Source organism: Mytilus californianus, unplaced genomic scaffold (assembly GCF_021869535.1).
Source record: "Mytilus californianus isolate M0D057914Y unplaced genomic scaffold, xbMytCali1.0.p SCAF_6, whole genome shotgun sequence".
NCBI classification, from domain to species: Eukaryota; Metazoa; Mollusca; class Bivalvia; order Mytilida; family Mytilidae; genus Mytilus; species Mytilus californianus.
Genome location: NW_026262712.1, coordinates 21,681,197 through 21,825,375, shown reverse-complemented (window position 1 = coordinate 21,825,375; position 144,179 = coordinate 21,681,197). Strand labels below are relative to the sequence as shown.

The window sequence follows — 144,179 nt, the reverse complement described above, 5'->3', positions numbered from 1 at the left end:
AGCCACCTAGTGACAGAAATAACCAAAAGACATGTGCTCGGTTTGACGGTAAACCAGATATATGCGAGATTCCCTCACGTGATAAAGGAAGAAAGATCATTCACAATTTGTCTTACATTTGTTTTTCTCTCTTTTAATTAAATAAAAAAAAAACTTTCGAATGTTGAGTTCATAAGATAAAAATATTCCCGGTGGAACCCCCCCCCCCCCCCCCCCCCCCCCCCCCCCCCTCCTTTCTTTTTTTGGTGCTCTCCAATTTCAACCCCCAAATAAGGCTTTCCAATCTAATTAAAATTAAAATCTTGCTTTCTAACCAATCTATTCATGTACCGGACCGGGAACTTTCTTTATTTAATAAGAAAATCTACAGTGCCGTTATATAAATGCATGTTGTCTGCTTGGAGTCCCCGCCCGAAAAGAAAGAAATAGCCTAACTCCAAGATACTACATTCCTGCATCACGTGATTTTTGCCACGTGGAGCTTACATTAGAATGAATACCGAATATGGAAAGTGAAACTACAGTTCAAAACATAAAGTCCGAAGGCACATAGAAGAAAAAGAAGGATTTTTTTTTTCAAAGGGTGCCGGGGTAATCTTCTCTGTGTTCATAATATACACGAAATATTTGCCACTGCCCCTTGTCTGTTCTATAAATTGGAATCCTGAGTTTTCTATCTGTTACATGCCAAGAAATCCTCGCTAAAAATTCCGGTGGACCTCCTACGGCACCTATTAGTAGTTAAAGATTTGATTTCATTCAACAAACTAATTTATGACCTGCAAGTACGTGTCGCTTAGAAAACGGCCATATACCAAATGGTCAATATTAATCATCCATGTAATTTGCTCTATGGGATGTTTGCAAAATTTCAACGGAGGCAATTTCTTGGCATGACGAGACAGCATCTCAGCGATAAAAGAATATGTTTGAAAGAACTATGCACTTGGCTACCTTTTTTTCTTCAATTCGTTTTTAAAACGTCTTGGCTTCTTCAACTTGAATAATAGAAAATAAAACTATATATCAAACGAAAACTGGATAAAGTGAGAAACAAGTTTCTTTCATTAGTGAAAATTACTGCTTCATTGCTTTATCTCAGAGTTCGAACCCTACACGTGGTAGCTTGGTTCGACTCCAATCTTAATTGACTAGGATTGACAGTTTCCTTGCCGAAGGTCAGTGGTTCTCTCCGGGCGTCCCAGCTTTCTACACACAAAAAAACCTGGTCACCATGAAATAGAAAAATAATGATAAAAGTGGCGTTAAAGACCAACAATGAATACATCAATCATTGTATATCTTAGACGTTTCAAACACATCTCGTAGTTTTTTTAAACACGAATCTATTTTTTTTAAATTGAATTTGACAATAGCAATTTTCCCGCATCGTATAATGGTGAATCCAGATAACACTGTAATATGTGCCGTTGGACATGAAAAAGCTTAACCTCTAATAATTTTGAATAACTAGGAGAATAGATGAATTTTAAAGCAGAACTATTTTAAATATTTGTCAGCTATTTTAGGGGAAAGCAATAAGTATTGAGCAGATATTTCAGATTTCCGAGGATAAGGCAACATTAAAGGGACCTGACTTTAAAGGTTGGTGTGTCCATCATATTACATATGTGGCAACCTTTTGTTTAAGGCTTAAAACAAATTAAACTTTTCAAAGTTATTCAAGTTCCATTACTAACTTAATGTCGACACCTTATAATGTAGAATATCTATTTTAAACAGAAAAGGGTAATTTCTATGTCAAAAGATTGCAAAATTTCTGAGAATGAATAGAACAGTCCCTATTCGAATGCAGCATTCACTAACTTAGTAGACATGTCTTTGACAAGCAATACTTTGAACCACTGACAGTGTCTTTAACGATCCCATGCGCAAAAATGACAAAATTAAAAAAACAGAGTATTGTCCCTGCTAAACTGAAGAGTGTAGGTTTCAGCTGGAGAGTTCCCGATGAAGACATTTTTTTTTTCAGTTAAAAAATTTGAGGTACACAGTCTACAAAATGAAACAAAAGTTGAAAATATGATGCTCGTCTTGGCGTATACTCAAAAATGTACTTGTTTGGGACTGCTTAGACATGAAATGATGTCACAAGACACATGGGACCAGTCACGGCTTTTATAGAACGAGTTGCCCCCTCAATCATACACCTTTGACACATAGTCCCACAATGCCCTAATGTTCTAAAGCATAATAAAAAATATCTTAAAATCCACTATAAAAGAAATAACATAACTAATAATTTTAACCATAAAATTTTATATGAAAAAAAACCCCACAGATATTAAAGTTTACATTCATTACAAATGACAGGAACTATATTTGTAGACAATCGATTACGAGCGACCAAACAGGTCATTTTTGAAAATCAGATCATTTCGTCTTTTTCTATTTAGTTCTTTGAGTCTCTTTTTTGCTTTTTTTTTCACTTTATTATTCATGACATGAAAGTTTTAACCTTAACTTCATGTTCTAAAACATATACGTGTGCATTGTGCTTCAATGAAAAAATATGGGGTAAACGTCAATGAGACAGCCACCTAGTGACAGAAATAACCAAAAGACATGTGCTCGGTTTGACGGTAAACCAGATATATGCGAGATTCCCTCACGTGATAAAGGAAGAAAGATCATTCACAATTTGTCTTACATTTGTTTTTCTCTCTTTTAATTAAATAAAAAAAAAACTTTCGAATGTTGAGTTCATAAGATAAAAATATTCCCTGTGGAACCCCCCCCCCCCCCCCCCCTCCTTTCTTTTTTTGGTGCTCTCCAATTTCAACCCCCAAATAAGGCTTTCCAATCTAATTAAAATTAAAATCTTGCTTTCTAACCAATCTATTCATGTACCGGACCGGGAACTTTCTTTATTTAATAAGAAAATCTACAGTGCCGTTATATAAATGCATGTTGTCTGCTTGGAGTCCCCGCCCGAAAAGAAAGAAATAGCCTAACTCCAAGATACTACATTCCTGCATCACGTGATTTTTGCCACGTGGAGCTTACATTAGAATGAATACCGAATATGGAAAGTGAAACTACAGTTCAAAACATAAAGTCCGAAGGCACATAGAAGAAAAAGAAGGATTTTTTTTTTCAAAGGGTGCCGGGGTAATCTTCTCTGTGTTCATAATATACACGAAATATTTGCCACTGCCCCTTGTCTGTTCTATAAATTGGAATCCTGAGTTTTCTATCTGTTACATGCCAAGAAATCCTCGCTAAAAATTCCGGTGGACCTCCTACGGCACCTATTAGTAGTTAAAGATTTGATTTCATTCAACAAACTAATTTATGACCTGCAAGTACGTGTCGCTTAGAAAACGGCCATATACCAAATGGTCAATATTAATCATCCATGTAATTTGCTCTATGGGATGTTTGCAAAATTTCAACGGAGGCAATTTCTTGGCATGACGAGACAGCATCTCAGCGATAAAAGAATATGTTTGAAAGAACTATGCACTTGGCTACCTTTTTTTCTTCAATTCGTTTTTAAAACGTCTTGGCTTCTTCAACTTGAATAATAGAAAATAAAACTATATATCAAACGAAAACTGGATAAAGTGAGAAACAAGTTTCTTTCATTAGTGAAAATTACTGCTTCATTGCTTTATCTCAGAGTTCGAACCCTACACGTGGTAGCTTGGTTCGACTCCAATCTTAATTGACTAGGATTGACAGTTTCCTTGCCGAAGGTCAGTGGTTCTCTCCGGGCGTCCCAGCTTTCTACACACAAAAAAACCTGGTCACCATGAAATAGAAAAATAATGATAAAAGTGGCGTTAAAGACCAACAATGAATACATCAATCATTGTATATCTTAGACGTTTCAAACACATCTCGTAGTTTTTTTAAACACGAATCTATTTTTTTTAAATTGAATTTGACAATAGCAATTTTCCCGCATCGTATAATGGTGAATCCAGATAACACTGTAATATGTGCCGTTGGACATGAAAAAGCTTAACCTCTAATAATTTTGAATAACTAGGAGAATAGATGAATTTTAAAGCAGAACTATTTTAAATATTTGTCAGCTATTTTAGGGGAAAGCAATAAGTATTGAGCAGATATTTCAGATTTCCGAGGATAAGGCAACATTAAAGGGACCTGACTTTAAAGGTTGGTGTGTCCATCATATTACATATGTGGCAACCTTTTGTTTAAGGCTTAAAACAAATTAAACTTTTCAAAGTTATTCAAGTTCCATTACTAACTTAATGTCGACACCTTATAATGTAGAATATCTATTTTAAACAGAAAAGGGTAATTTCTATGTCAAAAGATTGCAAAATTTCTGAGAATGAATAGAACAGTCCCTATTCGAATGCAGCATTCACTAACTTAGTAGACATGTCTTTGACAAGCAATACTTTGAACCACTGACAGTGTCTTTAACGATCCCATGCGCAAAAATGACAAAATTAAAAAAACAGAGTATTGTCCCTGCTAAACTGAAGAGTGTAGGTTTCAGCTGGAGAGTTCCCGATGAAGACATTTTTTTTTTCAGTTAAAAAATTTGAGGTACACAGTCTACAAAATGAAACAAAAGTTGAAAATATGATGCTCGTCTTGGCGTATACTCAAAAATGTACTTGTTTGGGACTGCTTAGACATGAAATGATGTCACAAGACACATGGGACCAGTCACGGCTTTTATAGAACGAGTTGCCCCCTCAATCATACACCTTTGACACATAGTCCCACAATGCCCTAATGTTCTAAAGCATAATAAAAAATATCTTAAAATCCACTATAAAAGAAATAACATAACTAATAATTTTAACCATAAAATTTTATATGAAAAAAAACCCCACAGATATTAAAGTTTACATTCATTACAAATGACAGGAACTATATTTGTAGACAATCGATTACGAGCGACCAAACAGGTCATTTTTGAAAATCAGATCATTTCGTCTTTTTCTATTTAGTTCTTTGAGTCTCTTTTTTGCTTTTTTTTTCACTTTATTATTCATGACATGAAAGTTTTAACCTTAACTTCATGTTCTAAAACATATACGTGTGCATTGTGCTTCAATGAAAAAATATGGGGTAAACGTCAATGAGACAGCCACCTAGTGACAGAAATAACCAAAAGACATGTGCTCGGTTTGACGGTAAACCAGATATATGCGAGATTCCCTCACGTGATAAAGGAAGAAAGATCATTCACAATTTGTCTTACATTTGTTTTTCTCTCTTTTAATTAAATAAAAAAAAAACTTTCGAATGTTGAGTTCATAAGATAAAAATATTCCCTGTGGAACCCCCCCTCCTTTCTTTTTTTGGTGCTCTCCAATTTCAACCCCCAAATAAGGCTTTCCAATCTAATTAAAATTAAAATCTTGCTTTCTAACCAATCTATTCATGTACCGGACCGGGAACTTTCTTTATTTAATAAGAAAATCTACAGTGCCGTTATATAAATGCATGTTGTCTGCTTGGAGTCCCCGCCCGAAAAGAAAGAAATAGCCTAACTCCAAGATACTACATTCCTGCATCACGTGATTTTTGCCACGTGGAGCTTACATTAGAATGAATACCGAATATGGAAAGTGAAACTACAGTTCAAAACATAAAGTCCGAAGGCACATAGAAGAAAAAGAAGGATTTTTTTTTTCAAAGGGTGCCGGGGTAATCTTCTCTGTGTTCATAATATACACGAAATATTTGCCACTGCCCCTTGTCTGTTCTATAAATTGGAATCCTGAGTTTTCTATCTGTTACATGCCAAGAAATCCTCGCTAAAAATTCCGGTGGACCTCCTACGGCACCTATTAGTAGTTAAAGATTTGATTTCATTCAACAAACTAATTTATGACCTGCAAGTACGTGTCGCTTAGAAAACGGCCATATACCAAATGGTCAATATTAATCATCCATGTAATTTGCTCTATGGGATGTTTGCAAAATTTCAACGGAGGCAATTTCTTGGCATGACGAGACAGCATCTCAGCGATAAAAGAATATGTTTGAAAGAACTATGCACTTGGCTACCTTTTTTTCTTCAATTCGTTTTTAAAACGTCTTGGCTTCTTCAACTTGAATAATAGAAAATAAAACTATATATCAAACGAAAACTGGATAAAGTGAGAAACAAGTTTCTTTCATTAGTGAAAATTACTGCTTCATTGCTTTATCTCAGAGTTCGAACCCTACACGTGGTAGCTTGGTTCGACTCCAATCTTAATTGACTAGGATTGACAGTTTCCTTGCCGAAGGTCAGTGGTTCTCTCCGGGCGTCCCAGCTTTCTACACACAAAAAAACCTGGTCACCATGAAATAGAAAAATAATGATAAAAGTGGCGTTAAAGACCAACAATGAATACATCAATCATTGTATATCTTAGACGTTTCAAACACATCTCGTAGTTTTTTTAAACACGAATCTATTTTTTTTAAATTGAATTTGACAATAGCAATTTTCCCGCATCGTATAATGGTGAATCCAGATAACACTGTAATATGTGCCGTTGGACATGAAAAAGCTTAACCTCTAATAATTTTGAATAACTAGGAGAATAGATGAATTTTAAAGCAGAACTATTTTAAATATTTGTCAGCTATTTTAGGGGAAAGCAATAAGTATTGAGCAGATATTTCAGATTTCCGAGGATAAGGCAACATTAAAGGGACCTGACTTTAAAGGTTGGTGTGTCCATCATATTACATATGTGGCAACCTTTTGTTTAAGGCTTAAAACAAATTAAACTTTTCAAAGTTATTCAAGTTCCATTACTAACTTAATGTCGACACCTTATAATGTAGAATATCTATTTTAAACAGAAAAGGGTAATTTCTATGTCAAAAGATTGCAAAATTTCTGAGAATGAATAGAACAGTCCCTATTCGAATGCAGCATTCACTAACTTAGTAGACATGTCTTTGACAAGCAATACTTTGAACCACTGACAGTGTCTTTAACGATCCCATGCGCAAAAATGACAAAATTAAAAAAACAGAGTATTGTCCCTGCTAAACTGAAGAGTGTAGGTTTCAGCTGGAGAGTTCCCGATGAAGACATTTTTTTTTTCAGTTAAAAAATTTGAGGTACACAGTCTACAAAATGAAACAAAAGTTGAAAATATGATGCTCGTCTTGGCGTATACTCAAAAATGTACTTGTTTGGGACTGCTTAGACATGAAATGATGTCACAAGACACATGGGACCAGTCACGGCTTTTATAGAACGAGTTGCCCCCTCAATCATACACCTTTGACACATAGTCCCACAATGCCCTAATGTTCTAAAGCATAATAAAAAATATCTTAAAATCCACTATAAAAGAAATAACATAACTAATAATTTTAACCATAAAATTTTATATGAAAAAAAACCCCACAGATATTAAAGTTTACATTCATTACAAATGACAGGAACTATATTTGTAGACAATCGATTACGAGCGACCAAACAGGTCATTTTTGAAAATCAGATCATTTCGTCTTTTTCTATTTAGTTCTTTGAGTCTCTTTTTTGCTTTTTTTTTCACTTTATTATTCATGACATGAAAGTTTTAACCTTAACTTCATGTTCTAAAACATATACGTGTGCATTGTGCTTCAATGAAAAAATATGGGGTAAACGTCAATGAGACAGCCACCTAGTGACAGAAATAACCAAAAGACATGTGCTCGGTTTGACGGTAAACCAGATATATGCGAGATTCCCTCACGTGATAAAGGAAGAAAGATCATTCACAATTTGTCTTACATTTGTTTTTCTCTCTTTTAATTAAATAAAAAAAAAACTTTCGAATGTTGAGTTCATAAGATAAAAATATTCCCTGTGGAACCCCCCCTCCTTTCTTTTTTTGGTGCTCTCCAATTTCAACTGCCAAATAAGGCTTTCCAATCTAATTAAAATTAAAATCTTGCTTTCTAACCAATCTATTCATGTACCGGACCGGGAACTTTCTTTATTTAATAAGAAAATCTACAGTGCCGTTATATAAATGCATGTTGTCTGCTTGGAGTCCCCGCCCGAAAAGAAAGAAATAGCCTAACTCCAAGATACTACATTCCTGCATCACGTGATTTTTGCCACGTGGAGCTTACATTAGAATGAATACCGAATATGGAAAGTGAAACTACAGTTCAAAACATAAAGTCCGAAGGCACATAGAAGAAAAAGAAGGATTTTTTTTTTTCAAAGGGTGCCGGGGTAATCTTCTCTGTGTTCATAATATACACGAAATATTTGCCACTGCCCCTTGTCTGTTCTATAAATTGGAATCCTGAGTTTTCTATCTGTTACATGCCAAGAAATCCTCGCTAAAAATTCCGGTGGACCTCCTACGGCACCTATTAGTAGTTAAAGATTTGATTTCATTCAACAAACTAATTTATGACCTGCAAGTACGTGTCGCTTAGAAAACGGCCATATACCAAATGGTCAATATTAATCATCCATGTAATTTGCTCTATGGGATGTTTGCAAAATTTCAACGGAGGCAATTTCTTGGCATGACGAGACAGCATCTCAGCGATAAAAGAATATGTTTGAAAGAACTATGCACTTGGCTACCTTTTTTTCTTCAATTCGTTTTTAAAACGTCTTGGCTTCTTCAACTTGAATAATAGAAAATAAAACTATATATCAAACGAAAACTGGATAAAGTGAGAAACAAGTTTCTTTCATTAGTGAAAATTACTGCTTCATTGCTTTATCTCAGAGTTCGAACCCTACACGTGGTAGCTTGGTTCGACTCCAATCTTAATTGACTAGGATTGACAGTTTCCTTGCCGAAGGTCAGTGGTTCTCTCCGGGCGTCCCAGCTTTCTACACACAAAAAAACCTGGTCACCATGAAATAGAAAAATAATGATAAAAGTGGCGTTAAAGACCAACAATGAATACATCAATCATTGTATATCTTAGACGTTTCAAACACATCTCGTAGTTTTTTTAAACACGAATCTATTTTTTTTAAATTGAATTTGACAATAGCAATTTTCCCGCATCGTATAATGGTGAATCCAGATAACACTGTAATATGTGCCGTTGGACATGAAAAAGCTTAACCTCTAATAATTTTGAATAACTAGGAGAATAGATGAATTTTAAAGCAGAACTATTTTAAATATTTGTCAGCTATTTTAGGGGAAAGCAATAAGTATTGAGCAGATATTTCAGATTTCCGAGGATAAGGCAACATTAAAGGGACCTGACTTTAAAGGTTGGTGTGTCCATCATATTACATATGTGGCAACCTTTTGTTTAAGGCTTAAAACAAATTAAACTTTTCAAAGTTATTCAAGTTCCATTACTAACTTAATGTCGACACCTTATAATGTAGAATATCTATTTTAAACAGAAAAGGGTAATTTCTATGTCAAAAGATTGCAAAATTTCTGAGAATGAATAGAACAGTCCCTATTCGAATGCAGCATTCACTAACTTAGTAGACATGTCTTTGACAAGCAATACTTTGAACCACTGACAGTGTCTTTAACGATCCCATGCGCAAAAATGACAAAATTAAAAAAACAGAGTATTGTCCCTGCTAAACTGAAGAGTGTAGGTTTCAGCTGGAGAGTTCCCGATGAAGACATTTTTTTTTTCAGTTAAAAAATTTGAGGTACACAGTCTACAAAATGAAACAAAAGTTGAAAATATGATGCTCGTCTTGGCGTATACTCAAAAATGTACTTGTTTGGGACTGCTTAGACATGAAATGATGTCACAAGACACATGGGACCAGTCACGGCTTTTATAGAACGAGTTGCCCCCTCAATCATACACCTTTGACACATAGTCCCACAATGCCCTAATGTTCTAAAGCATAATAAAAAATATCTTAAAATCCACTATAAAAGAAATAACATAACTAATAATTTTAACCATAAAATTTTATATGAAAAAAAACCCCACAGATATTAAAGTTTACATTCATTACAAATGACAGGAACTATATTTGTAGACAATCGATTACGAGCGACCAAACAGGTCATTTTTGAAAATCAGATCATTTCGTCTTTTTCTATTTAGTTCTTTGAGTCTCTTTTTTGCTTTTTTTTTCACTTTATTATTCATGACATGAAAGTTTTAACCTTAACTTCATGTTCTAAAACATATACGTGTGCATTGTGCTTCAATGAAAAAATATGGGGTAAACGTCAATGAGACAGCCACCTAGTGACAGAAATAACCAAAAGACATGTGCTCGGTTTGACGGTAAACCAGATATATGCGAGATTCCCTCACGTGATAAAGGAAGAAAGATCATTCACAATTTGTCTTACATTTGTTTTTCTCTCTTTTAATTAAATAAAAAAAAAACTTTCGAATGTTGAGTTCATAAGATAAAAATATTCCCTGTGGAACCCCCCCTCCTTTCTTTTTTTGGTGCTCTCCAATTTCAACCCCCAAATAAGGCTTTCCAATCTAATTAAAATTAAAATCTTGCTTTCTAACCAATCTATTCATGTACCGGACCGGGAACTTTCTTTATTTAATAAGAAAATCTACAGTGCCGTTATATAAATGCATGTTGTCTGCTTGGAGTCCCCGCCCGAAAAGAAAGAAATAGCCTAACTCCAAGATACTACATTCCTGCATCACGTGATTTTTGCCACGTGGAGCTTACATTAGAATGAATACCGAATATGGAAAGTGAAACTACAGTTCAAAACATAAAGTCCGAAGGCACATAGAAGAAAAAGAAGGATTTTTTTTTTTCAAAGGGTGCCGGGGTAATCTTCTCTGTGTTCATAATATACACGAAATATTTGCCACTGCCCCTTGTCTGTTCTATAAATTGGAATCCTGAGTTTTCTATCTGTTACATGCCAAGAAATCCTCGCTAAAAATTCCGGTGGACCTCCTACGGCACCTATTAGTAGTTAAAGATTTGATTTCATTCAACAAACTAATTTATGACCTGCAAGTACGTGTCGCTTAGAAAACGGCCATATACCAAATGGTCAATATTAATCATCCATGTAATTTGCTCTATGGGATGTTTGCAAAATTTCAACGGAGGCAATTTCTTGGCATGACGAGACAGCATCTCAGCGATAAAAGAATATGTTTGAAAGAACTATGCACTTGGCTACCTTTTTTTCTTCAATTCGTTTTTAAAACGTCTTGGCTTCTTCAACTTGAATAATAGAAAATAAAACTATATATCAAACGAAAACTGGATAAAGTGAGAAACAAGTTTCTTTCATTAGTGAAAATTACTGCTTCATTGCTTTATCTCAGAGTTCGAACCCTACACGTGGTAGCTTGGTTCGACTCCAATCTTAATTGACTAGGATTGACAGTTTCCTTGCCGAAGGTCAGTGGTTCTCTCCGGGCGTCCCAGCTTTCTACACACAAAAAAACCTGGTCACCATGAAATAGAAAAATAATGATAAAAGTGGCGTTAAAGACCAACAATGAATACATCAATCATTGTATATCTTAGACGTTTCAAACACATCTCGTAGTTTTTTTAAACACGAATCTATTTTTTTTAAATTGAATTTGACAATAGCAATTTTCCCGCATCGTATAATGGTGAATCCAGATAACACTGTAATATGTGCCGTTGGACATGAAAAAGCTTAACCTCTAATAATTTTGAATAACTAGGAGAATAGATGAATTTTAAAGCAGAACTATTTTAAATATTTGTCAGCTATTTTAGGGGAAAGCAATAAGTATTGAGCAGATATTTCAGATTTCCGAGGATAAGGCAACATTAAAGGGACCTGACTTTAAAGGTTGGTGTGTCCATCATATTACATATGTGGCAACCTTTTGTTTAAGGCTTAAAACAAATTAAACTTTTCAAAGTTATTCAAGTTCCATTACTAACTTAATGTCGACACCTTATAATGTAGAATATCTATTTTAAACAGAAAAGGGTAATTTCTATGTCAAAAGATTGCAAAATTTCTGAGAATGAATAGAACAGTCCCTATTCGAATGCAGCATTCACTAACTTAGTAGACATGTCTTTGACAAGCAATACTTTGAACCACTGACAGTGTCTTTAACGATCCCATGCGCAAAAATGACAAAATTAAAAAAACAGAGTATTGTCCCTGCTAAACTGAAGAGTGTAGGTTTCAGCTGGAGAGTTCCCGATGAAGACATTTTTTTTTTCAGTTAAAAAATTTGAGGTACACAGTCTACAAAATGAAACAAAAGTTGAAAATATGATGCTCGTCTTGGCGTATACTCAAAAATGTACTTGTTTGGGACTGCTTAGACATGAAATGATGTCACAAGACACATGGGACCAGTCACGGCTTTTATAGAACGAGTTGCCCCCTCAATCATACACCTTTGACACATAGTCCCACAATGCCCTAATGTTCTAAAGCATAATAAAAAATATCTTAAAATCCACTATAAAAGAAATAACATAACTAATAATTTTAACCATAAAATTTTATATGAAAAAAAAACCCACAGATATTAAAGTTTACATTCATTACAAATGACAGGAACTATATTTGTAGACAATCGATTACGAGCGACCAAACAGGTCATTTTTGAAAATCAGATCATTTCGTCTTTTTCTATTTAGTTCTTTGAGTCTCTTTTTTGCTTTTTTTTTCACTTTATTATTCATGACATGAAAGTTTTAACCTTAACTTCATGTTCTAAAACATATACGTGTGCATTGTGCTTCAATGAAAAAATATGGGGTAAACGTCAATGAGACAGCCACCTAGTGACAGAAATAACCAAAAGACATGTGCTCGGTTTGACGGTAAACCAGATATATGCGAGATTCCCTCACGTGATAAAGGAAGAAAGATCATTCACAATTTGTCTTACATTTGTTTTTCTCTCTTTTAATTAAATAAAAAAAAAACTTTCGAATGTTGAGTTCATAAGATAAAAATATTCCCTGTGGAACCCCCCCCCCCCCCCCTCCCCTCCTTTCTTTTTTTGGTGCTCTCCAATTTCAACCCCCAAATAAGGCTTTCCAATCTAATTAAAATTAAAATCTTGCTTTCTAACCAATCTATTCATGTACCGGACCGGGAACTTTCTTTATTTAATAAGAAAATCTACAGTGCCGTTATATAAATGCATGTTGTCTGCTTGGAGTCCCCGCCCGAAAAGAAAGAAATAGCCTAACTCCAAGATACTACATTCCTGCATCACGTGATTTTTGCCACGTGGAGCTTACATTAGAATGAATACCGAATATGGAAAGTGAAACTACAGTTCAAAACATAAAGTCCGAAGGCACATAGAAGAAAAAGAAGGATTTTTTTTTTTCAAAGGGTGCCGGGGTAATCTTCTCTGTGTTCATAATATACACGAAATATTTGCCACTGCCCCTTGTCTGTTCTATAAATTGGAATCCTGAGTTTTCTATCTGTTACATGCCAAGAAATCCTCGCTAAAAATTCCGGTGGACCTCCTACGGCACCTATTAGTAGTTAAAGATTTGATTTCATTCAACAAACTAATTTATGACCTGCAAGTACGTGTCGCTTAGAAAACGGCCATATACCAAATGGTCAATATTAATCATCCATGTAATTTGCTCTATGGGATGTTTGCAAAATTTCAACGGAGGCAATTTCTTGGCATGACGAGACAGCATCTCAGCGATAAAAGAATATGTTTGAAAGAACTATGCACTTGGCTACCTTTTTTTCTTCAATTCGTTTTTAAAACGTCTTGGCTTCTTCAACTTGAATAATAGAAAATAAAACTATATATCAAACGAAAACTGGATAAAGTGAGAAACAAGTTTCTTTCATTAGTGAAAATTACTGCTTCATTGCTTTATCTCAGAGTTCGAACCCTACACGTGGTAGCTTGGTTCGACTCCAATCTTAATTGACTAGGATTGACAGTTTCCTTGCCGAAGGTCAGTGGTTCTCTCCGGGCGTCCCAGCTTTCTACACACAAAAAAACCTGGTCACCATGAAATAGAAAAATAATGATAAAAGTGGCGTTAAAGACCAACAATGAATACATCAATCATTGTATATCTTAGACGTTTCAAACACATCTCGTAGTTTTTTTAAACACGAATCTATTTTTTTTAAATTGAATTTGACAATAGCAATTTTCCCGCATCGTATAATGGTGAATCCAGATAACACTGTAATATGTGCCGTTGGACATGAAAAAGCTTAACCTCTAATAATTTTGAATAACTAGGAGAATAGATGAATTTTAAAGCAGAACTATTTTAAATATTTGTCAGCTATTTTAGGGGAAAGCAATAAGTATTGAGCAGATATTTCAGATTTCCGAGGATAAGGCAACATTAAAGGGACCTGACTTTAAAGGTTGGTGTGTCCATCATATTACATATGTGGCAACCTTTTGTTTAAGGCTTAAAACAAATTAAACTTTTCAAAGTTATTCAAGTTCCATTACTAACTTAATGTCGACACCTTATAATGTAGAATATCTATTTTAAACAGAAAAGGGTAATTTCTATGTCAAAAGATTGCAAAATTTCTGAGAATGAATAGAACAGTCCCTATTCGAATGCAGCATTCACTAACTTAGTAGACATGTCTTTGACAAGCAATACTTTGAACCACTGACAGTGTCTTTAACGATCCCATGCGCAAAAATGACAAAATTAAAAAAACAGAGTATTGTCCCTGCTAAACTGAAGAGTGTAGGTTTCAGCTGGAGAGTTCCCGATGAAGACATTTTTTTTTTCAGTTAAAAAATTTGAGGTACACAGTCTACAAAATGAAACAAAAGTTGAAAATATGATGCTCGTCTTGGCGTATACTCAAAAATGTACTTGTTTGGGACTGCTTAGACATGAAATGATGTCACAAGACACATGGGACCAGTCACGGCTTTTATAGAACGAGTTGCCCCCTCAATCATACACCTTTGACACATAGTCCCACAATGCCCTAATGTTCTAAAGCATAATAAAAAATATCTTAAAATCCACTATAAAAGAAATAACATAACTAATAATTTTAACCATAAAATTTTATATGAAAAAAAAACCCACAGATATTAAAGTTTACATTCATTACAAATGACAGGAACTATATTTGTAGACAATCGATTACGAGCGACCAAACAGGTCATTTTTGAAAATCAGATCATTTCGTCTTTTTCTATTTAGTTCTTTGAGTCTCTTTTTTGCTTTTTTTTTCACTTTATTATTCATGACATGAAAGTTTTAACCTTAACTTCATGTTCTAAAACATATACGTGTGCATTGTGCTTCAATGAAAAAATATGGGGTAAACGTCAATGAGACAGCCACCTAGTGACAGAAATAACCAAAAGACATGTGCTCGGTTTGACGGTAAACCAGATATATGCGAGATTCCCTCACGTGATAAAGGAAGAAAGATCATTCACAATTTGTCTTACATTTGTTTTTCTCTCTTTTAATTAAATAAAAAAAAAACTTTCGAATGTTGAGTTCATAAGATAAAAATATTCCCTGTGGAACCCCCCCCCCCCCTCCCCTCCTTTCTTTTTTTGGTGCTCTCCAATTTCAACCCCCAAATAAGGCTTTCCAATCTAATTAAAATTAAAATCTTGCTTTCTAACCAATCTATTCATGTACCGGACCGGGAACTTTCTTTATTTAATAAGAAAATCTACAGTGCCGTTATATAAATGCATGTTGTCTGCTTGGAGTCCCCGCCCGAAAAGAAAGAAATAGCCTAACTCCAAGATACTACATTCCTGCATCACGTGATTTTTGCCACGTGGAGCTTACATTAGAATGAATACCGAATATGGAAAGTGAAACTACAGTTCAAAACATAAAGTCCGAAGGCACATAGAAGAAAAAGAAGGATTTTTTTTTTTCAAAGGGTGCCGGGGTAATCTTCTCTGTGTTCATAATATACACGAAATATTTGCCACTGCCCCTTGTCTGTTCTATAAATTGGAATCCTGAGTTTTCTATCTGTTACATGCCAAGAAATCCTCGCTAAAAATTCCGGTGGACCTCCTACGGCACCTATTAGTAGTTAAAGATTTGATTTCATTCAACAAACTAATTTATGACCTGCAAGTACGTGTCGCTTAGAAAACGGCCATATACCAAATGGTCAATATTAATCATCCATGTAATTTGCTCTATGGGATGTTTGCAAAATTTCAACGGAGGCAATTTCTTGGCATGACGAGACAGCATCTCAGCGATAAAAGAATATGTTTGAAAGAACTATGCACTTGGCTACCTTTTTTTCTTCAATTCGTTTTTAAAACGTCTTGGCTTCTTCAACTTGAATAATAGAAAATAAAACTATATATCAAACGAAAACTGGATAAAGTGAGAAACAAGTTTCTTTCATTAGTGAAAATTACTGCTTCATTGCTTTATCTCAGAGTTCGAACCCTACACGTGGTAGCTTGGTTCGACTCCAATCTTAATTGACTAGGATTGACAGTTTCCTTGCCGAAGGTCAGTGGTTCTCTCCGGGCGTCCCAGCTTTCTACACACAAAAAAACCTGGTCACCATGAAATAGAAAAATAATGATAAAAGTGGCGTTAAAGACCAACAATGAATACATCAATCATTGTATATCTTAGACGTTTCAAACACATCTCGTAGTTTTTTTAAACACGAATCTATTTTTTTTAAATTGAATTTGACAATAGCAATTTTCCCGCATCGTATAATGGTGAATCCAGATAACACTGTAATATGTGCCGTTGGACATGAAAAAGCTTAACCTCTAATAATTTTGAATAACTAGGAGAATAGATGAATTTTAAAGCAGAACTATTTTAAATATTTGTCAGCTATTTTAGGGGAAAGCAATAAGTATTGAGCAGATATTTCAGATTTCCGAGGATAAGGCAACATTAAAGGGACCTGACTTTAAAGGTTGGTGTGTCCATCATATTACATATGTGGCAACCTTTTGTTTAAGGCTTAAAACAAATTAAACTTTTCAAAGTTATTCAAGTTCCATTACTAACTTAATGTCGACACCTTATAATGTAGAATATCTATTTTAAACAGAAAAGGGTAATTTCTATGTCAAAAGATTGCAAAATTTCTGAGAATGAATAGAACAGTCCCTATTCGAATGCAGCATTCACTAACTTAGTAGACATGTCTTTGACAAGCAATACTTTGAACCACTGACAGTGTCTTTAACGATCCCATGCGCAAAAATGACAAAATTAAAAAAACAGAGTATTGTCCCTGCTAAACTGAAGAGTGTAGGTTTCAGCTGGAGAGTTCCCGATGAAGACATTTTTTTTTTCAGTTAAAAAATTTGAGGTACACAGTCTACAAAATGAAACAAAAGTTGAAAATATGATGCTCGTCTTGGCGTATACTCAAAAATGTACTTGTTTGGGACTGCTTAGACATGAAATGATGTCACAAGACACATGGGACCAGTCACGGCTTTTATAGAACGAGTTGCCCCCTCAATCATACACCTTTGACACATAGTCCCACAATGCCCTAATGTTCTAAAGCATAATAAAAAATATCTTAAAATCCACTATAAAAGAAATAACATAACTAATAATTTTAACCATAAAATTTTATATGAAAAAAAACCCCACAGATATTAAAGTTTACATTCATTACAAATGACAGGAACTATATTTGTAGACAATCGATTACGAGCGACCAAACAGGTCATTTTTGAAAATCAGATCATTTCGTCTTTTTCTATTTAGTTCTTTGAGTCTCTTTTTTGCTTTTTTTTTCACTTTATTATTCATGACATGAAAGTTTTAACCTTAACTTCATGTTCTAAAACATATACGTGTGCATTGTGCTTCAATGAAAAAATATGGGGTAAACGTCAATGAGACAGCCACCTAGTGACAGAAATAACCAAAAGACATGTGCTCGGTTTGACGGTAAACCAGATATATGCGAGATTCCCTCACGTGATAAAGGAAGAAAGATCATTCACAATTTGTCTTACATTTGTTTTTCTCTCTTTTAATTAAATAAAAAAAAAACTTTCGAATGTTGAGTTCATAAGATAAAAATATTCCCTGTGGAACCCCCCCTCCTTTCTTTTTTTGGTGCTCTCCAATTTCAACCCCCAAATAAGGCTTTCCAATCTAATTAAAATTAAAATCTTGCTTTCTAACCAATCTATTCATGTACCGGACCGGGAACTTTCTTTATTTAATAAGAAAATCTACAGTGCCGTTATATAAATGCATGTTGTCTGCTTGGAGTCCCCGCCCGAAAAGAAAGAAATAGCCTAACTCCAAGATACTACATTCCTGCATCACGTGATTTTTGCCACGTGGAGCTTACATTAGAATGAATACCGAATATGGAAAGTGAAACTACAGTTCAAAACATAAAGTCCGAAGGCACATAGAAGAAAAAGAAGGATTTTTTTTTTTCAAAGGGTGCCGGGGTAATCTTCTCTGTGTTCATAATATACACGAAATATTTGCCACTGCCCCTTGTCTGTTCTATAAATTGGAATCCTGAGTTTTCTATCTGTTACATGCCAAGAAATCCTCGCTAAAAATTCCGGTGGACCTCCTACGGCACCTATTAGTAGTTAAAGATTTGATTTCATTCAACAAACTAATTTATGACCTGCAAGTACGTGTCGCTTAGAAAACGGCCATATACCAAATGGTCAATATTAATCATCCATGTAATTTGCTCTATGGGATGTTTGCAAAATTTCAACGGAGGCAATTTCTTGGCATGACGAGACAGCATCTCAGCGATAAAAGAATATGTTTGAAAGAACTATGCACTTGGCTACCTTTTTTTCTTCAATTCGTTTTTAAAACGTCTTGGCTTCTTCAACTTGAATAATAGAAAATAAAACTATATATCAAACGAAAACTGGATAAAGTGAGAAACAAGTTTCTTTCATTAGTGAAAATTACTGCTTCATTGCTTTATCTCAGAGTTCGAACCCTACACGTGGTAGCTTGGTTCGACTCCAATCTTAATTGACTAGGATTGACAGTTTCCTTGCCGAAGGTCAGTGGTTCTCTCCGGGCGTCCCAGCTTTCTACACACAAAAAAACCTGGTCACCATGAAATAGAAAAATAATGATAAAAGTGGCGTTAAAGACCAACAATGAATACATCAATCATTGTATATCTTAGACGTTTCAAACACATCTCGTAGTTTTTTTAAACACGAATCTATTTTTTTTAAATTGAATTTGACAATAGCAATTTTCCCGCATCGTATAATGGTGAATCCAGATAACACTGTAATATGTGCCGTTGGACATGAAAAAGCTTAACCTCTAATAATTTTGAATAACTAGGAGAATAGATGAATTTTAAAGCAGAACTATTTTAAATATTTGTCAGCTATTTTAGGGGAAAGCAATAAGTATTGAGCAGATATTTCAGATTTCCGAGGATAAGGCAACATTAAAGGGACCTGACTTTAAAGGTTGGTGTGTCCATCATATTACATATGTGGCAACCTTTTGTTTAAGGCTTAAAACAAATTAAACTTTTCAAAGTTATTCAAGTTCCATTACTAACTTAATGTCGACACCTTATAATGTAGAATATCTATTTTAAACAGAAAAGGGTAATTTCTATGTCAAAAGATTGCAAAATTTCTGAGAATGAATAGAACAGTCCCTATTCGAATGCAGCATTCACTAACTTAGTAGACATGTCTTTGACAAGCAATACTTTGAACCACTGACAGTGTCTTTAACGATCCCATGCGCAAAAATGACAAAATTAAAAAAACAGAGTATTGTCCCTGCTAAACTGAAGAGTGTAGGTTTCAGCTGGAGAGTTCCCGATGAAGACATTTTTTTTTTCAGTTAAAAAATTTGAGGTACACAGTCTACAAAATGAAACAAAAGTTGAAAATATGATGCTCGTCTTGGCGTATACTCAAAAATGTACTTGTTTGGGACTGCTTAGACATGAAATGATGTCACAAGACACATGGGACCAGTCACGGCTTTTATAGAACGAGTTGCCCCCTCAATCATACACCTTTGACACATAGTCCCACAATGCCCTAATGTTCTAAAGCATAATAAAAAATATCTTAAAATCCACTATAAAAGAAATAACATAACTAATAATTTTAACCATAAAATTTTATATGAAAAAAAACCCCACAGATATTAAAGTTTACATTCATTACAAATGACAGGAACTATATTTGTAGACAATCGATTACGAGCGACCAAACAGGTCATTTTTGAAAATCAGATCATTTCGTCTTTTTCTATTTAGTTCTTTGAGTCTCTTTTTTGCTTTTTTTTTCACTTTATTATTCATGACATGAAAGTTTTAACCTTAACTTCATGTTCTAAAACATATACGTGTGCATTGTGCTTCAATGAAAAAATATGGGGTAAACGTCAATGAGACAGCCACCTAGTGACAGAAATAACCAAAAGACATGTGCTCGGTTTGACGGTAAACCAGATATATGCGAGATTCCCTCACGTGATAAAGGAAGAAAGATCATTCACAATTTGTCTTACATTTGTTTTTCTCTCTTTTAATTAAATAAAAAAAAAACTTTCGAATGTTGAGTTCATAAGATAAAAATATTCCCTGTGGAACCCCCCCTCCTTTCTTTTTTTGGTGCTCTCCAATTTCAACCCCCAAATAAGGCTTTCCAATCTAATTAAAATTAAAATCTTGCTTTCTAACCAATCTATTCATGTACCGCACCGGGAACTTTCTTTATTTAATAAGAAAATCTACAGTGCCGTTATATAAATGCATGTTGTCTGCTTGGAGTCCCCGCCCGAAAAGAAAGAAATAGCCTAACTCCAAGATACTACATTCCTGCATCACGTGATTTTTGCCACGTGGAGCTTACATTAGAATGAATACCGAATATGGAAAGTGAAACTACAGTTCAAAACATAAAGTCCGAAGGCACATAGAAGAAAAAGAAGGATTTTTTTTTTTCAAAGGGTGCCGGGGTAATCTTCTCTGTGTTCATAATATACACGAAATATTTGCCACTGCCCCTTGTCTGTTCTATAAATTGGAATCCTGAGTTTTCTATCTGTTACATGCCAAGAAATCCTCGCTAAAAATTCCGGTGGACCTCCTACGGCACCTATTAGTAGTTAAAGATTTGATTTCATTCAACAAACTAATTTATGACCTGCAAGTACGTGTCGCTTAGAAAACGGCCATATACCAAATGGTCAATATTAATCATCCATGTAATTTGCTCTATGGGATGTTTGCAAAATTTCAACGGAGGCAATTTCTTGGCATGACGAGACAGCATCTCAGCGATAAAAGAATATGTTTGAAAGAACTATGCACTTGGCTACCTTTTTTTCTTCAATTCGTTTTTAAAACGTCTTGGCTTCTTCAACTTGAATAATAGAAAATAAAACTATATATCAAACGAAAACTGGATAAAGTGAGAAACAAGTTTCTTTCATTAGTGAAAATTACTGCTTCATTGCTTTATCTCAGAGTTCGAACCCTACACGTGGTAGCTTGGTTCGACTCCAATCTTAATTGACTAGGATTGACAGTTTCCTTGCCGAAGGTCAGTGGTTCTCTCCGGGCGTCCCAGCTTTCTACACACAAAAAAACCTGGTCACCATGAAATAGAAAAATAATGATAAAAGTGGCGTTAAAGACCAACAATGAATACATCAATCATTGTATATCTTAGACGTTTCAAACACATCTCGTAGTTTTTTTAAACACGAATCTATTTTTTTTAAATTGAATTTGACAATAGCAATTTTCCCGCATCGTATAATGGTGAATCCAGATAACACTGTAATATGTGCCGTTGGACATGAAAAAGCTTAACCTCTAATAATTTTGAATAACTAGGAGAATAGATGAATTTTAAAGCAGAACTATTTTAAATATTTGTCAGCTATTTTAGGGGAAAGCAATAAGTATTGAGCAGATATTTCAGATTTCCGAGGATAAGGCAACATTAAAGGGACCTGACTTTAAAGGTTGGTGTGTCCATCATATTACATATGTGGCAACCTTTTGTTTAAGGCTTAAAACAAATTAAACTTTTCAAAGTTATTCAAGTTCCATTACTAACTTAATGTCGACACCTTATAATGTAGAATATCTATTTTAAACAGAAAAGGGTAATTTCTATGTCAAAAGATTGCAAAATTTCTGAGAATGAATAGAACAGTCCCTATTCGAATGCAGCATTCACTAACTTAGTAGACATGTCTTTGACAAGCAATACTTTGAACCACTGACAGTGTCTTTAACGATCCCATGCGCAAAAATGACAAAATTAAAAAAACAGAGTATTGTCCCTGCTAAACTGAAGAGTGTAGGTTTCAGCTGGAGAGTTCCCGATGAAGACATTTTTTTTTTCAGTTAAAAAATTTGAGGTACACAGTCTACAAAATGAAACAAAAGTTGAAAATATGATGCTCGTCTTGGCGTATACTCAAAAATGTACTTGTTTGGGACTGCTTAGACATGAAATGATGTCACAAGACACATGGGACCAGTCACGGCTTTTATAGAACGAGTTGCCCCCTCAATCATACACCTTTGACACATAGTCCCACAATGCCCTAATGTTCTAAAGCATAATAAAAAATATCTTAAAATCCACTATAAAAGAAATAACATAACTAATAATTTTAACCATAAAATTTTATATGAAAAAAAAACCCACAGATATTAAAGTTTACATTCATTACAAATGACAGGAACTATATTTGTAGACAATCGATTACGAGCGACCAAACAGGTCATTTTTGAAAATCAGATCATTTCGTCTTTTTCTATTTAGTTCTTTGAGTCTCTTTTTTGCTTTTTTTTTCACTTTATTATTCATGACATGAAAGTTTTAACCTTAACTTCATGTTCTAAAACATATACGTGTGCATTGTGCTTCAATGAAAAAATATGGGGTAAACGTCAATGAGACAGCCACCTAGTGACAGAAATAACCAAAAGACATGTGCTCGGTTTGACGGTAAACCAGATATATGCGAGATTCCCTCACGTGATAAAGGAAGAAAGATCATTCACAATTTGTCTTACATTTGTTTTTCTCTCTTTTAATTAAATAAAAAAAAAACTTTCGAATGTTGAGTTCATAAGATAAAAATATTCCCTGTGGAACCCCCCCCCCCCCCCCCCTCCCCTCCTTTCTTTTTTTGGTGCTCTCCAATTTCAACCCCCAAATAAGGCTTTCCAATCTAATTAAAATTAAAATCTTGCTTTCTAACCAATCTATTCATGTACCGGACCGGGAACTTTCTTTATTTAATAAGAAAATCTACAGTGCCGTTATATAAATGCATGTTGTCTGCTTGGAGTCCCCGCCCGAAAAGAAAGAAATAGCCTAACTCCAAGATACTACATTCCTGCATCACGTGATTTTTGCCACGTGGAGCTTACATTAGAATGAATACCGAATATGGAAAGTGAAACTACAGTTCAAAACATAAAGTCCGAAGGCACATAGAAGAAAAAGAAGGATTTTTTTTTTTCAAAGGGTGCCGGGGTAATCTTCTCTGTGTTCATAATATACACGAAATATTTGCCACTGCCCCTTGTCTGTTCTATAAATTGGAATCCTGAGTTTTCTATCTGTTACATGCCAAGAAATCCTCGCTAAAAATTCCGGTGGACCTCCTACGGCACCTATTAGTAGTTAAAGATTTGATTTCATTCAACAAACTAATTTATGACCTGCAAGTACGTGTCGCTTAGAAAACGGCCATATACCAAATGGTCAATATTAATCATCCATGTAATTTGCTCTATGGGATGTTTGCAAAATTTCAACGGAGGCAATTTCTTGGCATGACGAGACAGCATCTCAGCGATAAAAGAATATGTTTGAAAGAACTATGCACTTGGCTACCTTTTTTTCTTCAATTCGTTTTTAAAACGTCTTGGCTTCTTCAACTTGAATAATAGAAAATAAAACTATATATCAAACGAAAACTGGATAAAGTGAGAAACAAGTTTCTTTCATTAGTGAAAATTACTGCTTCATTGCTTTATCTCAGAGTTCGAACCCTACACGTGGTAGCTTGGTTCGACTCCAATCTTAATTGACTAGGATTGACAGTTTCCTTGCCGAAGGTCAGTGGTTCTCTCCGGGCGTCCCAGCTTTCTACACACAAAAAAACCTGGTCACCATGAAATAGAAAAATAATGATAAAAGTGGCGTTAAAGACCAACAATGAATACATCAATCATTGTATATCTTAGACGTTTCAAACACATCTCGTAGTTTTTTTAAACACGAATCTATTTTTTTTAAATTGAATTTGACAATAGCAATTTTCCCGCATCGTATAATGGTGAATCCAGATAACACTGTAATATGTGCCGTTGGACATGAAAAAGCTTAACCTCTAATAATTTTGAATAACTAGGAGAATAGATGAATTTTAAAGCAGAACTATTTTAAATATTTGTCAGCTATTTTAGGGGAAAGCAATAAGTATTGAGCAGATATTTCAGATTTCCGAGGATAAGGCAACATTAAAGGGACCTGACTTTAAAGGTTGGTGTGTCCATCATATTACATATGTGGCAACCTTTTGTTTAAGGCTTAAAACAAATTAAACTTTTCAAAGTTATTCAAGTTCCATTACTAACTTAATGTCGACACCTTATAATGTAGAATATCTATTTTAAACAGAAAAGGGTAATTTCTATGTCAAAAGATTGCAAAATTTCTGAGAATGAATAGAACAGTCCCTATTCGAATGCAGCATTCACTAACTTAGTAGACATGTCTTTGACAAGCAATACTTTGAACCACTGACAGTGTCTTTAACGATCCCATGCGCAAAAATGACAAAATTAAAAAAACAGAGTATTGTCCCTGCTAAACTGAAGAGTGTAGGTTTCAGCTGGAGAGTTCCCGATGAAGACATTTTTTTTTTCAGTTAAAAAATTTGAGGTACACAGTCTACAAAATGAAACAAAAGTTGAAAATATGATGCTCGTCTTGGCGTATACTCAAAAATGTACTTGTTTGGGACTGCTTAGACATGAAATGATGTCACAAGACACATGGGACCAGTCACGGCTTTTATAGAACGAGTTGCCCCCTCAATCATACACCTTTGACACATAGTCCCACAATGCCCTAATGTTCTAAAGCATAATAAAAAATATCTTAAAATCCACTATAAAAGAAATAACATAACTAATAATTTTAACCATAAAATTTTATATGAAAAAAAAACCCACAGATATTAAAGTTTACATTCATTACAAATGACAGGAACTATATTTGTAGACAATCGATTACGAGCGACCAAACAGGTCATTTTTGAAAATCAGATCATTTCGTCTTTTTCTATTTAGTTCTTTGAGTCTCTTTTTTGCTTTTTTTTTCACTTTATTATTCATGACATGAAAGTTTTAACCTTAACTTCATGTTCTAAAACATATACGTGTGCATTGTGCTTCAATGAAAAAATATGGGGTAAACGTCAATGAGACAGCCACCTAGTGACAGAAATAACCAAAAGACATGTGCTCGGTTTGACGGTAAACCAGATATATGCGAGATTCCCTCACGTGATAAAGGAAGAAAGATCATTCACAATTTGTCTTACATTTGTTTTTCTCTCTTTTAATTAAATAAAAAAAAAACTTTCGAATGTTGAGTTCATAAGATAAAAATATTCCCTGTGGAACCCCCCCCCCCCCCCCCCCCTCCTTTCTTTTTTTGGTGCTCTCCAATTTCAACCCCCAAATAAGGCTTTCCAATCTAATTAAAATTAAAATCTTGCTTTCTAACCAATCTATTCATGTACCGGACCGGGAACTTTCTTTATTTAATAAGAAAATCTACAGTGCCGTTATATAAATGCATGTTGTCTGCTTGGAGTCCCCGCCCGAAAAGAAAGAAATAGCCTAACTCCAAGATACTACATTCCTGCATCACGTGATTTTTGCCACGTGGAGCTTACATTAGAATGAATACCGAATATGGAAAGTGAAACTACAGTTCAAAACATAAAGTCCGAAGGCACATAGAAGAAAAAGAAGGATTTTTTTTTTCAAAGGGTGCCGGGGTAATCTTCTCTGTGTTCATAATATACACGAAATATTTGCCACTGCCCCTTGTCTGTTCTATAAATTGGAATCCTGAGTTTTCTATCTGTTACATGCCAAGAAATCCTCGCTAAAAATTCCGGTGGACCTCCTACGGCACCTATTAGTAGTTAAAGATTTGATTTCATTCAACAAACTAATTTATGACCTGCAAGTACGTGTCGCTTAGAAAACGGCCATATACCAAATGGTCAATATTAATCATCCATGTAATTTGCTCTATGGGATGTTTGCAAAATTTCAACGGAGGCAATTTCTTGGCATGGGAGACATCAAATACATTTAATTGAATTACCTTATAAAATCAGGTGGCAACTAAAATCCAAACAATGAAGAATTTTGTAAATATTCCATTATTAATGATATATATATATATTATATTAAATAGAATGTTCATAGCAGTCTTCCTGTTCAAATTATTGTCATTTAATTTCAAGAATACAATTTTTTTAATAATAAAGATTCAAGATTAAAATGTGACTGTGAAAACCGTGTGGTAATTGTTTTGCTCTAAACTATTTTTTTAAATGTTTTTTTTTATATTTTCATTATTACAATGCATTAGTTTAGTGTCTCAAAGGTCTCCAAATGTAAAAAATATGCCAAATAACAAAAAAGTCATGATCATTTTTATCTCATCCAGTCAATCGTCATGTCATTGGTGTAACCGAATTTAAGAAATAATATAATTATGAATTATTAGATTTGCGTTTTATAAAGTAATTTAATGTTCTGTGGTATATTTCAGTAGTTTTATTGTAATTTGTGTAGTTCTGTGGTATATTTTAGGTGTTCTGTGGTATTCTGTGGTGTTCTGTGGTAAAAAGACGCTCCGGACTAAAACCACTATCAATCAAATAAAAAGGCAAATTGCTAATTACTGGGCCAATGAAATATCGGTTATTGCCAATCTGTACCAAGGGTTAAAATACCTTCAGACAGATAACTTCAAGGCGGGTAGAATCCACAACATATTGAAGATAAAAAGCTATACCAATAAAGACCGTTCTAGAATTCCAGTCAAACTAAAACTCCTGACAGGAACCTACGCCCTGCAGCACCTGAGATATAAAATCTACAAGGAGGGAAATCAGGAGATATGTAACGCCTGCAGCCAGAAAGAGGAAACTGTTGAACATCTGTTAATTGAATGTAAAGCTTGGGATAACATCAGAAGGCCAGTCATTAATGATATAGAGAGTCTACTGACAAACCACAGCAATATAGAATGGGAGTCCCTAAGTGAAGGGTTTAAAATACAGATATTGATGGACGTAACCATGGTACAACGACAACTTCGACTAAACAGTGAAGAAGTCTCAAAGATAGAACACCAAGCAAGACGTCTTATATTCCTTATACACAGTGCCAGTTGTAAACTCTTACTACAACCATAGCTGAATGGAAAATATCCTGGTCATGGTCTATGGGAGGGTGGGGTCTGGGATGTAGGGCAGTCAACTCCAAATAGGTCGAACACATAGTATAACATCATAAATGTCAAATGCTCATGAGAGTATATATGCCCATGCGTGCAAAGAACATTATGCTTATTAATACGTAATATGGGTGTGCCGGTGCCAATACAGACTCGAGACGATATCATTTACCTTTTAAAGTCATTTTATTCTTTATTGTGCTAACATAGATAAGGTGAATATTTAAATTTTATTAGATTTTATGATGTGTAACGACAAGTTCAATGCGCGGAGTGCAAGTGATTTAAGTAGATTTTACAATGTGAATATAAAGACAATAAGCTCAATGAGCCGACTTTTTAGATTCTAAGGCGAACTATCTTAGATTTTAGATTTTAGAGTGCGAATCTGATTGAAGTAATCATTTTACAACGTTTCTTTTTACGTATGAACTATTTTACCACGTAAACATAAATAATCCCCCTGTAAATATGTCCAGTAACTAGCCTATGAATTTTATATGCAACTAAGAGTACACACAACAAGTTATGCGAGCAACTACAAAAGTGAACCTGTATATATTGGTGGAGGATAGTATTATTCAAAATAGAGTGTACATATATTTCTTCATTCATGGTGGTGGGTTTTGTTCTACATGTAGAGTAGTATGCGGATCAGAGCTGGAACTGCCGGGGAGTTTGATGCTAGGTAGACTCTACGTATCACTATCAGCAAGCGGAAAACAAAAATATGTTCAGAAGTTCTTAGATATTTCCCAAGATGTAGGGCATATATCACTGGAACAGAGACAATACCAAAATAAGTATTTTGAATACTGAATCAGCTTTAGATATTGTGTACAAACACGCCATCTAGGCACTCAAAAGACGATTATTAAGGGGGGGGGGGGGAGTTACACGTGACGAATGCATACGAGGGCTACCCTATGTTTTACATATGAAAACATACAGAAAAGCTATATTAAACCAGCGACAGTAACAGATCCAAATTTTCATTTAATGGGAGGGGGGAGGGGGTCCATGGCATAGGGACTTCAGTCTTGACTACAGGTCAAATATATGTAATATATTAATTTATAGCCGCGTCAATCATCTACATACATTTAAAAAAAAACGAAAAAACGAAAAAACGTATGCCCCTACTGTAGTCGATTTATTGGCTATATATCTGATCTGTAGTCCAGTCCCTATATATGCTCCAGTCATGCCTGGGTGATTCCCTATATATCCACCAAATTTTCCCTACAAGAGTGGGGTCCAATGCACCCTGCTCACCCCCTAAATCAGTGTTTGAGAGACATGTATTCACTTGTATATATGTCTCAGAATAAACCAATGTAAAACCAAACCTTAGCCTAACTCAATTACTGATTAGACCAATAATTATGATGTCTTGAAAGGCTATTTTTTTTTTTTTGGTCATAATTATCTGGACTACTGCTACCTATGATCCCATCATTAACATATGGTCGAAGGGGGTGGGGCTAGGGTGTTTGTTTCATCTTGCACACAGTTGCAGGGTTTGGTACAGACATCTGGCTGTTGTTGTAAACCAGACACCTCATTCATATACATTTATTGTACATGTATTTTTGTTTGCAAGAATCTGTACATATATACCCGTTGTTCATATAAATTTCAGAAGAAAATCATTACCCATTGATCCATAAATATATATTTTCCAAGCTATCATAAAAATAAACTATGACATCTTTAGATGTAACTAAAAACCTGGGTTCTTTCATATTATTGAACAAAAACATCAGTACACAATTTTACAGACATCTAAGATTATCATAACATTTAGACGTGCTATCTGGTTATTAACTTTAACTGATTTTATAATTTTTTTGTAGTAATCCTTGCATTCTTTTTATTTTTAAAGGAATGCATTGACCATATGTTTGTTTGCCCTAACCCTACCTACCCAAAACATAGCTGCCTACCCAAATTCTTTTATTGTTCTGATGTGAAAAAGTTTTCTTTTAATCTGATAGGCATGAAGACTAAAAAACATCTGAAACTTCAATTTTCCTTTGCTGTGAGAAAAAAGAAAATGCCTACCAACCTACACATTGTCTCTAAAATGTATCTTTGGGAAGGGTAAGGGCAAACTAAAATATTTATAAGTGTAGCCTTACGAATGTGACATCAAAATTTATCAGTGTAAAAATTATTTCAGGTTTAAACAGTCTTCTTGAAAACTTGGACACAATGACGTAAAAATCTGCTAAGAGGTGTGCAAATTGAGCAGGGAATGCCCCACAAACCCTTTCTGTTAGTTAACATTTACAGTGTTCAGTTATGTACCCCTTTAAGTTTATTCTGTCCTTTTAAATTTGTGAATAAAGGAAGTATCTTTATTAATAATTTATATATATATATGCTCTTAAAAGGTAAATTTACAAATGATATATTATGTTCAAAACAAGCTGATTACTTTTTGTTTAGTTCGAAGTAAAAACTAGGAGTAAGGGAATTTTCTGCTAAGGGAATTTAGACAATTTTTTTAAAATTTCGACCTAAGGTCAAATATATAAACTTCACTTGTCCACTTAATCATGTTAATATGAAAAACTAAAGTGCAAGGAGTATTTATTTATCTACATTTCTTGTTTCAGCAATTGCTGTACCTTTCCAGTTACTTATTATGTGTTGTGTATTAATTTGACTATAACACTTTTGAGTGAATGGATAGGTTGATAATATTCATCAATCAAAAAAGAAACTGGAGAGATTGGTAATGGTTTTAGGCAGCAGCAATTGAAGGTACACAAATTAAGGTTGTCATATCAGCCTACAAAGTCATATCAATAGCCCAGGCTAGTGGTCAATAAGCATGAGTCATCAGACATCAGTCATATCAATGGCCTAGGGTAGAGGTCAATTATCAGGAGTGATCAGTCAACAGTCCTATCAATAGCCTAGGGTAGTCGTCAGTTATCTGGAATGACCAGTTAACAAAGTCATATCACTAGCCTAAGGTAGTAGTCAATTATCTTGAATGACCAGTTAACAAAGTCATATCACTAGCCTAGGGCAGTAGTCAATTATCTTGAATGACCAGTTAACAAAGCCATACCACTAGTATAGGGTAGTGGTCATTTATCAGATCAGTTAAGTAAACAAATCCATATCACTAGCCTAGAGTAGTGGTTAATTATCAGGAGTGATCAGTTAACAAAGTCACATCACTAGCCTAGGGTAGTGGTCAATTATTAGGAGTGATCAGTTGACAGAGACATATCACTAGCCTAGGGTAGTGGTCAATTTTTAGGAGTGATCAGTTAACAGAGACATATCACCAGCCTAGGGTAATAGTCAATTATCTGGAATGACCAGTTAACAAAGCCATATCACTAGCCTAGGGTAGTGGTCAATTATCTTGAATGACCAGTTAACAAAGCCATATCACTAGCCTAGGGTAGTGGCCAATTATCAGGAGTGATCAGTTTACAAAGTCATATCACTAGTCTAGAGTAGTGGTCAATTATCTGGAATGACCAGTTTACAAAGTCATATACTAGCCTAGGGTAGTGGTCATTTATCTGGAATGACCAGTTAATAAAGTCATATCACTAGCCTAGGGTAGTAGTCAATTATCTGGAATGACCAGTTAACAAAGTCATATACTAGCCTAGGGTAGTGGTCATTTATCTGGAATGACCAGTTAATAAAGTCATATCACTAGCCTAGGGTAGTAGTCAATTATCTGGAATGACCAGTTAACAAAGTCATATCACTAGCCTAGGGTAGTGGTCAATTATAAGGAGTGATCAGTTTACAAAGTCATATCACTAGCCTTGGGTAGTAGTCAATTATCTGGAATGACCAGTTAACAAAGTCATATCACTAGCCTAGGGTAATAGTCAATTATCTGGAATGACCAGTTAACAAAGTCATATCACTAGCCAAGGGTAGTAGCCAATTATCTTGAATGACCAGTTAACAAAGCCATATCACGAGCCTAGGGTAGTGGTCAATTATCAGGAGTGATCAGTTTACAAAGTCATATCATTAGCCTAGGGTAGTGGTCAATTATCTGGAATGACCAGTTAACAAAGTCATACCACTAGCCTAGGGTAATAGTCAATTATCTTGAATGACCAGTTAACAAAGCCATACCACTAGTATAGTTATGTGTCATATCAATAGCCTTGAATGGTTGTCAGTTATGTGTTATATCACTAGCATATGGTAGTTGTCAGTTATGCGTCATATCACTAACCTACGAAAGTTGTCAGCTATGTGTCATAAAACAACAAAGTTATATCACTAGCCTAGGCTAGTTGTCAGTTATGTGTTATATCACTAGCTCAGGGTAGTTTTTAGTTACGAGTCATTATAAAACAACAGATATATCACTAGCCTAAGGTAGTTGTCAGTAATGTGTCATATCACTAGCCTAGGGGAGTTGTCAGTAATTTGTCATATCACTACTCTAGAGTAGTTGTCAGTAGTGTGTCATATAATCTTTATCCTATGGTAGTTGTCTGTTATTTGTCATTATAAAACAACAAAGTTATATCACTAGCCTAGGGTAGTTGTCAGTATTTTGTAATCACTAGCTTATGGTAGTTGTCAGTGATGTGTTATATCACTAGCCTAGGGAAGTTGTCAGTTATTTGTCATATCATTGACTAGCCTAGAGTTTTCAGTTATGTGTCATATCACTACCCTTGGGTAGTTGTCAGTTATATGTGATATCACCATCCTAGGGTAGTTGTCAGTTATGTGTCATATCACTAGCTTTTTGTAGTTGTCAGTAACGTATCATTTCATCTCCTAAGGTAGTTGTCATTAATGTCTCATATCACTAGCCTGTGGTAGTTGTCATTAATGTCTCATATCACTAGCCTAGTGTACGGTAGTTGTCATTAGTGTCTCATATCACTAACTTAAGGTGGTTGTCATAAATGTGTCATATCACTAGCCTAGGGTGGTTGTCAGTAATGTCTCATATCACTAACCTAGGGAAGTCGTCATTAATGTGTCATATCACTAGCCTAGGGTAGTTGTCAGTAGGCTGATGATATGACATGTTACTGAAAACTATTGTATGCTAGTGATATGACATATAACTGATAACTTTCCTATGCTAGTGATATGACAAATACTGACAACTACAATAGGGTAGTGATATGAGGCACAAATGACAACTACTCTATGCTAGTGATATAAGACATTCCTGAAAACTACCCTAGGCTGGTGATATGAGACACTACTGACAATAACCGTTGGCTGATGATATGACACGTTACTGAAAACTACCGTAGGCTAATGATATGTCACATTACTGACAACTACTCTAGGCTAGTGATATGACACATAACTTACAACTTCCATAGGCTAGTGATATGACACATAACTGACAACTACCCTGGGCTAGTGATATAAAACATAATTGACAACTTCCTCTGGCTAGTGATATGACACATAACTGACAACTACCCTGGGCTAGTGATATAAAACATAATTGACAACTTCCTCTGGCTAGTGATATGACACATAACTGACAACTACCGTATGCTAGCTGATAAGTGACCACTACCCTTGCTTAATCCTGTTGCCCCTTGGTGGAGCAAAGGCCACTAACGATATTTCTCCACCTTGTTCTGTTTTTGCTAGCCTCTCCAGATCATGCCACTTGTACCCTTCTTTCTCCATCTCTGCTGCAACATTCCTTCTCCACGTGTATCTTGGTCTGCCCCTGATATGACTTTGTGAACTGATCATTCTTGATAATTGACTTCTACCCTAGGCTAGTGATATGACACGTTACTGACAACTACCATATGCTAGCTGACAAGTGACCACTACCCTAGGCTAGTGATATGACTTTGTGAACTGATCACTCCTGATAATTGACCACTACCCTAGGCTAGTGATATGGCTTTGTTAACTGGTCATTCAAGATAATTGACTACTACCCTAGGCTAGTGATATGACTTTGTTAACTGGTCATTCCAGATAATTGACCACTACCCTAGGCTAGTGATATGACTTTGTTAACTGGTCATTCCAGATAATTGACCACTACCCTAGGCTAGTGATATGACTTTGTAAACTGATCACTCCTTATAATTGACCACTACCCTAGGCTAGTGATATGGCTTTGTTAACTGGTCATTCAAGATAATTGACCACTACCCTAGGCTAGTGGTATGAATTTGTTAACTGATCATTCAAGATAATTGACCACTACCCTAGGCTAGTGATATGGCTTTGTTAACTGGTCATTCCAGATAATTGACTCCTACCCTAGGCTAGTGATATAACTTTGTTAACTGGTCATTCCAGATAATTGACCACTACCCTAGGCTAGTGATATGACTTTGTTAACTGGTCATTCCAGATAATTGACTACTACCCTAGGCTAGTGATATGACTTTGTTAGCTGGTCATTCCAGATAATTGACCACTACCCTAGGCTAGTATATGACTGTGTAAACTGGCCATTCCAGATAATTGACCACTACCCTTAGCTAGTGATATGACTTTGTAAACTGATCACTCCTGATAATTGACCACTACCCTAGGCTAGTGATATGACTTTGTTAACTGGTCATTCCAGATAATTGACTATTACCCTAGGCTAGTGATATGACTACAGTAGGGGCATACGTTTTTTTTTAAATGTATGTAGACGATTGAAGCGCTATAATATATTACATATAATTGACCTGTAGTCAAGACTGAAGTCCCTATGCCATGGACTGGAGCAGCCCCCCCCCCCCCCCCCCCCCCCCCCCCCCCCTCTAAATGAAAATTTGGATCTGTTACTGTCGCTGGTTTAATATAGCTCTTCTGTATGTTTTCATATGTAACACATAGGGCAGCCCTCGTATGCATTCGTTGCGTGTAACCCCCCCTTTTAATAATCGTCTTTTGAGTGCCTAGATGCCGTGTTTGTACACAATATCTAAAGCTGATTCAGTATTCAAAATACTTATTTTGGTATCGTCTCTGTTCCAGTGATATATGCCCTACATCTTGGGAAATATCTAAGAACTTCTGAACATATTTCTGTTTTCCGCTTGCTGACAGGTCTGTGAAATTAGATAATCGCGCCAATGACGTGATCTCGTATCCCGCGTTGCTTCATACAACTCATGAATATTCATACTACCCTAGGCTAGTGATACGTAGAGTCTTCCTTGATTGCTAGCGGGGACATCATCTGAGTCCCTATGGACACATTCCCCATTTATTTTATCTTTTATAGTTTTTGAATTAAAAGGAAAAACGCTAAAATTGGTAAAAATCATCAATTAGTTTTTATGGGGTGGAAATGAAAGAAAAGAGTTGAGATGGATTTTGGATGTTTTATTTTAACTGTCCAGCAGGTGGAAGGAGTACCAAGGTCAGGTGCAAAAAAGTTAATAGTTACAGTTTTCGGAATATCTCTTGACTTGTCCATACCAGTTGGGTTATGTATTGGCTTATTTTTCAACTGGGTCAGTGTCATTTTGGATAAATTTTGGGACTTGAACTGAACATTGCACACACCAAAGATTTATCAGAAACCCCTGGTGGAATTTTTAAATGTGACAAAACGTTATAAAGAATAAATAGGGGAAATTAATTGTGGTTTAGGCCTAATCAGCTGCTTATCAAACTTCGATATTTTCCCCATTAGTATGGAAATTTCCAGAGTGTTTCGAATCAAATTTTCCCAGCATAATAGTTTTGCTTTCTCTTCCCATTTCATAGATGCCCTTCTAATCAGGTGAGACGGTTAAGAAATAACGATACTCACAAAAGTAATGAAACAAGTTGCTTTTTAAAAAAAAAAGTCAATACGTGAACTTTAGAACTTTTTTTATGCTAATTATTATTTCAACTGAATTGTAAATTATATCTCAGTATTTTCATTACCATGTGCAGTGATGTGTGTGGAGGATAATATTTTCTTTTTAGGCCTATTGTAAATCAGGACAATTATGGCATGTTGAGAGTGGTGTTAAATATAAAGTAGGGAGATAAGGAATGTTTTAATTTCAATAGTTCATTTCTGGATGGTGTTAGCTTTCATATTTACCAGTGTGAAAGGTCAAACTACTGCCAATGGCAATGGATGACACTTCTAGGGTGTTTATTGGTAGAGGTAATATTTCAACTAGAATCCCTCAGTAATTTTATATAGTTTTCTTTTTAAAATACATATTTCAGAGCAAGAACGATATTTTGTTTCGTAAAATGTGAAAGTTTTATTCCTACCAAATAAGACAAAATCTACCTGCTTACCATTTTATTTTGTGCCGTAAAATCCCATTCCACCTTATATGGGTTTGGATCCAGCTAATACATTCAATTTGCTGCTTATACATGTATACTTAATATACCTGTCCAAATCCGGAGCTTAAGTTTTTTTGTTTGCTTACATGTATTATCGTGTCTGTTTTTAGGTTTTTTTTGTATAAAAATATGGCCATTGATTTATATCTCATACAACACTGGTCAATTTGATGTCATTTAGCTCCCTTTGATAAGACTCAACATTCAACGCCATGTTTATTAAAAAGTTCTCTCATTGGCAATCATGGTTTACCAAATATTATGTAATCATATCAGTCGCAGGATAATTCGAATTATTATGAAATGCGGTTCCTTAAATCAACATACGTAATAAATCTCAAAACTCTACACTGTTTTTTTCTTACTTATGTTTGTTGCCTATAATTCAGAAATGTAACAGTGTTTTGGGATTTTTTGCTTAAAGTTAACCTTTTAAGCATGGTCCCTTTTCAAAAGTCTCCCAACTACTACCTCATATGTGAACTTAAGTATAGGGGAAATTTTGTTTGCTATGTTAAAGAAATCTTCTACTTGCTCTATTTTGCATGTGAAGACCATAAAACCGTCATCTCTATATTTACAGTGTAATTTGATGTTTTCTTTCCATTTGAACTTATAATCTAAGATATTTATTAATAGGACAGACAGATGCAGATATGTGCATGATGGTGAAAATATACCACCTATGGAGGGGGCGCTCCTATAACTTTCCATTAAACTCAAATTTATTGTTTCTTAGAATTAATTTAACAAATGCAGTTTTTTTTGTTGTTGAGAATCTTTAAAGGATATTCTTTTGTGTCAATTAATTCTTCTGCATTGATAACTGTTTCTTTTAAATCATCATGCAATGATCATATTTGTGTACATTTACGTTTCATCATAGGCAATACGAATGCATTCCCTTTTTACCTCGTGTGTTTTATTAATGAAATCTTTTGTATCTTGAATTTAAAAGTTATGCCTCTACAAAAATGGTTTTATATTAGATCATTTAATATCTCAATGCGTCTCGTAGTAGAGTTACACTTATTGAAGATCAGTTGTAAGGAACATTAATTAATGTCTCCTACTAGTTGACCATTACTCAATGCCTCATTTATTATTTCTAGATTAATTTAATGAATTTTTGAAAGACTGAGGTACATGTGTCCATGTTTTGAATCATTATTATTCTTTAAGAATTATACGTTTGGGAATCTATTTCTATTTTTTTCTATATAGATTATCAACTATATCTTGTATTACCATATAGCATATAAGTGAGGTTAAGCGATCTGTGTAAAGTTCTTTATTGTCAAGTTTTAGATATCTTAAATGATCCGTATGGAGGTGCTCTTAATTGCAGGAAGCTAATACAGATAAGAAATATAAGTTTTCCGAATGAACAATAATTAGGGTTCTAAATATTCCTCCTTAGACTATATTTCTAACTAATTAATATGCATGAACTCTCAGGGATTCACGCAAACACAAGGTTTTGATGGAAGTTAAGGTACTGTGTCAGAGGTTAATCCCTATTGAGATTATGTGTTCGGAGCCTTTGTCTGATTTGGGTGGCCAAATATAATTTGAAAAATTAGCGCTCAGACACCTGGACACGATTCCCAAAATGGATTATATCAGTGGTCAGTGGAGAATGCGGGTGCCAAAAAAGGGAAACATGCTATAAACATGTAACATCTATGTCTGTTCTATGGTCAGGTTGTTGTCTCTTTGACACATTCCCCATTTCCATTCTCAATTTGATGTTTCGGCAATAAAATTTGTCAACAGGTTGTAGGTATTCCCATGAACTCCATTTGTTCCTGTATTGTTGTTAATCACTGTTTATGTCAAAACTCAGCAAAGATCCATCTAAATGTACAGTTAGTTGATAATTTTTAAGACACATACCTTTACCTTGATGATATTTTTGCTTTGAATAAGCAAGAATTTTCTAATTTTACTCTAGAAATTTACCCAAGGGAACCAGAGACATGTTCTCTGTAGTATATGTACAAAAATGTATGTCTCTGAGGGAACTCACTTGAAATAAATCTGATATAGACAGCAATAATTGTCCTTTTCTAGATGTTGATATCTCAGTTTCACACAGGAAATTAACTCTATACAAATTTACAACAAAAGACAATTTTTTGTCCTGATTGTTAATTTTTCTGATTTTGGACAATGATGTTCCTTTGGCTCATTCTTACGTTGCAATTTCACAACTTGTTTGCTATGCCCATATCTGTAGTTGTGTTTTAGATTTCAATAAAAGTAATTATTTACAAATGTATGTAAAAGTGGTAAATTATAATTCAGGGATTTGGTTACTACAAATTAAGTAATAGCTAAGTTTACTAAATTCTTAAATAGATACAAAGATTTTGTTTGGAAGTTTGACTTTACCTGTAGAGTTCTTATTAAAAATGGAATATCACATCCTTATTATATTGGTGATATGTTTATAAAGCCAGTAAATTTAGATTCAATCAATGTAAACTAACTGATCCTTTGAATAAACTTATTCGTCATGGTTAAATCAATTTCAACACAGTAGTAGAATCTTAGATATTACTTTTATTGGTACTAACATTGATTTTGTTTAAAAAAAAAATAGAATAAATCTAAATATATACATGTATTGCTATACATGTATAGTAATGAGAACTCATGATCCTACATCCTGTCCATACTGTTTACCTATATTTTGGCATGGCACAAGTTCATGTGTTTCTCAGATTGATTATGCTGTATTTACACTAAATTGGTTGGATGTGTTGTGAACAATACTTTAGTCTGAGAGAAAATGACAGTGCTTTGTGTCTATTGCTTTTATTGTCGATCCTACAACATTTATGTCATGAAAGTGAGACATAGTGATCCTAGATTCTGTCTGCAGCGTCAATATTTATGTTCAGTCTGTGAAAGTTTTTCAGTCATCAGTAACTCTGCCAAACTTTCATGGAATTTCATGAAATTTTGACAGAAGCTTGTTTATGATCAAAATACAGTTTTTGTCTGACTCACTTGGTCTGTGTTTTTATACGACCGCAAAAAAATTTTTGTGGTCGTATATTGGTATGACGTTGGCGTCGTCGTCGTCGTCGTCGTCTGGCGTCGTCCGGCGTCGTCCGAAGACACATTGGTTTTCGCACTCTAACTTTAGTTTAAGTGAATGGATCTCTATGAAATTTTACCACAAGGTTCAATACCACAAATGGAAGGTTGGGATTGATTTTGGGGGTTATGGTACCAACAGTAAAGGAATTAGGGGCCAAAAAGGGGCCAAAAATAAGCATTTTTGTAACTTCCAGACATAACTTGTGTGTTAGTGTATGGATCTCTCTGACATTGTACCACAAGGTTCCATATCACAAAAGGAATGCTGGGATTGATTTTGGGGGTAATTGCCTCAAAATATTAGGAATTAGGGGCCAAAAAAGGGGCAAAAAAACAAGCATTTTTCTAGTTTCATGACAATAACTTGTGTGTAAGTGCATGGATCTTTCTGAAATTGTACTACAAGGTTCCATATCACAAAGGAAAAGCTGGAATTGAGTTTGGGGGTAATTGCCCACAACGTTTAGGAATTGGGGGCCAAAAAGGGGCCAAAAATAAGCATTTTTCTAGTTTCCAGACAATAACTTGTGTTCAAGTGCATGGATCTCTCTGAAATTGTACTGCAAGGTACCATACCACAAAGGGAAGGCTGGGATTGATGATGGGGGTAATTGCCTCAATATTTTAGGAATTAGGGGCCAAAAAGGGGCAAAAAACAATCATTTTTCTAGTTTAAGGACAATAACTTGTGTGTAAGTGTATGGATCTTTCTGATATTGTACTACAAGGTTCCATATCACAAAGGGAAAGCTGGGTTTGAGTTTGGGGGTAATTGCCCTAATTGTTTAGGAATTTGGGGCCAAAAAGGGGCCAAAAAACACATTTTTCTAGTTTCCAGACAATAACTTGTGTTCAAGTGTATGGATCTCTCTGAAATTGTACTGCAAGGTACCATACCACAAAGGGAAGGCTGGGATTGAGTTTGGGGGTGATAAATCATAAGGGGGTTCAAAACATTTGGGGGGGGGGATTTTTTTTTTTTTTCCTTTTTTTTCTTTTTTTCCTTTTTTTTTCTTTTAAAATTTTCCATTTTAAGTTGGTTATTTCTGATTTATATTTAAAAGCAAATTATAATGATATGGTAGGAGATACACATCAAACAGGATGTGTAAATTATTATATAATAAGTATTGTGCAATAGCAAGAAATTTTCAATTGCACAGTATTGCGCAATAGCAAGAAATATCCAATAGCACAAAATTGCGCAATAGCAAGAAATCTTCAATTGCACAGTATTGCGCAATAGCAAGAAATATCCAATAGCACAAAATTGCGCAATAGCAAGAAATTGTCAATTGTACAGTATTGCGCAATAGCAAGAAATATTTAATTGCACAGTATTGTGCAAAAGAAGATACTTCTTATAAATTGCTTATTTCTTGACCAATTTCAATGGGGTTTTATTCTTGAATTCCTGGGGTTCTTTAATATGCTGAATCTAACCGTGTATTTAGTTTTTGGATTTTGGGCCCCGTTTTTAAATTGGTCCACATTGAGGTCCAAAGGGTCCAAAATTAAACTTTGTTTGATTTCATCAAAAATTGAATTATTGGGGTTCTTTGATATGCCAAATCTAACCGTGTATTTAGATTCTTAATTTTTGGTTCCGTTTTCAAATTGGTCTACATTAAGGTCCAAAGGGTCCAAAATTAAACTTAGTTTGATTTTAACAGAAATTGAATTCTTAGGGTTCTTTGATATGCTGAATCTAAACATGTATTTAGATTTTTGATTATGGGCCCAGTTTTCAAGTTGGTCCAAATCGGGGTCCAAAATTAAACTTTGTTTGATTTCAACAAAAATTGAATATATGGGGTTCTTTGATATGCTGAATCTAACCATGTATTTAGATTTTTGAATTTTGGGCCCCGTTATCAACTTTGTCCACATTGAGGTCAAAAGGGTCCAAAATTAAACTTTGTTTGATTTCATCAAAAATTGAATTCTTGGGGTTCTTTGATATGCTGAATCTAACCATGTATTTAGATTTTGGATATTGGACCATAATAGGTGAATGTCCAATTTAAAATTTTTAAGTTCTTAGACCACATTCATTCTGTGTCAGAAACCTATGCTGTGTCAAATATTTAATCACAATCCAAATGCAAAGCTGTATCAAGCTTGAATGTTGTGTCCATACTTGCCCCAACTGTTCAGGGTTCGACCTCTGCGGTCGTATCAAGCTGCGCCCTGCGGAGCATTTTATTGTTAGATGTTTTTCTTCTTTGTATCGATCTGATGAGTTAAGCCTTTTTCAACTGATTTTTATAATTAGTTCTTATGTTGTGCTGTTACACCACTGTCCTCGGCTAGGGGGAAAAGGGGAGGGTGGGGTTGGCACCAACAAACTAGTTTAACCCAGCCACAGTCTGTATGTGTCAGTCCCAAGTCATGAGCCTGTAATTCAGTGGTTGTCATTTGTTGCTGTATAACATATTTGTATTTCATTCATTGTTTTGTACATAAATCAGGTTGATAGTTTTCTTGTTTGAATTGTTTTACATTTGTCATTTTGGGGTCTTTTATAGCTGACTATGCGGTTTGGGTTTTGCTCTTGTTAAAGGCTGTACAGTGACCTATAGTTGTAAACTTCTATGTCATTTGGTCTCTGGTGGAGAGTTGTCTCATTGCCAATCATACGACACTTATTTTTATACCTTATGTTGGGACCAAAGGAACCACCACCTTCCAAAAAAAGGGAACAAAATATGTTGAATATATGCTCTAGTGTTCCAAGTATAAATCATCCAGCTGTTAGCCTGAGGCCTACAATTTTCAAAAAATGTTATCATATCACTGAAAATCACAATGGAATTGGCCCATATTTCTGATGAATAACTATTCTAATGCAATCGTTCAGCTACTTTTTTTTCATTGACTAAAATTTATTATCAAATCCATAATTAACATGTCATAGCTAAGAAGTGAGCTGCCCTAAGGAATTGCTGGAATCGAATTTCACAGTGTTCTCCCCAGGGTCTTAAAGCACTGTGGTACCCTGGTGCTATATTTTCTACCATGGTGCTATCTTGGATGATTTTATAATAGAATGTACAGGGGCCATGGTGCTATATTTTTTGGAAAACCAGTACCTGCTATGTTTATTTCCATAATGCTACAAATGTATTTGAAAATTCTGGGGAGAACACTGCGAAATACAAAAAATGAATATAATCGAAAATAAAACAACTCCTACCTACTTTAATGAGAAATTTTCCAAATTTAAATTGTACAAGAAGTAATGGTCAGTGCGAAAATTTGTTTTGCCCTAACATTAATGCACCAAAATCATTCATGAAGTTTCACAGAATTTTATTTCATTTTAAATTCATACATTTTGTCAAGGTTTAGGGTATTGCAAAAATTTTCTAAAATCTCATGTATATAAATCACGCTAAAATCAATTGGAAATTACTTTTTTGGCTAAAAACTACGGGAAAAATTGTAACTGTACAAAGAAATAAATTTGAGACAAAAATTCATATAATTTTATTATAATAATTAAAGAACATTACATTCAGATACATCGATCAAAGACCAGAATACAGATCCCCTTCCCAAATTCATCAGGATTTATTTTAGCCTTACTATGCTAAGCAAGAGTTGTGTCCCTTGGTCTCTCAAACTTCCGGTATCCATTTGAGTCAAACTACGGGTATCTGAAAATATTTTTCTGGTCGGACTGACCTCAAGATAACGATAGTCGACTGTATTTCTTTTTGTAATGCGTTAGAATGGGAATTATAGTAATGTACTACATTAGAATGGGAATTATAGTAATGTACTGCATTAGAATGGGAATTATAGTAATGTACTACATTAGAATGGGAATTATAGTAATGTACTGCATTAGAATGGGAATACACCTAATCGCTATTTATTCCATTCCGGATAAGTTCTAAAATTACACAACTTTTTCATCCAGTTGACGCTATCTGGGACCCTGTTTAAACAATGCACCATGCATAATACTTTTTAATGAGACCTGTTTAAAACATCGTAAATACTCCAAACACAATATTTTTTTGACTATAATTTGAGTTTGGAAAAAGTGGATTATAATCTATCAAAGTTTCCTATTGATCACTTTCTAAATTTTTCCCTCCCTAAGCTCGTTACTGATGACCTTTGTTTGCGGCCTGTTGACCCAAACAGGAAGTTGTCTAAATGACTGTTTTTTCCGGATTGGACTAAATAGCGATAAGGTGTATTATAGTAATGTACTGCATTAGAATGGGAATTATAGTAATGTACTACATTAGAATGGGAATTATAGTAATGTACTGCATTAGAATGGGAATTATAGTAATGTACTACATTAGAATGGGAATTATAGTAATGTACTACATTAGAATGGGAATTATAGTAATGTACTACATTAGAATGGGAATTATAGTAATGTACTACATTAGAATGGGAATTATAGTAATGTACTGCATTAGAATGGGAATTATAGTAATGTACTACATTAGAATGGGAATTATAGTAATGTACTGCATTAGAATGGGAATTATAGTAATGTACTACATTAGAATGGGAATTATAGTAATGTACTACATTAGAATGGGAATTATAGTAATGTACTGCATTAGAATGGGAATTATAGTAATGTACTACATTAGAATGGGAATTATAGTAATGTACTACATTAGAATAGGAATAACAGTACTAGCACTACATGTTTATATAATGCATTAGAATAGGAATACCAGTATTTACATTTTGTACTTTTATTCCTTAATTCTAGACTGCCTTAAGCTTGATTTCATGAGAAATTGTGGACAATTTGTATAATACTAGTGAAAAAAAATCCTTTTACTATATTAATTGCAATTGTCATATTCATCCAGGAAGCAATTTCTAAACTTGGTGTAGGCACATTAAATACCATGATGCAAGTTTAAACTTTATTTTTTAGTTTTATTCTCTTGGTCATTGACAATGGGAAGCAGTGAAATAATATACATAATGAATTTCATTTGAAAAACCAAATGTTTGACACTCAGATTATGATTTTATTGGCTGTCATTCAAAAATGTTAATACATAACTTGTTCATATTTTAAAATACATTCCAAACATTGTAATCCTTAGCCCTGCCTCTAATCTGTATTAATCTTAAACAAAAACAGGCCATTAAACCAATTAAAATTGTTAAAGATTTTTAAATATATGATAATTCTCAGTGTCAAATAACTTTTTTCTCTCTGACTGACAATGTTTTTAGTGGAAGTTGAGTGTCTTGTAAATTCTCATCTAGTCAATGTTTGAAAATAGTCATTGTTAAATCAACACTAAATTTAACCATCAAATTCCATACAGATCAAGTAAATATACAGTTAAGCCAGTGAGTTAAGGCGCTTTCACTTCATTGTATTGTAGTGATCTTATCTTGTACAATAAGTTTTCTGAATTAAAGGAAGGTTCCTTTACCAAGTAGTGTAATACTTACAAGTAAACATAACTGCTTGTTTCATAAAAAGCGATTTTTTTTACAGTTAATATTCCAGACTTTCAGTTTTTACATGTTCAATACTGGACAAAATATAGTATTAGAAAAAAGGAATATGAATATAAGAAGATGAGGTAAGATCACAAACGAGACAAATGCTAACCAGAGCCCAAATGACGTAGAAGCAAGCAAATATGGGTCACTGTATGGTTTTCAACAATGAGCAATGGTATATAACTGTATATAGAATGTAAAAAAATTCAAACTAAAATTGATTGCCTGATTTGAAACAAGACAAAAAATGTTAAACAAATATTACAGACAGCAACCAATTACGACAGGTGATTTACCAGCCCGAACAGGCACATATAGAATGAAATATGTTTGACATTCCTAAGTCTCATAAATATACATAATTACAGAAGTATATATGCAAAATGTATTTACTTCATGATTAAAGTCTTTTATATTAGATTGAATTTTAAGCCTATATATATTAATATCAAATACTTATATGCAACGATGAAAGAAATTATGGGTAATTATATTGATAATTTTTTATAAAATAAATGAAAACACTTTTAAGATAAAAATTAATATGGTAAACTTGATACAAATACTATTCCCCCCCCCCCCCCCCCCCCTTACAAAATCAATGAAAATTCAGCTAGATTTTAATTGGATTAACTTAATAAGATTAAAAAGTTTGTAGGCATAAAGCTGGCAGCTAGTAAACTCAGAACAAATGAAATTTAATTATGTAATTAATGACAAAATCAATTTGTAATATCAGGTCATTGATTTATTAAGAGATTTTCTACTTTTTATTTTATAATAGGATTATCAGTAATCTTCTATGGAGATGTAAAAAATTTTATATTTGTTTTAAAGTTTTGTTTTTCAAACGGCTGGATTCTTTTATGGATCAGAGTCACAATCCCAACAATTTTTCTAGGTGTGTTGCTATTATTTTATATGATTATTAGAGAGAAACATTAATGAAGCATTCATTTGGCTAAAGATGTTTATTTCTGAATGATATTTTTGGTAAGAATTTTTAAATACATGTAACAAACATACATTAAGGAGAACTAAAATAATCACTGATTTATCAAAATTAAAATATGTTTTGTATGTTTGTGCTACATGCATGTAAATTGTCGTTTAAATTGCCTCAGATATCTTCCATATGGAAAAACTTTATTCGAAGTGTTGATAGGACTGAAAAATATCAACTTTGAGAAGTTGAACTGACATATTGTTTGGGGATCTAAGAGCGAAACATCCATTTCAAAGTTGCAAAAATGTTCTTGGCACAAATAGAAATTAATGGTTAAACACATTAGTGACCTATAATCATCACGCCTTTGTAAATGTGTTTTCTTTACTTTTACAAAATTTGACTGTTGTTTGATCTGGTTTGACTTTTGGGATGATTTATATTCAATAGGTATTGATTTTACTATTGTTGTTAACTTAATTATATCTACTGCCAAACTTCTGCTTGACCTTTTTATGCCCCCGCCGTAGCGGAGGGGGCATTAAGTTTTACCCTTGTCCGTCTGTACGTATGTATGTACGTACGTACGTCCGTCAGTACGTCCCGAAATTGGTTTCCGTTCTCTAACTTGAGTTTGCCTCAACCAAATGTTATGAAACTTATACACAATGCTTATTACCACAAAACATAGATCAGGTTTGAATTTTGGTGGCGTCACTATAACCGATCTAGAGTTATGCCCCTTTATAAAAGGAAATATTGCAAAATTTTTAGTTTCCGTTCTCTAACTTAAGTTTGCCTCAACCAAATGTTATGAAACTTATACACAATGCTCATTACCACAAAACACAGATCAAGTTTGAATTTTGTTTTTAATGTTTCAGAAACTGCTTATAAAAGCTGTATATGTTTTATAAGCCAGTCAAAGACAGGACATATTATGGTCTACCAATGTCTGTCGGACTTCCTACAATACATTTGTAACTCAAATTTACTTCAACCAATTCTCATGTAATTCCCAACATAACTTTAGGATTGACAGATGAAAGCTTCCTTTCAATTTGAATAATTTTGGTTCAGTCCATTTCTCAGTTTGATGGATCCTTTATAATGGTAAGTCTATTGATACCAGTAGTTAAACATTTTAAACAGTAAAGCAGATAAGAAATATCTTGTTTATATTTGATACATGTATAGGTCTTCATCAATTGTAAGAGGATGCTTAAGATGGTCAATAGTATTAACTTTAGTAGAACTCATTACTACTTAATGTGACATTGTATATGTTCATGGACTGTACATATGTACTGTAGGACATTTGGATGCACATAGACTGTAGATGTGTACTGTAAGACATTTGGTTTTGGGTGAACTTTTCAGCTTTCTTCAATATTTTTAGAACCCGAGACTTTGGTATTTTATAAAACCCACAGAAGGTGGATTAGCATGTTCACTCTGAATTTTATTTATTGTTAAAGTCAACCTGTCTTGTTTTCTTTTGATTTGGATTTAAAGGAAATGGCCTGAATTTAATTATATATACAGTATCATGGAACCAGTAAAAGTTTCCTATATAAACCAAAAATAACCCATGTCAAGAAGATAAGAACTTAAAGCTAAAGTGTGTATCTATCTTTAATCTGTTTCCATTTTATTATAAATGGATATAAATACATCTGACACTATTTATGCAGTATTTAGGTCACATACCTTTTAATACCTTATTTATATTTGTACAGTGATTTTACCTGAAAGTTAAGAGGCAATAAATGAAAGATGAGTTGGTTGTAAAGTATTCGGCTACTCTATGAAGATGAAATGACCACAGTTAATAATTTCGATACAGTTGATTTTGATTGCTGGACATGGAATTTATAAACTCTGAGATTGAGGTATGTACTTTTGTAAACATGAATTTACAAAAAATCAAAATCAAGTATAACTATTAATTCATTCCACAAAAGTTAACTTACACCCATAAATATTAAGTTTGGGTTTAGAGATTTTTTTAAAATGTTTTTTACAACTTCAAGACTGTGGTTAATGACAACTTTCATCTAAGTTTATCTTTGGTGTATCTATACAACTAGAATTAAGATATATATATTTATCAGTGATTACATAAATAGTCTTGGTATTGGGACATGTAGTAGTACAGATAATTGGGATAACCCAGGTATAGGGGCATGTAGTAGTACAGATAATTGGGATGACATTGGTATTGGGACATGTAGTAGTACAGATAATTGGGATGACATTGGTATTGGGACATGTAGTAGTACAGATAATTGGGATAACCCAGGTATAGGGACGTAGTAGTACAGATAATTGGGATGACCCAGGTATAGGGACATGTAGTAGTACAGATAATTGGGATGACATTGGTATTAGGACATGTAGTAGTACAGATAATTGGGATGACATTGGTATTGGGACATGTAGTAGTACAGATAATTGGGATGACATTGGTGTTGGGACATGTAGTAGTACAGATAATTGGGATAACCCAGGTATAGGGACATGTAGTAGTACAGATAATTGGGATGACCCAGGTATAGGGACATGTAGTAGTACAGATAATTGGGATGACATTGGTATTAGGACATGTAGTAGTACAGATAATTGGGATGACATTGGTATTGGGACATGTAGTAGTACAGATAATTGGGATAACCCAGGTATTGGGACATGTAGTAGTACAGATAATTGGGATGACATTGGTATTGGGACATGAAGTAGTACAGATAATTGGGATGACATTGGTATTGGGACATGTAGTAACGTATAGCAGGTTATTTTTGCGGGTGTAAAATTTCACGATTTTCATTAAATAAGGTAAACAAAATATTTTGGCGGTTATTATTTTGGCGGATTCAAATCTTTTATCAATACCATTGCATGTGCACTTTTAAATTGGCAATTTTGTTCTATTCACGAAAATACGCGAAAATTTAAACCCCGCAAAAATAACCCGCTAAACGGTAGTACAGATAATTGGGATGACATTGGTATTGGTACATGTAGTAGTACAGATAATTGGGATAACCCAGGTATTGGGACATGTAGTAGTACAGATAATTGAGATAAGCCAGGTATTGGGACTTGTAGTAGTAATGATAATTGGGATGACCCAGGTTTAGGGACATGTAGTAGTACAGATAATTGGGATGACATTGGTATTGGGACATGTAGTAGTACAGATAATTGGGATGACATTGGTATTGGGACATGTAGTAGTACAGATAATTGGGATAACCCAGGTTTAGGGACATGTAGTAGTACAGATAATTGGGATGACATTGGTATTGGGACATGTAGTAGTACAGATAATTGGGATGACATTGGTATTGGGACATGTAGTAGTACAGATAATTGGGATAACCCAGGTATAGTGACCTGTAGTAGTACAGATAATTGGGATGACATTGGTATTGGGACATGTAGTAGTACAGATAATTGGGATGAAATTGGTATTGGGACATGTAGTAACGTATAGCAGGTTATTTTTGCGGGTGTAAAATTTCACGATTTTCATTAAATAAGGTATACAAAATATTTTGGCGGTTGTTATTTTGGCGGATTCAAATCTTTTATTAATACCATTGCATGTGCACTTTTAAATTGTCGATTTTGTTCTATTCACGAAAATACGCTAAAATTTACACCCCGCAAAAATAACCCGCTAAACGGTAGTACAGATAATTGGGATGACATTGGTATTGGTACATGTAGTAGTACAGATAATTGGGATAGCCCAGGTATAGGGACATGTAGTAGCACAGATAATTGAGATATTCCTTTGAAGTTGAAGAAAGTTGTTAGACTACTGTAAATTCAAAGAGCATGTGTGCATTTATTATTGGGAATCATTGACCACTGGCAAAAATATGCAATCTTATGAATGTAATTGCAAAAACTATATGAAGTGATTAAGAAATTATAAATGTAAGTTGATACTTTTGAGGTTTGGCATTACTAAAAAACATTGCAATATCTGAATTTACAGTATAAACTTAGACAGTGGCGGATCCAGAAATTTTCATAAGTGGGGGCCCACTGACTGACTAAGAGGGGGCCCGCTCTGGTCATGCTTCAGTGATTCCCTATATAATCAACCAAATTTTTCCCAAAAAACCGGGCCCCCTGGCCCCCCCCCCCTAACTCCACCTCTGTTAGATAGGTGCCTAAGTTTACAAGTAATTCTGAGACAGCATTGTCTCAGTTGAGCCCTGAAGTTATACATTTGGATGTACATTATAAATAGTTTCCAGCCTCTTGGCTTGTTAACCTCATTATATGTGTTTTGTCATCATATGGAAGTATGATACTATAAATCAATCTGAATGAAATACAGATCCTATGTCCATGCTTCACTTACATGGATCTAAAAACACTCCTTTCTACTTTCTGTTTGGAGCAGGGCTTCCAAAATTATTTTTAGCCAGCTGGACATTTTATATATTATCCCGATTTTAATCCCTTAAGACTAAATAAACAAAAGGCAATAATGGTAATCAGTTGCTGAGTTGGCCATCCCAATGATTGATATTTAAAAAAAACAATATTAAACTTTCTTTGATTCAAATTCGAAGTTCTGACGTAAACTGTTAAATTGGCAGTGCATCATCCGAAGTGTGCAACATCAGCGTACTTATATCTGCCTTAGACTCTTTATTTGTGCAAAATAACGTCAAAAACTTTACTTTCGTTTTTATACGACCGCAAAAAAACTTTTGTGGTCATATATTGGTATGACGTTGGCATCGTTGTCGTCCGGCGTTGTCGTCCGAAGACACATTAGTTTTCACACTCTAATTTTAGTTTAAGTGAATGGATCTCAATGAAATTTTACCATAAGGTTAAATACCACAAAAGGAAGGTTGGGATTGATTTTGGGGGTTATGGTACCAACAGTTAAGGAATAAGGGACCAAAAAGGGGCTAAAAATAAGCATTTTTGTAACTTCCAGACATAACTTGTGTTTAAGTGTATGGATCTCTCTGACATTGTACCACAAGGTTCCATATCACAAAGGGAATGCTGGGATTGGTGTTGGGGGTAATTGCCTCCAAATTTTAGGAATTGGGGGCCAAAAAGGGGCAAGAAACAAGCATTTTTCTAGTTTCCAGACAATAACTTGTGTGTAAGTGTATGGATCTCTCTGACATTGTATCACAAGGTTCCATATCACAAAGGGAATGCTGGGATTGATTTTGGGGGTAATTGCCTCCAAATTTTAGGAATTAGGGACCAAAAAGGGGCAAAAAACAAGCATTTTTCTAGTTTCATGACAATAACTTGTGTGTAAGTGTATGGATCTTTATGAAATTGTACTACAAGGTTCCATATCACAAAAGGAAAGCTGGAATTGAGTTTGGGGGTAATTGCCCAAAAAGTTTAGAAATAAGGGGCCAAAAAGGGGCCAAAAATAAGCATTTTTCTAGTTTCCAGACAATAACTTGTGTTCAAATGCATGGATCTCTCTGAAATTGTACTGCAAGGTACCATACCACAAAGGGAAGGCTGGGATTAATTTTGGGGGTAATTCCCTCAAAATTTTAGTAATTAGGGGCCATAAAAGGGGCAAAAAACAAGCATTTTTCTAATTTCATGACAATAACTTGTGTGTAAGTGTATGGATCTTTATGAAATTGTACTACAAGGTTCTATATCACACAGGGAAAGCTGGAATTGAGTTTCGGGGTAATTGCCCAAAAAGTTTAGAGATAAGGGACCAAAAAGGGGCCAAAAATAAGCATTTTTCTAGTTTCCAGACAATAACTTGTGTTCAAGTGTATGGATCTCTCTGAAATTGAACTGCAAGGTACCATACCACAAAGGGAAGGCTGGGATAGATTTTGGGGGTAATTCCCTCAAAATTTTAGTAATTAGGGGCCATAAAAGGGCAAAAAAACAAGCTTTTTTCTAGTTTCAGGACAATAACTTGTGTGTAAGTGTGTGGATCTTTATGAAATTGTACTGCAAGGTTCCATATCACAAAGGGAAAGCTGGGTTTGAGTTTGGGGGTAATTGCCCTAAACGTTTAGGAATTTGGGGCCAAAAAGGGGCCAAAAAACAAGCATTTTTATACGCCCGTTTACGGGACGTATTATGGTATACCGTTGTCCGTCTGTCCGTCTGTCCGTCTGTCTGTCCGTCCGTCGTCAACATGTCGGACATTAACTCAAAAACGCTTTAACCAATTTGCATAAAACTTTGGTGAATTGTTTATATCTATTGACGTGAGCTCCCTTTCGTTTTTTATAAATTTTAGATTTTACATTTCCGAGTTATGGGGTTTTATTCATTAAAAAAAGGGGGATTTTCCAGTTTATGGACAATTACTCAAGAATGCTTTCACCAACTTGCAAGAAATTGTGGTGAATTGTTTATATCTATTGACATGAGCTCCCTTTTGATTTTTATATATTTTAGATTTTATGTTTCCGAGTTACAGGGTTTTATTCATAAAAAAGGGGGATTTTCCAGTTTTTGGACAAAAAATCAAAAATGCTCTCAGCAGTTCTTATAAAACTTTGGTGAATTGTTTACATCTATTGATGTTAGCTCCGTTTAGAATTTTATAAATTTTACATTTTACATTTCTGAGTTATGGGGTTTTATTCATTAAAAAAGGGGGGATTTTCCAGTTTTCGGACAATAACTCAAAAATGCTGTCAGCAATTCTCATGAAACTTTGATGAATTGTTTATATCTATTGATGTAAGCTCCCTTTACATTTTCATAAATTTCTAATATGACATTGAGAATTAATTGAACTTTAATTGTTTATAGTCTGACAACAGATTTACTAAGTATTGCGCAACAGCACAGTGTATTGCACAACAGCAAGAAATCTTTAATTGAATATAAATTCAATTCATATAACCAATTTCAAGTTCTTTGACTACATTTATTCAGAAACCTATAATATGTCAAATATTTAATACAATCCAAATTCAGACCTGTATCAAGCTTGAATATTGTGTCCATTTTTGCCCCAACTGTTCAGGGTTGGACCTCTGCGGGCGTATCCAGCTGCGCTCAGCGAAGCAGTTTATTCTAGTTTCCAGACTATAACTTGTGTTCAAGTGTATGGATCTCTCTGAAATTGTACTGCAAGGTACCATACCACAAAGGGAAAGCTGGGATTGAGTTTTGGGGTGATGAATCATAAAGGGGTTCAAAAAATTGGGGGAGGGTTTTTTTTTCCTTTTTTTTCTTTAAAATTTTCCATTTTGAATTGGTTATTTCTGACTTATATATAAAAGCAAATAATAATGATATGGTTTGAATAGGTAAATTAAAAATTTTTAAGTTCTTAGACCACTTTCATTCTGTGTGAGAAACCTATGCTGTGTCAAATATTTAATTACAATCCAAATTCAGTGCTGTATCAAGCTTGAATGTTGTGTCCATACTTGCCCCAACTGTTCAGGGTTCGACCTCTGTGGTCGTATCAAACTGCGCCCCAGCGGAGCATTTTATTTTTTTTTGTGTTTTTGTCATTTTAGAATTTATATCCAGTTATTTGGGTGTCTTTTTATACGACAACAAAAAAATTTGGGGGTCGTATAAAGCTATCACGTCGTTGTCGGCGTCTTCCGAAGACATTTGGTTTCCGGACAATATCTTTAGTTTATGTGTATGGATCTCTATGAAATTTAAGCAAAAGGTTCAATACCACAAAAGGAAGGTTGGAATTATTTTTGGGGGTGATTGTCCCAACCGTTTAGGAATATTAGGGGCCAAAAAAGGGCCCAAAACAAGCATTTTTCTAGTTTCAGGACAATAACTTGTGTATAAGTATTGTGATTGCCCTGAAATTGTACCACAAGGTTCAATACCACAAGTAGAAGGTTGGGATTCATTTTGGGGGTGGTTGCCCAAACCATTCAGGAATTAGGGGCCAGGATTAGATCCTGAATGTAAATCAGATTAGATAATTCCTGGTTATTGGTAGTTTTCAATGTAAACACACTGTTTACATCGCGATGACCATGAGGGTATTTCGATGTATTGCTATCGCCTAGATTTCCATTACGTAACTTTCGTTTTAGGTTTGTAACCGATCTATAAACATGATAAATACGCAGATATTAATGAATGCAAATTAACATTCCTTATCGTTTGTTATAAATACATCTCTTCAAAGAATACTGATAAAAATATTTTTGTTTAAAACATAAATTAATAAAATGAAAATGTTTTGTCGTTAGATATATATATATATATAAGTAAAAAGTTATTGATAATATCTATACACACGTACCGAAAAATTGTGTTAAAGCATGCAGAAGAATATCTCAAGAACATTTTGCGACAATCCCGGCAAGGACCGGTAACTCTGTAATTGTTTTTGCGGGAAAATATGAATGCCTTCTCATATCCAATCATTTAGAAAAATCGAATTTTTACAGAAGAGTGTCCACCATGCACTTGCACTGCACTATTATTAGAATAGTATAATAGAATGATATACAAATGGATGAAAATTATATATATGTGTAACTGTTATATTAATATGATATATAACAACAAACCAGTGTATACTGATTTGTATCACTACAATATAATAGTTATTACGGTGAGGTTGAATTTCCTATCATTTATTCATCATCCACGCACGAACTTGTCTCAGAAAAAAATATATCTCTGTACATTAACCTCAGTTTCAGGTATAGAGATGGGATTTTTTTCTGTGACAAGTGTTTTTGACCATCCACAAGAACTTGCGGTCATCCGATGTTCAGTACTTCAGTACTTTGATTTAATGGAAGTCCATACTGAAGTGGTTCTTTAGGGTAATACAGATTAGATGCCTTATGTTTACTTATACCTATCCTGTATGTACACATTGACTATACATTTGTACTAATCTGATGATAAACAGTCAACTTTTAATAGTTTTAAGCATCATGATCATTATAACTACTTTACATCTGATATGTTGGTGTTTGGCTCATTTACAAGAGTTTTATTTGTTAATTATGTGCACCATTAATCTTTCTTATTTAATTAATTGATTTAACAGAAGCTGATCTATGATTAGTATTTTAAATATGATTGACAAAAGGATGTGTTGGTAATTGACATTAATAGCAAATGTAGATATAATGTATACTTGAAGAATTTCAAAATTACTTGATTGAAGAAGTTACATTGTAAGTTAACAGAATTGTTGTATCTTTTTATCTCGATGGCTATTACAGGTAGGATAATTGTTTTCACAATAGATTTGTTCATAGTTGTCTAATCTTTTATGGGGCCTAGTTGGCTGGGTGGTCTAAATAGTCGAACTAATGTATCACTAGCTTGTCAACACCAAGAGTTTGAATCCAGCACTTGGCAGGTGTGCTCGACTACAATCTTAATTGACTAGGATTGTCAGTTTTCCTACTGAAGGTAGTTGGTTCTCTCTGGGCACTCCAGCTTCCTCCACCAATAAAAATTGAATAATAGCTCAATAGTGCTGAAAGTGGTGTTAAACACCAATCAATCAATCTTATTAATCTTTTTGACTTCTAGGGATAGGTTATTTGGCAATAGACTTTACAAAGTTTTTGGTTTTCTTTATCTTTTTGGCTCTTACAGGTAGTATCAACATTCTGTATGTGCCTGTCCCAAGTCAGGAGCCTGTAATTCAGTGGTTGTCGTTAGTTGTTGTATATCATATTTGTTTTTCATTTATTGTTTTGTCATGCCTGCAAGACATAGTGATAACAATCCGCCAGCTGCGTAAGTGGAGAAGGCGTAACTTATTTGTATAAAGCTTTACATTTCAGAAGTTACAAGATCTGGATGCTTCATACCATTTATACAGATACCTTATGATAAGAAGTTTCCATCTGTCATATGTCCATTGTCCTGGACCTCATTTTCATGGATCAGTGACTGCTTGAAAACGAATTACAGTTTTTTTCAAGTGAAATACTCACTTATTATAAGTAATAGGATAACTGTATTTGGTATATAGGTTCCTTGCAACATCTGCATGTTCTTCAGGTAGGGTTCACTTGACCTAGACCTCTTTCATGGATCAGTGATCAAGGTTAAAGTCTGTATCTCAGATGGAATGATTGTAAGGTGTACATGTACATGTCTGATTGGCAGGTTTCTTGTTGCTTAGTCTTTAGTTCTATGTTGTGTCATCTGTACTATTATTTGTCTGTTTGTCTTTTTAGTCCCCTAACAACGAAGTCGAAGGGGACTTTAGGTTTGCACTCCGTCCATATGTCTGTCTGTCTGTCTGTCTGTCTGTCTGTCTGTCAGTCCGGCAAATCAGTTTTCCACACTTTATATCTCATGCTTGGAAGATATTGATTTGATATTTGGTATATTGTTTTATCATGACAAGTTACAGATCAAGTTCGAATTTTGTTCCGGTCTGATAATTTTGTGCAGAGTTATGGTCCTTGGACTTGGAAAATTCACTCAAATATTCAGTTCAGTTTTCCGCACTTTTTTTCGTCATTCTTGAAGATTTTGATTTAATAATTGGTACATTGTTTTATCATGACAATTTACAGATCAAGTTCGATTTTTTGTTCTGGTCTGATGATTTTGTGCAGAGTTATGGTCCTTGGACTTAGAAAATTCACTCAAATAATCAGTTTTCCGCACTTTTTTTCGTCATGCTTGAAGACATTGATTTGATAATTGGTATATAGTTTTATCATGACAAGTTACAGACCAAGTTTGAATTTTGTTTTGGTTTGATGATTTTTTGTAGAGTTATGGTACTTGGACTTAGAAAATTCACTTAAATTATCAGTTTTCCACACTTTTTTTCGTCATGCTTGAAGATATTGACTGAATATTTGTTATATAGTTTACACCATGACAAGTTATAGATCAAGTTAGCATTTTCTTCCAGTAGAATTAATTTTTAACCGGTAGGGGACCATGTATTGCCATGCAATACTCTCAGAATGCTCTGGTATCTTTCGTCCCTCTTTTCTTCTGACCTGGACCTCAATTTCATGGTTCATTGGAAAATGTTTAGTTTTTGTGGTTTGGTCTATTTCTCAGTTACTGTAAGGAATAGGGCCACTATATTTGGTGTATGCAATGATTGTAAGGTGTACATGTACGTCTGGCAGGTTTCATTTGACCTTAACCTCATTTTCATGGTTCATTGGACAATGTTCAGTTTTTGTGGTTTGGTCTTTTTCTCAGATATTATAAGCAATGGGTCAATGATGTTTGGTGTATGAAAAGATTGTAAGGTGTACATGTCTGTCTAACAGAGTTCATATGACCTTGACCTCATTTTCATGGTTTATTGGATAGTAATGAATTTTTGTAATTTTGTCAGATTATCAGTTACTATAAGCAATAGGTCAATTATATTTGGTGTATGGAATGATTGTAATGTGTACATGTCTGTCTGGCAGGGTATATATGACCTGACCTAATTTTGATGGTTCATTTGTCAATGCAGGGTTTCTGGTGGTGGTCGCCATTTTCGCATTTTGTGAAAAAATGAAAATTGTGGCGATTAAAATTCAATATTGGCGAGAAAGAAATATAACTGTTTGATTTCATCCATCTTGTTTACTTTTTTGGGTTTCTCAGACTTTTTCCCTTATCACACACTGCGGGAATTCACCTTGAACTCATTGCGATTTTGATAGAAAATCAGTGACGCACATGTTAACTTTGAAGCATAGTTTTACGTCTCAACTCTTTCTTTTAATGATGGTCCGGAAAAGAAAACTATTGTTACGAGGAAAAATATTCAAAAATAGGAAAACTCTCTGACTTATTCTTTATTCTTCGGGAACAAGACAGGAAGTATCCCATAAAATCATTGAAGATGAATCCTGTGTTCCCCATCAGAAGTAAAAAAAAATGATGATTTATGATCTATATTGCAATTTATCAGCATCTTTTGAAAAGTAAATTTTTGTTATTATAGAGTGTTTATTTATTAGAATGTAGATTAAAAAATAGATATTTGGAATTATAAAAGACAACAATGTTGCAAACTGATTTATTTTGTTAGAAAGAATGAAAATTTTAAACGAAAATATATTTATGTAAGTTGGCAGAAAAATTGAAAGTGGCAAAACATATATTGTTTTGGGGAAAGAGGTGGCGAAAAAGAAAATTGATCCAGGGGAAACCCTGTTTCAATGTTAACATTTTGTGGTTTGATCTGTTTCTTAGGTTCTAGATTTGGTGTATGGAATGATTGTAAGGTGTACATATCTATGTGGCATGGTTCATCTGATCGTCACCTCATTTTCAAAGGACATTAAGAATGCTAAGTTTATGTGATACTTGTAGTAAAACCTTCAAATTACAGACTTTGAATAAGAATTCAATGATGAGTAAAACAGGAGAGACATTTCAGCGTGTGCACTTGTTTACATAAATCAGGCTGTTATTTTTCTCGTTTGGATTGTTTAACATTTGTCATTTCAGGGACTTTTATAGCTTACTATGTGGTATGGGTTTTTCATAATGTTGAAGGCTGTACGGTGTATAGTTGTTAACTTCTACATCATTTTGTCTCTGGTGGTCATTTTGTCTGAAGGCTAGTTACAATTACCTTCTGTTGTCAAGCGAGGACTGATATAGACTAGATGAGTTGTCTGTAGGCAACAAAACCCAAAACCAATCAGCTTCTGTTTTCCAGCAAGGACAGATGAAGACTTTATGAATGTCTGTATGTTACCCAAACCAACTTCTGTTGTCAAGCAAGGACTGATAAAGATTTGATGCATTTGTCTGTAGGCTACCCAAACCAGCCTCTGTTGTCCAGCAAGGACTGATAAAGACTTGATGAGTTGTCTGTAGGCTAGTTACATATAAAGAATTTTCAAATACAAAATGTAAATAATTTCTCTACATGTCAAACTTTCATGTACATATTTTGAAAAAATCTTTTGGTTTAGGGAAAGCATTGCTTTATAAATTTAGAGGAAACTCTGGTCAAATTTTATTGTGGCCAGGTCTAGCTTTTGTAATAAAAGACTTAATGCAGGTTAGTTTAGAATATAAAGTGAGACTGCAAACATATTTGAATGAATTGAAGGATGGTTCTATAATGAGTATTTTTCGTGATGTAATATAATAAATATAATTGACTTCTAATGAAGTCGTAAATTTTGGATCAATGATTTTATCTTTCATCTATTGGCTGTAATTATTAAATCAATGACCATAAGTTTTATTGTGGACTTATTTACAGGAAAAAAATCAAATGATAAAATCCCTGTTATATTGATAGGTATAATTATCGTAATAATCGGAATGTGGTATTTATAAATTGTATGAATAACATATATATACATGATTGAGGCTTCTTATTCATGTGAACCAAACCGTAAACTAACATACAATAGCTTCTCAGGTTGGTTTGTGTTTAAACGCAAAATTAGGACTTGAGAAAGTCTTTGTGACTGATTTTTGTTTATTTATACGTCATATTGGACTTATTTTGAGTTGTTTTGGGTTATCATTATACATGTATGTAACAAGTGTAGAACATTATTTCTGGAAAAGAACAACTAATTAACAAACTCCCACAATGAACTTGGTCATTGGCAAACGGCAGAGGCTAGTTGACATCTGGTGGGTGATCTTAGTCATGTGAAAGTATTTTGACAATGATTCAATTTTTGTGTTGAAACACTTTAATTTACCTGTTAGGGAATACACATTTCAATTTGATAAAATAGGTAGGTATAATTTCACATGAAAAAACTAATTAAGATTTTATTACCTGTATGAATAGATGCCATAAATTATGCAAATACATGTACTTTATGTCATTGCTGTCAAAATTAATTGCACATTTTTACTGGAACAAGTTAATTAAGTGTACTAATCATTTATGGTGTGTATCAGAGAAATGATAACTTAAAATATGCAGACACATGCAGGTTTTCTAATCATTTAATGTGGTCTTACCACAACAATGAGTATAGGGAATGGATGACTGTCTGTGACATTAAAGAACACATTCAAATTGGATTTCAATTTTATTTAAATAATTTGAACATTATTAAGGTAGAAACCTTGGTAAGAAGGATGCCAGAAAGTCAAACAGGAAAAGGTGGAGGGTTCAGAGGTGAACAGCACAAGTAAATGCAGGTTTTTTCTTTAATATAATTAATTAATCAGATAATGGACTTACATCTGTGAAATGTAGCAAAATGATATACTAGTGTATGGAAATAAAACCTCTAAAATTTTACCACTCACAAACTTTGACAAGTAGGTATGTTGTCTTTTGTTTTGGATTTTACAGTGCTGTTAATTTGCTGACTCACAGACACTGGTACATGCTGTAATAGTACAGTTTTCTATTGAAATAAATACACATTCAAAACATATCCCAGTACCTCAAATTATAGCTTACAATACTATATGGTATGGGTTTTATTTATTGTTAGAGGCTCGAGGTTGGAGGCTGTATGTAGGATGACCTAAATATTTTACATCTTTGGTCTAGTCCATAGAAGTCAATCACACCCATCTCCTTATTTTATTTTCATCACAAGAGTGGTTCAGATTTATTAAGAAATACCATTCACATTTGAAAGATTGATTGATGGGTTGTTGGTGCTTAACACCACTTTCGGCACTCTTGGCTATATCTTGTAGGCCAGGTTTTTTATACGACCGCAAAAAATTTTTGCGGTCGTATATTGGTATGACGTTGGCGTCGTCGTCGTCCGAAGACACATTGGTTTTCGCACTCTTAACTTTAGTTTAAGTGAATGGATCTCTATGAAATTTTACCATAAGGTTCAATACTACAAAAGGAAGGTTGGGATTGATTTTGGGGGTTATGGTACCAACAGTTAAGGAATTAGGGGCCAAAAAGGGGCCAAAAATAAGCATTTTTGTAACTTCCAGACATAACTTGGGTGTTAGTGTATGGATCTCTCTGACATTGTACCACAAGGTTCCATATCACACAGGGAATGCTGGCATTGATTTTGGGGGTAATTGCCTCAAAATATTAGGAATTAGGGGCCAAAAAAGGGGCAAAAACAAGCATTTTTCTAGTTTCATGACAATAACTTGTGTGTAAGTATATGGATCTTTCTGAAATTGTACTACAAGGTTCCATATCACAAAGGGAAAGCTGGAATTGAGTTTGTGGGTAATTGCCCAAAACGTTTAGGAATAAGGGGCCAAAAAGGGGCCAAAAATAAGCATTTTTCTAGTTTCCAGACAATAACTTGTTTTCAAGTGTATGGATCTCTCTGAAATTGTACCACAAGGTTCCATATCACACAGGTAATGCTGGGATTGATTTTGGGGGTAATTGCCTCAAAATATTAGGAATTAGGGGCCAAAAAAAGGGGCAAAAAACAAGCATTTTTCTAGTTTCATGATAATAACTTGTGTGTAAGTGTATGGATCTTTCTGAAATTGCACTACAAGGTTCCATATCACAAAGGGAAAGCTGGAATTGAGTTTGGGGGTAATTGCCCAAAACGTTTAGGAATAAGGGGCCAAAAATAAGCATGTTTCTAGTTTCCAGACAATAACTTGTATTCAAGTGTATGGATCTCTCTGAAATTGTACTGCAAGGTACCAACCATACCACAAAGGGAAGGCTGGGATTGAGTTTGGGGGTGATGAATTATAAGGGGGTTCAAAAAATTTTGGGGGGGGGGGGGGGGGGGGGGGTTTTCCTTTTTTTTTTTTCCTTTAGAAATTTCCATTTTAAGTTGGTTATTTCTGTTTTATATTTAAAAGCAAATTATAATGATATGGTAGGAGATACACACCAAACAGGATGTGTGAATTATTATATAATAAGTATTGTGCAATAGCAAGAAATTTTCAATTGCACAGTATTGCACAATAGCAAGAAATCTTCAATTGCACAGTATTGCGCAATAGCAAGAAATCTTCAATTGCACAGTATTGTGCAATAGCAAGAAATATCCAATAGCACAATATTGCGCAATAGCAAGAAATTGTCAATTGTATAGTATTGCGCAATAGCAAGAAATATTCAATTGCACAGTATTGTGCAAAAGAAGATACTTCGTATAAATTGCTTATTTCTTGACCAATTTCAATGGGGTTTTATTCTTGAATTCTTGGGGTTCTTTAATATGCTGATTCTAACCGTGTATTAAGTTTTTGGATATTGGGCCCCGTTTTTAAATTGGTCCACATTGAGGTCCAAAGGGTCCAAAATTAAACTTTGTTTGATTTCATCAAAAATTGAATTATTGGGGTTCTTTGATATGCCGAATCTAACCGTGTATTTAGATTCTTAATTTTTGGTTCTGTTTTCAAATTGGTCGACATTAAGGTCCAAAGGGTCCAAAATTAAACTTAGTTTGATTTTAACAAAAATTGAATTCTTAGGGTTCTTTGATATGCTGAATCTAAACATGTATTTAGATTTTTGATTATGGGCCCAGTTTTCAAGTTGGTCCAAATCGGGGTACAAAATTAAACTTTGTTTGATTTAAAAAAAAATTGAATATATGGGGTTCTTTGATATGCTGAATCTAACCATGTATTTAGATTTTTGATTTTTGGGCCCCATTATCAACTTTGTCCACATTGAGGTCAAAAGGGTCCAAAATTAAACTTTGTTTGATTTCATCAAAAATTGAATTCTTGGGGTTCTTTGATATGCTGAATCTAACCATGTATTTAGATTTTGGATATTGGACCATAATAGGTGAATGTCCAATTTAAATTTTTTAAGTTCTTAGACCACATTCATTCTGTGTCAAAACCTATGCTGTGTCAAATATTTAATCACAATCCAAATTCAGAGCTGTATCAAGCTTGAATGTTGTGTCCATACTTGCCCCAACTGTTCAGGGTTTGACCTCTGCGGTCGTATCAAGCTGCGCCCTGCGGAGCATTTTATTTTTTTTTGGTGGAAGAAGCAGGTGTACTTGGAGAATACCACAGACTTTTCACAGGGAAAATAGCCATCCTTCGAGTCAATTTATTATACAAGTGAAAGATATGTGGAATGGATTTAGATTGATCATGCAATTATCATTCTATCATTTAACCTTCACTAATGTATTCTGCATTCACAATTACCTTAATTATTTGTGTATTCTACATTCACAATTACCTTAATTATTTGTGTATTCTACAATTTGTAATGTTCACAACAAAGGTGCAATCATTGCTCAAGATGTATATGAATTAGATGTGTGATGCATTTTGAATTTGAACCATTAATACATATTGATTGGGAGATTTTCTCATCACATAATGTACATGTATCTGCCTCTCAGGGATTGAAAATCTGGATAAATTATGAATACAATTCTGCTATATGTACAGATTGCTGTTGAATCAAAGGAAACTTTCTATACAAATTATCAGGATAAAATCAGTTGGAGGCAGTGTTAGCAGGGGGTAAATACAAATATCAAGCTGGTAAAGAAAGATATGTTATCTCTGTAAACTAAATCAGAGTGTCTCTATTTGATGTCTTTTCTTTTCTCAAGAGCTTTATCATGTATGCTTTTATTTTGGCCTAATAGGGAATTGCATCTTAGATACTAATGTGCATTCTCATAAATTTCTGGTGCAGCAATATTTCCTAGTCCTAAACTCAGTCAGAAGAGAATATAAACAACAAGAACTGAATATATGCACTGTATTGTAGATTTCTTGCAGAGCATGCCATTTAAACTTCAGAAATATCCAAAATCTCAGTGAATTTTTAATCAGATTAATAGTGTGACTATTTTCTAGAACCTGCTTCTTTTTCAATCTACCTAGGCCTTATTATTTATTATTACCAGTACGAAATTATGAGGCGTATTATGCATGAAAATCTGGTGTAAACCAGGCTATGTATTACTGGTTAATTATTAAGTCAGGGATTTCGTTACCACAAATTACTAAAAACCTTTACTAAATTCTTCCATGGATATAAAGATTTGGTTTTGAAGTTTGGTTGTACCTGTAGAAAACTTATTTTAAACGGGATAGCACAACCTAATTTTTACGAAAATGTTGTTTACGGAGCCCGAATATTTAGAAATGATCCAGGTAAACTTATCAATCCGATCCTTTAAATAAACTTATTCTTAAAGGTTACCAATTTAACACGGTAATTAGATCTTTGAATATTGTTTTTATTGGTATTAATATTGATTTTGTTATCAGTAAGTTCAAATCAAACTAAATATTATTTCTATATACATTAAAGCACATTCATGGCTCTACAATCTGTCGATTCTTGTATATTGGCATTGTACAAGGTCATGTTTTTCTCTGACTGTTAATGACGTCTTTACACTAAATCCATTGGATGTTGAATGTGTACTGATTGATATTTTAGTCTTAGATACAAGAATTTTTTTTTTATTAGTTGTTATTGGCTTTGAACTAGCTGTCAGTAACTGTGAGTACTCTCAGATCTGTCTTTTTGTTGTGGGGATGTATAAGTACCCTGCCACGTCCACTCTGTGTTTTTGTTAGATGTATTTCTATTTGTATCCATTTGATGAGTTATATTCAGGTGAGGATTGCTTTGTTGTGTTTTTTGGAAGAATTTGAAGTTGGAATTATAGAATCAAATTAATGGATGAACAATGAGAAATGAAAGGAAAGTATGATCAATAATAATTCTGTGAGTAACTAAGTCAAATTTTTTTATTTTTTAACAATTCAAGTTCTAGAAATCCTCTGCATTTACACTTGCAAAGGATAATACCATTTTAATCTTTTATAAGTTACATTTTGTAAATAACAGTATTATCGCTGATTTTTCAGTTCAAATGACAATTTTCTAAATAATTTAGTTAAAATGTTAAGTTTTATTTCCAGTAAAATTAATTGCCATAATTCTCATTTAACCTAAATTAAATTGAGCCAGTGTCTGGCTAAAAATTTCTCTATTTAGCTTCTTCAATGGTCAGTACTTCAAGTTTTATGTCAAACAATGAGAAATTGTAAACAACAGTACTAGTTTGTATCAATTACACAACATACACAGGGTATACACTGATTTACATTAAAAAGTGTTGTATTATGGAAGGATATTATTAATTGACCAGGCATACTCATTTGCATATTACGCCTGGTTTTCTGGTGACCCGGTGTACTCATTTAAATATTATGCCTAATTTTTATGCCTTGTTTTCTGTCTCAGTTATGCTTGATTTACTCCTGGTTTACGCCTTGTTGACGCTTGACATACATTCCCTCAACACTGCAATGACGCCAGGATATGGTATGAATTCTACGGCTAGTTTCTGTGTCATTTACAATCGTCACATTTTGAACAGGACTGATGCCAGTCCTCCGTCTAGAGTTGATTTGATTCTGAATGACTCCCATGTTTTACTAAGTGTCAGCTAATGATATTTCAACTGATGTTGTCATATTGGTATATTAAATTTGATTTGTTTTTGTATGCTCAGGCTTTTCACTTCTTACAAATTTGTATTTTTTATTTAATTTGACCTTGAAGTTACATGTGATTGTATATTCAATGACATTTGATACTTAGTTCTTACAGGATAGCTCTCAACTATATCAAAATAGGTCTCAACTATCAAATTCAAGAAGTTAGTGACTAAGATGAGATTGCAAGTAATTAACCCCTGCTCCTTCTGACTGCCGGTTAAAGCAGTGACTAAAATGAGATTGCAAGTAATTAACCCCTGCTCCTTCTGACTGCCTGTTAAAGCAGTGACTAAAATGAGAATGCAAGTAATTAACCCCTGCTCCTTCTGACTGCTGGTAAATCAGTGACTAAAATGAGATTGCAAGTAATTAACCCCTGCTCCTTCTGACTGCTGTTTAAAGCAGTGACTAAAATGAGATTGCAAGTAATTAACCCCTGCTCCTTCTGACTGCTGGTAAATCAATGACTAAAATGAGATTGCAAGTAATTAACCCCCTGCTTCTTCTGACTGCTGGTAAATCAGTGACTAAAATGAGATTGCAAGTAATTAACCCCTGCTCCCTCTGAATGTTGGTAAAGCAGTGACTAAAATGAGATTGCAAGTAATTAACCCTTGCTCCTTCTGACTGCTGGTAAAGCAGTGACTAAAATGAGATTGCAAGTAATTAACCCCTGCTCCTTCTGACTGCTGGTAAATCAATGACTAAAATGAGATTGCAAGTAATTAACCCCTGCTTCTTCTGACTGCTGGTAAATCAGTGACTAAAATGAGATTGCAAGTAATTAACCCCTGCTCCCTCTGACTGTTGGTAAAGCAGTGACTAAAATGAGATCGCAAGTAATTAACCCTTGCTCCTTCTGAATGCTGGTAAAGCAGTGACTAAAATGAGATTGCAAGTAATTAACCCTTGCTCCCTCTGACTGCTGGTAAAGCAGTGACTAAAATGAGATTGCAAGTAATTAACCCCTGATTCTTCTGACTACTGGTAAAGCAGTGATTAAAATGAGATTGCAAGTTATTAACCCCTGCTCCGTCTGACTGCTGGTAAATCAGTGACTAAAATGAGATTGCAAGTAATTAACCCCTGCTCCTTCTAACTGCTGGTAAAGCAGTGACTAAAATGAGATTGCAAGTAATTAACCCCTGCTCCTTCTGACTGCCGGTAAAGCAGTGACTAAAATGAGATTGCAAGTAATTAACCCCTGCTCCTTCTGACTGCTGGTAAATCAGTGACTCAAATGAGATTGCAAGTAATTAACCCCTAGGCCTGCTCCTTCTGACTGCTGGTAAATCAGTGACTAAAATGAGATTGCAAGTAATTAACCCTGCTCCTTCTGACTGCTGGTAAAGCAGTGACTAAAATGAGATTGCAAGTAATTAACCCCTGTTCCTTCTGACTGCTGGTAAATCAGTGACTAAAATGAGATTGCAAGTAATTAACCCCTGCTCCTTCTGACTGCTGGTAAATCAGTGACTCAAATGAGATTGCAAGTAATTAACCCCTGCTCCTTCTGACTGCTGGTAAAGCAGTGACTCAAATGAGATTGCAAGTAATTAACCCTTGCTCCTTCTGACTGATGGTTAAGCGGTGACTAAAATGAGATTGCAAGTAATTAACCCCTGCTCCTTCTGACTGCTGGTAAAGCAGTGACTAAAATGAGATTGCAAGTAATTAACCCCTAGGCCTGCTCCTTCTAACTGCTGGTAAATCAGTGACTAAAATGAGATTGCAAGTAATTAACCCCTGCTCCTTCTGACTGCTGGTAAATCAGTGACTAAAATGAGATTGCAAGTAATTAACCCCTGCTCCTTCTGACTGCTGGTAAATCAGTGACTAAAATGAGATTGCAAGTAATTAACCCTTGCTCCTTCTAACTGTTGGTAAAGCAGTGACTAAAATGAGATTGCAAGTAATAAATCCCTGCTCCTTCTAGGTTGCACTTTGTAAATACAGCTGTTTCTAAACCTAGCCTCTTTTGGGGAGATATAGAATATTCATAGATAATTAATTTTGTTTACAAACTGGATCCCAGTTATGATCTCTATGTTTCATCTCATAGAGACATAACTTGGGAATGTTACCAGTAGATATACATATGCATATTGTTTATATTGAAATCTGTGGTAATCCTACTGTTAAGGTAGGGGTAGTTAAGAAATTTGGTGTTAGTTTAAACTCTTAGAAGTTTGGGGCATATAAACGTTGAAAATATGCCGCACAGCCCTATATTTTGACCTTTGAAAAAAATAGTAGTGCATATAAACTTTTCATTCTAGGATATGATTTTTTTCAAAACTTCATAGTAAAAGGTTTACAGTTTCAGCCATAAAAGGAGTTCCTATGGGAAATTGCATTGTCAATATTTACAGAAATGCAACCTATATTGGGTGAAAAAAGAGAACATACAGAATTTATCCAAATTTGGTTTATCTCACTAGATTTTAATGAAATTAACTCAAATATGAAGTTTTATGAATATTTCATGAAGATTGAGAAAATCCTGGGCCTTAACTATGATGACTCAGCATAAATTCACAGTTTACAGTATGCATAGTTTACTTAAAGCCCTGAATGCAAAATAAATTCATAATATATGCATATTTGTTAGTTAAATTGTTGAGAAGTGCCTATTTTTACACTTCGCAGTCATTGAAACTCATAGATCCTTCTTGAATATTATTGGTGGGGTGTTTTTGTCCTGTCGATAACCCAAAAGTAAGCCGTAACACCTAAATCTGCTTTTTTTGTCACCACGGCATAAAAAGTACAAGCTAGAAATTCATAAATATCTCAACAAATATACATTAGTGTGTTCTATCCTGAATATGTACTAAATATTTCATATTGCTAGAAACAGCAAAATAAATGAGGAAATTTGAGGCCCCAGGGGCAAAAAACAGAGAAAATTTGCCTACCCCCTGGGTCATAAAACAAATAATTTAACTTGTAAATGCTATAATTTTATGATTTTAAAGGTCTTTATATAGAAAACAATAACTGTGCTTGGAAGTTTTGCAAAAATCAGATGTTAGCAGTCATTTCTATAAATTTTAAGTGAATTTATACAACTGACTTGTATCTGCATACATACAACTATTGCAAATATGGCTTTGTTTTAACACTTCTAGTTTATATATTAGCTAAATTATGTCAGATATATGGTAAGAGATGATACTGTTGTGACAAGAATTCTTAACTGGCCATTTGAGGCAGAAATTGTGAACTTTCATTGACAAATAGGCATACAGTAAGATGTGGACTGGAGACAGATGCAGGATTGGGTACTTTATATAATCTTGAATGTTGGAATGATTGACTGCTAAACATTACATTTACAGTATTCTGAAGTGCTTTCAATTTGGTATCAGAACAGTTTTAAACAGATTCTAGGCATTTCATGTCAGAAAACATGCAAATAGGGCAAGCTGGCAATAATTAAAATCTTGTTTTCAAATTCTTTAAAAAAATGAAACTGGGGAGGGGGTATAAAATGTACAGTAAAAGAAAACTTAGAGTATATGCAGTGATTTCTATAAGGCTATAAATCTGATAAATAAGTATAAATGTGAGAAAAAGTGTTTTTTGAGAGTTTTCTATTTGAATAAATGTTTGTATAGGTTGCACTTTGTAAATACAGCTGTTTCTAAACCACGCCTCTTTTGGGGAGATATAGAATATTCATAGATAATTAATTTTGTTTACAAACTGGATCCCAGTTATGATCTCTATGTTTCATCTCATAGAGACATAACTTGGGAATGTTACCAGTAGATATACATATGCATATTGTTTATATTGAAATCTGTGGTAATCCTACTGTTAAGGTAGGGGTAGTTAAGAAATTTGGTGTTAGTTTAAACTCTTAGAAAGTCGGGGCATATAAACGTTGAAAATATGCCGCACAGCCCTATATTTTGACCTTTGAAAAAAATAGTAGTGCATATAAACTTTCCATTCTAGGATATGATTTTTTTCAAAACTTCATAGTAAAAGTGGTACAGTTTCAGCCATAAAAGGAGTTCCTATGGGAAATTGCATTGTCAATATTTACAGAAATGCAACCTCTAACTGCTGGTATAGCAGTGACTAAAATGAGATTGCAAGTAATTAACCCCTGTTTCTTCTGACTGCCGGTAAAGCTTTTTTAGTCCCCTACTGAGGAAGTGGAAGGGGACTTTAGGTTTGTACTCTGTCCATCTGTCTGTCTGTCCATCCGTCAGTCTGGCAATCAGTTTTCCATATTTTTTACTTCATGCTTGAAGATATTTATTTGATATTTGGTGTATATTTTAATCATGACAAGTTACAGACCAAGTTCAAATTTTGTTACGTTCTGATGATTTTATCCAGAGATATGGTCCACGGAATTAGTAAATTCACTCAAATATTCAGTTTTCCGCTTTTTTTTTCATCATGCTTGAAGATATTGATTTTATAATTGGTATATAGTTTTTATACGACCGCAAAAAAATTTTGCGGTCGTATATTGGTATGACGTTGGCGTCATCGTAGTCCAAAGACACATTGGTTTTCGCACTTTATCTTTAGTTTAAGTTAATGGATCTCTATAAAATTTTACCATAAGGTTCAATACCACAAAAGGAAGTTTGGGATTGATTTTGAGGGTTATGGTACCAACAGTTAAGGAATTAGTGGCCACAAATAAGCATTTTTGTAACTTCCAGACAATACTTGTGTGTAAGTGTGTGGATCTCTCTGACATTGTACCACAAGGTTCCATATCATAAAGTGAATGCTGGGATTGATTTTGGGGGTAATTGCCTCAAAATTTTAGGAATTAGGGGCCAAAAAGGGGGCAAAAAACAAGCATTTTTCTAGTTTCATGACAATAACTTGTGTGTAAGTGTATGGATCTTTCTGAAATTGTACTGCAAGGTACCATACCACAAAGGGAAGGCTGGGATTGATTTTGGGGGTAATTGCCTCAAAATTTTAGGAATTAGGGGCCAAAAAGGGGCAAAAAACAAGCATTTTTCTGGTTTCAGGACAATAACTTGTGTGTAAGTGTATGGATCTTTATGAAATTGTACTACAAGGTCCATATCACAAAGGGAAAGCTGGGTTTGAGTTTTGGGGTAATTGCCCTAAACGTTTAGGAATAAGGGGCCAAAAAACAAGCATTTTTCTAGGTTCCAGACAATAACTTGTGTTCAAGTGTATGGATCTCTCTGAAATTGTACTGCAAGGTACCATACCACAAAGGAAAGGCTGGGATTGAGTTTGGGGGTGATGAATCATAAGGGGGTTAAAAAAATTTGGGGGGGATTTTTTTTTCCTTTTTTTCCTTTAAAATTTTCCATTTTAAATTGGTTATTTCTGATTTATATATAAAAGCAAATAATAATGATATGGTTTGAATAGGTAAATTAAAATTTTTTAAGTTCTTAGACCACATTCATTCTGTGTCAGAAACCTATGCTGTGTCAAATATTTAATCAATCCAAATTCAGTGCTGTATCAAGCTTGAATGTTGTGTCCATACTTGCCCCAACTGTTCGGGTTCTACCTCTGCGGTCGTATCAAGCTGCGCCCAGCGGAGCATTTTATTTTATATGTTTTTTTAATTTTAGTTCCTTTATATGTTTTGAATTGTGTGACGTCCATTTTCACTGAACCAGTACAAAATTTATTTAGGGGCCAGCTGATGACCACCTCTGTGTGCGGGATTTTCTCGCTGCGTTGAAGATCCATTGGTGGCCTTCGACTGTTATCTGCTCTTTGGTCGGGTTGTTGTCTCTTTGACATATTCCCCATTTCCATTCTCAATTTTATTATCATGACAAGTTACAGATCAAGTTTGAATTTTGTTCTGATCTGATCATTTTGTGCAGAGTTATGGTCCTTGGACTTAGAAAATTCACCCAAATAATCAGTTTTCAACCCTTTTTTTGGTTATGCCTGAAAATATTGATTTAATATTTGGTATGTAGTTTTATAATGACAAGTTACAGATCAAGTACGAATGTTGTTCCAGTCTGATGATTTTGTGCAGAGTTATGGTCCTTGGACTTGGAAAATTCACTCAAATAATCAGTTTCCACACCTTTTTTCATCATGCTTGAAGATATTGACTTGATATTTGTTATATAGTTTACACCATGTTCTCCATACTTTTCATAGCATCTACAAAGTTAAAGCTTCTTTATAAATGGTACCTTAGCAGTTCATCTGGTTACTAGTATATGCCTTACTTTTCCTTAGATGTTCTTTTTCCTCTTTACTGAAAACAAACTTCAATCTTGTGTATCTTTTTTAAAGTACATATTGTTTTTTTTTATTTTGTCTAATTTTTACATTAGAGACACTAGAGATCATTTAAGTTTTATAAGGCTAGTAAGATTGGTAAATTTTTATGCCACCGCCGTAGCGGAGGGGGCATTAAGTTTTACCCTTGTCCGTCTGTACGTACGTCCCAAAATTGGTTTCCGTTCTTTAACTTTAGTTTGCCTCAACCAAATGTTATGAAACTTATACACAATGCTTATTACCACAAAACACAGATCAAGTTTGAATTTTGGTGGCGTCACTTTTCCCGTTCTAGAGTTATGCCCTTTACAAATGGAAAATTGCTGAATTTATCGTTTCCATTCTCTAACTTTAGTTTGCCTCAACCAAATGTTATGAAACTTATACACAATGCTTATTATCACAAAACACAGATCAAGTTTGAATTTTGGTGACGTCACTGTTACCATTCTAGTGTTATGCCCATTTACAAATGGAAAAATTGCCGAATTTTTCTTTTCCGTTCTCTAATTTTAGTTTGCCTCAACCAAATGTTATAAAACTTATACACAATGCTTATTACCACAAAACACAGATCAAGTTTGAATTTTGGTGGCCTCACTTTTACTGGTCTAGAGTTATGCCCCTTTACAAATGGAAAAATTGCTGAATTTTTCTTTTCCGTTCTCTAACTTTAGTTTGCCTCAACCAAATGTTATGAAACTTATTCACAATGCCTATTACCACAAAACACAGATCAAGTTTGAATTTTGGTGGCGTCACTTTAACTGTTCTAGAGTTATGCCTCTTTTTAAATGGAAAAATTGCAAAATTTTTATTTTCTTCTTAATTTCAAGTAATTTTTATTAAAATTGGAGTTATCTTCCTTTGTCCATGATTATAATTGAATCAACTACATTCAATGCTTTATACAATGCAATGTTTAAATTTGACTTCCACTGATAAAACACAGATCAAGTTGAATTTGGGAAGTGTCACTTTAACCATTATTGAGTTATGCCCCTTTGTAACTTGAAAGATTGCAAAATTTTTAGTTTCCATTCTGTAACTTAAGTAAATTTGCCCCAACCAAACATTATGAAACCTATACACAATATTCATTAACACAAAACTAAGATCAAGTACAAATTTTTTGTTTCCGTTTTCTAACTTTAGTGCCTCAACCAAATGATATGAAACTTATACACAATGCTTATTACTACATAATACAGATTAAGTACGAAATTTGGTGGCAACACTTTTACCATACTGAGTTGTGTCCCTTTATAAACATAAAAATTGCTGAATTTTTCATTTCCGTTCTCTAACTTTAGTTTGTCTCAACCAAATGTTATAAAACTTATACACAAACGTTCTAGAGTTATGCGTGTTTACAAATAGAAAAATTGCTGAATTTTAAGTTTCTGTTCTCTACTTAAGTTAGCCTCAACCAAATGTTATGAGACTTACACACAATGCTTATTACCACAAAACTCAGATCAAGTTCAGATTTGGGTAGCGTCACTTTTACCGTTCTTCAGTTATGTCCCTTCATAACTATATGATATGCAAGCGGGGGCATCATCTGTGTCCACATGTGGACACTATCCACATTTTTTTTTATTATTGTAGAGGGAAATGATGTCTTTGAATAAAAACAACATAGCAATGAAACAGTCAAACATATATTATGTTTAAGCTCTGATGAATATACAAGAAAATAGTTCATTACGTGTCACTAGTTTAAGAAATAGGGAAGGCCTTGTGCCGAAATGAAACATAATCCTAATGTTCCAAAACAGAATGCGGAAAATATAGGTAACAAGCTTTTGATTAGATATATTCTTATCAATAAAAGTTAACCTTAATATTTACTAGTTCATGTTAAAACTTCCATATCAGCACTTCACACAGGCTAATCTGTCAGATTATTCAAAATTACGATAAAGCAGTCTGGAGAGGGAATTCTTTGATTTGTTTTAATCTTTAAAGTGTTTGTATGACAGAATAAACAAATTTAAATAAAAAATCTTTTTGTGTGACATCTGAAGTATGTATTGAATAAATTTTTTTATTTGATTTAATAATCTACACTATTTGGCTGAAAAATGAAGGAAGACTGAACGATGTTATCAACAAAATAATTCTCATTATAATTATTTTGAATGTAAAAATTACTTTATTTCAAATACACAAGACAAAACAATAATAACTATATAATGAAGAAAAAAAAATATTGCAAAGCTTTAGTCATTTAGTAATATGATTCCCCAAAATAATTCAGATATTTCATATCATGAAACAGTGTAAATTCTAGAAGAAATGCATAATTGTTTATGTCTAAAAAATTTAGGTATGCTTTTTTCCCATATCCTATTTAATATACCATGATCATACCACCTCAAAACAAGGCTTCCCTGTATTCACAAAACAAATGAAAATATATTTCTGCATATTTTAACTTCCTGTATAAATTCTGCAAAATTGGCAAAAAATGTGATTGCATGAAGTTTGAAATTGAGTGTGGAGGTCAGTCAGAGTGGTCAACCTTTTAAGTTGTATGGGTTTTTGAGATCCTTGCAGTTGGCTTAAAACTCAGTTGAGATTAATAAAATCTATATGCAGAATTATTATGTACTTAAGTTGACATTGAAATGCCATAAGATATCAAAAATGTATTGAAAGGAAAGCATATGTTTGTTATGGACATTTAATTTCCTCAAGGTCATGAGGGAAATTTATATCACACCTTATGTATTGTCATTTGACTATAAATATGTCTTTAAAGGAAATGTTTATTCTATAAAGCTGTCATCTAACTTTTTATATACATTCAGGAAATTGATTTTATTAAAAGCTGGCATCTGAGAATTGTTAAATGTTACAGGTATTTACTTTTCATTTTCAGATCATTTTAAAGAATGAATTAAAATGAAGAAACAAAGAAATACATGACTTCCAAGGTAATTTAAAAAGAATAATTCTATATATATACATGTAAGAGATCATGAAAAACTTCCAGAATCATTTAAAGATTGGATGACCTTCAATCAACATGGCTATCATTACTATATATAGGAACATTGGGGTAAAATGGAAATATATGGCCAATGTCTTGAAAACCATAGTAGATACAAAGTGTCTGACTGGATGGCAAAGGTTTGAAGAATTTCAAGATATTTAACCAAACTTGACAACAGCCAAATGGATAAACAAACAAATAAACATTCATCATTTACTATTTTAATAACTGCTTACTTGTAGCCTGGGAGGTATTGGAAGCATTGGGTCAATACATTTTTTATCATGATTTCTAAATATTAATACTGACAGACAGGCAGATTCAGGCTCTTCATATGAAGGTTTTTTTCATAGTTCAGCAAATATGTAAACAATAGCATATTATTTGGCCACACTGTCATGCTCTTTGATCCCATACAAATATATAATAATCATTTATATATTTAACCTAGAAATACAAGAATGTGCCTTTAGGTTATTTTTTATTTTGATTTTTCGACAGAGTTGCTAAACTAATCAGTATAGATCAAATTTGTGACCTAAAATGATTAATGATATAAAATAAACTTGGTTGTGACCCTTCAGGCCAAATATGGACATTTTTCGATGAACTAAGGTTGGGAAATTATAGATTTTAATTCAAATACTGTGTAAGTAGTGAATGTTATTTTAATTTTTAATAATGTTACTTATATTTTGTGTGAAATTCCATATTTTTTTTCAGATTTATTAATAAGTGAATTACAAAACAATAACCAATATTTCTATTAGAAATAACACAATAACTGTATCAGTAAAAGAATGCTATATTGAAAAAGGTTGACTTATAAAATTTGGGGAATTGGTAAATAAGAATGAATATCTGCAGTAAATAAAACATGGCCCAGGATGCAGTATCTGCCTAAAGCTGGAAGGTTCAGGCTTCAGTATCCACCTACAGCTGGATGGCCAAGGCTGTAGTATCCACCTATAGCTGGAAGGTTCAAGCTTCAGTATCCACCTATAGCTGGATGGGCCAGGCTGCAGTATCCACCTAAAGCTGGATGGCCCAGGCTGTAGTATCCACCTATAGCTGGGTGGCCCAGGCAGCAGTATCTGTCTATAACTGGATGGCCCATGCTGCAGTATCCTTCTATTACTGGATGGCCCAGGCTGCAGTATCCACCTATAGCTGGATGGGCCAGGCTGCAGTATCCACCTAAAGCTGGATGGCCCAGGCTGTAGTATCCACCTATAGCTGGGTGGCCCAGGCAGCAGTATCTGCCTATAACTGGATGGCCCAGGCTGCAGTATCCGTCTATTACTGGATGGCCCAGGCTGCAGTATCCACCTATATCTGGGTGGCCCATGCAGCAGTATCTGCCTAAAACTGGGTGGCCCAGGCAGCAGTACCTGCCTATAACTAGATGGCCCAGGCTGCAGTATCCCTCTATTACTGGATGGCCAAGGCTGCAGTATCCACCTATAACTAGATGGCCCAGGCTGCAGTATCCACCTATATCTGGATGGCCAAGGCTGTAGTGTCTGTCTATTACTGGATGGCCCAGGCTGCAGTATCCACCTATAGCAGGATGGCCCAGGCTGCAGTATCCAACTATAACTGGATGGCCGAAGTCATTTTTATCAAATAAGGAAGCTTTTACAATGAATTGTTCAGTCTTTGGTGTGTATAAAAATATGGTTGAATAATAGACTTTAATCAGTAATATTCCATTCCCCAATGTTTATTTATAGCATTTAGGGATCACTACATATAGCTTAATGTCTTCTTTCAAAGAAAAAGATAATTCCTGAAATATACATTTTAATTTGTAGACTGGAAAACATTGTATAGAATTCACTGTAAACAACAAATATAGGGAGATATTTTTCTCTTAATTTCAAGTAATGCACGTGTACTGGCATAAAATCACTAAATTGCAAATCCATTGGCCAAAAAAATCAACATTTCTGGTTTAAAGTTGTATAATGATATTGAAACAGCAGAGCTATTTCACTGATTTTTTTTTTCAATGTAAATTCAAAATTTGTCAAATCCATTCTTATTTTATTCTCATTATAATTTTGTTTTATCATAATTGTTCCCTATTGAAATTTGTACACAAAAATTCATTCATGCAATAATTCTTTTTTAAGACAAAATATGTGAAACATCTAACCATTTTACAGGCTATTGTAACAACAAAGAACTGGAATGGTTACAGTTTTCTACTAACTTATATGGACAAAGAAACTTAAATTCTTATTTTCTAGAAACTACCTACATTATACATTTCACAATCTGTGTAGAAATTTAAATTATACGAAGAGAAAATCACTTATACATGTTAAATGCAGTATAGTTTATGAAATATAAGAATGTATTATTCATGAAGCGTGCTCAGTTATCTTTAAAAATATAAAGAATAGATATACAATTCATATTTAACCACACCCAAATGTGCATAAATATAAATATAAGTTCTTGCTGAGTTAAAATACACAAAAAACATAACCTTTTTGTGCAACTTTATTATCTTTTAAAAGTGTAACATAAATATTTCAAAATAGTTTCAGTATAAAATTTCAACATTAAGCAATAAAGTTGACCTGCTTAAAACATGTAGTATTATAAATTTCATAACTGTTGCATTAGATGACATAAAATATATACCTGTGTTTATTTATCAGGATGTCTTGTAATCTGACCATATGCGTGTCTCAAAACATGTGTTTTATAAAGGATTCTTATTGTTGCCCTGTACATTTGTATATGAACTAAAAGGAGTTTAGTTTACATCAACAATATAAGCAAAAAAACCATCTATGTGTATTTAAATTTGTAAGAATTTTTATGCCCCCGCCGTAGCGGAGGGGGCATTAAGTCTTACACTTGTGTGTCTATATGTCTGTACGTCCGTCCATACGTACGTCCAGAAATTGGTTTCCATTCTCTAACTTTAGTTTGCCTCAACCAAATATTATGAAACTTATACACAATGCTTATTACCACAAAACACAGATCAAGTTTGAATTTTGGTGGCGTCACTTATACCATTCTAGAGTTATGCCCGTTAACAAATGGAAAAATTGCTGAATTTTTCGTTTCCGTTCTCTAACTAAAGTTTGCCTCAACCAAATGTTATGAAACTTATACACAATGCTTATTACCACAAAACTCAGATCAAGATGAATTTGGGTAGCGTCACTTTTACCGTTCTTCAGTTATGTCCCTTTATAACGTTGTATGCAAGCAGGGGCATCATCTGTGTCCCATGGACACATTCCCCATTTACTTAGATTTGTGAACAAAATTTACTTTTGTATGAAGATAAATGTTTTACAATAGTTGTGCTTGAAAATAGTTAAAATGGACTTAGTTTGTACACCAAGGATCCACTCACATAGTTCAAACTGTCTTACTGACGGCCAGTTCCTATAACATGTTTGCTACGAAATAAACCTGTTATAAAGATGGTATTCAAGACCCGGATAGGATTACATCTTCTTGAAAATTAGTACATATTTTCATTATGATATAAACTTTTAAAAAGTTATATCAAAATCAGGGGTTTTGACCCAAATTTCCTGGTTCAATGAACATGGAAATTTGACTGTGAGTTTCATATTAAATATTTTGGTTGTAGTAGTTTACCATGAAGTTGTAGTCACATCAACTTGAAACTTATTGCACATGTTCACTATAATCTGAACTTCATGAATAATGCTAAAAGGGTTTAACCCTGATTTGCATTTCACTGATTATCATATGGACATTTGATAGCAAAGAATTTGTTTTCCATTGGACACATTCTAGTTATGTGATGATATCCGTTTTAGGATTGTTCACCATTCTATATCGAATCTATGGACTTATATCCTTGTTATGTGATGATATCAGTTTTAAGATTGTTTACCATTCTATGCTGGATCTATGGACTTTTATTCTTGTTATGTGATGATATCAGTTTTAGGGTTTCACCATTCTATTGACACCTATCCTTGTTGTGTGATGTCAGTTTTAGAGTTGTTCTTCATTTTATGGACACCTAGTAATCTTGTTGTGTGATGTCAGTTTTAGGGTTGTTTGCCATTCTATGGGCACCTATTTTTGTTGCGTACTGTCAGTTTTAGAGTTGTTCTTCATTCTATGGACAGCTATTCTTGTTGTGTGATGTCAGTTTTAGGGATTCACCATTCTATGGACAGCTATTCTTGTTGTGTGCTGTCAGTTTTAGAGTTGTTCTTCATTCTATGGACAGCTATTCTTGTTGTGTGATGTCAGTTTTAGGGATTCACCATTCTATGGACACCTATTCTTGTTGTGTGCTGTCCGTTTTAGGGTTGTTTGCCACTCTATGGACACCTATTCTTGTTGTGTGATGTCAGTTTTAGAGTTGTTCTTCATTCTATGGACATTAATTCTTGTTGTGTGATGTCAGTTTTAGAGTTGTTCTCCATTATATTGGAAAACATTTTGTAATGTGTTTTAGAAATGAAAACTTTTCTTCATAAAACATTTGTTGTCATGTAGTAAACTATTTTAAGTTGATACAAAAAAAATTGTCTGTGTCAGATGATTTAACAAGAGACGAAATTTGATGCTATCATATAATAGAAATTATCTATGCAAATTTATGAAATGTATATATTTATGTAGCTTTATTATGCTAAAGAAAATGTGAAAATATTCAATGAAATAGTGGATAGTTTTGCTATCTTAAATAATGCCAGATATTGTCTAGGTACACAGGAAGAATGTATGAAACAGTTAATGGGTGTAAACAGAATATTTTCGATTCACTCAAAAAGGAGAAGGGCCTAGAGTGAGTAAATTTTCCCTAAAAGTTGACCTATACCATATAAATAACATAATTCAAAATTAAGTTAACAAATTATATTTTTGTAGTATATGTTTTACTTGAGGCATTGTTGTAAACTTAGAAAGTATGATATTATTCCTGAGTTTGCTGAAAAACATCAGTCATGCCAAGATTACCAAAAAAAGATATATATATATATATATATAATATAGTCAACACGATTTTATAACATCATCTTCGTATATTACCATTTTATATTAGTACTGTTGTGCAAATCTTTAGACTTATATAATTTTTTCCTAATCTGTGCAGTATCGTCTATTTTAGACGATCTGGTACATATTAAATTTGCTGGTTGGTCCTTTTTATAGACTTTTATATATATATAAGTACGTCTGAACCAGTGACGACTCTACAACAGATTTTATCCATTGGATCACCAGCAGAAAACAATCAACTTGCGGAAAAGATGGTATACAGCAAACATGAGGTGCAATAATTGGTACACCATATCCGGATTTCGACAATTAATGTCTCTTCAGTGATGTTAGAAATCGAAACGGTATTTGGAAGGCCATATATATATATAAGGCCTAAATGTCTCTCTTACAAAAAAAAAAACAACATGTGAATGATTTTTTTAGTAGCTTTAAGGGCAAATTCAATGACTCACATTGTTACTCAACAGAGATATTTAAGGAAAAGAAGCAAACTAGTCAGAAATAATGCTGATGAAATTGTTCATCAATTTAACCCAAATACAGTGCCTGATAATAGTGATATCTCTGACATTTTATTATGTATAACTTCCTATTGATGTACTTATATGATGGTTGTAATTCCTTCTTTCAAAGTAGACCTAATACGGTTTTATGCTTAGTCTAAGATCTTACCACACTGTCATGAGTGAACCTGATGAAGGATATTCACAGCAATTCATATCCTAAGTTTATCTGAATAATTTTGGAAAGTATTTTAAATTAAGGCATCCCATTTAAATACAAATCCTGTCTTAAAAAGATAAATGGAATAAAGTGAGCCAATGCATTTTTTTCTGCATGAAATCCACCTGAAATAAATAAGCTCATTAGTAGTAATGCATACTTTAAGTTGTATGATAATCTTCTAGTACTTTTTACAACTAAACAACCTTTTCAATGCAACAAAACAACTGGGAACTGGAAAATGGTTGTTTGATGAATGCAAACTGTTAAATATTTCACAAATAGAACACTAATTAACCCGTTTATTGCTTCACATACACCAGTCAATCGGGTTTTTTTTTCTGTTCACACTTTCTATACAAATCTGCAACTACACTGAATTATGAAAAATGTCATTTAAATCTGACATATCTATTAAAGCTAACTTATAGACTTTTATTTTGCACTCAAAACGAGTTACGAGCAGTAGATATAGTGTTTATTTACACTCGATACAGTTTACATTAACAAGCAGTAGATATAGTGTTTATTTACACTCGATACAGTTTACATTGTAACAAGCAGTAGATATAGTGTTTATTTACACTCGATACAGTTTACATTAACAAGCAGTAGATATAGTGTTTATTTACACTCGATACAGTTTACATTAACAAGCAGTAGATATAGTGTTTATTTACACTCGATACAGTTTACATTGTAACAAGCAGTAGATATAGTGTTTATTTACACTCGATACAGTTTACATTGTAACAAGCAGTAGATATAGTGTTTATTTACACTCGATACAGCTTACATTAACAAGCAGTAGATATAGTGTTTATTTACACTCGATACAGTTTACATTAACAAGCAGTAGATATAGTGTTTATTTACACTTGATACAGTTAACATTGTAACACGCAGTAGATATAGTGTTTATTTACACTTGATGCAATTTTACATTGTAACAAGAAGTAGATATAGTGTTTATTTACACTCGATACAGTTTACATTGTAACAAGCAGTAGATATAGTGTTTATTTACACTTGATACAGTTAACATTGTAACACGCAGTAGATATAGTGTTTATTTACACTTGATGCAATTTTACATTGTAACAAGAAGTAGATATAGTGTTTATTTACACTCGATACAGTTTACATTGTAACAAGCAGTAGATATAGTGTTTATTTACACTTGATACAGTTTACATTGTAACAAGCAGTAGATATAGTGTTTATTTACACTTGATGCAATTTTACATTGTAACAAGAAGTAGATATAGTGTTTATTTACACTCGATACAGTTTACATTAACAAGCAGTAGATATAGTGTTTATTTACACTCGATACAGTTTACATTAACAAGCAGTAGATATAGTGTTTATTTACACTCGATACAGTTTACATTGTAACAAGCAGTAGATATAGTGTTTATTTACACTCGATACAGTTTGCATTGTAACAAGCAGTAGATATAGTGTTTATTTACACTCGATACAGTTTACATTAACAAGCAGTAGATATAGTGTTTATTTACACTCGATACAGTTTACATTGTAACAAGCAGTAGATATAGTGTTTATTTACACTTGATGCAATTTTACATTGTAACAAGAAGTAGATATAGTGTTTATTTACACTCGATACAGTTTACATTGTAACAAGCAGTAGATAAAGTGTTTATTTACATTCAATACAGTTTACATTGTAACAAGCAGTAGTTTACATCCAAGATAGTTTACACTGTAACACAAAGCAGATATAGACTTTATTTTACACTCAAGATAGTTTACACTGTAACAAGAGGTAGATATAGACTTTATTTTACAAGATAGTTTACACTGTAACAAGAGGTTGACATAGACTTTATTTTACACTCAAGATTCACACTATTACATAAGGCAGATATATTGTTTATTTTACATTCAAGATAGTTTACACTGTAACATGAGGTAGATATAGACTTTATATTACACTCAAGATAGTTTACACTGTAACACGAGGCAGATATAGACTTTATATTACAGTCTCAAGATAGTTTACACTGCTACAAGAGGCAGATATAGACTTTATATTACAGTCTAGACAGTTTTCACTGAAATGAAAGGCAGACAAATAATACAAGTAAATCTTTTTAATTACATTTATATTACTGATCAGTACTTTTAAAGTTTGTTCTTGTTAGTTATCTTATAAACTTGAATTGTTGGGTTGCTGTTTTACTGATATTTACCTCCATTTTCATACATAACAAAACTTGATAGTTAGAAGTTATATTCCTAATACACAGACAAAAGTCATGATCTGTGGGATGAAAAAAGACTTTGAATCAACTAATTATATAAGCATGGACAACTTTGATTTAAAACTTCATTTATGTGATTATCAAGTAGTTTATCCTGAACTAAATAGAATTAATTTGATATTGCCTCGAGGAAGTTTTTTTCCCAAATATTATTATAACTTCCTTGCTAATAATACATTCTCACCTGGCTTTTTACAATTACACTGTTATGAAATAACCTTTACAGAAAAATTTGAAACATGATAGCTTTATAAAGTTTAACATGTAAATTACTGAGCTTTTTGTAATTTTCTTGATGCAAAATGAAATGGCAATACCTTTGAACTTTCAGGGAGGAGGGGTATGTTTTATCCAGTTTTAAGGGGTATTGATTTTAAACTGTATGTTTGTTGACCCAATTATTTGTTTTATACAGGTTTTGTCTAAAAGTTTTCAACCTAGAACCTTTTGCCATTTTGCTGTATGTTTGTACATACAATGGAATGTACATACATGTATATGCTATATTGCACACAATTTATAAAGGTAGTAATTTGCATTCAACTGGTCAATACTGTTTCAATTTTATTAAGATCTATTTTTATACGATGAGTCTTTATACGATGAGTCGTATAATGTTATGACATTGGCGGCGGCGGGGGCGGCAGCGTCTGGAGACATTTGGTTTCTGGACAATAACTTGATTATAAGCGTATAGATCTGTATTTAGATTTTGGATATTGGACCATAATACATAAAAGTCCAATTTTAAATTTTTCAGTTCTTTAACCACATCCATTCTCTGTCAGAAACCTATGATGTGTCAAATATTTAATCACAATCCAAATCCAGAGCTGTACCAAGCTTGAATGTAGTGTCCATACTTACCCCAACTGTTGAGGGTTCAACCTCTGCGGTTGTATCAGCTGTTGAAACTGACATTATTAAGGGGAATCTCATGAGACAACATGACTAGAATGTGAAGATGATTTGGATTAGTCAGAGAAAACTTAACCTAGACATGCTAGATTGTAACAACCTCACTTTAATCATGTTAATCAGTATCATGTTTTGGACAATTTTATGTTAATATGTTTATTTGATCTTTGTCACTTTTACAGGTTATTTAAGGTCCTACATATGTTAATAGGTTGGAGACTTTAGTTACATTAGCTACACTTTTGACCTTTTCCAATGAAACAAGTCCATGTTTATTTCTTTTAAATGGATGTGATTTTAAACTTCTGAAAACATTTGTATTAAACTAACAGTGAGACTGTCTTTGGCTGTGAGAAATAATGTAAGATAAAATATGTTTGCACACAAAATGTTGATTTCATAAAGATCATGAAAAAACATGTTAGATCTGTTGTTATACAGTGATAATAAAATAATGAGTTAAATGGGTTTAAAACAGTTCATTTGTCAATTGTCATATTTTTGCCAAAAGTAACAAAAAAGGATATAAAGATTTAACAAATGGAGACAATTGTATGGAAGGATATAAAACAGTAAAAAATTGTTAGATATATGTAAATGGATTATAATTATATTGAGTATTTGATACTTTAGTCACCTTCCAATTGTGTATCCAACAAAAAGCTGATGTCCCATGTGCCAGGAGGATCATCTGATTAAAGTTTTTTCTGTTGTCTGAATGGTTATAAACTGATATAAGTATATGATAATAAAATATGATATTGTATGTAACTTTGTATTAGAGATCAGAGTGTCAGAATTTTGGCCACAAAGATGAGATCATGTCATTCTTTTGAGTTCACAGTCAACTGATCATGTGATTTATGAGATAATTCCACAGCATACCAGTAGTTTGGTGACTTCTGTTCCTCTTTGTCTGTCTACTGTAACCCCAATAATTCAGTTGTTATATGCCACTGCTCTTCGGTTGCTTCACTAACGCATGAAGGCCTAGTCAATGAAAAATCTTCAATCATTCAGAATTTGCTGTGATTTACCTTTCTCGATAGCATAAAGCTATCAGCTGATTGGCACCAATAAAAATCCTGGATTGGTGACGCATTTTTATCATATTAAGAATTCAGGTCCTTGTGAGTTGGATCACTGGGAGGGAGTGAATTATTCGTGTTATATGTCTACTGTAGCCTGCTGTTTTGTTTGTACACCATTGTAAATGAATACAACACTATAAATTTTGTGTGCCAATGATCATCATCTTTAATTTTCTGTGTAATGTTTTGTGGACTTGTGTCTTTTTCTTTTGACCATTGTGTTGTCTGTTTTTCTTTGACCTGTGGTTTTTTATTTGCTCCCCTTAAGTATCTTTTCACCATTTTTTTATGCCCCACCTACGATAGTAGTAGGGGCATTATGCTTACTGGTCTGTGCGTCCCTTCATTCGTCCGTCTGTTCGTCCGTCCATCCGTCTGTCCCCCTTCAGGTTAAAGTTTTTGGTCAAGGTAGTTTTTGATGAAGTTGAAGTCCAATCAACTTGAAACTTAGTACACAAAAGTCATGTTCCCTATGATATGATCTTTCTAATTTTAATGCCAAATTAGAGTTTTGACCCCAATTTCACGGTCCACTGAACATAGAAAATGATAGTGCGAATGGGGCATCCATGTACTATGGACACATTCTTGTTTATAAATATGATAATCATAGTCTCTTACCAAAATCTCATTTTTATGCCCTACCTAGGGGCATTATGTTTTTCGGTCTGTGCGTCTATTCGTTTGTCCATTCGTTAGTTCATTTTAGCTCACCCCGCTCAAAGGGCCAAGTGAGCTTTTCTCAGCACTTGGCATCCATCGTCCTTCGTTGTCTGTTGTCGTCCGTTAACTTTTACCAAAATCTTCTCCTCTGAAACTACTGGACTAAATTTAACCAAACTTAGCCACAATCATCATTAAGGTATCTAGTTTAAAAAATGTGTCCGATGACCCTGCCTGCCAACCAAGATGGCCGACATGATAGAACATAGGGGTAAAATGCAAGTTTTGTCTATTAATTTGAAAACCGTTATTAGTCCCCTACCGACGAGGTCAAAGGGGACTTTAGGTTTGCACTCCTTCTGTCTGTACATCCATCAGTCCGGCAAATCAGTTTTCCACACTTTTTTTTCTTCATGCTTGAAGATATTGTTTTGATATTTGGTGTATTGTTCATGTTCAAATTTTGTTCCAGTCTGATGATTTTGTGCAGAGTTGTGGTCCATGGACATAGAAAATTCACTCAGATAATCAGTTTTCTGCACTTTTTTTCGTCATGCTTGAAGATATTGACTTGATAATTGTTATATAGTTGACACCATGACAAGTTATAGATCAAGTTAGCATTTTGTTCCAATACAATGAATTTTTAACCGGTAGGGGAATATGTATTGCCATGCAATACTCTCAAAATGCTTGTTAATAGAGAATTTCTGACGGGGCAGAAATGTTCAGAATGTTGAGCTCTACCAATTGGCACTTTATGTCAAAACTGTCAGGGGACTTCTTATAGGAGTTATTGCCCTCAGATGACAATGTACCATTTTTTTTATATTTTTGTCTGTTATCTTAAATGAAAACTATAATAGATACAGAGAAACTTTAAATTGTAAAATGCTCAGCAAGACAAGATCTACAAATAAGTTTAATGATCGAAATTGTCAGTCGACTTCTTATTAGAGTTATTGCCCTTTGTTGATGATTTTTGCAAATTTTTGTGTGTTTGCCTTTTATCTTAATAGTCCGGCAGATTGGTGAAAAAATTGTGGGTTTGATGAGAAAAGCACCAAATTTGGCATGGTAGTAGTTCTGGATGTTTCAAAAAACATTAGCTATGCACCCACCTTGCAATTTCAATATGGCGGTTTTTTCCAAGATGGCCACCATAAAATATCAAAATCAACATATATGACTTATATAAGGCCAAATTCAAGGCCAAATTTGGCATGACAGTAGTGCAGAATTGTTTTGAAAATATAAGCTATGGACCCACCTTGAAATTTTAATATGGTGGCTTTTTCCAAGATGGTCGTCTCAAAATATCAAAATCAACAAATATTAATTATACAAGTTCAAATTTGGAATGTTAGTACTGCTTGATGCTTCGAACAATATTACATATGGACCCAAGTTGAAATTTCAAAATGGTGGCTTTTTCCAAGATGGCCGCTATAAGATATCAAAATCAACAAATATCCCTTATATAAGGTTACAAAGTGTTTTGTTTTGATGTACCTTCAGTAAAACTAAGTGCCCTATGATACCAAGTGTATGCCATATTTTTATACAGCCAAACATCAAAAGATTTGGGAAAAAAGTATAGAAAATCGTAACTACGATAGTTAGGTGAAATTGAGTCCACATAACCACAACTGCTCTGTAATATTAAAGATTGAACAGGACATTTTGATGTGAGATCATTAAGAGAATGTTCCTTCTGGGTGTATATAGATGTCATTACACTGCTTATTCAGTGGTTCTTTGCATTTTCCCATCCCAATTATGGCTCCTAGTATCCGTGTGCGATACAATGCGATTTAACTATATAGTTCAAGTTTTGCAAACGTAATTTGAAAATGGAAAATGTAGATAAAGCAATGAGTAGAATTACACACTTGTCTTGTCCAAAAATGGGTATAGTAATTAAGTTTCAAATCACCTTATAAGTATATGAAAGCTTTAGGTAAGGTAATGTTTCTGTCTTTTATCCGTAGTGCTACTTCAAGTGAATGCGGTGGGCATATACCCTATTGGACATTTGGATAAATACGATTTTCACTGGTTGACAACACAGATATTGAAAAATAAAGAACAAATAACACAACATTGGCAGCTTAAACAACACAAGTCCCTTTTATATCAAAAATAGGGGTCATAGCAGGTGTTCCCGAAGGGGTTGTAGTTTCTGGCCAATTGTTATCATGAGTGGTGTTACTCATTGCAAGTAGAAAATCGGTGATGAGTCGTATTTATTGATCATCTTGATCCACAGTCAAGGAAAAAGATAGGAATGTGGCAAGGAGAAGTGGAACATATAAATTAATCATTTGTGATTCAGGTGGAACACAGTCAACATTTTATCAGGCTGGTATTCTGTTAAGGGTATTTCCCAAGTTCGAACCCAGTTTGTCAAACAAATTCTAAAGGCATCATAAAAACTTTCGAATGTTTCCATTTATGGGATCTTTGATTGAATTGTTTTGCAAGCAGCATCGATGTATCATGGGAACACAATCCCTAAAACATCGTATAAACTGCATAGTGCAAGTCGATGAAAGAAATGAATATCAGCAGAGCCTTGTCTTAGTTTAGTTCTTTTTCACTTTTTTGACGGCCATTTTTAAATTCACATGGTGGTGAAATTTAGACTGATTGTCAGCCATCTTGAAAATGGACGCCATATTGGGTTTTTCAGAGTGGGTCCAAAGTTTAAATTGACTACCATATATAGAACTACAATTGTGTAAAGTTTCATGCTTTTATCATCAAACCCACAAATTCACAATTCTCCTAAAAATATGCACGAATCAGCTGGGCTATGAAAATTATAACAGATATAAAGAAACTTAAGTAAGTAAAATTAATCTGCAAGACAAGATCTGCAATTAAGATTATATGGAGGAAATCGTCCGACGACTCCTTATTGGAGCTATGGGACTTCTTATAGGAGTTATTGCCCTTAGATGACAAATTGTACCATTTTTTTTAATATTTTTGTCTATTATCTTGAAAACTATAATAAATACAGAGAAACTTTAAATTGTAAAATGCCCAGCAAGACAAGGTCTACAAATAAATTTAATGATCGAAATTGTCAGTCGACTCCTTATTACAGTTTTTGCCTTTTATCCTAAAAATTATAACAGATATATAGAAACTTAAGTATAAAGCAAAATTGATTAGCAAGACAAGATCTGCAATTAAGATTATATGATGGAGTCTGACAACTCCTTATTGCAGTTATTGCACTTTATTGACGATTTTTATACAACCGCAAAAAATTTTTGTGGTCGTATATTGGTATGACGTTGGCGTCGTCGTCGTCGTTGTCGTCGTCGTCTGAAGACACATTGGTTTTCGCACTCTAACTTTAGTTTAAGTGAATGGATCTCTATGAAATTTTACCACAAGGTTCAATACCACAAAAGGAAGGTTGGGATTGATTTTGGGGGTCATGGTACCAACAGTAAAGGAATTAGGGGCCAAAAAGGGGCCAAAAATAGGCATTTTTGTAACTTCCAGATATAACTTGTGTGTTAGTGTATGGATCTCTCTGACATTGTACCACAAGGTTCCATATCACAAAAGGAATGCTGGGATTGATTTTGGGGGTAATTGCCTCAAAATTTTAGGAATTAGGGGCCAAAAAAGGGGCAAAAAATAAGCATTTTTCTAGTTTCATGACAATAACTTGTGTGTAAGTATATGGATCTTTCTGAAATTGTACTACAAGGTTCCATATCGCAAAGGGAAAGCTGGAATTGAGTTTGGGGGTAATTGCCGAAACGTTTAGGAATTGGGGGCCAAAAATAAGCATTTTTCTAGTTTCCAGACAATAACTAATGTTCAAGTGTATGGATCTCTCTGAAATTGTACTGCAAGGTACCATACCACAAAGGGAAGGCTGGGATTGATGATGGGGGTAATTGCCTCAATATTTTAGGAATTAGGGGCCAAAAAGGGGCAAAAAACAAGCATTTTTCTAGATCCAGGACAATAACTTGTGTGTAAGTGTATGGATCTTTCTGAAATTGTACTACAAGGTTCCATATCACAAAGGGAAAGCTGGGTTTGAGTTTGGGGGTAATTGCCCTAAACGTTTAGGAATTTGGGGCCAAAAAGGGGTCAAAAAACACATTTTTCTAGTTTCCAGACAATAACTTGTGTTCAAGTGTATGGATCTCTCTGAAATTGTACTGCAAGGTACCATACCACAAAGGGAAGGCTGTGATTGAGTTTGGGGGTGATGAATCATAAGGGGGTTCAAAAAATTTGGGGGGGGATTTTTTTATTTTTCCTTTTTTTTCTTTTTTTCCTTTTTTTTTTCTTTTAAAATTTTCCATTTTAAGTTGGTTATTTCTGATTTATATTTAAAAGCAAATAATAATGGTATGGTAGGAGATACACACCAAACAGGATGTGTAAATTATTATATAATAAGTATTGCGCAATAGCAAGAAATTTTCAATTGCACAGTATTGCACAATAGCAAGAAATCTTCAATTGCACAGTATTGCGCAATAGCAAGAAATCTTCAATTGCACAGTATTGCGCAAAAGCAAGAAATATCCAATAGCACAAATATTGTGCAATAGCAAGAAATTGTCAATTGTACAGTATTGCGCAATAGCAAGAAATATTTAATTGCACAGTGTTGTGCAAAAGAAGATACTTCCTATAAATTGCTTATTTCTTGACCAATTTCAATGGGGTTTTATTCTTGAATTCTTGGGGTTCTTTAATATGCTGAATCTAACCATGTATTTAGTTTTTGGATTTTGGGCCCCGTTTTTAAATTGGTCCTCATTGAGGTCCAAAGGGTCCAAAATTAAACTTTGTTTGATTTCATCAAAAATTGAATTATTGGGGTTCTTTGATATGCCGAATCTAACCGTGTATTTAGATTCTTAATTTTTGGTACCGTTTTCAAATTGGTCTACATTAAGGTCCAAAGGGTCCAAAATTAAACTTAGTTTGATTTTAACAAAAATTGAATTCTTAGGGTTCTTTGATATGCTAAATCTAAACATGTATTTAGATTTTTGATTTTTGGGCCCTGTTATCAACTTTGTCCACATTGAGGTCAAAAGGGTCCAAAATTAAACTTTGTTTGATTTCATCAAAAATTGAAATTCTTGGGGTTCTTTGATATGCTGAATCTAACCATGTATTTAGATTTTGGATATTGGACCATAATAGGTGAATGTCCAATTTGAATTTTTTAAGTTCTTAGACCACATTCATTCTGTGTCAGAAACCTATGCTGTGTCAAATATTTAATCACAATCTAAATGCAAAGCTGTATCAAGCTTGAATGTTGTGTCCATACTTGCCCCAACTGTTCAGGGTTCGACCTCTGCGGGCGTATCAAGCTGCGCCCTGCAGAGCATTTTATTACCAATTATTTTGCGTTTTGCCTTCTATGATAAAAATTACAATAGATAAGAGAAACTTGGAATAACAAAAATGATCAGCAAGGCAAGATCTACAAAGAAGTCAAATTTTTTCGATATACCGTATAGCGGATTATTTTCGCGGGGTATTTATTTTCGCTTATGTTGGCAGATAAATGAAAATCTTGAAAATAAATTCCGCGAAAATTTATGCATACTTTGGGTTATTCTAATAGCTAAAGCATTTTGTAAAGGATCTATTTTTCCATTCGGCAGGTCAATAACGGTATAGGTTAGTTTTAACAGCATAAATGCCAAAGGGCTTTGTACATACATGTATTTTATAAAATGACTGTCAGGTGTGTATACCCTTATCAATTACTGTCAAATAGATCAAGAGTGTAAGGCACTCTATCAGGCAATTACCCTTATTAATTAGTGTCAAATTACATAAGAGTTGTGTAAGTCACTCTTGATCAAAGGTCCGGTCAATTTCATAACTAATCAACCGTAAAATTTACAAGAAGTTTGTATCCTAAGTTCTATTGATTAACTGTATCAGAATATAATCAATAAATAAGACATCATGCATTCAGGTAAAAAAATCAATTAACCATAACAATAGACATGTGTTTCTTTGTACAACTTTTAACTGCAACAATTTCAGTATCCGCCAAAATATTTTATTAGGATTTAAGAATGCACCAAAATAAAAACTGCCAAAATTTTCCGTATACCTTTACACCCTCAAAAATAACCCACCATACGGTAGTTAGTAGACTGTCACTCTTTATAGGAGTGATTGACCTTAAATGAGGATTTTTTTTTATACTTTTTTTGTGTTTTGAGCAAAAACTAAAATAGATAGAGAGAAACTAAACAGACTAATCAATCAGCAATATACGACCAACCGATTTTTGTCATGAATTCGATTATCATCTACAATTGTAGTTATTTTCTCATGATAGATTTTGTTCATCCAGCCTTTAATTATAAAAAAAAGTTAGGTCTTTCTTTAGGAATATGCAATTTGGAAATGAATTATATATTATATCTTTGTAACAAAAAAATCAAAATCATAACAATAACTTTGTAGGAGTCAGTCTAGACAAAAAACTGTCAAAAGTAAATATAATTTCATTCTATGTAAACATAAACTTCAAACTTACTTATTGATTATTGATACTACTGCTATTGTTCTCAGCCAAAGGTAAAGAAAGATATAAATACATGTATATTTCAAATCAATATAAAACAAAAGAAAATGTAACAGAGGTCTAATTGAAAAATATTTGTTGGAATAATTATCCAGAGTTCACAAAAGTGTCATTGGCCATTAGTTTTATTTTATGAACTATATCTTTGATGACAGCAGGATATTATGTAAGCGATATAATACATTGTAGTCAAAATACAGGAGCAAAAACTAAAGGAGTAAGGAAACACTAAGTGGTAATTATATTCTGTTATAACAATACAGGATTTCAAAGATAGTAGCCATTTCAAAGTGAAGGTTGAAAAATAGCATCACATGACATTTTTGTTGGTAATTGCCTAGTTTTTTAACAGGCGAATTAAGGTAATGGAATGATTTTAACAGATTTCTACTTAACATAACCTGATAACTTTTAGTTCACCTCGGGCCAGGGGTTAAAAAATTTGTTTACAGCTCACTATCCCAGGACTTATTGGTAGCAGGAGTTTTTTTAGTCCTGTTGGAAGAACTGCTAGCCCAGCAAAACAGACCTGCTAGCCCGGGACTTTTTATCAGCGTGATCAAGAAAATAAAGACAATATTCAAAAACATTGTCTCTAGTTTTATACCATCAGCAACACCTGACCATACTCATCTAAATCTCTCTGTCCATAATAAGATAAATGTTCTTTTTTTCTTTTCCAGGTCAGATTTGTCATTTTTACTTTTTCATTACGCATTGGCTTCATTTCCCCCTTTAGCTACAGTTCTTCGTTTCAAAACTGGCAAATTTCATCGGGCGCCACTACTAAAATATTTAGCAATACTTTGTTGCATGATTTCGTGCTGTCTGCCATTACAGGTCATATTTATGAATGCATCATACCCCAAGTACCATCAATTGAAAGTCTCCAAAATTGAAATACCCCCAGTACTGAGAAATCTATATTGAAAGTATGTGAATTGCACCCAATACACAACACCAGTCCACCCAGTTATTTCTGATTGGCTAATATAAAAATAGTGAGGAAGGGATTTTCCACTTTCTATTTTGGTAATGCCAAGAATTTTTTTTACTATTCAGTTGGGCATATTGGATTACAACTTTTAATTGCTGGAGGCTTAAATGTTCTAGTCCCGGGCGTGAGGCTAGTGGATTTTTAAACCCCAGCTGGCCTAAAGGGTCAAGTGAGCTTTTCTCATCACTTGGCATATGTCGTTGTTGTTAACTTTTATAAAAAACCTTCTCTGAAAATACTGAGCCAAATTTGAGCAAACTTGGCCACTATCATCATTGCGGTATCTTGTTTAAAAAAAATTATGTCCGATGACCTTACCTTCCAACTAATATGGCTAAAAATAGAACATAGGGGTAAAATGCAAGTTTTGAGGATAACTTCTTATTGGAGTTATTGCCCTTAAATGATGAATTTTACCATTTTCTTTCCAATTTTGCATACTATTTACCAATTATGAAAGATAGAGTGAAACTTTAAAGTGCAAAATTGATCAACAAGACAGGATCTACAAATAAGTCATGCAAATAAGTTCACATGGCTTAAATCATCCAATGACTCCTTATTGGAGTCATTGCCCTTTAATGACGATTTTAACTCATTTTTTTTTAGATAAATGGAAACTTAAGAAAGCAAAAATCATCAGCAAGACAAGATCTACAAATCGGTCAACATTGATGAAATCGTTCAACGACTCCTTATTGGAGTTAATTAATATTTGCTCTTTAATGACGATTTTTACCTATTTATAGTCATTTTGCCTATTATCTTGAAAATTATAGGAGATAAATAAATATTTTAAACAGCAAAATGATTAGCAAGACATGTACAAATAACTTAACATAGCCGAATCAAGATCTGATGTCTTCTAATTGGAGTTATTCAGCCCTATAACGCTGATTTTACTATTTCTTTGACTATTTTCCTTATATCTTAAAAACTATAATAGATAGATGAAAACTTAAATAAGCAAAACTGGTCAACAAGACAAGATCTACAATGAAGTCTTTTGGCCAAAATCGTCAGTCGACTCCTATGTAGGAGTTATTGCCCTTTCATGAAGATTTGTTGGAGATGGTCAATTGTTGAAGATGTGTATAGACCTAGTTGAGCGACACAGGCACTTTAGAGCCTCTAGTTTTTATTTTGCCCCTACCTCCTAATCCTGCTGTAAAGGTCAGGTGATGATATCCATTTGTTTATATTTGATACAGATTCCTACAGATGGCTTTCTGACATACTTATGTGACTCAGGTACATGTAAAATGAATATTTTTTATGTCATGAGAAGTTTTCCCTTAATATGAGTAAAAGGACATGCAAGGTCTTCGTGTCCTTCAGACAAAGTTCACCTAACCTGGCCCTTATTTCATGATCGATTATCAAGGTTAATGTTTCACTATTAGGTCTTATCATGGAAGTAATATTTAAAAGCTCAATATTACTTCCATGGTCTTATATAGATCATTGTGTTAATCGGTTATAAAGGAACTCTCTTTCTCGTGATCATAAATGCAAGTTTGTTATTGTTATGTGATCATTTGCCAAAAACATCCCTGCATGCTCTTGGAAAAAGATGTACAATTGAGTATTAATGGTCTCTTATTAAGGGCAGCACTGAATTTTTAAATTTTAGTTCTCTATCCTTTAAGGTTGTTATTTTGGGGGTATATAAACGAAAATGATAGGATTTTTCATACTTTGCCAAAATGTAGTATATATTGTGATATGTTAAAAAATATAATAAAAAGGAAAGATCACAGAGCTTTCTTTCAAGCTACAGGTTGTGAAAAAATGACACATTTTGTATGGATTATTTATGGAAAAACATCATTTAAGTCTTAAAATAGAAAACATTCATGTAGATTCTTTTTAAAATTATACTATTTCTGATTGACCTTACTTTGATACACTAATTTGATATAAATTGGAATCAAGCAAAAAATAATCTACCTATGTACAAATATTAGTTATTATTAGTTAAAATCACAAAAATTTGTTCATTTAAATGAAAATTCACATTACTTCATTGCATTTCTGCATCAAATTTTTCTGACTTGATTGAAAATCTAGACCTATATTGTTCTGCTATTTTATAATCTTTACAATATTTGGTGGACTACATTCTCAAAATTCAAAAGTATCAAAGAATCAAAGAAATAAATTTTACTTAATTTGTACATAATAGTCAAAATATTAAGAATCAAAGAAACATATTTTTGTTGTTTTACATACAGTAATAGTTGCAGTTAAAAAGGCAACATTTCGATTTTTTTCTACTAAACTGCTTTATGTACATTTGACAGATGTTTTGCTCCATATGAACTGTGATGAGATTTGACAAGGTGATTAAATGTCACCCCTAACATTTGTTTTATAAAGAAAAAAACCTTGCGGCAATATACATGCACATGTATCATTGTTACCATAATTAATGGATTATTAATGAATAATTTAATACAATTATGATAAATATCATTGTTTATATGCACCAAATATGACAAGGTACTTTTAACCTTGAAAATATCAAACACATATCCTAATTGGTACTGGATACTACTAAGAGTCATAATAATTTGTCAAAAGCATTAATGGTTATTGTGTTAATTAGCATGACACATGGGGTATTGTAGACATCCACAGTTCACATTTAAAGAGCCGAGGGTCAAGTGATAATAATTATATTAGGCATAATTGAAAGAATGTATTTCTTGACAAAAAATAATGTAGAAGTTATGTCTTCTTTGTCTATGATTTGTGCTAATACCTCCTGTTCAAAATGTAATAACATGTTGGTATATTTCTGTATATTTTAGTATGAACTTGTGTATAATAGTATAAATCTAAAAATATTGAACTTCATGTATGATTGTTTTTTTTTGTGTCATTTGTAAATTTGTGATCAGAAATGATATTGCAATAAAGAGTAATTGAATGACAGCCCTTTAACTATAGATAGTGATCATTGAAATGTTTTAATAGGCTTGAAGGCTATTTAATACTAATATTAGTTTCAAGGGTAGATAATAAAATGTTCATTAAAAAGTCAAGTACCGTATTTAGTGTAAAAAAGTTTAAAAACCGTGGCATATATATTGAATAAATGGAACAATTAAATCAAAATGTTGATGCTATTTGATAACAACAGTATTTTTCTTCTAACTTTTCTAATTAAAGTGAAGAGGCTGATTAGCTACTTTTTCCAATTTCTGAAAGTTTTACTTGCAAACCTAAATAAATGGTAAAGAAAACCCCTTTTCTTTGAAATTCTTTCTAAGTGCAATTATCAAACTGTTTATACACATTGATACAGATGAAATGAGAAAGAGGACAACACTTCTGCAACAGGGGAGTGAGGCTAGACTGTATGTCATCTGCTTAATCAGTTTTCAAAGTAGAAATGAAAGTCAATTCTTGGAGTCTTTTAGTGATTGTGAATGAATTGCTTGATGCAAAATCACTATTTTGATTTGAAAGTCAGTCTGTAACCAAGGTTATGACAATCAGTTAGTTACCATTTCTAGAGATATCCCCCAAACGGTAGTGAGTATATTTGGACATTCATTTCTTTGAAATATACTTTGAAGTCAAGTAGTGAAATGTTGTGTTGTGTAATAAAATGACTGCCTCTATATATGGTAACTGTCAAATTACATTTCTGTCTTGTCATTTCCATGTCATTTGCATTTTGTCAAATAATAATTACATAATTTTACACTATTATGAGATAAAAGGTTGTAAGGTCAAAAGGTAACTTGTGATTAGGATAGAATTTTAGATAATGAAGGAAGTTTACATTGAGCAGAAATCTATGGATAAGATAAAAGCTACAATAAAAGTTGAGTATAGTTGTACAGATTTTATTGTTTTAACATTATGGAATGATATGGAAACATTTCCTTGTGAGTATGCCATTTTTAAATAATATAAAAAATTGAATTCAGAATTTTATAAAATGTTGTTTAATCTGTTTACCTAATCATTACAATAATTTTTCTGGTAGTTTCGAGCAATGAAGAAATGAAAATTAGTTGATTACATTCTGGTATAAGAACTTATTGAAAAAAGTAATGGACAAATGTTTAGTAGAAATTGTTAAATGTGATTTTATTAGGGAAACAATAAATTAAAAATTGTTTTTAATTCCTTGAAAATATATAATTATATTGTAGCAACAATAATTCAACAAAACACAAGGAAAGAAAGCACAGTAATTGCATTAAAAAATAAGCAATTCTGTTTACATTAGCCAGCTCTTTAAAGACTATAAAATTCTCTAAGGTTCTTCTGTTTACATTAGCCAGCTCTTTAAAGACTATAAAATTCTCTAAGGTTCTTCTGTTTACATTAGCCAGCTCTTTAAAGACTATAAAATTCTCTAAGGTTCTTCTGTTTACATTAGCCAGCTCTTTAAAGACTATAAAATTCTCTAAGGTTCTTCTGTTTACATTAGCCAGCTCTTTAAAGACTATAAAATTCTCTAAGGTTCTTCTGTTTACATTAGCCAGCTCTTTAAAGACTATAAAATTCTCTAAGGTTCTTCTGTTTACATTAGCCAGCTCTTTAAAGACTATAAAATTCCTTAAGGTTCTTCTGTTTACATTAGCCAGCTCTTTAAAGACTATAAAATTCCTGAAGGTTCTTCTGTTTACATTAGCCAGCTCTTTAAAGACTATAAAATTCCTTAAGGTTCTTCTGTTTACATTAGCCAGCTCTTTAAAGACTATAAAATTCCTTAAGGTTCTTCTGGTACATTAGCCAGCTCTTTAAAGACTATAGAATTCCCTAAGGTTCTTCTGTTATATTAGCCAGCTCTTTTTAAAGATTATAAAATACCTTAAGGTTCTTCTGTTATATTAGCCAGCTCTTTTTAAAGACTATAAAATACCTTAAGGTTGTCGTTTGTTTCTGTCTGGAATATATGTTTTTAGTATCATACGTCACGAGTTTGATTTTCTCTATGAAGCCACGCAGGGGCCATAATAGCTTACAATTTTTTTTATATGTGGTACAGATTTTGCTCATTGTTGAAGGTTGTTTGGTGACCTATAGTTGTTTACATCCATGTTCTTTGGTCTTTGGTGGAAAGTTGTCTCATTAGCAATCATACTACATCTCCTTATTATTATAAAAAAAACAATTAAAAAACAACCAAGCAACCACCTACAAAATAAATGACTGTGACACAAGACATGGTAGAAAAATTGGCCCATACAAAAAAAAGGCTCAGTTATGTATGAATATATGAAGATTTTAACTGATACAATATGAGACAGCAACTCAATAACCAAAAAGAAAAGACGTCTAAACGTCAAAATTTGTTGTTTTTTGTTGTTGTTGGTAGTATGACTCTTTATAAGTAATTTGTTTTAAATGGAGTTTATAAGTAATTTGTTCTTAACATTGTTCCATGGTAATTATAGTAATAAAAATCCATATTCAAAACAATTTTTTTTAAACAATTATTCCTAGTAAGTAGGTGTTCCAAATTGTTCTAATTTCATGAAATAGACAATCGTTGGAAAGGATTGTAAGAATAATTTTTATTTTACTGCACTTGCTTCATTCTAATAAACTTTGACTTTCAATGAGCTAAAATGTTTTACCAGTTGATTAGTTTCAAGATATGAATTACAACTGCAATTTGAAAAACCGTTTAGCAAATAGTTATTATAACAGGACAATGCCTTTGGAATATGTACTCTAACAATATATTCAACTATAGTTGGTGAATGGAACAATTTCGAGGTGTACATGTCTGTCTGGCTGGGTTCCTCTGACCATGACCTTATTTTCATGGTTCATTGGTCAAAGTTAAATTTTCATGGTAAGGCCTGTTTCTCAGGTACAATAACGAAATGTCAACTGTATTTGATGTATGGAATGATTGTATGATGCACATTTCTGCATAGGAGGATAATCTTACCTTGACCTCATTTTTGTGGTTCAAATGACAGGTCAGCATTATGCTTTCTTGGTTAAGTGTTTTTGAGATACTATAAGTAAAATTGTTTTTTAGATGCTATAAGTAAAATGTTTACTATATTTGGTGTATGGAATGATTGTAAGGTGTATATGTCTGTCTGACATGATTCATCTGACCTTGAATTTACATGAATTATTGATATTGTGCAATTTATGTTATACAAGCTAATAGTTTTACCTTTTTCTTTCAAATTTTCATCATAAATTCAATCATGATCAATAAATCAGGCGAGACATTTTAGTGTGTACACTCTTGTTTGTTGTACCACTGTTTGCAGATGCAGATCCAGTATTTTGAAAAAAGAAGGGGAGGGCTGTGGGCCCCCAAACTAGACAAAATTTGTAGTGGAACTGGTAAAAAGTCTAGATTAACCAGAAATGAAGCTCCAGAAAGTTTCATACTTTTTATAGCAATGGTCATACAGACAGATATCATATTGTAATCACTGTCAAATACAGGATTTTTAGCTCACCTGGCCCGAAGTGAGCTTTTCTCATCACTTGGCGTCCGTCGTCCATCGTCGTTAGCTTTTTACAAAAATCTTCTCCTCTGAAACCACTGGGCCAAATTTAACCAAACTTGGCCACACTCATCATTAGGGTATCTAGTTTAAAAAATGTGTCCGATGACCCCGCCAACCAACCAAGATGGCCGCTATGGCTAAAAATAGAACATAGGGGTAAAATGTAGATTTTGGCTTATATCACTGAAACCAAAGCATTTAGATTAAATCTGACAGAGGGTAAAACTGATTATCAGGTCAAGATCTATCTGCCCTGAAATTTTCAGACAAATCTGACAACCTGTTGTTGGGTTGCTGCCCCGGAATTGGTAATTTTAAGGAAGATTTGCAGTTTTTGGTTATTATCTTGAATATTATTATAGATAGAGATAAACTGTAAACAGCAATAATGTTCAGCAAAGTAAGATCTACAAATAAGTTGTAATGACCAAAATTGTCAGTCGACCCCTTTAGGAGTTATTGCCCTTAATAGTCAATTTTTAACAATTTTTCGTAAATTTTTGTAATCTTTTACAAAAATCTTCTTCTCTGAAACTACTGAGACAAATTTAACCATACTTGGCCATCATCATTATTAGGGTATCTAGTTTTAAAAATTTGTCCGATGACCCCGCCTTCCAACCATCATGGCCGACTTGGTTAAAAATAGAACATAGGGGTAAAATGCAGTTTTTGGTTTATATCTCTGAAACTAAAGCATTTAGAGCAAAGCTGACAGGTGGCAAAAATGTTCATCAGATTTAGATTTATCTGCCCTGGAATTTTCAGACGAATCCGACAAACCGTTGTTGGGTTGCTGCCCCTGAAGTAGTAATTTTACAAAAATTTTGCAGTTTTTTGTTATTATCTTAGATATCATTATAATATCTAATATCTAATACTATTAATTATGATTTTAACCTTAATTTACATGATTTCCAAAGCATCAGTAAATACAGGTGAGCGACACAGGCTCTTGAGAGCCTCTAGTTTAGTAATAGTCTTCTCTTTATTCTTGATTGGCACGTTGTTTTAGACACCTTAGAATATTGTCTGTTTATTTATGATAAAATACACAAAATTGTATAAATATTATAATATGTAAGGTATTTGTCATTGAAAGTAGGTAACTTTATATGAACAGATAAAATAACTATCACATTGTCAATTGTTTGTGGAAGACATTTAAAACCTGTATGTTTTTTTTTCTAGATAATCAAGGCAGAGTTATGTTATACTGAGTAAAACAGTTTGGGACATTAAAGCTATGGAAACATCATATTCCAGAAAACTGTACAAGGATTTATTTCAGAAGGAATTACTTGTTTCGATACAATATAACTATCCCTGATTATAGAATTTACATAATTTGTGTGTTTTTAACTGTGCTTTAAACACCTGTGACTTTTTAGTGATTTATAGTTTTTAAACAATTTTTAAATTCTTAAAATGGAGTTAAAAGTGAGAGTGGATGGAATTCCAAGAATTGTTTGTGGTGTTACTGAAAATACAACTTGTCAGGACATTGTTATAGCACTAGCTCATGCTATGGGAAGGACAGGAACATTTACATTGATTGAAAAGTGGCGGGACAATGAGCGCCCTCTTAACAAAGCAGAATTCCCGGTGAAGGTTTTGCAAAAATGGGGAGAATATGCTAATGAAGTGCAGCTACTTCTTCAGCTATCTGATCAGACTAAAAAAGAATTACAAAAGGGTAAGGACCAGGTGAAATCCAAAGAAAACTTTAAACATAATTTTACCCCACCACTTCAAAAGGAGGGACCAGTTCGTAGATCATTAACATTTAGCGGTGCACATAATGTTGCAAACCCATCTGTCAAACGGAAAAACGAACAACAGAAACATTCATGTAAACTTCAAAACATTTCAGAGAAAGAAAATATTGGTGATGTCTCATTGACACAGAGCCTCCCAACTTACAGATTTATGAATTCATCAAAACAGAGAGTAGATAGACAACCCCCATTGCTTTTTAACTCACCTCCCCCAGCGCCTCACCAGGCAAGTCATCATCCATATGCCCAAGTTAGAAATATTTCGAGGAATCAAAATGTGTCAGAGCCACAGATTGCACAGCATCATCACCCTCCTTCTCAGCCACATATACCTCAGGAGGAGACAACTCAATATGCAAATCAGCAAAAGCCAGATTATTTAAATCGGCCTGATAATCATACACATCAGCATGCTCATCATGGAGAAAGAAATGACATATCTGGAAAGTACAAACATTTTAATGGAGAATTAGAGAAAACAGTAAATCAAGGACCACATCAAAACAAATACTCACCTGTGCACACACGCACAGGAAGTAGTCCTGCAAGAAATTCTCCTAACAAAATAGCCTCTCCTGTTTCACCAACAGACTCAAGGGGGCAAAGTCCAAATCTTTCATTGTATAATAGAAATAGACAATCAGCATTCTCACCTGTTATTCCTCGTCAAAAATCTCCTAATAGTCCAAAAACTTTAGTTAATGGAGACTTAGATTTTCGTGTATATAGCCCAGAACAGGAAAGTTCTGATGTTGTAGAATATGATTTAGATAGCAATTTCCCTGACTTATACTCAGGTAAAAAAAAAGATCAAGTGGTTGAGGAATACTATATGCCCGGTGAAAAACTTGCTTCTCCAATTAAGGAAGTTTGTCAAGATGATTCAGAGCTTGTCAAAATGCAAGAGCTTGTGACGAGACAACAAGAGCGAATCAAACATCAGGAATCACAGCTTGAAGTCATAGATTCAGGTATACATTAATTACTTAATTCATGTGTACAAGTCAGTTCTATATTATGGTATGCAATTATTACTAAATTCATGTGTACAAGTCAGTTCTAGTTTATTGTATTATTGAAGGCCCAACAGGCACCATGACAAAATGTCAAACAATACAAAACAGAAAACAAATATGACAGACAGCAACCAACCACAACAACTGAATTTAAGGCTCTTGACTTGGGACAAAGAGGTTGACATATTCTATCAGGGCTACAAGTTTTATGAAAATTAGCATGTTGTTTCTGTCATCTGTACTAAGATGCTTTTCCTTGTGTGTTTATACTGCATATCATGTTCAATTGTTTATTTTTTATTTTTCCACATTGGAGACTGTGGAATTGCCTACTAAAATAAGGATTAATTAAAAACTTTTATTCTGTTACTATAATTATAGTATAGATGGTTTTTGTCTCGCCAACAATGTATTAGTTTGTGATAAGGTCTAGTTTATGGTGAACCACTAGTGGTAGGTCAGTGATATTAGGTATGCAGTTGTATAAGCATTGGCATATCTCATTTCCATTCCGATTATTTGGCTCCGCCCCCTCAGTCATGGTCTATTGACTTTGAAACTTTTGCTTAGTTTACATGTATTAGTTTGTGATTACCGGTTGCTCAGTTCAAGGGGAACCATTAGTGGTAGGCCAATGATAATTGGTATGCAGTTGTATAAGCATTAGCACATCTCATTTCCTGGTCTGGTTTTCAAATTGGTGCACATTAAGGTCCAAAGGGTCCAAAATTAAAATTTGTTTTATTTCACAAAAATTGAATTCTTGGGGTTCTTTCATATGCTAAATCTAACCATGTATTTAGATTTTAGATATTGGACCATAATAGGTAAATGTCCAATTTCAAATTTTTAAGTTCTTAGAGCACATTCATTCTGCGTCAGAAACCTATGCTGTGTCAAATATTTAATGACAATCCAAATTCAGAGCAGTATCAATCTTGAATGTTGTGTCAAACTGTACAGGGTTCGACCTCTGCGGTCGTATCAAGCTGCGTCCTGCAGAGCATTTTTTAAATATTAGATATAAATGTAATTAAAAAAGAATGATGATAAGATAACAACTGCATATTATATAAATAAGGAGATGTGGTTTGATTGCCAATAAGACAACTAACCATCAGACCCAATTTCAGCTGAAAATTTGTTAAAATCATTTGTACTTGTTAGGTCCATGGTTTACCCCTAGTTCTAGTGCAGTAAAAAGCACCTTCTTTCTTTCCACAGAAATTACAACTTTAGAGAAAAAAGATATAGAGCAGGCAAATGAACTGATACAGATTGCTGATGACAAAAGTAAACTGGAACAAAAGCGCAAACAGTTTGAAACTGAGCTTTCGAAATTAGAATCTACAAAATGGGTTGATTTAGTACAAGCTGAGAGACAAGCAGAAGCCAAAATTAGAAGTGAAATTTTAGAATTTAAATCTCAGACTACAAAAGTGGGCTCAGAATTAAAAAACTTGCAAAATAAATTAAATTCACTGGAAAAAGACATTGAAAACGAGAAAAATGAATTAAAAGAAGAAAAGGAAAAACAAGAATTAGAAGAAAAACAATTGACAGAGGAAGTAGAGAAAGTAAAAATTGAAATGAAGACCTTGTCAGATACAGGTGATGCAGATAAATTATTAATTGTGAACATTGAAAATGAATTGAAAGAATTGAGTGAAGAATTGGATCGAAAGAAGGATGAAGTAGTACAATTAGAGAAAAAACTGAAAGATGCCAATATGAGAGAATTTAAACAAGTCACACCAATGGGAAGTGATAAAGGAAAACCATCTGACAGTGGAGAGGGTAAATTAATTAAACCAAAATACTTTTGTACTTATATTTTTTACAGAACATGAACTTTTCCCGATATTTACCAGGTCTGTGCATAAAAAGTAACACACAATATAGTTAATGGATTAAAACAAAGATTACAAAAATAATTAAATGTTGATTTTTTTTTTACCCATTTTTGCAATTATCTATTACTTTTAAAAGATGGAGAGGATTTCACTGCAGTAAAAATGAGTGAACATATGATAACCAAAATTGTCAATGACTCCATATGGGAGTAAATTGTCCTTCTCATGCAACTTTTGGAGATCAAGCATATTTGTGCTCCATACTACCATAGTCTGTATCAATGCAGTCAATTATTTGAAATGCCCCTCAAGTTTGTTGAGTTCATTTTATTTCTTATGCATGCTATTTAGAATGCTAGTTCCATCAACATCTACAGAAAAAAAACAGCATTAAAATTTTAAAAAAGGCATGTTTCCTGCATTTAAAATCCTTAGTAAACATTATTTTAGTTCATACATGTGTGTGTAGAAACAGTGTTTGCATGTTTCAGTAAACAAATCATTATGTTTTGTTAGGGTACCCCAGAAATTTGATAAAGGTAATTGTGGTGTTAGTAAATTGTTTGTGGTGTGTATATTAGGTTAGATATCACACACTTCATGTCATCAGCTCAATATATATGTTATCACAAATAATCAGTTTTCTAGGGTAAATAATAAATCTTTACATGAAACTTTGAACAAGTAGCTTTTAGGAGGGAACCAGGAAATACGAACAAAAAAGTTTTAACTACATTTCCGTTCACAGTCAGTGTGTTTCTTTTTATTCCAATAAATTCCTAAAATTTCAGCAAGCAATTAGATATTAGGGTTAGTCCAATGATTTAATGCTAGTTGTTGTTATTCAATATTGGACAAAAACACCAAAAAATGAGCTAGACAAACTCATGTGTGAAATATTAGCTGTTTTGAAACTTACAGATCATTGAATATAAATTGAACTGCTGTATTGAAGTTTGTGATAATTTTCTTTGTTGATATTGAAGTAGATATAGTAAAATGTATACTTATATGATTTTATGCTTTCCCTAAGTACATATTTAAAACCCACAAAAAGGTTATACACAGGTTTACCTCTGTCTGTCTGTCCGTATCATAATTATCACATTTGTCCCAGCAACAACAAATCAAGGCTTCTTGCTATTTTGGTACAAATAATCTTCATTCAGGTATTGGTAAGCTTTACTGTGTGACATATTTTCAGATCCATCGCATATTTACTTCCAGTTTGCAGCATACATGTAAGTTCTATATGATGATGCGCATTACGGAAATTTTTGTCACTTTTTAACCAGATTTTCGAAGGAAATATCGGTTATTAAAATGGTTATATACAGCAGGCCGCTGGACGGCTCTGGCGGCTGCCAAACAGCGTCCACACAATAACATGAAAATGCTTTAACAAATTTTTTTCAAATTTAATTACCGGTATGTTGTTTCCTTGGACTTAATGAAGGTCTCTATTAATTTTCAAGATTTTAGTATATCTCCTTTGTGAGTTTTCTTCATTTTTAATATCCAAAAGTAGAATTTTTAAATATTTTACTGTTGTTATCTTTTTATGATTTATCTTATCTCAGAATAAAAATTGGAGTGACAGATTTATTTGAAAATGATCTATTTCCTAAGTGGGAGTGAAAATTATCTATTTCCTAAGCTATATCATTAGACATTTTGAAGATTATTACATTATTAATTATGTTAGAGTACTATGTTAAACAACCATAGTTCTGTTCAATTAGATATTATAAAGATTTCAGCATATGATAATGATTTATTTTCATTATTAATTAGATCTTTGAATTATTTTAGCATATGATAATCATTGGAGTGACAGATTTATTTGAAAATTTACTGTTTTCTGATTGAAATATAGGGGAAGTCCATTGGGGTAACCCCTACCCCCTTTTTTTTGATAACTTGTAAACGGTCAAGATTCCCACCGAGAAACCATATATATTCTTGTATGGGACAATATATCAAATCAAATGAAATATAGGGGAAGTCCACGGGGGTAAACCCTACCCCCTTCTTTTTGAAAACTTGTAAACGGTTGAGATCCCCACCCCTAAACCATATATGTACTTGTATGGGACAATAAATTAAAGCAAATTAAATTTAGGGGAAGTCCCCTGGGGTAACCCCTACTCTCCTGTATTTTGAAAACTTGTAAATGGTCAAGATCCCCACGGCGAAACCATATATATTCTTGTATGTTACAATAAAACAAATGAAATGAAATAAAAGGTGAGTTCCTTGGGGTCATTCCCACCTTCTTCCTGTTTAAGAACTTGTAAATGGTTGAGATCCCCGCCCCTAAACCATATATATCCTTGTATGGGACAAAAAAACAAATCATATGAACTAAAGGGCAGGTCTCCTGGGAAAATTAATCAGTTTGTGTTTGTTATACTTGAACATAAATTAAATATATATAGGGTTCTTTAAGTGCTGGATCGAAACTTGTTTTTAATTAGATAATAATCTATTTTTATTATGAGATAAAGTTTTTTAGACATTGATAGATAAGTTGCAGATCTGTATTATTTTTTGACACTTGAAAGAAACAATATTAGCAACTATTAATTAAATTTGATTTTAATATGGAAATAGATATAACATGATATCTGATTTTAGAGAAGTATTTTGCTGGTTTTTTATACGACCGCAAAAAAATTTTTGTGGTCGTATATTGGTATGACGTTGGCGTCGTCGTCGTCCGAAGACGCATTAGTTTTCGCACTCTAACTTTAGTTTAAGTGAATGGATCTCTATGAAATTTTACCATAAGGTTCAATACCACAAAAGGAAGGTGGGGATTGATTTTGGGGGTTATGGTACCAACAGTTAAGGAATTAGGGGCCAAAAATAAGCATTTTCTAGTTTCCAGACAATAACTGTGGAACGGTGTATGGATCTCTCTGAAATTATACTACAAGTTTCCATACCACAAAGGGATGGTTAGGATTTGCTTTGAGGGGTTATGGCTCAAACCGTTTAAGAATTAGGGGCAAAAAAGGGGGAAAAACAAGGTTGTCATGGTTAATGGACAAATACTTTAGTACAAAACATAATTTAAAGCAGTGTAAGGGAGATAAATCAAATACATCATTGAAATTATCTCCCTTACACTGCTTTTAAATTATGTATAAAGTAATTCTTAATGAACAATTAAGATAATTTAAAACAGTGTAAGGGAGGTAATCCAAATACGTTTTGGTTACTTCCCTTACACTGCTTTTAAATTATGTTTAAAGAAATGCATATTTATAAAGGAAGACCAGTAAAAATATCTGCAAATGTTGCATCTTTTTTTTTACAACAAAATCCATATGAAAGATTTGACACTATATTTTAAATTCTATTATAAAATAGATTAAGTTAGCACTATGGTAAATTTAAATGGGTAATTATGGTTGCAAACTCCATTGGAAATTTGAATTGAGATTATGACCATATCTTGAGGGAAAGAATTTTTGGGGGAAAAAATGGGGGGGGGGGGGGGTTTAAAGAAATTGTGGGGGGGGGGGGGTCAATTTTTTCTCAGTTCAGATTTCAGAAATTAAAAAGAATTATTCTTCAAATATTATTTTTTTTTCAAATTTCAAGAAGTAATCTTTAATTGGACAGTATGGCGCATTAGATTTGTAAAATCTTTGACCACATTTATTTATTTGTTATGCGGAATCTAACCGTGTATTTAGATTTTTAATTTTGGATCCAGTTTTCAAATTGGTCTACATTAAGGTCCAAAGGGTCCAAAATTAAACTTTGTTTGATTTTAACAAAAATTGAATATATGGGGTTCTTTGATATGCTGAATCTAAACATGTATTTAGATTTTTGATTTTTGGCCCAGTTTTCAAGTTGGTCCAAATTGGGGTCCAAAATTAAACTTTGTTTGATTTCAACAAAAATTGAATATATGGGGTTCTTTGATATGCTGAATCTTACCATGTATTTAGATTTTTTATTTGTGGGCCCGCTATCAAATTGGTTCATATTGAGGTCAAAAGGGTCCAAAATTAAACTTTGTTTGATTTCATCAAAAATTGAATTATTTGGGTTCTTTGATATGCCAAATCTAACCGTGTTTTTAGATTTTTGATTTTGGGACCCATTTTTAAATTGGTCTACATTAAGGTCCAAAGGGTCCAAAATTAAACTTAGTTTGATTTTAACAAAAATTGAATTCTTGGGGTACTTTGATATGCTGAATCTAAACATGTGTTTAGATTTTTGATTATGGGACCAGTTTTCAAGTTTGTCCAAGTTGGGGTCCAAAATTTAACTTTGTTTGATTTCAACAAAAATTGAATATATGGGGTTCTTTGATATGCTGAATCTAACCATGTATTTTGATTTTGGACATTGGACCATAATAGGTTAATTAAAAAAATTGAAGTTCTTAGACCACATTCTTTCTGTGTCAGAAACCTATGCTGTGTCAAATATTTAATCACAATCCAAATTCAGAGCTGTATCAAGCTTGAATGTTTTGTCCATACTTGCCCCAACTGTTCAGGGTTCGACCTCTGCGGTCGTATCAAGCTGCGCCCAGCGAAGCATTTTATTATTGGTTTATGTAAATAAGTTTGAGTTATTTGTTTTGAAAAGTGATGTGTTTAAGTGATAGATATAAAATCATATCTAATTTTAGAGATTTATGAGTGGTTAAGTCATATCTAATTTTAGAGAATTATTTTGGTGTTTTGTTCTTCTTGTATATTACAATAAAAAAAATCAAATCAAATAAAAGTCGAGTCCTCTGGGGTCTTTTTTGTGATTGAATTATTCTCCTTTGAACAGAAATTGTTAATTATATGCATTAAGTTTGAATACACTAAGCCTTTATAGATAATTTTCACCTGTTTATAAGTCCTGTAATCAGTTTACTAAACATATGGTTAATGTCTTATCTTGAGTGACAGATTTATTTGAAAATTTTCTGTTTTCTAAGTGTTGATGATTAAAAGCTATATAGTAGTAAATATAGTTAGAAATTTACTGTTCATTATTAGACATTTTGAAGATAATTACAGATAAGTTTTATAGATTTTTAAAAGACATTGTATTAATGATAAATAAAATTTTTGATATTTTTTTTTTACTTTGGTAAATTGTAAATTGTATGTTATTCTGTAAAAACTAATTTTCTGAATGCTATATATATTTTTTGGATTAGGTGAACTCCTTTTTAAAACTTAGCTTAGATTGTCTATTAATAAACATATATTTAGATTTCTGATTTTGGGCCCAGTTTTCAAGTTGATCCAAATAAGGGACCAAAATTAAACTGTGTTTGACTTCAACATAAATTGAATATATATAGGGTACTTTGAAATGCTGAATCTAAGCCTGTATTTATTTTCATTATTAGTTAGATAATACCACATCGAGGTACTAAGGGTCCTAAATTAAACTTTTGTTTAATCAACAATTGAATTCTTGGGTTCTTTGATATGCTGATTTTAACAATGTTTGAGTGATAATTCATATCTAATTTAAGAGAACTTAGTCATCATTGGTTGTTGTTATTATACTATTGATTATAATTTGAAAAATTACATCATATCTAATTTTATAGAACTTAGTCATCACTTTATTCATTATAATCATATCTATTTATCAAGTTTGAGTTATTTCCCTTTGCACAGAAAATATATGGATACAATTAAATTGTGTTTCATTTCAACTTAAATTAAATATATATAGGGTTCTTTCAAATGCTGAATGTAAACCTGTATTTAAAAATTAGATTTTTGGGCCCAGTTTTCAAGTTGGTCCAAATCAGGGTCCAAAATTAAACTTTGTTTGATTCACAAAAATTGAATTTATGTGGTTCCTTGAAATGCTGAATCTTACCATGTATTGAGAGATTTTGGATTGTGAGCTCCTTTATCAAATTGGTCTACATTGTGGTCCAAAGGGTCCTAAATTAAACTTTTGTTTGATTTCATTGAAAAATGAATTTTTGGAGTTCTTTGATATGCTGATTCTGACAATGTACTTAGATTTTGGATATTGGACCATAGTAGGTAATTAAATAAATGTCCAATTTTGAATATTTCAGTTCTTTGACCACATTCATTTTGTGTCACAAACCTATGCTGTGTCAAATATTCAACCACAATCCAAATTCAGAGCAGTTTTAAGCTTAAATGAAGTGTCCATACTTGCTCAACTGTTCAGGGTTTGATCATGACCTCTGCAGGAAAATCCGGTTTGCTGTCACTCTGACAGCCTCTTGTTTGTTAATTACATCTACGGAAATTAATTTCAAACTCTCAAAACTCAGACAGATTTGATAAAAGTGTTGATTGTTATATTTCCTTTTTAGCTCACTTGGTCAAAAGGGCCATTTGAGCTTTTCTCATCACATGGCATCAGTCGTCTGTCTTCCTTCGTCCATCGTTTGTTGTCCGTCGTCGTCCGTTAACTTTTACAAAAATATTCTCCTCTGAATCTATTGGGCCGAATTCAACCATACTTGGTCACAATCATCATTTGGGAATCTAGTTTTATAAATGTGTCTGATGACCCCCGCCTGCCTATTATCTTGAAAAATTGTAACAGATAGAAAGAAACTTTAAATAGCAAAAATGATCAACAAGACTAGATCTACAAATAAGCCAAAAGGCTGTTTTGTTTTCTCACTCAACTTGTTATTTGAGTTATTGCCTTTTAAAGGGGTATTCATTAGCTGTCAAATTCATGTTCACAGATTTGACTCAAATTCTCATATTTGGTTTATAACATACTAAATCTTATACGCAAATCACAAGTAGTCTAAAATAAATAGTTTTTAACTCGATAATATGTATCAGCATTTCATGTGTATTTTTGTTTTGACATTATAATTTACTCACGGACTATTACCCAATATACACATAAATATAAATATTAATAGATAGTGACAACGTGCAATTGAATTTTTCTAGGTCTGTTTGATTTCATATTGTAGGTTAAAAAGTACTTTTATCATCGTTTTTTACTTGTATAAGAATTTTTTTTTTGGATCAAATCAGTCAACCAAATGGTTCATCCTTGTTTCACTTTCAATGTTGACATTCTTTTCCTTTTAATAGCTGAATACATGTGTAACCCATCTCCAGTTAAGGGGTTAAATTGAAGGTCACATGAATATGGATTCAATGAGGTCAAATTATTCACTTGCAAGTGAATAATTCATCAGCGATGTTTCTTAGCTAATTTTGACAAAATTGAACCAAACTGGCTGCTAAATGTGAATCTTCTTTCACTATTTCACTTTCATAATGATTGAACAAAAAAAAAATCATATTTTAATGTTTTTTTATATCTCGTAGATAATGCCCCTTTAATTATAATTTTTGTCTTGCTTGACGGAGTCCAAAAGCGAGACATAGGTATGAAGTTCCCGTCGTTGGCGGCGGCCGCGTCAACAATGTATTAGTTTGTGATTAGGCCTAGTTTATGGTGAACCACAAGTGGTAGATCATTGATATTTGGTATGCAGTTGTATTCGCATTGGCACATCTCATTTCCATGGAGATTATTTGGCTCTGCCCCCTCAGTCATGGTCTATTGACTTTGAAACTTTTGCTTATTTTACATGTATTTGTTTGTGATTAGGTCAGTTTATGGGGAACCATTAGTGATAGGTCAATGATATTTGGTATACAGTTGTATTAGCATTGGCACATCTCATTTCCATGGAGATTATTTGGCCCTGCCCCCTCAGTCATGGTCTATTGACTTTGAAACTTTTGCTTATTTTACATGTAGTAGTTTGTGATTAGGTAAGTTTATGAGGAACCATTAGTGGTAGGTCAATGATATTTGGTATGCAGTTGTATAAGCATTGGCTTATCTCATTTCCATGGAGATTATTTGGCTCAGCCCCCTTAGTCATGGTCTATTGGCTTTGAAAATTTTGCTTAGTTAACATGTATTAGTTTGTGATTAGGTCAGTTCAAGGGGAACCAATAGTGGTAGGCCAATGTTAATTAGTATTCATTTGTATAAGCATTAGCACATACCATTTCAATGGAGAATATTTGGCCCCATCCTCTCAGTCATGGCCTATTGACTTTGAAATTTTGCTCAGTTTACATGTATTTGTTTGTGATTAGATCAGTTTAAGATGAACTGCTAATGTTAAGTCAATGATATTTGGTATGCAAATGTATTGGCATTTGCAAGTATCATTTCCATGGAGATTATATAGCCCCACCCCCTCATCATGGTTCATTGACTTTGAAACTTTTACATTTTTTACAAGATAATGTTTGTGTTTAGGTTTGTTTAAAGGGAATGACTTATAATAAGTCATTGGTATTTGGTATGCAGTTGTATTAGCATTGGCACATCTCATTCCATGGAGATTGTTTAGCCATGTACCTTCAGTCATGGTTCATGGACTTTGAATATTTGCATAACTTACATGTTAAAGTATTGCTATTTTAATTTCAACATTTCCATTATCAAAATTACAAAAAAGCGAGACATGTCTCTGTGAACAGTTTATTAAATGTATTACATTACCTCAAGATGTTAAATTATTGCATGGTTTGTGTCTAAATCATTCCTTTACCATTTACAAGTATATATATATCCGAACATAATATCTCAGTTTTCCTGCTTTCTTAACTTAAAATATATTAGTGTTATGCATGAATTCCGTATACATTTTATAATAGGTAAACAAGTGCTGGGGTATAAAATTTGAATTCAAACCATATTTTTAACATCAAGCGAATGTTTTGTGTACATGATCAGAAATCGCAAAGTTTAAATGTGTCTTGAAAATGACTTTGAAATATAGAAATTTAGAAATTATTCTTAAATTATGCCAACAGATTCACTTAGAAATGCACAATTTTAGGCTTTAACCATATTTGTTGAAAAATAAAACATTTTCTACTAGCTTGCCCTTCTTATGCTTGTCACTATGAAAAAGAATTATTTTAATTTCTTTAGTATAATACATAATTCATTTTACAGATAAACAAGGCTCTAACATGTACTTGTAGATTTTTATGTTACCACATTTTTTCCTGTTTAAGATACACACAGTTTTAGAAGTGAAGAAGGAAGCACACTGTGTTGGTGAAAGGATTATTTACTTTGTTTGGTGTCCTTTTTTGTTATTTTTGCATGCAGGAAATGCAAGAGCTTGCAAGAGCTTAAAACATACAGTGACCATTTGATACTTAGAAACACATTTTCAATTAGTTTTCCAAGATTTTCAACAAAAAAGAATTGCTCCACATTAATGTATGTGACAAGGGAAATAATTCGATTTTTTAATTTTAATTTCAGTGGTTTTGAAAGTGCTGGAAGGAAGAAAATCTCCAAATCTTGGTATAGGGAGGAAGATGATAGCCAGTCCTCTTAGCAAAATATTGTCGGTTTCCAAAAATCCAAATGGTGTTTGGGTGTAGCTGTTTTGTGAAAATTCATTTATTTGAATTATTCTTTTTTTAAATGTTTTCTTTGTGAATTTGTGTCTTTATCTCGTATGTTTCAAAACAATAGGTTACAAGGGCACAATTATTCCTAGTGCATTTTCCATAGAGTACCAGTGGTGTTACATATTTTATTTCTTGAAGACTACACAAGCTAGAAAAAAAATATGTAGCAGTTCCTGTTACTAGAAATGTCAGCTTTGTATAACAGCCAAAAAAATATATGGTCATGTGGCAAAAGTTGACATAAAATGCAGTTGAAAAACAACGTCTATTTTTTTTCGCTTAATGAAAAAGGCAATTTTTTAATGGCTCTTACGTGCAGAAATAGAATATATTTTCTATACTTTGTAAAATATGAATTTGATTTTCTTGTTTTTTCAAACATAAATGGATATATAAGCTTTCGACTAAAAGTAGTTCCAATCCTGTATCATCCAATGAGAAACCGCACAAGATTCTATTCTGAGTACCATCTTGGGGTAAAAAACTTGCTGGTAAAATGTTAACAAATAATTGCGCTCTTGTAACCAATAATGATAAGCTTCTTAGATATCTCAGCTCGCACGTTGAGCTAACAAACACAATAAGTTTAGCATAGATTGATTAATGTCAGACAATTATTTTGGAGTCAAAAAATTTTCATAACCACCTTTGATTTAGTGTCAAATAGGGGAATTTAGAAGCTGAAAAGCATTAATTGCATCCTCAAACCTTAGGGAATCTGTTTGGACAATTATTTAGAAAAGTCTTTTCAAATTTCTAGGAGTGTTTTTTTTTTTTTTTACAAATTATCTTTTATCCAGTAAGAAAATTGAATGGCTATAAGCCTTAAAATCATTTGAAAATAATGATGATAAAAAATTACTGAAACATTATAGGAGTTATTGCAGTTAAATGAAATTTTTTACTGATTTAACTATTCATGGGTTTAAATGTTTTTTGGTTGGAGCATTCCTATTAGGTAAATTTAAAAAAGCACTTCTGATGTATCAAATTTATAAAATGTTATTTTCATTATAAAATATTTTTACAAATTATCTTAAAAACTATAAATGGTAAAAATGATCAGCAGTACAAGATCTACAAAATTACCAATATAACTGACATCTTATAGGAGTAATTGTCCTTAAAGGACTTTTTGTATTTTTGCCTATTTTTTTATGTACTTGTTTTACCTACTTATCATGGGATGAATACTGTTGTTGTTCTCAGTAATAATGAATTATTTCTTCTTGTTCATGCAATTAAATCTTAAGGGATGCTATATGTATACTGTTACATTATCCTCCATAAATACAGATAGAAATAAAGATCTCCATGTGCAAAATTGAACAGTTTTTGATTTTCATAGCAAAATTTAATGAAAGCATTTTAACTATTACAGAACAGGTAATACCTATTCCACAATTTTTTTTAACTTGTTGAAAAAAAAATGGTTTAGAGCTGATATATGGCATGAGATGATTTTTAACATCACAGCTCTACATGGGCTCATTGCATTTGTTCCAATTTTTTAAAAATACTGTATCTCATTTGTGCCATAAGGTTGTATTTCATTTGAGCTAAAACATAACTTATTTTGCACAATTTTTCAGGTAAAAAAAATGCTGATTAAAGTGTTGCTATAAGTTATATCCAAAATATGTGGTTCATATAAGAAATTTTGTACAATACCCCTGAGTAAGTAATAAGTTCTTATTCATTTTGCAATGATACACAAAACTGGAAGTCATGAGAGTATAAAATTGTACAATGTTCACATTTGAGAAAAACAGTGGAAACAAGTCTGCATTTTTAAATATTTTTTTTACAACACATACAGATTATCCAGTGTATTGAAGAACAGAGACTAGTCTTATAGATGCAAGGAAAAATCACTATTTAAATAGGGGCAAATGGATAGGGATAAACATAGTTTAATGATGCCATCAAAAAATGTAGATGTACCAGTATGTTTGTTTGACCTTAAAAATTATCAAAACTTCAAAGAACTTATTATGCTAGATATCATGTAATGCACACGAATGGAAGGGATTGATACAAATATATAATATGAATTGAATAGTATAAATGTACAACTATTATCTAAAATATTTACGTGTATTATTGGCGCAAATGAAAGGTTTTATTTTGGCTCAAAAGAAATATGGTTCGTGGTGCAAATGTTGAATCAGTGAAAAAGTTTTTAGTGATATCAAATTACATATGTGTTTTTTATATACATCTTTCATATTAAATGTGTATGCATGCTTATTTATGGCAGACAATGTATTTGGATATTGGAAAATAGAATAGTTCATATTATTTAAAACATTTGCTCTGTAAAATACAGATACAACAATAATTTGCTTTTATGGCTTTTTCGGTTACAAATGTATGTCAGATTTATACAAAATTTTATAAATATGTCGACAATAAAGACAACAACACTCAAGTTTTTACCGCAAAGTATCTGTTTATTTGGTCGACATGTTTCACCTATAGATAGGCGTCATCAGGACAATGTTACATATAAAATTTACAGTGAGGTGCATTTCTTGCGGTTGAGTGGTTAACCGGAAGTGTAAGTATAATTACGGTAGTTATGGTGACGTTATATAAATAGAAAATGAAAGTGAAAGTGAAAAGACATAGAGAATATAAATAGAAAGAAAAGTAAATGTTGTATAAATAAATTAATAAAAGTTTGTAAGAGTTGTTCTTTCACTTTCATTTTCTATTTATATATCATCTTGAAAAAAATGAATATGTCGACATATTAATTTTTTTCAAGATGACTGTGAATACCTAGCGGTATCCACTCGTTTTTACCCTACCGCACAATCACCACTTCAGGTGTTGGTTCACTTATATTTTTACAGTTTAACTATTTACTGTGAACCCCTGCATCCGCAAGGATCCACCTTTGCCACACTTGTGTTGTACCTTACGACCAACCAGCATGAACAAATACACAGACCATTCCGACCATTGCCGATCCTTTCCCGAAAATGATAGCAGAATTCTACACACCACCAGAAGGAAAGATATGGAAACAGAAGCAACTGCAAGAAAACACACACAGAGACCCCTCTATTACGGAAAATTTATACACAACACATAAATACACATGGATACCAGACAAGCCATTTAGAGAAAACAGAACGGAACCAGGAACAGAATGAACCACAGGAACCACACAAATTATTTTATGAAGCCATACTTGATCCTAAGACATTTTACAAACAAATTAAATATTTACAGATCTACCATAATTCCCAATACCAGTGGCGATCATACATCTCATATATTCCCAACGCAACTGGAAGCAGTACCTCCTAGAGCGAAGCCAGTCTAATTGGTACAGAATTACCGTGAGGTGGTGTCCATTTGGGAAATTAAACCAAACATTTTATCATCAAACGATACCACTAGGAACCTCCAATAAGACTATATACTATACCATAAGACTACAAGGAAGAACTAACTCTTACAAACTTTTATTAATTTATTTATACAACATTTACTTTTCTTTCTATATATATTCTCTATGTCTTTTCACTTTCACTTTCATTTTCTATTTATATAACGTCACCATAACTACCGTAATTATACTTACACTTCCGGTTAACCGCTCAACCGCAAGAAATACACCTCACTGTAAATTTTATATGTAACATTGTCCTGATGACGCCTATCTATAGGTGAAACATGTCAACCTAATAAACAGATACTTTGCGGTAAAAACTTGAGTGTTGTTGTCTTTATTGTCGACATATTCATTTTTTTCAAGATGACTGTGAATACCTAGCGGTATCCACTCGTTTTTACCCTACCGCACAATCACCACTTCAGGTGTTGGTTCACTTATATTTTTACAGTTTTAGTATTTCATAAAGGAAAATGTCGAAAATCAGGAGTTATTTGAAACAGTTGTAGTTTTGCCAAAAGAAATATGTGAATCAATCGTTTCATTAATGATTTTTTATTCAGTGGTGTGTTTTGTTTTATAAATGAATATTATTTATGTTTATAATCGACTTAAAGCTTCTACAAACAAAGAAAAATAGTAATCATCTGTTGGAGAGTTGTCTCATTGACAATCATACCACATCTTATTTTTATTTATATAAATTGTAATGGTGTTTCAGTGACAATTTTTTTTAAACTTCTCATTTAGGCAAACATGTGCAAATTGAAATCCCAGAGATCAAGCATTTTCTATTACCAAATTAAATTGTTTTCATATGAAGAATTAGAAAAAAATATATCAAATAAATACACCCCCCCTCTTTTTTCAACATGTAAAATGAAAAACTAGTGTTTACAAGTTACTTCGTTGATAAGTTTATGTACATAATTAACAAAAAAAAATGCAATTTTGTATAGAGGAATGATGTTTTCTTTGTGGTAATTATAACAGTACATACAAAACTGGAACACCATGACCTAAATTTTATGCAAGAATTTTTTCAAATTAATAATGGTAAGAGTCATATCCAATCAAATTTGATATAAACAAAACTGATGAGGGAATAACCTGTTGTTTATATTTGATATAACCTTAAGTCATGTCATACTATGTGATTCTACAATTATAATGGAAAAAGAGTTTTTATAACTTTTATTCATGCAAGAAGCCTTATATATGAAGATATTTACAAAATGTATAATATTTAGATTATCCTGAAGTTTTTTATAGTCAAGAAATAATATTTGGTTTACAAAAAAAAGTCATAATAAGGAAGTATACAGCTTTTTATTTTTTATATAAAAATAGAGGTGACCTTCATTTGTGCGAATTTGAATTTTGATAAGCGTAAAGCAAACAATTTGTTCCTGTAAACATAACTCTACATTAACGATCAGTTCTTATTCTACTTTTGCATATTTTCTTGGTGCATCTTGAGAAAATGTTTGTACGTTCCTTCTCATTTATCTACATTGAAAGCTAGTATATCTATAAAGACCTTTATTATGTGTTTGTCTCCATCTTCAATATTCATTTTCACTCTGTTATTTCAGTTGATTTAATTGATTGATTGATTGGTGATTGCTTTACACCACATCACAGTTGATTTAAAAACATTGTTTAATATATTAGGTTTTTTTTTCAAAATTCATAATATCAAGCATTTATATAGCTACTATATAAATCCCTTATAATATATATATAAAAGTTCTACGATTTTTCAATTATTTTTTAATAGAAACTTGGATTGATCCATGCAAATGTAGTAGTCTTGTAACAGGTAAATTTTGTGCAAATATAATGTGTTTTGTGGCTCGAATGAGAAATTTTTTCATGCAAATGTATGACAAATTCAAGGAAGCGTAACGCTGAGATGGGGAGATAATTCAAATGTTATCTTTTATAATGTTGAGTAAAATGTGCTATCTTATCTCTCCAATATTTTGTCTGGAGGTAGATATCTCATTAATTATATGGATTTAATTTTATATTATTTTCCTGCACCAATTTTGGACAGTTATTAAAGAATTCAAATTCAATTGAATAGATAAATGAAAACTCTTTTCTTAAAAAAGACAGATGAATTATATATTCATCAATCTCAACTTCAGGAAATTTCATTTCATAATAACTTCTGCCTTTTTTAAATTTAATAAAAAAAAATTGAAAAAAAAATTAAATAAATTCTTTATTAGACATATTTTATTTCCTATCAAGATTGTAACACCTGACATTTAATTGTATATCTACAATTTAAAAATGCAAATGTTTTTATAAAATGGTTGAGAATTTGCTCATATTTTTAAACAGAGATAATTATTAAAACCATAGTCTTTCTGTTGCCCAAGTTTTTTTTATGTAATTCTAAGAGATGAAATGCCTTATTGGGAAAATAAAATAATTCCAAACATGACTTGCTTTACAGAATAATATTTATTTTTTTGTAAACATTTTAACTTTATTTTCCATACTAGATGGTATTATTATTCATTTATTTAGAAAGTTAATTTTGTTTTCATCCCATCTGGTATATATAATTGGATAAATCAAATGAGAAGTTAAGCACACATTACTACAAATTCAATCTTTCCACAATGCTATCAGGTACTTTGATTCAAACTGAGAGGAAAGGCACCTATTTCAATTACTGTGTTTATTGTTTTGTTGTAAGATACAATTTGTTGTCCGAAGTTTGTTAAATGAATTTTAAATTTTATAGATAAATTTTAAGATGAGATCATCTATTTTTTAATACAGACTATTTTACATATTGAACCATTTGGTATTTTTTTCTAGTCTATAATCATTTTTATTTGTAAATATATAAGATACATAACCTTGATTGTATTATAGCAGTATAGAATTGGCAGAAAAAGTATGCCTAGTTTCATCCTTGGGCAATTGTGCAATGTCATTATGTTCAAAAGTAATCATTATCAATAAAACTTGTTATAAATATTATACATTTTATTTGTATTTGTTGATGCTATCTAATCTAAGTTCTGTAAAACATCTCATTTTTAGCTCACCTGGCTCAAAGGGCCAATTGAGCTTTTCTTATCAGCAAGACAAAATCTAAAAAGAAGTCAACATGACCAAAATCGTCAGAAGACTCCTTATTAGAGTTATTGCACTTTAATGATGATTTTTACCAATTTTTTGCATTATTGCCTAATATTGTAAAAACTATAATAGATAGATAGGATCTTTAAAAAGCAAAAATGATCAGCACAACAGGATCTACAAATAAGTCAAACATAGCCGAAATCGTAATCGACTCCTTATCGAAGTTATTCTTCTTAAATGAAGATTTTTCCCATTTGTTTTAAAACTGTAATAGATAGATAGAAACTTTAAAAGCACAAATGACCAGCAAGACAAGTTCTACAAATAAGCCATATGGCCAAAATCTTCAGTCGACTCTTTTATTTGATTTATTGCCCTTAAATGATAATTTGTGAGTGATCTAATGTGTACAATTCTTGACAGATTTTTATGAAACTTATATTATAGGTTTATATCATCAATGTCTTTGACGAATTCGAAAATCTGTGCCGATCAATTATTTTTAAAAGAGTTATGCTCCTTGGAAATATTTTTTTTTTTATAATGAATTTCTTTTTATTTGCAAATGAACATAATAGTAAGTTGTACACAATATAATATATAGACAGAAGATATACGACATATTTTAAATTAATAGACACAGCTAAAATAGTTTAATACATTGCAATTTTTTTTATATAAAGAGTTATGCCCCTTGGAAATATTGATTATATGGAAAATTGCATTGTAAGCGCTCTCACATGTACAATTCTTGCCAGAATTTTATGAAAATTATGTCATAGGCAATGTCTTTTACACTTTCCAAAATAAGTGATGATCAAATATTTTTAACTAGTTATGGCCCTTGGAAATATTAATTATAACAGAAATTGCATTGCATTTGCTCTGAAGTTTTCATTTTTCTAAGATATTTATAAAAAGTTTTAAAGAACAAAAAAACAGTGTTTTTTGTAGTTATTGCCCTAATGTACCTTGGATAGATAAAATATGTGCAACACGGAAGTCATTGGAACTCTGTTCTTTTATAAATTTGGTTATATCAGATATCAATTAAGTGTAATGGCTTACTCTAGTGACATTGCAAAATCAAGACATAAAAATCTCACCAGAAGAAAGCTCTTTCAATGAAAGTTTGAACAAAAATGTAGTGCTATCATTCAATACATCAATTCCATAAATCAAAACAATGGAAGGAGAGAAAGCAAAAATGTCTCTCAAATATTTTACAGCTCAGTAATATGGAGCTGCAAAGTCACCTAACAGCTGCAGTTTCTTTTTTCAGGTAATAAAATTACAAAAAATATTGGACCATCAACACACCTAACTTGTCCTAAAAAATAGATGTACATGCAAACAATGAAAGAAAAAAACTTATTGAACAAAATTGTATGTAACCAGATTGGGATAAAAAAAAGTCCCATAATTATGACGCTTTACCGTATCTTCACTTTATATATCATAAACTTAGTTCTTTCAACAAATTCTTCACAACTGTAATCTGTTTTCGTCTTTTTAACTGAAATTGTTTCTAGTCTATAAATTTAGTAGAAGGATGATACTCATATTGCTCACAAGAATAAAAGGTGTGTCCTGACTGAAGTCCCAACTGTCTACAGTAAGGTTGGAATGTCTTTCAAGGTCACAAACTTAATTCAACATTACATCACCATATTTAAGTACCGTTATACATAGTTGTGTCCCACTCAGAACTTTAAAAGCTTTGAAGGATATCAATGATACTTGGTATTTTTGAACCCACCACCGTGTGTCACAAATAAATTTGGACTTTTCTTGGATTCAAACACTCGACCTTCTGCAATGAGGCAAACACTCTACCACAGGACCACTGAGACGGTTTGAAAGAGGCTTGAATATTCCATGCATGTTGATAGAATGTCTTGATGACCCATCCTGTGTTATCCTTGTAATTGGTAGAATTGTTTTTTACAGATATAATTTTACTATTAGAAGTTGACCATGAAATATTAATTTACTGCAAAATAATTACAGCATTTTAGTTATCAAGTTATTAAAAGATGAGCAGGCATTCCAAAAGACTGGAAAGCAAAATTTCTCACAATGAAACATTCATTAAGTGTGAGTGTTCATTTTACTACATATAGTACTGTTAGAGGATGCTGCAACCTTATCTAGTCACTGAGAAGTGCTACAATGTTTATATATAAGCAGCACGTAATCAGTAACAAGAAAAGCTGTCAACTTGTAATTTTTTACACAGCAGACAGCAGTAATTTCAGAAGTTAAAATGTTAACATATTTCTGAAGAAAATAGAAACTACACGAGAAAAACGAGAAAACTGGACTTCCATTAGACCACTGCAACAAGCCCTTACAAAGAAATGAACATTCTCCCACTCTTTCACTCCCTCCCAGACTTACTTCTGTACATACCACTCTCATTATTTACCCTCATCCTCTCAATTCTTCCTATTTCTCCCTCCCTCCATTTCTCTCTTATCCATAGAAACCTCAAACCTTAGCCACCTATATTAGCCCCCTCTATGTGTTAGCTAATCCTATGAAAAGTTTGTTAGTTGATGAAAAGATTTTTAATCATGAAGTACTGGGCATGGAAGTATGAAAACTTCCAACTTTGAAAAGATCAAAACTTTTTAACATGAAACATGGAAAGTTTTTTTTAAGTATTGAGTTTTTTAAACTTATTTTTAAATAGAAAAAGGTAAAAGTCCAAAAGTAAAAATTTTAGTTTAAAAGATGCCAAATCGTACAAAAGTACCGGTCTGCGTGTACTAGCCAGTCGACCTGTGGGTTCGCTGGACTTTAAGGTGCTAGTTCACCAAGAAAAATTCCCACAGTCAGACACCTGCCTCTTCCTTTCAGAGTACCACTTTTTAAGTCTCTGATTGATTTTAGCATGACTTATACAGCCAAGTTTTTAAAAAAATGGTAAAATATCCCTTTAAAAATTTGGATAAAAACAGTAAAACATCCCATTGAAAATGTTGATAAACCAATAAAATAACCCGTTTAAAATTTGGATAAAAACATCCCTAATTAAAATTGGGATAAAAACAGTAAAACATCCCCAATTAAAATTTTGATAAAACAGTAAAACATCCCCAATTAAAATTTGGATAAAAACTGTAAAAAAATCAGCACTTAAAATTTAATAAAATCAAATAAAATACCCAGTCCCATTAAAATTTGGATAAAAACAGTAAAACATCCCCATTTAAAATTTGGATGAAAACAGTAAAACTTCCCCAATAAAAATTTGGATGAAAACAGTAAAACATCCCCAATAAAAATTTGGATAAAAACAGTAAAACTTCCAAAATTTAAATTTGGATAAAAACAGTTAATAATCTCCACTTAAAATTTGACAAAAACAAATAAAATACCCAGTCCCATTAAAATTTGGAGCCAGCCACCTGACTCAGTTTGTACCAGTAAACGTGGATACTTGGTACGTATGGTAGGGGACGTTACTATACCTAAATGGGAGGTGTAGCATCTGTGAACCCTAAACACAGAGAGCGGCTTAACTTCCGTATTCAATGCATACTAAAGTAACGTTATCATGTTTTTCATAACAGTCACTGAAAACAATTTATAAAATGTAACTTCTAAAGAACCTTCAGCAATATTATAACATAAAAACCGTTCCCTGTGGATAGAAGTGAAATATTTTATTTAAAAAAATTACAAACAACAGTGAATCAATGCCTGGTAAATCTTCAGTACGATAGAATCCCTAAAGTGGATACCTCAGGTCTATGCAGGGTTGTTACGATAAAAAACACAATATGTGAAAGGAGTTACAATAGCAAGTTGTACATATTGAGAAAACACAGTGTGACAGACACTCAACAATACAGTTAAACCAGACCCTTTAACAATAAACGATTCTAACTAATAATATCTAATGGTATTTCAATGTTATATTTTGGCCTTTCTTTTGTATTGAAATCTATGATGAGCTATAAATCTTAATAATCAAAATTAATCTCAGTAATAGCTGGCTCATTGACAATTTTACCACATTTTATTTTCATGGCTGAGATGAAAAAATGGAGTTTTCTGTGTTTACAAAAAATTGAGATACATAATACAGTTTATTCTTTAGAATGATGAGAAACTCCTGTTTCCTCAATCAGTATTTGTAACGTCCTTACAATTATACAAATGAAAGAAGTGTGGCATTATGAACGCATATACAATGTGATCAAAACCATCTCATAGAATCTATGAAATAAAGATAATGCTTGGAAGGACCAAGATTAAGTATATAAGAATTAATTCTGTAATAAGTGTCATGAAAAAAGAACTTTGTCTAACATTTATGTTGCTTTAATAAATTCAAGGTAGAAATCACATTATCATAAATAATTTGGAGAACATTCTTCATTTCATACACAGACATTAGAGTTTAAAACAAATTCTTTTAAAATCTGCAGAAGACAGTACAAGTTTTTCAGGTCTTTAAATGCACACAAATTTTTATTACATCCAAGTCTTCATATGAAAAAGTGCCACATTTTAAGTCATACAAATGCTAGTCCTATTACATTCACTTCAGTCTTTGAAATAACAATTAAATATTAATTATTGTGTCATGACTATGTTCAGTGCTTCATTTCTAATACAATTAACTTTAGGATGAACTCTTGACCACTGTGATTCCTCTTCAAACAAAATAACTTGTTCTGAACATCTCTCGACATACTGAAAAGTAAAAAACAAGATTTATAATCCTAAAGTATGCTGCTTGTTGGAGTTTTATCATCCTTTTCTAAGGTTCAGATGGAAAATTTTGAACTTGTAAATGAACACAAAACTTTATCCAACACCTGAACTGGTATCTGAATAATTGCAAAATACAATTTTTATTGTCAGATAAGTGCAAAAGAGTAAAACAGGGGAGGTCATAGGGTATTCATGTATGTACATAAGAACTTAAGACAAAAGGAAAAATATTTTATACAAAAATTACACAATGCAAAGGTATTTGATACAAACTGGTTCTTTGCTTCTGAGCCAACTACCATTTCATTTGCGCCAAAAAAATCTTTCATTTAATGCGCCACAAACCATATTTCATTTGCGCCAATAATACAGGTAAATAGTATAAATGATAGATCTATATTGAAAAGAGACTTTTAATAATAATGTTACAACAAAGTTTTGACAGTAAATACATGTATAACACATTTATCATTAATCACATTCATCAAACACTGATTATTTTTTTTTTAAATGCTAAGATTGTACTTTTTGCTTTTTTTTTTTGTGCAAAGCATGGACATGGCAGGGTATTTATACATCCTTACAAACAAAAAAGCCAAAAGGTACAGATCTGAGAGTACTTGCAGTTACACTGACAGCTTGTTCGAAGCCAGTAACAACTACTAAAAAAATAATGAATCTAAGACTAAAATATCAATCAGTACACATCCAACTTCCAAAGGATTTAGCGTAAAGATGTAATTAACAGTTAGAGTAAAAAATGACCTTGTGTAATGCCAAAATATTAGTATCAACAGATTGTAGTACTTTGAATGTGCATAGGTGTATAACAATAATATTGAGTATGGTTTTAACTTAGTGATAACAAAATCAATATTTGTATCAATAAAAACAATATGCAAAGATCTACAAGTGTTGAATTGGTAACCTTTTAAAATAAGTTTATTTAAAAGATTGATAAGTTACCCGGATCGTATCTAAATTTCCCAGCTCAGTAAACAACATCACAGTAAAAAATTAAAGATAATTTGTGAGCACGATTACATACAGCACACCTCCACATTGTCAATGGGGAAACAAAATCTCACTTGATTCCTAAGTTCAAACACTCATAATTCCTACAAAAGTCAACTGATAAAAATTTCTTGTGGATATGCACATCTACATATTATGTCCTCATTGACTACAAAGTTTCATGAAATTATGTTGTGTGGTTTTAGAGAATTTGCAATGACAAATTGTGGCAGTAATATATTATGGCCAAAATTCTTAATTCAAATGGACATAACTCCTAGAAAAAACATTGAATCATAATTTCCTGTTGAAATGCATACTAACATAGTATGTCCTTATTATCTACATAGTTTCATGAAATTCTGTTGTGTGGTTTCAGAGGAGTTGCCAATGACAAACTGTTGCAGCAGTATATTTAGATTCTGGTATTTGGCAATCAAACCACATCTTCTTAATTTATGACATCTTGCTTAAAATATACCAATCAAGTTGCTTACCTGTACACTTTGATTTGAGTCTTCTCTGATGTATGACCTCTCCTTCATACCAATTTCAAACTTCATAACTACTTCTCCTTATGTCATACATTGGCTGTCTTGAATTTTTCCTTTCTGTTCATTTTACTTTTAAGATTCTGCATTTTTTCAAGTCCCTTTTTAATAATTTCCTGCAAAACATAAAAATATGAATTAGGCTTAACATTAATGAATACTTTCGAAAATATTTATATGTATAACCTATTAGGTTGTTTTGGTTGTATAATGTAAAAATAAACACCTCAGGTCAATTGGTAGGTTTATTGAGTAGTATTTTTTTACAATAATTGAGGATAACCATAATCTTTATTGTCATAAAAACAAACAAAAAATGTTTGCGACAAATAAATATATATATATATAGATCAATGACCCTGCAATACAAATACAAATAATCAGTACAAAGAAAGATAACTCTATTCATGTAGATAAAAATATCCAAAATACAATACTCAAATATTTCCTCCTGGAAAACTGGTTTTCCATGTTTTTTTACTTATAATACTATATATAACAAATCTAAACAATGAGATATGTTGTTCTCATCATAAATTTATACATCGTAATTTTAAGCATATTAAAGTCTACCAAATATTCATCTGATAGTCATTTTTCAGGTCATTAAAAAAATCCATTACAATTAATAATGTAGTCATGTTTCCCTTGTAAATAAACCCAATTCAGGAGCCTGTAATTTTAGTGGTTGTCGTTTATTGCTGTATTTCATATTTGTTTTTCGTTCATTGTTTTGCATATAAATCAGGCTGTTAGATTTCTCGTTTAATTGTTTTACATTTGTCATTTCACGGCCTTTTATAGCTGATTTATATGGTATGGGTTTAGCGCATTGTTGAAGGCCATACGGTGACCTATAGTTGTAAACTTCTATGTCATTTGGTCTCTGGTGGATAGTTGTCTCATTGGCAGTCATACCACATCTTCTTATTTTTATACAAACATGTTGTATGGGTCTAAGGTTCTTTATTTCATCACAATTGATGTAGTTATTCAAAATGAAAACAACCCTGAAATAAAAACAAATAATATTCTTATACAATTCAATCAGGAGTAAAAATACAAATATACAAATATTTTATTAGCACAAACTCATCAACAATAAATGGTTAAGGCTCATGGTATATTAATTACATAGTTGATCATACATAATAAGTATTGCAAATAATGACTATATTAATATGTAATATTATAAACAATGATTATGAATTAGACATGTTGACAATTTTATAGAGTTTGTTCTGTTTTACGCAGGTTCAGACTGTCTGAAATGAAAGAGGAAGTCAATTTTAGGATTGTGTATGAATTATTATTTAATAAAAAGATTACATTATTTTCATTTTTTTGAAATTTTGTAGGATCAACGATTATATTTGAAACTTTTTGGTAAAATATGGCCCAATTAGTTGAGTATTTTTCACAATGTAAAAGAAAATGTTTTTCATTTTCAATTTGACCAGAATTACATACAGAGCAGTATCTTTCATTTCTGGGAATATTTAGATGTCTCCCTCTTTCAATCATCAGTATATGAGCACTTATACGGATCTTACATATTGCAGCTCTGTCACTTCTGTTTTTCAATATATCAACATAGGGTGGTCTTCTGTCCATTATGTAGACACTCTTGAAAAAGTCTAACTTTTTTGATTCAAATATATTTGCATTTTGAACTTGCAAACATTGGTCATTAATTCTTTGTTTAATGGAATTTAAATTACCTTTAACATAATTAAAGTTATTGATGATATAAGACATTCCAAGTCCATTCAAAAGACTCTTGACCTTTATGACCCAAGGGTTTGAATCTACAGATTTAGTGAATATATCATATGCCAAAGAATTTTCCAAAGAAACTATATGGTTCAGGTAGTTGAATATTGAATATAATATTTTATTTTTCAAGGGAATTCTATTTAGTTCGGCTCGACATCCATCATTAGATGCCTTACAGTGAACCCCTAATATATCTTTGATAAATTTAACATGAAGTTTTTCAAAGGGATCAGAGTCTTTAAAATGTGAATCCACCCCCAAATTTCACTACAATATGTAAGAATGGGAGTAACTAAACAATCAAACAATTTTTCAAGAAGTCTACATGGGTTGTTGAGACCTATAGTTTTCTTTATCTTATAGCATGCCTTCCTGGCTTTTTCCATTAGAGTATTCACAGCAAGGCAAAAATTGTTATTGTAAAATCAGACATATATGTATTATATGTCTCTGGTAGTAACAATCAATTATTTTAAAATCAAAATAGATATATGCATGCAAGAAATCTGTGTAAATCCCTTTGTGTTTTAAAATAATAGTTTTACAAGCCACACAAAATGATATTACACCATTTCGAATTCTGTATTATTTATTACATAATACATTTCTCTGCATTTCGTGCATTGTGAAATATTCAACAACAGACTAAGTTCACAGCTAGATACATAGCTTAGTAATGCTTGTTAGTATCATACCAAAAGTATTTATTTATACATAATAATAACATGCAATTGTAAGTGCAAACAAGACATTACGTATCTGCAACATTTAAACAAAGCAGAGTGACATTTATAAGCATTATAAAAGCAACATAAAACTAACATGAATAATACTAACAGTTCATATACATACCTCACAAAGGTCTTGCTCCATCAACTGATTGGTAAGCAGCCAGTTTACATTTCTTTAATATCATTATAACACCTGAAGGACAAATATTAAAATCATAAATACCCATCTTCAATATTATACAATACTGCTAGATTGTAAACATTAGAATTATCTCCCCTTAAATGTGGTTAATCAAATATTTACTTGTATCATAGATATGGAGTATAAAATTTTTAATACAAACTGTTAAAGTAAATTACATATTACTGATACTATAAATTTAAGTATAAATCATATTTGTATCAGTTTTATGCAGATTTTATATATTTTACTAAATCTTACAAACAAAACTATATTATCAAATTTATCTAGATTACTTTTATGAATGTTTTACACTGCAGATATTTACTATTAAATCAATTACATACACCTATCATAGTACTGTCACCTTTTTGTTCAATAATTACACACTTATATATCACTCACTCTTGGATGTTAACTGGAATGTTATTATGTTAGTAATAAACTGACCTTTAAGATTATGATGGTCCTAGACAATTTCTAATACCAAATATCACATTTAATTTCCAACAAGTATAAAGAAATGGCTACCATTTAAGACACTTTAAGACTTCTAGCCAATTATCCATAACAAAGAAAAGTTAGACAAAAGGTTCCAGCCTAAATTATACTGACCAATAGAAACATATTAATCAATAGGTCTACCTGAATAAACTTAAGCAGACAACAAATTATAATAACTGAAAATAGAATATATTAAGTATATTCTACTAACATAAAACCTTAACGTAACACATAAAACCTTAGTTAATGTAAAACATAAAAATATATAGCTCTACCACAATAACATCAACATTGTATTTATTATAAGTACCTATAAAGCAAAGGATACATCAACATAACACACTGACTAAGCTTGTACAATGTAGTAAATAAAATTGAGAATGGAAATGGGGAACGTGTCAAAGAGACAACAACCCGACCACAGAACAGACAACAGCAGAAGGTCACCAACAGGTCTTCAATGCAGCGAGAAATTCCCGCACCCGGAGGCGTCCTTCAGCTGGCATATATTATAGCTATGCTTAAGACACATGTAATAATCACAAAAACACACATACAATGTATGAACCGAGAATACAAAACCTACCATGTATGATGTACAAAGGTCCTGTATATACAAAACTATGGAACCTTTGGTACTAAAATCATGCACATCATGTATTATATTGGAACAGTATGGTTCAATATCTAATAAAAATATTATCATATCTATTTGTGTTAATAGTTTGAATATTAATTAATGATCTAATCATTGAATCATTTAATAGTTTAAAATGTCTAAATATACAAATTACTGTTTTTGTTATCTATTTACTGTTACTTCTTTTCACTAAAACTGAGTTATTCATATAATTTTTCTGTTTACAGCTTAAATACTTACAAAATGATTATTTTGACTGTTTGGCTTATACAGATATTAAGAAGATGTGGTATGAGTGCCAATGAGACAACTCTCAATCCATGTCACAATTTGTAAAAGTAAACCATTATAGGTCAAAGTAGGGCCTTCAACATGGAGCCTTGGCTCACACCGAACAGCAAGCTATACAGGATCCCAAAAATGACTATTGTAAAACCATTCAAACAGGAAAACCAACAGTCTAATCTATATAAAAAACTAGAAATGAGAAACACTTATGAACCACATCAACAAACAACAACCACTGACCATCAGATTCCTGACTTAGGACAGGTGCAAACAAACGCAGCGGGTTTAAACATTTTAATAGGCGCCATCCTTCAACCTGTGTAACATCACAACATAGCAAACACACTATAAAATATCAATTGAAATGTCTTAACTCAATCAAAAGACATATTAACAAAAACACGTGAACATACACTGAACAAATAAATTTGATCTATGATACAATGTAAATACAAAATTAATAAAACAAGGGGGTTAGATGTAAAACAATATCAAAAAGACAACCATAATTATCTTGGACAAAATACCGCCAAATAAAGTAAGTTTGTTTAAAGGATCGATGAGTTTACACGGATCACATAGTGATTTCCACGCTTTTTAGTACAATATTACCATAAAATTTAGGATGTGAAATACCATTTTTAATCAGTTTTCTACAGGAACAGCCAAATTGACTAATCAATCTATTGTATCTATGGAAGAATTTAGTAAAAGTTTTAAGCAATTTATGGTAACGAAATCCCTGACTTAATTAGTTTATCTGATTTAACTGATATTTTATATATATATATATATATATACTTATATGATCTGTTTTAATCATATGCACCTTTTTATTCTCAAATCATTCATTCTGACCATTCATACAAAATCATCTATATAATGCATTCATATCAGTGTATTTGTAGGATTGTGAGATATAAGTTTTATAAAATCAAAGATGTCCACCAAATTCTGAATACAAATTATATCCGACACAAAGAACAGCATAACACCATTCAGTTAAAAATATAAGCAAATTCTAACAAAACAAAAGAATTTCCCTCCAAAATAGACATATAAACAAATTATTATTTAAAGAAGAGAGAGTTTTCATAAAGCAAACTAGTGGAGCGCTCACAAACATGTTTAACCCCATCACATTCTTTATGTGCCTGCCCTAAGTCAGGAGCCTGTAGTTCAGTGGTTGTCGTTGGTTCATGTCTATCATATTTGTTTTTTATACGACCGCAAAAAATTTTTGCGGTCGTATATTGGTATGACGTTGGCGTCATTGTCGTCCGAAGACACATTGGTTTTCGCACTATAACTTTAGTTTAAGTGAATGGATCTCTATGAAATTTTACCATAAGGTTAAATACCACAAAAGGAAGGTGGGGATTGATTGGGGGTTATGGTACCAACAGTTAAGGAATTAGGGGCCAAAAATAAGCATTTTCTAGTTTCCAGACAATAACTTGTGGAACAGTGTATGGATCTCTCTGAAATTATACCACAAGTTTCCATACCAGAAAGGGATGGTTAGGATTTGCTTTGGGGGGTTATGGCTCAAACCGTTTAGGAATTAGGGGCAAAAAAGGGGGAAAAACAAGGTTGTCCTGGTTAATGGACAAATACTTTAGTACAAAACATAATTTAAAGCAGTGTAAGGGAGATAAATCAAATACATCATTTGAATTACCTCCCTTACACTGCTTTTAAATTATGTATAAAGTAATGGCTAATGAACAATTAAGACAATTTAACAGCAGTGTAAGGGAGGTAATCCAAATACAACATTTTGATTACTTCCCTTACACTGCTTTTAAATTATGTTTAAAGAAATGGTAAATTTAAATGTGTAATTATGGTTGCAAACTCCATTGGAAATTTGAATTGAGATTATGACCATATCTTGAGGGAAAGAATTTTTTGGGGTTAAAAGAAATTGTGGGGGGTCAATTTTTTCTCATTTCAGATTTCAGAAATTTAAAAGAATTATTCTTCAAATATTATTTTTTTTTCAAATTTCAAATATGAAAAATTTCAAGAAGTAATCTTTAATTGCACAGTATGGCGCATTAGATTTGTAAAATCTTTGACCACATTTATTTCTTGGTATGCCGAATCTAACCATGTATTTAGATTTTTAATTTTGGGTCCAGTCATTAAGGTCCAAAGGGTCCAAAATTAAACTTAGTTTGATTATAACAAAAATTGAATATATGGGGTTCTTTGATATGCTAAATCTAAACATTTATTTAGATTTTTGATTATGGGCCCAGTTTTCAAGTTGGTCCAAATTGGGGTCTAAAATTAAACTTTGTTTGATTTCAACAAAAATTGAATATATGGAGTTCTTTGATATGCTGAATATAACCATGTATTTAGATTTTTTATTTGTTGGGGCCCGCTATCAGGCTTCAGACCACAATTAATTCCCTTTGTTCGTGGTCTTGGAATATAGTTCCCAATTATTATATGGGGTATTTCTTCCTAAGTATTCTGTATACTGTTTTCTTTGAATTACTATTTAAGTGATCCTATCAGTTGCATATATATTGAAATAAGTAAAACATGTGGATAAAATTTATTGTTGAAAGTGAAAGTAGTGATTTGGCCAAAATGAAAGTAGGGTAGAAATTAGCCTTAGTCATTTATTCAAGATTCAAATCCTACCATTGGCATGTTAATAGGGCTCTCAAAAGAAAAAGCACTGATGGATTGTCCTGGGACAAGCATATTTTATTAGAATAATAATGGTCTATAAGCAGTTAAATTTATTTCAGGTTTGAAGTGGTGCAAATTTTTTAATTCAATTTGACTTTTACCAAAAAATGCATTGTAGCAAAGGGGAAGAATAATTGTGGTCTGAGGCCTAGGAGATGAGTTTGGACAAAACACAATTATTGGGAATAAAGGGTCTAACAGGTACAAAATGATCTTTGTCAGATTACTTTCAAGAAAGAAAATAGAAATTACACAAAAAAATAGTTGACCTATTGCTTATAGTTTAAGAAAAAAGAACAAAACACATAAACTTAACACTGAGCAATGAACCGTGAAAATGAGGTCAAGGTCAAATAAAACCTGCAAGACTGACATGCACATCATAAAATATTTCCATACACCAAATATAGTTAACCTATTGCATATAGTATTAGAAAATAAGCCCAAAACTCAAAAACTTAACTTTGACCACTAAACCATGAAAATGAGGTCAAGGTCAGATGACACCTGCCAGTTGGACATGTACACCTTACAATCCTTCCATACACCAAATATAGTAGACCTATTGCATACAGTATAAGACAAACAGACCAAAACACAAAAACTTAACTATAACCACTGAACCATAAAAATGAGGTCAAGGTCAGATGACACCTGCCAGTTGGACATGTACACCTTACAATCCTTCCATACACCAAATATACTAGACCTATTGCTTATAGTATCTGAGATATGGACTTAACCACCAAAACTTAACCTTGTTCACTGATCCATGAAATGAGGTTGAGGTCAAGTGAAAACTGTCTGACGGGCATAAGGACCTTGCAAGGTACGCACATACAAATTATAGTTATCCTTTTACTCATTATAAGAGAGAAATTAACATTACAAAAAAAAATTACTTTTTTTTCAAGTAGTCACTGAACCATAAAAATGAGGTCAAGTACAATGGACATGTGACAGACAGAAACTTCGTAACATAAGGCATCTATATACAAAATATGAAGCATCCAGATCTTCCAGCTTCTAAAATATAAAGCTTTGAAGAAGTTAGTTAGTCGCAGGCTCGACAAAAATCTAAACACAAGTTAAGAGTCAGTATATCAAAGAACCCCAAAAATTCAATTTTTGTTACAATAAAACAAAGTTTAATGTTGGACCCTTTTGACCATAATGTAGACCAATTTCAAAATTGGGCCCAAATATCAAAAATCTAAATACACAGTTAGATTCAGCATATCAAAGAACCCCAAGGTTTTAGTTTTTGTTGATATCAAACAAAGCTTTGCACCTTAATGTGGACCAATTTGAAAACAGGGCCCAAAATTAAAAATGTAAATACATGGTTAGATTCAGCATATCAAAGAACCCCAAGGTTTTAATTTTTGTTGAAATCAAACAAAGTTTAATTTGGACCCTTTGGAACTCAATGTTGACCAATTTGATAAAATGTTTCGCTGAGAGCAGCTGGATATGACCGCAGAGGTCCAACCCTGAACAGTTGGGGCAAAAATGGACATAATATTCGCGCTTGATACAGGTCTGAATTTGGATTGTAATTAAATATTTGACACATAATAGGTTTCTGACACCGAATAACTGTAGTCAAAGAACTTAGAATTGGTTATATGATTTGAATTTATAATCAATTTTTTGCTTTAGTGCAATACACTATGCTGTTGCGAATTGACCCCCCCTACCCCCCCAAAAAAAAATGTACCCCTCTTTTTTTTGCTTTTGTGAAATACACTATGCTGTTGCGTATTGACCCCCCCCCCAAAAAAAAAAAAAAAAAAAAAAAAATTACCCCCCCTTTTTTTGCAAAAAAAAAAATATTTGAAGAAATTTTCTTTTTAATTTCTGAAATCTGAAATGAAAAAAAAAATTGCCCCCCACAATTTCTTTTTTACCCCCCCCCCCCCTTTTCCCCCTAATTTTTTTTTCACCCCCCCCCCCCTTTTTTCCCAAAAAAATTTTTTCCCTCAAGATATGGTCATAATCTCAATTCAAATTTCCAATGGAGTTTCCAACCATAATTACAAATTTAAATACATCATAAAAGTCTTAAAATAGAAAATGACATACATCCCCTTTTTTGCCCCTAATTCCTAAACGGTTTGAGCCATTACCCACCAAAGTCAATCCTAATCATCCTTTTGTGGTATGGAAACGTGTGGTATAATTTCAGAGAGATTCATACACCGTTCCACAAGTTATTGTCTGGAAACTAGAAAAATGCTTATTTGGGCCCTTTTTTGGCCCCTAATTCCTAAACTGTTAAGACCATAACCCCCAAAATCAATCCCAACCTTCCTTTTGTGGTTATAAACCTTGTGTTTAAATTTCATAGATTTATATTTAGTTATACTAAAGTTATTGTCCTGGAAACCAAATGTCTTCGGACGACGACGACGACGACGTGATACCAATATACGACCGCAAATTTTTTTGCAGTCGTATAAAAACGGGGCAAACAATCCAAAATTTAAATACACAGTTACATTCAGCATCTTAAAGAACCCCAAAAATTCAAGGCTTTGAATTAAACCTCATTGATATTGTTCAAGAAATCAGCAATTTATACAAAGTATTAGAAAAGTATTGTTGTTGGCCCCTTTTTTCTAAACGGTTAGGGCCATAACCCCCAAAATCAATCCAAACCTTCTTTTTTTGGTATGGAGTGTTGAGGTACAATTTCATAGGGATCCATAGAGTTATATTCAAATTCTTGTCTGGAAACCAGAAAATCATTGGTTTTTTGTCCCTAATTTCTAAACGGTTAGGGCCATAACCCCCAAAATCAATCCCAACCTTCCTTTTGTGGTATGTAACCTCGTGGTACAATTCCATAGAGATGCAAACACTTATACTCAAGTTATTGTCTGGAAACCAAATGTATTCCGACGATGACAACATCATACCATTATAAACACAAACATTTTGTAGTCGTTTAAAAATAATACAAATAGTGAGAAATGTGAGATGCCCCCTGGATCCACCACTAATACTAATATACGAATCTTGATAATTAGTTATATCTGGCTTCACTGCTATAAAGACAAAACCATTCTTAATATAAAAATAAGATGTGGTATGAATGCCAATGAGACAACTCTCCACAAGAGACCAGATGACACAGAAATTAACAACTATAGGTCACTGTACAGCCTTCAACAATGAGTAAAACCCATACCGCATAGTCAGCTATAAAGGGCCACGAAACCTGAGGCTGAGATACTTTATCAAACTTTGCATTTGGACCTTGATATCCCCATTATAACTATTGATAGATAACTATCAACCATACACACATACAAATCTAGCTATAATTAGTGCTATTAGGAAGACAAGATTGCTACAGGGTAGCTGATGTTCACCTTCAATATACTTGAATTAAAATATCACTTACAGGTATATTTGCTTGGATTGCAAGATTGCCACAGAGTAGCTGATGTTCACCTTCAATATACTTGAATTAAAATATCACTTACAGGTATATTTGCTTGGATTGCAAGATTGCCACAGAGTAGCTGATGTTCACCTTCAATATACTTGAATTAAAATATCACTTACAGGTATATTTGCTTGGATTGCAAGATTGCCACAGAGTAGCTGATGTTCACCTTCAATATACTGGAATTAAAATATCCCAATGGTAACGGTATATTTGCAGTTGCAGTATGATGGTAGATCTTTCATTGAAATACTAGTAATCAATTTTATCTGAGTTTCAAATTCACCTGCAATTAACCCTTCCAATGCTGTTTTTGTTTTTCTTTTATACTCCAAAGGGCATAACTCCCCTGTCAAACTCCATTGGTCCTAATTTTTCCAAAATATCGAAAACATTGCTGATGTAACCTTATGAAAAGAAGGAGGAAATATGATAAGAGCCACCATTTGGTCCCTGAAATTGCAAAAATAGTAAACTTATCCAAGACTTTCAAAATTTTATCAATTTTATTGATAAATGAACAGGTTTATATAATCTTTACACTTAAATGCATAAAGGTTCCTTGTGATGTCACTATGACTTTATAAACATGATGAAATTTACGGATTCGACTCAAAATGGCCATTTCAAGCATAGTTTTAGGTTCAAATATATTTATGAGCAACAGTTTTACTAAAAATGATATTTTACACATATTAACATCTTTGAAATAAAATGCTTCGCTGAGCGCAGCTGGATACGACCGCAGAGGTCCAACCCTGAACAGTTGGGGCAAAAATGGACACAATATTCGCGCTTGATACAGGTCTGAATTTGGATTGTAATCAAATATTTGACACGTACTAGGTTTCTGACACAGAATAACTGTAGTCAAAGAACTTAAAATTGGTTATATGATTTGAATTTATATTCAATTTTTTGCTTTTGTGCAATACACTATGCTGTTGAATATTAACCCCCCCCCCCCCCCAAAAAAATATTTTGAAGAAATTTTCTATTTAATTTCTAAAATCTGAAATGAGAAAAATTGTTGCCACCCCACAAATTCTTATTTACCCCCTCCTGATTCCAAAAATTATCTCAATTCAAATTTCTAATGGAGTTTGCAACCAGAACTACTCATTTAAATACATCATAAAATATTAAAATATAAAATGACATACAGTCATTGTTAAAATTAATATCAATAGTAACTTCTAAAAATAAATTTACAGCTAATCATTTCTTAATACATAATTTACAAGCAGTGTAAGGAAGGTAATCAAACATATATACAACAGTATCCTTTAAATGGATTGGATTACCTCCCTTACACTGGTTTTAAATTGTCTAAATTGTCCTTAAACCATAAAAACCCTTGTTTTTCCGCCTTTTTTGCCCCTAATTGCTAAATGGTTTGAGCCATAACCCCCCATAACCATTCCTTTGTTGTATGGAAACTTGTGGTATAATTTCAGAGAGATACATACACTTAAACACAAGTTATTGTCTGGAAACTGCAAAAATGCTTATTTTGGCCCCTTTTTTTGCCCTTAATTCCTAAACCTTTAGGACAATAACCCCCAAAATCAATCACAACCTTCCTTTTGTGGTTATAAACCTTGTGTTAAAATTATATTGATTTCTATTTACTTATACTAAAGTTATTATCCGGAAACCATCTGTCTAGTTATGCTGTCAGTGATCATTATCCTGTATGCGTAACAAGAAAACTTAACCCAAAAATATCAAAAATGGAGCATTTGTCCATAGAATATAGACCATTCAAACAATTTGATAAAAATAAATTTATTGAAAATTTAACAAATACTCCTTTTCATCTCATTGAATCGATTGGAGATGTTGATGAAGCAGCTAATTATTGGTATAATCTATTTCTGAGCACCCTAGACAAGCATGCTCCTAAGAAAATTAAAAGGGTGAAAAATACTCAACAACCAGAGTGGTGGACTTCTGATATAAATAGCGCTAGACACCAAAGAGATTATTTTCATAGAATTGGGGATATATATAATTATAAAATTTGGCGTAATAAGGTCACATTTTTAGTAGAACAGGCAAAGAAAAATTATTTCCAAAATGCTATCTCAAATTGTAAAGATAGTAAAACTATCTGGAAGTATGTCAAAAGTCTAAATCCCAAAAAATTACATAATAATATCACGCATTAGGAATATAAAAATAGTGTAATTCAAAATGATGTTGATATAGCAAATACATTTAATGTGCATGCATTTCACAAATATTGCTGAAATATAGTTGATAACAAATTATGTAATAATGATGAAGGTCCAAGTTTCGATGTACTCAACAAATTTGTGAAATCAAAGTTACAAAGGGGTAGTGAAAAATTCATTATACCAGAAATGAGTATTTTAGATGTAAAAATGTATTTAAAAAAACTTGACAAGTCTAAAGCAACTGGTTTAGATGATGTTGGACCAAATATTTTGAGTATGTGCAGTGATGTCATTGCACCAGCTTTAACATATTTATTTAATCCAAGCATCAAATGTGGTAAATTTCCAAGTATTTTTAAAACTGCAAGAGTTTGCCCAATTTTTAAAAGTGGCGATGCTTGTAATCCTGATAATTATAGACCAATAGCAGTTTTGCCTTGTCTCTCCCAAATCATAGAACGACATATAGCTGATAGTTTGTATATATATTTAAATAGTAATGACCTTCTTAATACTACACAGTCAGGTTTCTGACCTAAACATTCGTGCACAACTGCACTTACTAAATTAGTAGATGAATGGTTAGCAAATATAGATAATGGAGAAATAATGAGTTATATTTTTAGATTTAAAGAAAGCTTTTGATCTGGTTAATCATATTATTTTATTAAAAAAGCTTGAATATTATAATGTTTCAAACTGTACACTAGACTGGTTTAAGTCATACTTGTTTGAACGAAGTCAACAAGTTAAGGTCAATAACGTCATGTCTAATACTAAATGCATAAAAACTGGTGTACCACAAGGCTCTATCCTTGGCCCTCTGTTATTTATTTTATATATCAATGATTTACCACTGAACATAAAAAAATCATTAATAGATTTATATGCAGATGATTCTACATTACATAGTAAAGGTAATAATGTACTTCAGTTAACTGCTAACCTTCAAAATGATATTCATGTAATTGAAAACTGGTGTTCGCAAAATTGTATGAAACTAAATGCCAAAAAGTGTAAATCAATGATTATTGGTTCAAAACAGAGGCTTTATTCAACTGGGAACAGTTTAGATATCAAAATTTCAGATGAACAAATAGAGAATGTAGATTGTGAAAAACTTCTCGGTTTATATATCGACAAAAACCTAAATTGGAATGAGCAAATAGATAAAATGTCATGTACAATATCAAATAGAATCAATTTATTACAAAAGATAAGAAAATATTTACCTATGCATATACGTATTATTTATTTTAATGCTTATATTCTGCCATTGTTTGATTATTGTTGCAATATATGGGGAAGTTGCTATGAAAGTGGAATAAATAAACTTAATAAGTTATTAAAGAAATCTGCTAGGGTTATAGTAGAGGCTGACATAATGACATCATCCAGTTTGTTGTTTAATAGTTTAAACTGGTTAAATGTGGAAAAACGCATTCAATATCAAAAGGCAATACTTGTATTTAAATCATTAAATGATATGGTTCCTTACTATTTACAAGAAAACTTTCATTTTATTGGTAATCAGAATTATAATTTACGTTCGGCTGATGAAAAACTATTAAATCTTCCGAAACCAAAAACAAACTTTTTAAAGAAAACATTTACATATTCAGGTTCTCAAATATGGAACAGTTTACCAAATGAAATAAAAATGAGTAATACACTTGTATCTTTTAAAACAAAATGTTACAAATTTTTCATCAATTGTGCAAATTAATATGCTTTTTCATTATTATCTAGATACAATTGTATATTGTGTATAATATATCATTATAATATTGTATGTACTTATAAATATGTTATTATTATTTTGAGGACTCTCAGGAAGATTAGTTTTAACTAATGGGATTATCCTCTTGAAATAAAGATTATTTATTTATTTATTTATTCATTTGTCTTCGGACGACGCTGACGACGACAACGACGACGACAACGTGATACCAATATACGACCAAAAAAATTTGAATTTTTGCGGTCGTATAAAAATGCATTGTGTAGCATATCTTTTTGGGTAAAGCTGTTACTCATATCTAAATATTAACGACAAGACCTCAAAATGAAGCTATCCTTGCAGTTTTTCAGTTTTGCACAAAAAGTAAGAAGTTTGAAGCTCTAATGCCAATATATGAGACAAAATTAATAAATATCAATATTGATGTTCAACATACTTTCAATTCAATGGGCCAAAAATGTGGCCTTTTCATACCTTCTCCTTTCATTAAACTACAATGAGAATTGTAGGCAAGAGAGCACTTAACAATGTTGATTTTCCATGTCAATAACATTTGTAAGGAGCATTAGTTTTGATACTATAGGAAACAAGAACCAGGGGGTAACCAATGACAGAGACTCCCAGAATTAATTGATGGCCCCTCATTTGCAATTCCCTAGCGATATTGCTGATGTTAACCTCTAACAATAATTTGTTGTAATCTAGTGAGAATTTTGAAAAGTGCTTATAATGTATATGGAAGAGACTGACAGAGGGACTGACATCAACATACGCATTTCCCTTTCTGCTGCTTCTCTTTGTGACAGGGAACAATGAAACCATTACTTTACTCTTCTATTTTGATTAGTTGGACCTATTACAATTGACAAAATTAAAACAGTTGAGAATTTTCCTTTACTGCACTGACGGCTGTTCTTAAAATACATCTTTATAAAAGTTGATTACTTTCCATCAGCTCCAAAATAAAACTAAGTTTGCCACAGGCACATATATTAGTGTACATATTGGCATTACTCAACACGGCTTTACTGATACCTTGATTTGAAGAATCTTTGTTATCCCTTGGCTGGAATTAAAAACTAAATCCCCTAGTGGAGTATATATATTACAATGAATTTGTAAAATCAGGGATTTTGTAAAATCCCTGAATAAATTAGTGATTTTGTAAAATCCCTGAAATTGTTAGGGATTTTATAAAATCACTGAAAATATAGCTAGGGATTTTGTTAAATCCCTAATTACAAGTTTGAACTTAATATCAGAAATGTACTTTTCATAATATAGATAGACCATTAGTTGTTTAAATATATTAAATGAATAGACTACTGGTTTTCACTATTTTAAAGTGACTATGAATAAAAGACATATGTACAGATTTAAAGACTGCATAAGTTTGGGTGACATTTGCTGTTGTATAATTTCTCGGCTTTTTGACATCTCTACATTGTAGAACTTCATACCTACCTTCTTAATAGTATTAAACAAAATTTTCTTTTTATTTGATTTTGATCCAGAGTGGAAAAAGTATAGAAAATTATGTATTCCTAGGTGATAATTAGATATGACCAAAGCAAGTGAAGTATGAAATATGGTCAAGGTGACCTAAGTTTACCTGGTTAGTAACCTATCAATTGAAATGCAGGTCCAATAGGAGTGTTTTTTTTACATACAATATACTACCTGTCGGTTTTTTTTAAAATTTTTGTGGATAAAAACACTTTTTTATATGTAGCTTATTAATCATGTTTATACATAATTCTCCAGATTAGAAAATACCCCCACTTAAACAGAACTCTGTTAGAGTTTGTATGTTTGGTACTATGATGGACTTAGTCTTGTATAAAGATTTATCTCATTGGCACTCATACCAAATCTTATATTTATTAGTAAGCTTAATCATTGAATAAAAACAACCAAAATATATCATCAATAAGATTAATTCCGCCTACGACTGAGGGCACCAGTATGTATGAGAGTGTGTGTACTGTCGCTTGTGGTCCTGAATAATCTTGGCAAACCAACATATACCAAAAACTACAATTACTAACTGTATATAACAAAGATAAGATATAAAACTAAACTATTTATTAAAACAAAAAACTAAAACTCACTAAGGACTAAAACATTTTCATATAATATAAAAAACATAGTAAATAGTAAAACATTTACATATTAATACCTTGATGTAACATTTGGCTTTCTAGGGGGCTACTCATTACAGTTTCTGACGAATAACATACACAAAATATATATTACTTATGCCTGTGGTAGATCCGAGCAGACAAAACATACAAAAAATATATATTACTTATGCCTGTGGTAGATCCGAGCAGACAAAACTAATTTCGAGAACCTGTGGTAGATCCGAGCAGGTGAATGTGAATAAAAATAGATTCTGCGGTAGATCCCATCAGGTTAATGTGAATAAAAATAGATCCTGCGGTAAATGCTAGCAGGTTAACTAATGCGAATAAAAATAGATCAAGTGGTAGATGCCAGCAGGTGTACAAATGTACTTAATAATTTTAAATATGTATAAATGAATTGGGAGAAAATAATTTCCCTGAAATTATGTTGGCCAAAATGAGCGAAATTAATGAGTGAAATCCCCCAAGAAAAGATACATCAGATATGATAAAAAACTATGAATAATAGTAACTTAAAAAAAAATCCTTGTATATATCTTATTAGATAAAACAAGTAAAAAAACAAACCAACAAACCATCTCAGTACAAAAAAAAAATACAAATTATATATATATGTACATATACATATATTTAACCTCACATGTATGAACAAACAATATGAAATGATGTATAAAATCTACTAAGAGAAATGTTCACTTAAAAACACATTTTATCTTGAGCTGCATGTATAGTTTTAGGGTTGGTGCTAATATAACGCATGTAACAATCAGATGACCATCTACCTAAAGTTTGAATAATGTTGGCTTCAATTCCTGCAGCAGCTGCAGATGTAGCTGCTCCTATTCTAAATGAATGCCCACAACATTTATCATCTTTATACCTAAGTCTAAAAAGTAAATCTCGCAGCAAAAATATAAAGCGATCCCTTGATAAGGAAGTATGGTCATAATCATCGTTAACAAACAAAGGCGACTGAGGCTTAGCTCCTAAATCAGTTCTGAATTTGATATATTTTCTCAAAGTAGCTACAGGGTGAAAAACATTGTTTTCAATGAGTAATATTTACACCTTGCCTGAATGGATCACACTTAGAAGAATGTAAATGGAAAACTAAATTTTTTAGTGACACATCTAAAGAAATATCTTGAATTGAAACAATGGTATCCTTAGAAAAGTCTTTACTACGACAAGTAAATTCTCCACATCGGAGGAATCCAAAAAAGCTAAATTAAATGCGCTTTTTATCATTAAATCAACCAATGGAGAAAATACCCCAGATCTTAACAAATTACATAGTTCTTTTAAAATCGAAGAAGTAATAGGCATTCGTTTAAGACGTACATTACACTGAGACCTTTTTAAATCTCTTAGAATGCACTGCAAACGAACAGTATTTGCTAGCGGGTCTGAATGACCCTGTTTTAAAAAATAGTGTCTTAATTATACCTGCTAAATACAATTTAACAGTTGAATGTGCTAGTTTTAACGAATTTTACAAAAGGCAACAACAACAAAAAAAAAATCAAACAATTTTCATCTATATATGGCAATGCATTTAAAAAACAGTCTTTTCCATTCATAACCATAAAGTTTTGAAAACATTTAACACCAGTCATATATGCATGCTTTGTACTCTGACAAAGGCAGGCTTCCCATAATTCCACAACTTGTTGAATCAACTCATCATTAACTGGGATGGCTTCAGGCAAGGTGTTGGTTCTCGATCTGCCAGTGGTTGTAGTAAGCGAAACTTCCTCATCTGATAACGAGAAATAGAGTCTTCTCCAGTGTTTTCGACACCAGCAATATGTTGTGCATGAATGACAAAGTTATATAGAGCAGAAAGATAAGTTAACTTCCTCATAAGTTTCATTATACTCTTTTAAAGACAATCTCAACGGTACTTAAATTGTCACAGTAAAATAATATACGTTTTCTACTCCAGTTGTGACCCCATAGAGCACAGGCCATCACTATAGTATAGGGTACAGTTCAAAGAAAGCCATAGACGTTTGTTCATTTAAAAGTTCTGGTATAAATTCGCCTTGAAACCAACTTCCCTGATAGAATCCTCCGATTGATTTAGGTGTAGCATCTGTGTAAAGTTGAATGTCTGCAGCTTTAATAATGTTGTCATTAATAAAAAATGATATTCCATTCCAGTTTT

The 144,179-nt window shown here is 32.8% G+C and overlaps 1 protein-coding gene and 1 long non-coding RNA gene across 6 annotated transcripts; one reads left to right on the top strand and one right to left on the bottom strand.

Annotated features, from left to right (window-relative positions):
* The first annotated feature begins 35,139 nt into the window (after window positions 1-35,139).
* LOC127704337 (uncharacterized) lies at window positions 35,140-119,263 on the top strand. Of its 5 annotated transcripts, none has more exons than XM_052208358.1 (7): window positions 35,329-35,539; window positions 47,029-47,181; window positions 73,821-73,875; window positions 99,944-101,501; window positions 102,771-103,343; window positions 103,916-103,938; window positions 112,703-112,834. In XM_052208358.1, exons 4-7 carry the CDS (start codon window positions 100,181-100,183, stop codon window positions 112,709-112,711), a joined length of 1,926 nt encoding a protein of 641 aa, XP_052064318.1. In that variant the 5' UTR covers window positions 35,329-35,539; window positions 47,029-47,181; window positions 73,821-73,875; window positions 99,944-100,180; the 3' UTR covers window positions 112,712-112,834. The 5 variants fall into 5 exon arrangements, 4 of the variants coding, with proteins under 4 accessions (XP_052064316.1, XP_052064318.1, XP_052064315.1 ...); XR_007983233.1 differs by lacking the exon at window positions 103,916-103,938 and adding an exon at window positions 116,686-119,263 and having other exon boundaries at window positions 35,331-35,539; window positions 112,703-115,686; XM_052208356.1 differs by lacking the exons at window positions 35,329-35,539; window positions 103,916-103,938 and adding an exon at window positions 35,140-35,161 and having other exon boundaries at window positions 112,703-119,263.
* A 3,696-nt stretch (window positions 119,264-122,959) lies between these two features.
* Window positions 122,960-128,493, bottom strand: LOC127704601 (uncharacterized). The gene is made up of 3 exons (XR_007983410.1): window positions 128,290-128,493; window positions 125,608-125,777; window positions 122,960-124,075 (listed from the first exon to the last, which is right to left on the bottom strand). It is a non-coding gene; the product is annotated as an uncharacterized LOC127704601 (long non-coding RNA).
* Window positions 128,494-144,179: the final 15,686 nt, after the last annotated feature.

What these genes read in the sequence shown, in the direction of transcription:
- LOC127704337 (XM_052208356.1), top strand. Translation starts at nt 100,181, where the DNA reads ATGGAGTTAAAAGTGAGAGTGGATGGAATTCCAAGAATTGTTTGTGGT. An exon ending in GCTTGAAGTCATAGATTCAG is followed by an intron (nt 101,502 to 102,770) that starts GTATACATTAAT and finishes TTCTTTCCACAG; the next exon opens with AAATTACAACTTTAGAGAAA. An exon ending in ACCATCTGACAGTGGAGAGG is followed by an intron (nt 103,344 to 112,702) that starts GTAAATTAATTA and finishes TTTTAATTTCAG; the next exon opens with TGGTTTTGAAAGTGCTGGAA.